Raw genomic sequence first — 144,179 nt, 5'->3', positions numbered from 1 at the left:
GCACTGGTGAACAAGTCTTTGAAAACATCTGAGGCCGTGTTGTACATAACCTAGATAACGAAAAAATACTTTCTATAATCGTCTTTCTAACAAATTATATTATGATATGATTAAGCATTATGTGTTTTTAAATAGGTTACCTTATACAATATGTATATTAATATTCAATTTAATGGATACCTTTTGCATTGCTAATTTCTCAGCGTTCCTCTTTTCTAAGAGCGCTTTTCGTCTGGAGTCAAATTCTGCAGATTGTAATAAGCTAGATACATCCACCTCTACTTTAACTGGTCTGTTAAAAAGGAATAGTTCAGTAAATAGGCAAAATTAATGAATTTTGAGAATCTTCATATTTTTTAAATCATTATTTTCTTCACTTGAACTCTACCATTAACTTAGTGGAAACATATAAATATTTCTCATTCAAAACAATGAATGAAACAAAAATGCACGCTGATACAAGAATCAGTCCTGATTTACTATGCGTATGTTCCCAGGAATATCGCAGTTAGGTGTAGCTTGGATGATCAGGTCATTCACATTTTCCTGTGCAGCTTTGTATAATAACTGTCAAGGAAAAGGCATTTGTAATTTCGACTGTCAGTGATGAAAATGGACAATTTTAATCCTCCTTTTGTCTTTCAAATGTACATTTTCTTCCTTTTTGCACATATATTTAACACAGAAAAAGGAGATAAATTAAGACTTGTAGAATAAATCTTTAAAATCTTGCAAGAGAGTATAAATTCTAGAAAAATACACGTCAGACTATAAATAATTTTTATACCTTTTGAGTTATTTTCCTCTGGTCTTCATAAGACTTTCGTGTCACCATGATTCTTCCTTCGACAAACATTGCACGAGTGGCTGGAAAGGTGAGGAAGTACTGTACAATTTCGGAGGCTGCCATATACATAATCTAAAGAAATTTGATACAAAATAATTATCATTATTAGTGAACATATGTATAGTATACAAAATATAAAATGAAATATAAAAGGTATTTGAAATAAAGTTTTCTCTGCTCAGTAGATACCTTTTGCATTTTCAATTTCTCAGTGTTCATCCATTCTTGGTATGCCCTCTGTCGTACGTCATAATTTACAAATCGGAGTGGGGCAGTTGTAGCTACTTGTCCCTTGTCGGGGCTAGAAACCAAAGAAATGCCTATTGCAATATATATTGTACATCATAACAATATATATGACATACATAACCCTGTTTTTTCTTTAAACCTTTATGCTCTTGAAATGTTCGAATGGTATAAGTTTGCCATACGGATGTTCACATTTTTTTCAACTCTACATCTTTTAAATTTAATTGCATTTTGTTTAAAATAACAAAAGAAAAATCTCTTGATCTAAAGAATGGAGATTTTCTACATTATATAATCAGCTTAAATGCATCCCATAAATGTAACATATTTTGCGGATTGAATTTCGACTTTAAATGTTGACAAAATACACAATGGAAACAGATTTTCCCCCTATACATATAAAGGAATTCTTTCCATATTGTATTTACCTAGGAAGATCATGACGACGTGTGGTTGCACGCATGATCAAGTCCCTCACATTTTCCCGTGCTGCTTTGTATAATATCTGTCGATAAAGAAATTTAAATTTATTTGTACTCCTCAGCACTCAGAGACATCAGTGTAAAGTGTGCTAATCCACTTAGGAAGGAATTCAAAACTACTCTTGAGCTTTATTGTATTGTGTAATTAGTTGATAAATGATGTGAATCTTCCATATATGGAATTTCTGTACTATATTAGTTTATATACCAGATGTATATGTATATACCAGAAAAAATACATCCATCTTCATTGAAACATCATATTTATTATACCTCCTGTGTTGCTCTTCTCTGGTCTGCGTAGAAATTCCGAGTAACTACAATTCTCTCGTCGGAAGCCGATTTTAGGACAGAAGCCATCGAATTTGTCTGTATTTGTCCATCGCTGAAATTGATTGAATAAACATAATTATATAAGACATTATATCCACGAAACTTATAAATAATTAATTATGTTGAACTTGGTTACATATTTGCAAAAGACTTGAAAGTAAATCGTCAACTGAAATAATCTTATCTCATCATTTTTAACAAACCTGTACTTAGTAGTAGGACAATATCTGGAAACCTGATCAAAGATGCTGTGTACAACCTAGAACGATATCAAATAGGAAATGTATGATTGAAATCATTTAAGCATCAGACTGTATATATATATATATATATATATATATATATATATATATATATATATATATATATATATATATATATATATATATATATATATATATATATATATAGTGAAATTGTAGTAAAAGTCCACGGTATAGGTAGGTTATAAATTAAAATAAAATCCAAGATAAACAAACAAGTTCACATTTAATTATTACACTAAGCGCTTTCGCCGTGAGGCTCTTCAGAGTGTAACAAAGTTTATAAAAACAATACAACTTGGTTGTTATGACGTCGTTATTGTGACGTCATAAAGGCAGCATTATATATTGGCGCAGGTAAATGCCATTAGGGCGCCAAAAGTAGAGAATTGAACATATGTACATTGTGATGAAATAGACTGCTAATTTTAAGCTATAATGTTCAATTTACATTTAGTTTAGGTTTAAATAATTTAACAAAGTAATCTTCCTTGGCTCTCCGTAATTGTTCATTATTTTCTAGAACTTTATAAAAAGGAAATATTAAAAAGTTTCCATTCGCACATGAATCAAAATGTTCACTGCATGGCGTATTCCTGACAGAAGGGTCCCGTATTTGTTGTTTATGGACTCTTACGCGGTCAGCTAGTTTGTTACCGGTCTGTCCAATGTAGTTTTCCCCGCATGAAGTACAAGTCATACAGTATATTAAATTTTTAGATTTGCATGACATATTCGCATTTACGGTAAAGGGGAAAACTACATTGGACAGACCGGTAACAAACTAGCTGACCGCGTAAGAGTCCATAAACAACAAATACGGGACCCTTCTGTCAGGAATACGCCATGCAGTGAACATTTTGATTCATGTGCGAATGGAAACTTTTTAATATTTCCTTTTTATAAAGTTCTAGAAAATAATGAACAATTACGGAGAGCCAAGGAAGATTACTTTGTTAAATTATTTAAACCTAAACTAAATGTAAATTGAACATTATAGCTTAAAATTAGCAGTCTATTTCATCACAATGTACATATGTTCAATTCTCTACTTTTGGCGCCCTAATGACATTTACCTGCGCCAATATATAATGCTGCCTTTATGACGTCACAATAACGACGTCATAACAACCAAGTTGTACTGTTTTTATAAACTTTGTTACACTCTGAAGAGCCTCACGGCGAAAGCGCTTAGTGTAATAATTAAATGTGAACTTGTTTGTTTATCTTGGATTTTATTTTAATTTATATATATATATATATATATATATATATATATATATATATATATATATATATATATATATATATATATATATATATATATATATATTGTTTGTTCTTTTCTGATGATATTTACACAATTCTTACCATTTCTGATTCCTTGTCACGAGTTTTAAACTTGAGACTTTTTTCTGCATTTTTCAAACTGCTCTCTGTTTTGGGTAGTCTTGTATTCTTGGAAGCCTTCGAGGTGCTTCGTGATTTATCCACCGGCCGCTTGTGTTTTTGACGCATCATCTTTCACTCTTGCCTTTGCCGCGTCTTTTTCTGCCTTTCGAGGACCCCCTCTTCTGCTATTTTCAGAAAATATCTCTTCATATTTTTTAAATACCAATCCCTGTTTCAGCTCTCTTCTTTTCTAGTGTTCGTTATATTTATGCAGAATTCATTTACGTAGAAACCAGATATTTTTTTACTGTATACACACCTTGTTGTCAAGGTCTCTCAAAGTCAATGTGCCATTCTGGAAACATTCCCTCAGCTTCTCAGGGTTCTTAAATAAATTCAGTAACTGAGCTTAGTATTTTCGGATAAAGGCGCTTAAAAACATACAGATTTTTATAAACCTACCTCTGATGAGCTTGTCGTTTTATAAAATTAACCCCAAGAAAAATATACTTCTATATAAACAGATTTTCTATATAGGATTTCATTGATATTGTGACGTCATTCGATTAAAAAAATATATTTGTTTCAATATTCTTATCAATTATCAGAAGGAAATACAAAGCCAGTTCCTAATTCCAAAGCAGTTTATGGCATTTTCAGTTTTTCAGTAAGATTCTTTGAATACCATCCTCCAGTTTAGATTTAAAAAACCTCAGTTCCTTCTAGTTGTGTCTCAAATCAGATTCAAATACATAGAATTGCTAGCACGTTTGAGTAATTAGTAATTAAAAAAATTATTATTTAGGTAAGACGAAGATAATTCCTACCTTTCGGTCTTTTGCTTCCATCTCCAAATATATTAAGATTGGATTTTTCTGTATACAAACTAAGCTTCTGACCAAAATGTTAGTTATGATGCTGAAAGCTTTATGACGACTTTGCTATAGTGACGCCATTGATATTATGACGTCATTCGATTAAAAACATAGAGAGGTTGAGATTTTAAACTTGTACGCGTACGTGTAAGTGTGCACAAACTTTGACGTACACGTACGCGTTTTTTGTAATTTGTCTGTTGAGATTTTTATAACGTGTAACATGAACGTGTAGACTGTAATCGGTGTCTGTTTCAACTATTTAGTAGTTCTGTGACATTAGTTTGACTTTAGTTTGTGAACAAAACATGGTTAAAATAAGTGTTCATGAAACTTAAGGGAGCCGACTGGGGTTTTATTGTGTGAAAACTACTATAGAGAAACTCTTAAATTTTATACCATATGTACCTTACATTGACTTCAGTATGCATGCCAAGTTTAGTGAAAATCTGCCGTCTGGTTATTTTTTAGGGACCATCTCAAAATACAGGTACATTTACTATAGGATTATATAGGAAAATACCCTTTTTTCGCACTTCGGAGCGAATTAATAATACAAATGCTACTATAGACTTTTTGCTCAAATTATATTATTTAATGAGTAATACTATATTGTACATTTTATGCAAGAAACACAAAATTCTACCGTCTGGTTTCCAGAGGGGGCATCTCAAAATTCATGATATTTTCCTGTTTTTATGGAGTACTACAAAATATGACAGATACCACAGATTTACTTGAAAAACTATAAAAATGATTGTAAGATTCTCAATTTCCTATGTTAAAAATTTCAAGAGTGTCTATATTATACTTTTTATTCTATGATATAATTAATGACCCCTCTTAAAGAACTTCGGTTATTCATAACGTCAAAAACACACTATTACGACGTCTATCTACCCATCATTTCAAAAATCGTTCAAAAAATCAGTTATTTAAAAACGTAATTGGAATTTTTAATCTGAAATTTCCTAAATTTGTTTATTTTTATAAATTATGTAACACTAATTGCTTTAAAAGAGTAAATACGCTTTATTTTACTATGCTGCGTGAAATATTGCGCAATGAAAACCCCAGTCGGCCCCCTTAACATCCTAAATTTTTAAAAACAATAACAGTTTTACACACAAATTGACAAGTTTTTATTGAAAAAGCTACAAGTTTACACCTACGTTTAGATGCCTTTTTACAAGTTGTAGGAACGTGTAGAAAACTTATCAACACTAAAACTGATGACGTAATACGCAAGAAATTTAGGGTATTCCCCTACTAGACGTACCCGTACACGTATTAAATCTCAACCTCTCTAATATTTAAGAAATGAATTTAATTTTTGAAGATTCAAGAGGACATGAACTACGACGCTTCACGCCGGCATATTTCATGAAGCGCGTTAGCGCTTCCTGATAAATATGCCGGCGTGAAGCGTTGCGAAGCAGTTACGAAGCAATTCAAGGGATATCCGGTTTTTCAATAACTTTATCAAGATTCCTTCCTCCAGTGTTAAAAAACAACCCAACTCGGTTTTTGGTCGTGTCTAGATCATGTGCAATAATTAATGCATGAATGGCTAGCGCGTCTAAATAGTAAACATTAATATGCAGTTTTCAGTTAAGACGAAAATTTGGTCCTTTGCTTCCATCTTCAAAAATATTAAGATTGAATTTTTCCTCTGCACAAACAACGCTTCTAACTGACATGTTATAATAATTGATGATGCTAAAATTTGATTTGTGCCGTCCTTTGGACTATTAGGTCACAAGGCATTAAGGTTGAGAGAGAGAGAGAGAGCATTGTGTTTTATGATGTGAGCATGTTTACTTTTGCTAAATACAAATTCCTGTAAGTTGTTGAATAAACCAGATTATCCTAATAAGGTCTTCCCCTTCATTTTTTACAGATTTAATAGAGACCAGTAAATTTAAAAGTCAACATGAATTATTTACATATTCAGTTTAAAATTCATACGTCATCAAACGCAAGGAAATATAAGTGAAATATTTATTTAAAATACATCTTTTATACTGTTTTACAAATACCTTTTCACCTCCACTACATATTCAAAAAATTTTAAGGAAAAAAAAAATACATATACATCTTTATATATTTACATTTCTAATTGTTTTCTGAACACACCTGAATGTAAATTTCGCCAAGTGAATGGTCGGGAGCCTAATATGCTTGTCAATCCCGTGCAGCTGCCTTTGTGCCTGACGTCAATGGGCGGGAACTATTGAAATTAGCATGGGATGCCTCGTGTATTTTAAATCTATTAGACAGCACTGTCTAGTTTTTTGGGTATGCCAGGGACATCGATATCAACGATAGTTGGAAACGTGGGATAATTTATGCATATTGGGCTTCGCTCGTTATGCAGTTTAAAGCTGAACACGCTTCGTAAAAGGAATCTGTCCGCCATATTCGATTATTCACTCGCTATATCTTAGGGCCCCTATATAAAGCCGCTCACTTAGTCACTGTTCAGTGTAAGCAGTCGTCACCGATGTAGACGGACGCATACTACACAGCACTCGGTAGCGACAAAACTAACTATGTACTTCTTCTAATACAGGGAGATTAAAATACTGAAGAAACTTACAACAGTTGCACAGGTCAGTGCAGTGTGCAAACCTAACTTGTAAGATAACCAGCCTGAACACGTGTCACCATTCCAAAACGATAACCATGACAATAAAGCAGTCAGGTGTAATGAATGCGAAGGATATACTCCGGTGCTGATATCGTAGATAGTATAATCGAATATGGCGTGTGCCTATTTACGAGTCGTGTTCAGCTTTAACCCATTTTCCAGCTATCGTTGATGTTCTGTCATACCCAACAAACTAGACAGTGAATCCTTAAGCCTATACAGCCCTATGTATTGATCAGGTAGACGGAATATTCCGTGGTCAAATTTAGTGTAAAAACAAAGGCCTAACTGTGTCAGTCAAAATCATGACCCATTGATGTTATATTAGCAAAAAGGCACAGGCACTTGTTTCGGTAATAATTTTTTTAACCCATAGTATAATAATAACACAAGGTAACCAACTCCGAATTACATGGAGTACCCCTCTCCCCAGAATCACACTCACTTACACTTTCAGAGGAAATGCACTGGCAAACTGTTTATTACCACTGTCTTCTTCGATAATTTATCTACATAAATGATATCAGAATCGATGGACGTTTCCTTTACATGTAGATACACTCGATCGGCACATTTTGATTCTAAAGTACGTTTAACTTCTTACTAAGATAAATCAAATGGTCGTCTCCTAATACACATGCATTTTGCCGATATATAGATTACTATAGAAAACATAGATACTATATGCTTGTGCCCCCTCAATAATAATGTCCGATGACCTTTTTTTTTGCTTGTCAAGAAATTTTGGTAGTTGATAATGCCCCCTCAACTGATAATGTATGGCTGTGCCCCCCCCCCCCCCCCTCAAATTGCTTCCTACGGGCCAGTACTGTCACATACTTACATCTTTATCTGCTTTATGATACTGTTCATCATAAATCCTTTAACCCATTAAGACAGGGAAAAAAAGCCGAGATAATAAAAAACTGTATTTTATTGGAATCTTTGTATACTAAGATTAAGAAATGTCTACTATAATATTTGATTCTGAAAGACGGCAGGAGGGGGCTGGCAAATTCTGGAAATATATGTATTTGAAATGAAAAAAAAATCTATCATCAAATGTTAAAATAATCAATCTGACCTACATTGGTGCTACAAAAATGGTGAACCTTTTAAATTGTATTTTTCCTTGCCGTCTTCAATTTTGTGGACTCATCATTTTGAATTATAATTCTGCTGTTATATTTGCGAATTTAATAGACTGACACATATTTACTAAAGTTTAAAAGTTTCACTAGAGAATTTGCACTGCTCTTCCCCTTTCAGAATCAAATGGTCGTCTCCTAATACACATGCATTTAATGTTAAATAAGGATCATTCATATAAAGTCAATCAAATGACATAATGATCAACTAAGTAATGTAAATAAAGAAGATGGTGTATTTGTCGTGTGTTCTGCAGAAATCATAACAATGTCACATTTGACATTTCAATTTCAACAATTGACATACTTTATAAAAATCTACCAAATAAATACAAATGATTTTTAAATTTCAGTCGGTTGGAAGAAAAGCTTTGAGCTTGTGCAACAGATTCAAAATTGAACTCCATTTTAAAATTCTACAATAAATCAATAATAAAATCAAACTGACCAATGACTAGACTGTTGCTTTAAAAAATAATAAAATAAATCAATTCCTCGCCGTTATGCACAGGTAACGTATACCACTGTGCTATCGTTACTTCATACAGAATTTGGACTTTAAAACCACAATAAAGCAGAGCAAAAAATTTACACAATTTTCTTTTTTTTCAAAGAAGTTTTTTTTAAAAAAGTTTTTGTGTCTTCTCTCTTTTAGCTGTTTTTTTATATAACCAATTGCTTGAAAATGGTGATCACATACAAGCACAAAAAAATCTGTAAAACAGAAGAATAATCAAAATATTCAAATTACATGTATAAGGCAGTGACTTTTGTAACAATAAGCTCTGGACCTTGACAGTCACTTGAGTATCATGAATTTCAGGCTATGACTTTGGCTCCGCGTCTGGACGTGTGTGACTAATAAAGTTACATCGGTCATATATTGAAAATTGCAGTTGAACTTCGGTATCTCGAACACTGATATCTCGAATTCCATGGATATGTTCAAATGATTTGGAAGTCTCAACCCCTTATTCTTTAAGAACTTTACCCTGGATATCTCGAATCCTTGGATATCTCAGTCTTTTCTTGATCCCCTCAAGTTCGAGATAACGAGGTTTGACTGTATATTCATCCAAAACAGTTCGTTTGCAATATAACCATGATAAATATGAAGACTTTCAAATGCATAACATGATTTTCAATATATGATCAACTTAGCCCAAACATCCATTACACAGTATGCTCTCTTGCCCACTGAAGCACTCCATCATGTCATTTTCAACTGAAGGCCTTCAAACAATCACAGAAATATCACTTTTCACATTTTATCCAGCTTGTAAAATTTTCAGATGGCATAAAAAGATTGTTAGCAAATTCAAATACATACATGTATAATCTATTTTGATTTTGGTATTCTAGCTTTGGCTTCCAAGTCCATGATATCCTTCTGTAGCTTCCCATCAGAGAGTCTCAAAATTGCCTTAACAGAGGTAAAGGAAGTCTGATAAAATTAATTACCTTGGACACAAAGCTTTTTTGACAAATTTTAAAATTATTGTTTTTTGGTCAATAAATTTGTTAAATTTAGACTTGAAGTTAAAATAAGACAGAATAAACCTATACAATATATTCTCATTAAAACTTGACTCTTAGGTAGCTTTTTTCTGGATCAAAGTTTAATGATTTAACCAATCTTGAATTCTCAAACAAACTACTTCAACAAATTGTAACTTTACTTTTCTTCGATTTATGAAAATCTACACACTAGGTAAAGAAAATCTGGTCTTCAGCAGGGACAATATGGACTATTCATGTTGATAATTATTACTTACAACTCTGTTTAAAGAAATTATAATGTTATGTATCACAGTATGTACACATTTAACAGTTCTTACCTGTGACAAATCTTTCCAGAACATTTCACAGTCATCGTTATCCATGATATTGGTGTCCTTTGTTACATGGTCAACTTTATTTCTATAAAACCTGACTCTCTCCATATCATCTGTTTTTTCTTTATTACCCAATTCAGGTTTCTTTCCCCAGCCTTTAGTTGGTGATGGAAGATCAGATGCAAAGTTTCTCAGTAATTTGTACATCATAGTGACATCTAATTTTGAAGATGTGGCAGGTGGTTTCTTAGCTGAAAATAAAAATGAGAAGTCTATAAATCCTCAAGGTCGCAATATTTTGTATGCCTTGCTCATGCTGAATCCAATTAGTAAAAGATAGTGGTCTGCAGGGGATGCTCACTCCTCCAGATTTGTACTGTTTTAATGGACTTTGAGCTTGAATTCTGTTCGTTATCTCCATATTTTATTCAATTAGTGGAAACATTACAGGTATAGACTCATATTCCACAAATTGATATAAACTTCAGCAAAAATAAGTTACGATTCTGCAAAAATCAGGTATTTCAATTCTGCAAATGAGTTACCCATATCAATGGCACACAGATAAAGAAATCTTCCATAAATAAATTAAATTATACTGATTTATCATATGTTTGAATACTTCTCTGAGATCTAACATTGTAAGAAATCATGCTAAGTTATGTTCACCTGCTTGAGACCTTCCAGGTAAACATAATTTTTTTCCAAGGTTATAACAAGAGGCCCATGGGCCACATCACTCACCTGAGCACCGTGGCTAAGAAAAAAGCAGAAATCAATTCAGTATTAAAAAGTTTAAATGCATAAGTGGTCCCGACCTACCCTTAAAGGGGAGGGGGGTATGATTTGAACGAACTTGAATCTACACTAACTAAGGATGCTTGCATATTTTTTTGACTAACTGTGGGTTTTTCTTCTTTAAGTTTGAACTTACAGTACCTGGCCATAATACAGTACGCAAAATGGCCGCCGTTATAAAAATATACCTGCACACTTGCAGTTTTGAATGTTGTTTGTTTTAAATTGATATATAATAAAAGAGCAAGAGCCACTTAGGGCCTTTTTTGGCCCTGTGAATTTCTGAAAATTCAAAACTGTATAGTTTTAGTCAACAAGGCAATAAATAATACTTGAGCACTTGGTGAATGAATATCTACTGAAAATGACGTAATTTTCTTTCTAGTCAATGCATTATGACATCATGATTTCCGTCATTATTCATATATCCTGAATATTTCTTCAAAAATAGCCAAAATATGATGCCATTTTTCAATGGTTCATATACAGCACAACCTCCGATCCAAAATGTGAAAATATATTGTAAAAGAACTGTTAATGAAGATTATAAAACATATTTTAATTTTTGGATCGAGGGGTGTGCTCATATTTTAATTCTTTGCTGAAGGTTCTCAAAAACACCTGTTTTTTGCGAAATTCAAAAACATTGCAATTTCACACACCTGTTTTTCAATGCCTGGACTCTTCAAAGGAAATTCTGTTGTATAAACTGAAAGCACTAAGTCGCTACTTTATAATAATGTTGAAAATGGTACACGGGGTATTAGTCAATAAATTGGTATATCTACAGGGTCATTTTATACATAAAGTGAACCTAGCTCTTTATCCTACCTTACTAATACTTGGTTATGTAACCTTTTGCTTTTATTGCAGCTTGTAATCGTGTTGGTATTGATCTGTACAATTTTCTAATCGTCTCCAAATCGATAGAGGCTCATATGTCCTTCACAATTCGCACTAGGTCTTCGCGTTTTTTAATTTCGTCCAGGCGATGTTCCAGTCTGATCTTAATTGTCCTCCACACATTTTCAATTATGTTAATGTCTGGTGATTGACTAGGCCAGGTAAGTGTAGGGATGTTGTTTGTCGTTTTCCATTCAACCGTCTGTCTGGACTGGTGCACCGGACAATTATCCTCCTGTAGAATCCAGGGACTTGCAGGAAACTCCTTTGCAACAAGAGGCCACAAATGATAATCTAGGACCGAAATATATTTCTCAGAGTTTATATTTTCTTTTTTACTTCAGTCAAAGTTCCAACACCATTAAAAGATAAACACCCCCAGAACATAGCCGATTAGTCCGAAATATCTGACGTTTTCCTGGTTTTTTTCCGATTTTGATATTTTATGTGCCAGGAAAACGTCAGAACCGGCGCCATTAAGGAAACTGGAAATTTCGCCTTCTCCAACCGGAGTTGATTTTCGATACTTGCAAACCGAATTTAATGCCAAACTCACAATTTACCGATAGCACAATGCTTTTATTACTCACCAATATCGATGAAAAGAAAACATCAGTCCGCATTTCGACACAGGACTTTTAAGATTTTAAATTGCACGAAATAAAAAGAAATCTCGACAGTTAGATAAAATGTTTTCATCGGATTGTATATTTTATAAACGAACCATAAAAACGATGTTAGTGAATACTAAAAGTATTGTACTATTGAAAAGTTGTGATTTTGACATTTAATTCGGTTGGCAAGTATCGAAAATCAACCCGAGAATGCCGCCTCCGCTTGGAGGCGGCTAACTCCCAGTTTTCGTAATGGCGCCGGTTCTGACGCTTTCCTGGCATGCAAAATATCAAAATCGTAGAAAAGCCAGGAAAGCCTCAGATATTTCAGACTAATAGCCGATATGCCGGAGCGGGGCGAATGACTACTATACTGTCCAAGACAATCGGGTTGAAATCTTTCTCCGGGTTTTCTCCAGACGTAAATTTTTCTGTTCTTTCCTAAAATAACTTTCATCTCATCACTAAAAATGACCTGACTCCAGTTTTCCTCCACTATCCACCCTAATTTGGATCGACACCACAAAACACGCTTTTGGTTTCGAGATTGTAATTTTCTTTGAAACGGAGCATCTTTGATATTTCTGTTCTTTTAATCTCCTTCTTACAGTTCTATTAGACACCTTCTGTGGTACAGATTCGTTAAATTTATCAGTTAAATCTGACAGACTCTGTTTCTTCACCAACCTTGACAAGACGCGATCACCTCTTTCATCCACCAATCGTTTTCTTCCCGGTCTTTCTCTATTTTCCACGGAACTCCTTGCAGCATTTCGTCTAACAACCTTCTGTATGGAATTTGGACTTATTCCGATAATTTCTGAAATTTTCCGCCTACTTAAACCACTCTCATTCAATTTAATTATCGTCTGCTTCTGCTCGAGTGAAAGGTCTTTCCCCCTCGGAGCCATTTTGATTTACGTATGTTTTGGTACTAAAAATAACCTAAGGAACTTCCTATGTGTGTGACGTCAGATATGACGTTCATGTATGGATGTGTGTTGTTGTCATTATTTTTTTTTATCATATTACAATCGATAAAATGGAGAGGAAAAACATCGTATGTTAATTTTAATTTTCACGGCGTCCATTTTGCGGACTTTATTATGGCCAGGTACTGTACATTGTGATTCCTTCCTACCCCCGGGTTCATGATTTGAACAAATCTGAATCAACACTACCTGAGGATGTTTTCGTATAAATATGACCAATCATGGCTTTGCTATTCTTCAGAAAAAGATTTTTCCTATATATTCCTTTATGTAAAACTTTGATCATCCATTGTGGCCCAACCCTACCCTGGGATGTCATGATTTGAACAAACTAATGTATCTACACTACCTGAGGATGCTTCCATATAAATATGACCAATCATGGCTTTGTGTTCTTGTGAAGAAGATTTTTAAAGATTTTTCCTATATATTCTTATGTAAAACATTGATCGTCCATTGTGGTCCTGCCCTACCCCCAGGGGTCATGATTTAAACAAATTTGAATGGACCAAAAATAATCACAAAATTCCACTTCAACAAACAGTCAGGGGTGAGACTGAAATCCGTCATTTCTGAAAAATGATGGATAATCGTCATATTTACTAACTACGTATTTTCGTCATTTTTGTCAATATGACTTACTATCGTCATATTTTCTTTTTCAACTTAATTCTTCTATCCTGGTTACATAAAAGCGAAATTTGAATTCACCGCTGAAAGAAGAGTGTTTACGCAAGTTTCATTTCATCCGGGTCACTAATTACTGCCGACCATGTGCGTTAGAACATCAACATGGCAGGTGAAAGTTATTATTTAGCGGTAAAATGTCGAATTTTGGTAGAACTAATTCGCCATTTTTACATGGCTTTTAAACCTATAAAAACATATAGTACACCGTCTGGAAGAATACGTACTTGTAGAGAAAAGTCTCGACAAAAAGTTAAAGCCATAAAAAAGTAGTGCGCCCCGTAAAACAAGCGAGATATTTCAGTGCGCCCAGACCCTCCATTTTGAAAAAAGACGGCATATCGTCATTTTCGTCTTCTTTCCTATTTAATGCAAATAAATTGACAAATAACTCTTCCACTCTTATTTTTGCTTGGGAAATTTGTACTGTCGAAATAACCAGTATTGTAGTCAACTGTATTAGAGAAATGAAGTTTGTTTACGATATTTTTTGTCCTTTTTTCGGTTGGTGGATCTAACATTTTTCAAAGAGAGGTAACTCGGTATTCTAGAAACACTCTAAATTTTTATAACTGTTTTTCGTCATTTTCTTAAAAATGACGAGTTTAAGTCATAATAAAAATTTTATTTTATGACTAAAAATCGTCATTTTAAAAATGACGGATTTCAGTATCACCCCTGACTGACAAATGTAAACAATCAAGAAAGGTTGCAAGGTTTGCTAAATCATTTGTATCATTTAATCAGTGAATCATATATTTTTTAAAATAATATGAAGATTTAGCAATTCTTGGAGCACAATATATCATCAAACTAAACTACACAATAGAGCTTGAGCATGTATAACTTGTTCTTTTCTCTTTTATGACAGCATATACAAAGTAATTAAGGTACAATAATAGAAAAGAACATTTTCAGGTTCTTCACTGGAACTGCTGAACTGATTTCACTAATTTTAGCATTCAGAATCTACGGATGTAGGGAAACAACAATTCATGCCCCCTCCCCCTGCACCTGGGCCTGAGAGGTGGGTCTAAAATCATATTAAGGTCAGACAACACGTTCCTCAAGTATATGTTTTGTATCTCTTGATATTATATAAAGAATTATATATAATTGTCATTATCTTGTGATTTCTAAATTGTTTTCAATGTGTTTTTAAATAAAAGTACACCAAAAATTGTGACATAGGCCATTCAAAAGAGTACCAATATGGATTGTGTAAGAAATATCACCCTCTGGTATCTTGTTCAAATCCCTGGTAACATACCTCAATTTTTTGTGAGGAAACTTATTTAAGTACATGTACTTATACTTCAACGACAAATTCTTGGAAAACATTATAAATTTTTGAGAAACATGTCGTCTGACCTTAAGAATATCTGCAGTCTTTAAACATCTTTGTTCTTACTCCACAACAGCAAGCAGTCAAACTGTTGTAGGCATTGAGCCAATTATCATAATTGAAATATTAAAAATTAAAACTGTGAGAGGAAAAGTGTTTTGAAAGAATGTCAATGAAATTTCTATTTTAAGTGGCAACACCATTCATCCTAATCTTAAGCCATTGCATAGAATTATGTCCCTTGATGCATGAGGACAGCAAAAACAGATAGCAATAGGTCATCTGAGTGACTTCAGTGACCTAGAAGTTTTCTGTTTGAAAGGACATGGCCCTAGGTCTTCATATTTTAAATCTCCTTTAAAGATATTCTTTTACAAATCAAGACAACCAAGAATTGCTGGTGATGACATAAAACAAAAAGTGAAATGTTCCCTCAATATATGCTTACCTGGAAATAGTATCTGCATCTGCTCTTCACTCATTTTGTATCGACCATATTCCATAGTATCCTTATTGTCTATTAAAACTTTCTCCAGGTTTTCTGGTAGAATCACTGAGTCGAAGTAGATTTGAAGAGCATCTCTACCAATTTTTGTAAGTTTTTTAAACATCTTAAAATTCCATTTCTGCAATTCCTCTTCTGAGTTATGAGCACTTTTACATTCTGTTGAATCTGTTTAAAAATATTTTTATGTTTTCTGATAGTAAATAGCCTGAATAGTAAAACACAGAAAACTTTTGAAATATAATTTAAGGAGGCTCATTACACCCACAGTTTATTTTAGATTTCATTACAGCACCAATAATTATGAAGATTTCAAATATCAAATTGGAGGTTAATTATGATATGATAAATATTTTTAAAAGATTTTTTAATCTTTTTGCTGATTTTGGTTAAATGTTTTATTTCAAGTTTCTGATTGATAGTATTTCAAAAATCTCAGTGTCAAGTGATGGATATCATCTTCAGATGTGTAAGCAATATAATAACACTTCATAATATTAAAATATTATTTTTATTAGAAAAAATAATTTTCTTCCAAAAAAGAATTAATGTGATTTTCTTCTTAGTCTTTGCATTAATAATTTGGAAAATCAGTTATAAATATACAAGGGATGTATATTAATGAATAATAAGTGACAGATTTAATGGAAAATGTTTTAAGGAAAGAAATTTTTCAATTTAAAAAATAATTGGAATAAAAAGTCCACTTGCAAGAGTTATCTTTCCTATATCTCCCTGACTCAAAACACTCAGGAACGGTTGAACATATCAGATTCAGAATAAGCTAAAATTTCTAGAATAAATATACATTTTTCAAAGAAATAAAGACAAGCACACAAACAAGAGTACAGTACTCTAAAAGCGCAAGTGAATTATAATTTATTTCAACGAGGTTGTAGATTTTAACTCGAAATTCCTCTATATATACATGCTGTCAGTGGAAGAACTTGCTGCTTTCGCTATGACATTGTACACTACTTGGGTAGCTAAGATTTGACTGTCATTCTCTTTGGTCTCTACTTAAAAATAACCCTTCTTCGTTTGTGATTTATAATGAATCCGTTACCTTGTTCTTGTTGTTTACAACATCGCATGTAGTCTATTTTAGAGCATTTTAAAGATTTAGATCATCAGCAAAGCGAACCTGTACAATTCGTCCTCGGGAGAAAATGGACGAAACAATGGAGGTTTATTTTTCTGTGCAGTACGTCATCAAAAAGTGGTGTAATGAGCCTCCTTAAAGTTTTAAGGAATTCATCTACAATGTCATTTTCTAATGCCTTTCTTACAAGACCAATGAAATTGTATCACACTGATCAGTACCACATCCAGTCAATACCACTTCAACAATAATACTTTTTTGTGATTCTCCAATATTTGATAGGTTCAATATTTTCAGCCACAATACCTGTATATCCATTTCCAGCAGTTAATGTCTTGCCTATAGTACATGTATCTTGAAACCCTTCAATATGACATGGGAGGGGGGTGTCTCGATTTGTTTTGAGAATGTAGAACACATGAAGCATTCAAAGCATGACAGTACATGTAAAATGATACAGTGTACAGATAGATATACAGCACACAAATGAACCCAGATACCAAGAGTATATTCTATCTTCAGACAAAAACATGTACAGTAAAACACGCTTACAGCTAACATGTTTATAATGAATTGATGCATCCAGCTAAGTGATTTTTATTCCCTGTAACTTTTAAATATATTGTTAACTTAACAGATATAACAGATTATAACAATATCGCTAACAATTTATTCCGTATTTGTTGTTCTAAATATCTTTCTTGACATTATAAAATCACTAAAATTACTTCTTGCTAAAAATATAAACCAGTTATTGGGGGATAAATCGCTAAATTTGCATTGAGCTAAAAAATCAACTTTTAGGGTATCAATGCATGGTCTTCAAGATACATGTATCTATGTTCGAGATACAAAAGTTTTAACTGTATTAGACCATATTATACTAAAATGAAATTACCTTGATCTCCAAACCAGATAAAAACATTCAGGCTTCAAAAATATCTCAAGAACAGATATCTTCGAATCACTTGAAGAAAGCACTGTCGGAGCTGGAGTATAATATTCTTAGCAAAAATAATCAAAAAGTTATGGAAAACAACTATCATCATATCATTATAAAAGAACAAACTTTGTGCAATCCTTACCATCTTCCTTCTCCTCGTGGGACCTTTTGGTGCCCCTTGTCTCATGGATGGTTGGTTTGGTACCTAAAATGAGAATATGTATTTTATAAGGGTAGCCAAACTATACCTGGATCAGTCATATCAAGGTTTGTTTTTCAAAGAACAGCAGATGTCCTCGTCCTTTCCTAACCATATCTCTTATCATCATCCAGTGACTTGGAATTGAAATCACTAAAAATGTAATGTCAGCAAAATACTAAGTAAAGGATTATTCAATCTAATCAGTTAATGTAGCTTAGGTATTTCCTACCAAGATAATGTTTGAACTCAGTGCCCTTCAACTTAGATCTTAAAACATTGGTGTGACATCATTTCTTTGTTCTTTCAGTCTAAAATTTTACCTTTGGAAGTCCAATATTAGTCAATTATCAGACTGTCTCATACCTTCAAAATTGGACTGAACTAAAAACATGATTATTTAACAAACAACACAGTTCATTCTTTTATCTAGACTACAATCCTTAGTAATTACTAAGGAAATCATAATCATAATACATAAATAATGTGCCCTAATGTCAGTTATTACTTCATATACAGCAAAAAATAGACACATGGACAAATTTGAATTCTATACATCCTAAAGGATGAATGCATATTAATATGACTAATCATATATATCATATATATTTCCTGTTCTTCATCAGAAGATTTAAAATAATTTTTTAATATATATTCCCACGTAAAACTATGATATCCTACTGTGGCCCCACCCTATCCCCTGGGGATCATGATTTGAACAAACTTCAAAAGAAAATCTATATATTATGTCAGGAAGCTTTCATAAAAGTTTCAGCTTTTTTGGCTGAGTGGTTCCTGAGAAAATTTTTTAAAGATGCTATGAAATTTTCACAAATTCTTAATTATCTCCTCTTAAGGAGGGTGTGGCTCTTAAAGGCAGAGATTTTTTACCGGGTGGTAAATTCCAGGTGAGGGAGGGGCTTATTTTGTACAGGTGTGAATGCCTTGAGGGCTAGCAAACTACCTGTGGTCGTCTGTCTCCTAATCCCTATACACAGGAAGTGATTTAATACACAGTGGAGTACCTAAGAAGTCAAACTTTACCTATGTTGGGATTTTGAGGTGATTTTAAGTTAGAAATAAAAAGTTGTAAATAAAGTTTAATCTAAATAATTTTTATTAATTGTAATTGAATGTGTGTCAAAGCATCCCCACTCATTAAAACAAGAGGCCCACGGGCCTTATAGGTCACCTGAGTATCATGCAACAACTTCGCCACAATGGATTCACGTTTTAACCCAGAGGCCATGAAATTCACAATTTCGAAAGAGGCACACTTGCTCAACATAATTTTACATTTAGTAAGCTTACTTAATACCCAGAAAGAGAGCAGAGGATTATCAAAGAATTAATGCATTTTCACTATGTAATCATTAGAGCCCTGCCCTAACACCAGAACCATGATGCAGGGGCCATAAAATTCACAATTTTGGAAGAGGCATCCTTACATATCATAACAATACTCTTAGTTCATCAGCTTAATACCCAGGAGGAAAGATTTTCAAAGAATTATTGCATTTTTACTATATAATCATTAGAGCCCCACCCTAACACCAGAACCCCTGACCCAGGGGCCATGAAATTCATAATTTTGGAAGAGGCACCTTTACTCATCATAACTATGCATCAGTTTGTTTGTTAAATACCCAGGATCAAAGAAAAAGATTTTAAAAGAAATAATGCATTATCACTATATATTCAACAGAGCCCCACCCTAACACCAGAACCCCTGACCTAGGGGCCATGAAATTCACAATTTTGGAAGAGGCACTCTTTCTCATCATTACTATGTACTTAGTTCATCGGCTTAATACCCAGGAGCAGAGGAGAAGATTTTTGAATAATTAATGCATTTTCACTATATAATCATTAGATACCCGCCCTAACACCAGAACCCCTGACCCAGGGGCCATGAAATTCACAATTTTAGAAGAGACACCTTTCCTCATCATAACTATGCATATTGTTTGTTTCCTAAATACCCAAGAGCAGAGGAGAAGATTTTTTAAGAATAATGCTTTTCACTACATATTCAACAGAGCCCCACCCTAGCACCAGAACCCCTGACCCTGGGGCCATGAATTTCACAATTTAGGTAGAGGGCTCAATGCTTATTACATTCATGCCAACAGTTTGCCTGCTTGATGCCCAGGAGTAAAGAAGAAGATTTTTAAAGATTGCATTAATTCTGATGGTTTTAGCCCCACCCCTTAGGCCCCAGGGGGGTAGGGGTCATGAATTTCACAATTTTTACTCCCCTTCACATATAGATGCTATGTGCCAAATTTGGTTGAAATTGGTTAAGTGGTTCCAGAGAAGAAGCTGAAAATGTTCAAATGTTAACGCACGACGGACGACGAACGACGCACGACGCACGCCGACGGACGAAAACAGATAGCAATAGGTCACCTGAGTAAACTCAGGTGACCTAAAAAAAAAAATAATTATCATAATATTTGTTGAGCTTTGAAAAAAAAAAGTTATATCAAATTTTGATATATATTATCATAAAGAATATCATAATTATTTTAAATACTAAAGGTGTGTATATATATTATCAAGCTAAAAATTCTATAGTAATACAGCTTCTCTATTGTTTATACCATGTGTGGTAAATATCAAAGGATCAAATGTTAATTTGAAGGTCACCACGAGTGCCAAACAATGTGTACAGGGTATACACAGGGACGAGTAAGTAAATGTCAATCAAGTTCTAGCACCCAATGATGTACCTTAATGCACTTGATTGACAGGGGTACACAGACCAGGTATTTTGGAAGGTGGTGCTTAAAATCTCTGCCTTTAAGCAAACTTGAATCCCCTTAACCTAAGGATGCTTTGAGGCAAGTTTGGTTGAAATTGGCCTGGTGGTTCTGAAGACAAGGTCAAAAATGTGCCAAGTTACAGAAAACTGACGACAAGCATCAAAACACTTCAATCAGAAACCTTTGGTTCAAGCTAAAAATGGTTGAATTTTTTTCCACAAGAAGATGAAAATGTTCAAAACATTATGACAAATGCAAAACATCTTGGACGATGACAGACAAAAGACAGCCATCGGTCACCTAAGAAAGTCTGGAAGATACTTGAGTTTTTAAGTCACAAAACAGTCTTTACAGCTGGAAAAAGATGAAATGCTGATTACATGTACACCTGCATTTTGATGCAGGGCTACAATAATTGCATATTCTAAAGGACAAGTGCACTTAAGCAATGCTTAATGGGCCCTTTTTCAGTGCTTTTTACTTTAGAATATATTACCAAATTGTTCTTTTTTGGTAATGGTTAAACACAAGTGGATATTTCTAATTAAAATCATGTTAAAACATCATCTAAATCAGCATGGATCTGAAACAAATGAAAATTTCTATATGTCTATAGATACCCCGAATCCGGAAAAGTCGTACCGAACCTATTTTGAGTTTCGTTTATTTAAATCAAGGGGAGGAGACATTTAATCGGACACTTGAACAATCTGATGGTGGATCATTGACGGGCGCGTTTTCCGAATAATGCTTCTTGTGCTATTTTACCTGAGTAAAAAAAATCGAATGAAGTTGTATAGATGCTGTAGCCATAGTGATCAAACTAAAAAATTTGCACGCTTGCATTTGAAATAATACAATAAGTATTAACATTAGTTCCTTTAAATTTTAAAATGAAAAAAAAAGTGTATTTAGGTGGCTTTCAATACCGTTACCAGTGTCTTGCATGAATTTTTAATGCTTGACACTATTATGTATGATGACATTTTAAGACACTAAACTCTCCTAACCCTCCTCTGTTCCTTAAACCAAATACATACAAACTTTTCTATGCGGCACGACTTCGATATAATAAAAAACGTGGCTGTGGCTATCTTTTACAGTGAGCACCTTTGAGGAATGTTTACCTAGGTAGAACTCACGTGACTATCGGTATTTTAAATAATTTATTCCACGGGTGAGTTCAACATAGGTCATACAGGTAAATAGCTATCGCTTGCTATAGGAAAAACATTGAACTTTTCATACATTTTTAACATTTTAAGTACAAGCCTAATCTTGTACAAATTTCCTACTTACACACAAGTTGTAAAAATGTATAATGCATTTTTTGTCATTCGCACAAGTTTGTACAACGTTAGGCTGACAGTAAACAAAAGCTTTGAAATGAATGACCATCCTCGATTTACTATAGAAAATCACGAATGTCGGCTGACCCCTACCACATTTTACAGCTTTGCTCTTTGTATATTCATGAATTTCAGCGATAAAATTTGTTGAATCTTATGGTTTAGATATTAATTAATGATCTGAGATGAAAAATTTTGCTTAATTTAATTCTTCATTTTTTCACATTTTACCGGGGCCCATAAGTGCACTCGTTCTTTCATTTCAAATCCATAAAAGTTCTTAATGTTGTTGGTCAGAAAAACTTAACTGTAAATGAAGCTTATTTGACAAATTTGACAAACAGATATTCTTACCTGATTTTGGACTAGATGACCCTCTACGCTGCTTAGCTTCATGATTTACAGATGGGAGATTGCAAGCGTTTGCACTTGGATCACTTTCTTCATGCTAAAAATATCACTCATGAACATTTTGAACTGTATTTTTACAAACTCATTCAGCATACTACAGTAGTCCACCAAAACATAATCATGATTATTATCAATAGTCTATGAGATGTAAACAATATAATTATGATAATCCACTACATACACAGCAAACAGTATACAGTCATGTAGTTACTGACTGGCTCTAATGATAACAGTATACAGTCATGTAGTTATTGACTGGCTCTAATGATAACAGTATACAGTCATGTAGTTATTGACTGGCTCTAATGATAACAGTATAAAGTCATGCAGTTATTGACTGGCTCTAATGATAACAGTATACAGTCATGTAGTTATCGACTAGCTCTAATGATAACAGCTCTGTTGTTTGACAGATCTGTGGCCCTAAATTGTCGCTGGCTGAGGGTAATAAATCCGTTCAAAATTCTTATATATTTTCTTGTAAAACATCTTCAGAAGAATATTTTTCATATATATTTCAATGATAACTTTGATCCCCTATTGTGGCCCCATCCTTTGGATTGAACATGTTTATGTGATAAATAACTGCATTTTATGTATGGCACTTTTAGAAATTTGAGAAACTCACATTGCTTTCTTTCTTCTCCATAGTTTCCTTGCATTCTTTTGCACAAGTTGAAACTGAAATACATTAAATGAAAGAACATCTTAAAATAAATATCACTTTTCAACAAGCATGTAAAGTGATGTAATATATATCATACCACCATGGGAAGCAACATTTCACTAGTCATCTTTCTCTGCCTTGAAAATACAGCAAAACTCAGTTATAGCGAAGTTCTGGGGACCTGCCAATTTACTTCCCTATATCCATAATTCGTTACATCCGTGTAGCAAATTCCTTAAAGTATATATATAGCGAATTCGCAATATAGATTTTTTCATTTAACTATGACTACCAAATGTATTTAGGGGAATAAAAAATATAAAATTTACCTCGGAGTTCAAAAGTTTTCAGATAAATTAGTTTCAAATATAAATACTTACAGTTCAATATTTTAAAAATTTTGATCTTTGAAAATTCGCAATAAAAGATGTAAATTTAGTTATTTTTAACTTCTAGGGGACACAAAATCAGTTCGCTGTAAATGTAAATTCGCTATGTCCAAGTTCGTTTTATCCATAAAATTTTACAAGGAACTGTTAAGGATTTCGCTGAGGATTGCAAAAAACTTTGCTACATCCATAAATTTGCTTTATCCCTGTTTGTACTAACGAGTTTTACTGTAAATATATAAATAAAAACTCCTTACTGTAGCAATCAACTTCAAATTTCCTAATCTCAACTATTTGAATTTACAGTATATTAAAACTTTATGTCAAGTTTACCATGTTTATGAATGTAGCCTTGCTCATGCACAGGCTCAAGTATAAACCTTAATGTAGCTCCATCCTGGTAATGGAAGCATGCAATGAACAACACTAAATAGAGATGCTTGATTGACATAGGTAATCAAAGTTTATGAAGCTCACCTTGACAAATGTTATCTATAAGTAAGGCAAATCTTACATCAATTTTTTTCAATTAGTGTCCATCCCTAAATGCATCATCAATGCACGTTTGGTTAAGGTATGGCTTATAGTTACTTTGGAATGGACTTGTTCCAAATACTTAACCCTGGTCACTCATCTGGAAAATGTAGGTCAGATCCAGCAAACAAAGCAAGTCTGGTAGCGTACATCCTAGATGCATCATCCATACAAGTTACCCTGTTCACTTATCTGGAAAGTGCAAGTCAGATCAAGCATCCAAAGCAAGTTAGGTAGAGTGCATCCTTAGATGCATCATCTCTCCAAGTTTGGTGCAGGAAGGGCTTACATGTACTTGTGATTAGAGTTTCTCCAAAAAACTTTGAACTGGTCACTTATCTCAAAAATATTGGTCAGATCTAGTGTCCAAAGCAAGTCTGGTAGTGTCCATCCCTAGATGCATCATCCATGCAAGTTTGGGTGAGTGATAAAGGTGGGGCTTATAGTTACTCATCTGGAAAATGTAGGTCAGATCCAGCATCTGAAGCAGGTCTGGTGATGTATATTCCTAGATGCATCATCCCATTAAGTTTGGTATATGGCTTATATAAATGTACTTGGGAATGGACCTGCTCCAAAAACTAACTTGTTCACTTATCTGGAAAATGTAGGTCAGATCCAGTATCCAAAGCAAGTTGGTCGAGTCCATCCCTAGGTGTATTGTCTGTGCAAGGATGGTCAAGATAGGGTTTATATTTACTTGCGAATGGACTGGCTTTAAAAACTTCATCCTGGTAATTTTGTAGTAGACAGCCATGGGTTTGTGAAATAGAATGGACGCAAAAAAACATGGCTTGCAATGACAGATTCATCACATATATTGTTCCATTTGTCTTAATGCAGCTTGCAGAAATAAGCATATAATAAGGGTGCAACGATAAACCGTTTGACGGTATATCGCGGTATATTTTTCCACGGTTCAATTCACGATACGCTAAACTGATATCGCGGTTCGGTTCAATCGGTCCAGAATTATCCGTTTTGTCCGTTTTATTTCCTTCTTTACTATTTCAAAATGGCTTCCGCGCAAAACGTGAGGTCGCCGATAACGCATTTACGGCAGTTAAGCTCATCTCCAGCATCTTACAGACCTCAGATTTAACACGGAGAAGAATTTAATGTGATTATAAGTTATAGAGAAATGATAACCCTTTAGATCTAAACGTATTCTTTGGTAATACACGATATTCCATCACGTGTGTATTGCGATGAAAATTCGCTGTCTTGTTGACTAAAACCTATTAAAATATGACAACTGGTTTTCTACGTAAATAAAAGGAATAAAAGAATGAATGTCTTCCTTTTTCATTCCAATTTAAAAGGAAGATTATTAGGAAAGGTCCCCGTAGTTCCCTGTAGATGTTCATCATTGGTTTAGAATGTTGTCACAACTCAAAGATCTACCTAACAATCCAATTCAAGTTAACAAAATGTTATTTTAGTTATTATTAAAAAATGTGAACATTTTGTATAACACTGTCAAGTTTAAAAAAAAATATGATGACAAACTTGAAAGACTTTTTAACCTTGTCATGTATCGTGATACGTATCGTATCGTGAACTGAATACCGTGATACGTATCGTATCGTGAGGTTAGTGTATCGTTGCACCCCTAGCATATAATACATATTCATGTGCTGATATTTAGTTAGAATCACCTTTACCTTTAGGAGTTATGGATGCTTTCTTCTGGTTTGAATTGTACCACTCCTTCAATTTCTCCACGTGTGATTTTGAAGATTCTGGCACTTGACTCTCTAGGTACAGCTTCTTTAACTCTTCCGTTAAAATTGCTGTAAACATTTTTAAAAATATATATACTGTAAAATCACATATTTTCTTGGGGTCAAATTTTTGTGGTTTGAAGAAAAACTATGGGTTTATGGGAATTTCAGTTGAGCTAAAAAAAATCCAAAAAATCCAAATCTAACATTTCTGGTCTCTTCTTGTTTTCCATTTGCATCCAATTACTCCAACAATCTGGCCTTCCAACCCTTTCAGGATGTCGAGCTGAAAAACATGAATTATGTATATCTATGCACTGTAAGATATTCATAACAACATAAGCTTAATTAATTATCTTAAAATAAGGTAACAACAGGGGTTGAAATTTTCCTGGAAAACCCACTAGCCCAGGGACTGCTGATCAGTAAAAAATTACTAGCCCAAACCTCAAACTTAAACCAGCCCAAATTTTTTTTTACGCAAAATGAAAACATAACAAGTTAAATTAAAGTTTCAAATGCTGTGGTGATAGAAATAAATTAAACTACAATGTAGTTCTCTTTCAAAAGAAACCAAAAGCAAAAGTAAACTGACGAGAAATTTTTTTTTTCTGTTCTGCTACTCAAATGGACTATCATTACATTTAAATTAGCTAGCCCAAGTCTTAAAATGACAAGCCCCAGGAGTCAGGCTACCGTATACTTCAACCCCTGTAACAACGGGTAAAAAAAAATCTGCACATATTTTAGCTATTTTAATAATTATTCTTTTGTAAAACAACAGAGTCCTAAGGTATCCTAGTTGATTCTTAGGGATGATTTACTGGTAAACAAATCTTAATTATGTCCACCAAACAAGTGATCTCTGAAACTACTCATCCAATTGAGGAGAAACCTTTTTGGGTTTCTAAACATGTTGTGTAGAATGAAGGTCATTTTTACCACACATGCAAGCATGTGCCTGCATGTGTGATGAGTGAAATGACTGATATACTTGATATTGTTGTAACTTTTATATTTTTTGATCAACTGCTTTAAAACTCATAATTTAAAGAATAATTAGTGGTCTAGACAAGATGAAATGGTCAAATCTGCATGAACTCATGGACATGCACTTCACTCTGATTGGCTGTCACAAAAATCTGAATAACTTCCTTGTTTTTTTTTAACAACATACTTTAAAACTTAAAGAATAGGTATGTTCATAATGTTATAAACGGGAATTCATGAAAACATGTGCATGCATGTGTGCTGAAATTTGATTGGCTGAAAGTTTATATGACTAAAATTCCCTTAATTTTTAAAGAAAACAAGATGAAATTTAGAATATAGATATGTATATAAGGTTCCTACATTATACTGCTATCAAAATTCTTAAAAACATGCACATGTCCACTCTCTCTTTTTATAAAGTAAAAAATCTATCCCACCATGCAGCCCTATCCAGATAACATAAACATGATAAATCGAATAAAAAATTTTGCATCAAAATATGTCTTGCCATTTAAACATACCTAATTTGAACAAGTTTGAATTCACAAAGGGGAAACAGCAAATTGTAGTAAACCCCCTGCCCATCCCACAAAAAAAACTCATACATGTATGTATTTTTTTTTAATTTTAATCATATATGCTATTAAAAGCTTATGTTGTCTTCTGTGTTTGAGGAATAAGGACCCGAGACCTGGGCCAAGAGGTGACCTGACCTGACCAAGGCCACTAAGCGGCCTCGCTCAGGTCAGGTCAGCGAGTGGGCCAGGTCAAGGGTCCTTATTTCACAATGTTGAACTCATAAGGGGTAATCAATTGTTTTATCATACTGATATAAGTTAAGACAATTTTTGTAGGCTTAATTACTAAAACTAGAAATCTGACCAGTCAGCAAGGGCCCCGCCGAAGGTTAGAAATATAAGGGTGCAGATTAGGGGATGAGAATTTTACTTGATTCCAAAAAATTTCAAAATATATAAAGAATAAGCAACAGCAACTGCTAAATATCCAACAATCTGTAAATAGTATCCTTGTATTTACACAAGGCAGTAAAAAACATATCTATAGTAACTCAATTAAATGTATTTAAAAATGAATGAAGCATGTGTTTTCTAAAATGCCAGCCTTCAGTGAATGCAAATATCACCCAGGCTTGACCTTAACTTCAAAACAATATCAGTTGCAGACATTAAAGGTGTTAATTAATCTTAAAGTGACAGAAAGATAACCCTCTAAAATATTCTGCAAACCAGCAAGATAATCAAACCCACGGGATTAATTATACTGCTCTCTCAACCTTTTATTCTAAGTTTACAATAAGAACTTTTTCAGCAATGATAGAATGAGGTTATTATCTGAATACCTGTTAAAATAATTAGTATTCTTGAACTTACATAAGGCAGAAAAAAAGAAAAAGAAAAAAGAAAATAATAATAAAAACAATATCTTTATCTATTTCTTGTTTTTAGAATTCAATAAAATCATAACTCATTGTGTATTTTACCAAAATAAAGTATGAACATTATTTAAATCAACATTTCAGAGAATGTAAACATCATTCAGAATTGACCTTAACTTCAAAACAAACTTCATTTGCAGACAGAGGTGTTAGTTAATCTCAATGTGGCAGATAAAGATAAATGCTTTGGATTTTCTTCAAGAGGAAAGTTAATTAATCCCAAGAGACTCATTGCAGCCTTTCATAGTTTACAATAGGAACATTCTCAGCAGTTATCTCTCTTTGCCCATTCACTCTTATATAAAGTTAAGGAATATACCCCACCACCCCAGCTCGAAACCGGATGTCATAGAGAACCAAACATAGCATCAAAATATGTCTTACTGCCTATTCAACCAACATACCAAATTTGAACTTAACTGGTCAACCCTAAAAAAAGTTATTAGAAAAAACAGAAAATTTGTGGACGGAAGAATGACAGACGGACAGACAGACAGACGGACAGAGTGATTACTATAGGGGACCCGCAAATCCTTGCGGGGCCCTAACAATCAATATATTAAACCTACGAACTGTTATTATCAGTGTTTCATCGGGATTGGGATTCGCTAGTGAAGTTGTTTACTTTTCACCTGCAAGTCTTGTAAGTTTTTGCACCGCCGATTTATTAAAACACTTTGTGATTGTCAGTAACATGCATTTTTATAAATTCACAAATACCATTTCCGAGTACAATGACAATCTGGTGCAGACTTTTACTGTACAAAAGATTCAAGTCTGCATTCGTTGAATTTGACATTGTAACGAAAGTTTCAATGAAAATAATATACAATTATGGACTCTTTCGGTGGTGAATATGGTTTGTTATTCACCAGAAAAATATCAATATTGACCGAGGCTTCGCCTCGGTCAATATTGAAATTTTTCTGGTGGATAACAAACCATATTCACCACCAAAAGGGGTCCATAATTGTTTTATTATATAGTTCAGATTTGAATAAATAAGGCATTGAAGATTGCATGACGACATTCATAACTGACTGCATGACGACATTCTTTTCATTTACGAACTTCTGTCGTTGAAAAATAAAAAAAATGTCCAGATTACAAGTTATAACGTCTGTGTTTTTCATCCGCTGTGCGTAAGACATCGAAGTGTTTGGAAAATAATCCTGCGATAGGCATGCCTGACATTTTTCCTGCTCAGATACACAGCTGGTTCTGGCCTTTGCAACCAACTGTTTACAACTTTGTTTGAGGATTTGATTGTGACATCACAATGCCGCTGCACGCTCACTGACCCTCCAGTGAATACGGCTTCAAATCCGGTGAATATGTAGTGTTATGAACCGTTTGCGTTTGTATAGATTATATAGGGACTATAAATAGACTATATAATAATAAATTTTATGACCCATCTAAAGGACTATCGTATTCTGTATCATAAAAAGACTAAACATATTTTTATAACGGCATTTTTTGTAATGAACAGTCATTACTGTATGCGTTAATTCTTAAATTTGAATGGAATTTAGATTAACAGGTCATTTTGAACAGTCATTATTCATAATGACCGGGTCATTATACCCCACATGCAATGATTCCTAGGTCATTATTGCTGTAAATGGTACTTTTTGGAGTCATTATTGAGTTTAAAAGCCTTCTAACAAGCCAATCAAATTTGAGTATTCTTAATTAACAGAGGTATAATAAGACCTTTTATTCACACATCTACACATCATGCCTGACAGGGATGGGGTCGATTACTCTCAAAAGTAATCGATTAAATTACAATTACTTTGGATTTTAAAAGTAATTAATTACAAGCTGATTACAGTCATTTTTTAAAGTGATCAATTACATCTGATTACTTTTCCATCATGTAATCATGATTACTTGTGATTACTTTAGATTACATGAAATTTTATGAAGTTTTTCTTCTTATAAATTCTTTGTTTAATGTTCGGGAAAGAAATGTTTTCTTTGTTTTTTTTCACAGGTCATTACATATTAAAATCAGTGCTCATATTACACACTTTTTATCTCAATTTAATCAACATTTACATTTTAAAGGCAGAGTTCAGACAAAATTTGGTTAAATGTCCTTACATAGATGCTTGAGATGGTTTACCTGATCATCTGGTCTGTATCTTATAGACAAGTAAATATCTGTGTTATTGTTGGGGAAAAACCAAATACATATAATTTATTAATCCAATTGGACATAATTATAGTTAGAAGTTATTGCCTGTTTACCATAAAAAAGGTTTCTTCTCAATCAGATGAGTAGTTTCCAAGAACACACAAAAAAGTACCAGAGAAGAAATGGAATACAGAGTAAAAACAAAAACTTCCCAAACTTTGTTTTGATAACTCATATCTAGCCTTTTATCAGAAAGGAAACATTCTTACATCTTTCTTTTTTTTACTTGTTATCCCTATAGTTACTTCTCCTGTCCAGTCTATGAGTAAAATATCTTTCTTATAAAACTTTGATTCTTCATCATATCGGTAATCTGCCTTGGAGAGATTCTTTACCACGCCCAATATGTCTACAAAGAACAATATATGATAAGTGTCTCAAATGGCCCCAAAAATAAATACATGTTTCTTAATTTTACTTTGTATATAGCTTTACTTTGCACAGCTATACACGTCACCTTTATTCATACCTTTCAATTTGATCAAAATGCCATTAATTTAGAAATATGATATCATAAAGTTCACCTTTTCCTGCCATTTTAGCATATTTTGTATAAAACTGCTTATTTTCAATCAGTTTTTCTTGTAGAAAATATTGAGTGCAGACTTGAACAAACTTTATATTTTTTCCAAAGATGTATCTATCCAAGACTAATTACTGACAGAAAAATTTTGCATGTTCAAAGCTGCACTCTATGTTTCCCATATGAAAAACGTCAAGGAAAAGCCACATTTTTGTCTTATTTTGAATTTTTGTTTGATTGCAAAAAAACTGTAGATTCCTAAATATATGCGAGGAATTAATTAACGCGTAATTACGCGAGGAGCACCACTCGCGAAATAAAGTTACTCCCTTTTATTTTTATGGTGTTGAAATTAATGTTAAATCTCATTGTACACCGTCCATTCGCGAATTATTGTTCTCGCGATTTGGCGTCTAAGAGCCCTTTCGTGATATTAAGTACTCGCGTACAATAAGGACAGGGGTGTGCAATTACAAAAATTAGTTACTAGCCCGTCGGGCTAGTGGCAGTAAGCAAGTTACTAGCCCGAGGTTGCCAGTCACTAGCCCATTAACTACCGAAAACAATACATGTATAAGTATAGCAAAAAAGTAAATAAACAAGAGGCCCATGGGCCACAACGCTCACCTGAATAACTTTGGCCCTGCTGTTCTTCACCAGATGATCTTTTTGTAATACCTATTGTGGCCCCGCCCTACCCATGGGGATCATGATTTTAACAATTTAAAATCTACACTACCCTAGGATGTTTCCATATAAGTTTCAGCTTTACTGGCCAAGAGGTTCTTGAGGAGAAAATTTTTGAAGATTTTTCCTATATATTTCAATGTAAAACTTGGATTCCCTATTGTGGCCCCGCCCTACACCCAGGGGTCAAGATTTGAATTCTTTAGAATTTACGCTGTCCCAGGATGCTTCTACAAAAGTCTTAGCTTTTCTGACCAAGTGGTTCTTGAGAAGAAGATTTTTTTTTTCTATATATTTCAATATAAAAATTGGATTTCCTATTGTGGCCCCGCCCTTTCCCCGGGGGTCATGATTTTAACAATTTAAAATCTACACTACCCCAGGATGCTTCAACATAAGTTTCAGCTTTTCTGGCCCAATGGTTCTTGAGAAGAAGATTTTTAAAGATTTTTTTCTATATATTTCAATGTAAAACTTGGATTCCCTATTGTGGCCCCGCCCTTGCCCCGGGGGTCATGATTTTTACAATTTAGAATCTACACAACCAAAGGATGCTTCAACATAAGTTTCAGCTTTTCTGGCCCAATGGTTCTTGAGAAGAAGATTTCTTAATGACCCCACCCTATTTTTGTCTTTTCTTGATTATCTCCCCTTGTAAGGGGGTTTGGCCCTTTATTTTAACAATTTAAACTCCCCTTCACTCAAGGATGCTTTGTACCAAATTTGGTTAAAATTGGCCCGGTGGTTCTTGAGAAGAAGTTGAAAATGTGAAAAGTTTACAGACGGACGGACGAACAGACGGACGGACGACGGGTGATCAGAAAAGCTCACTTGAGCTTTCAGCTCAGGTGAGCTAAAAACATTTAAGTTGAAATGAATAAAACAAATATTGGTTTTGCGCTTTGTTATTGTCAGGTACTTCTCCCTATATTTATCGACTATAATTGTCACTGAAACAACTGGCGATAGCAACACACAATACATATAGGTTAAAACGAATTTAAGATTATGATTTTACAACAAAGTTAATTCGTACATCAATTCAGTCGACGTAAATATACTCATATTTTCGTTTTAAATTTACTAGCCAAACGGGCTAACACAGTAAAGATTTATGATAGCCCGACCTCTAAAATTGGTAGCCCCGGGCGTCGGGCGATGGTAATTGCACACCCCTGAAGGAATTTAAAGTAGCATCATTTCTGACGTCATCAACAGCCTGTGAATGCATATAAATGTGAAAAATGTATTGGAAATATCTCTAATATAATCTCTTCTACAAAATAAAAAACAATTACACATATCTGAATCACATTCTAAAATGTTGATTTTGGGGGGCCAAAATTGATTCCTATCAAATATAGTCCTTATACAGAAATTCAAAATAACAATATTTTGTTCATTTATGCTTCCTTGTACATGTAAGATGCTCCCTCTCTTTAAAACCTTACCAAAAGTTTTTGAGGATTTATGTTTTCTGTGAATTTCTTCAACATGCACTGGTTCAAACTGAACCCTTTTTCTCACAGCAGTTTCTGTGCCCCTGTGACTGCTACTACTTGAACTAGCTGCATCACCAGTGCCACTGTCTTGGGAAAGGGAAGGACCATCAACTGGTTCAATTAAGGGTTTTCGTTGAAACTTAAGCTCATACTTGTGGCACCTTTTGTAGTCTTTATTGGCCACCGTTATATCTGCACCAAAACCAGAGATGTAGTACTCCTGAAAGAAAAGGTTTTTTGACATTATATTTTATCATTCTTTTCTTTTGTCCTAATATCTCTCAATATTAATAATGATTTAGTCATAATTTAAACAAACTTGAAGAGACTACGATGGAATCATCATTGTTTATGGAGGTCACTGTTCATGGGGAATTTGACTGGTTCATGGGTAACTTGCATATCTTATTAAGATAAATGAATCAACTGTGCTAAATGTTTGTGTGTTTCAATGTTTGTGGGGACTAATATTCGTGGGTAAGGGCTACTTTCAAAATCCACGAACAATGATCCCCCACGAACATGATGATTCCACAGTACCTGAAGTTGTTTTGATATTAATAACTAATCATGGTATTGCTGTTCTTGAGAAGAAGGTTTTTAAAGTTTTGTTAAAGTCATGATCTAAACCTGACATTGCTTCTCTTTTAATAATGACTAATCATGGCTCTACTGTTCTTGAGAAGAAGATTTGTAAAGTATTTTCCCTATATGCTCCTTTGTAAAACTTTGATCACCAAATGTACACATGGCCCCATCCTACAACAGAGGTCATGATTTGAACAAACTTGAATCTACACTATCTGAGGTTCTTCCATACTAATCATGGCTTCCCTTCAGAACTTTTTAAAAAGTATTCTTTTAAGATGCGAACAAACTTGAATTTAAACCTAAGCTGAGGATGCTTATTCATATGACTAATCATCCTGATCATGGCTTTGCTGTTCATGAGAAGATGATTTGTAAAGAATTTCCCTTTATATTTCCATATGAAACTTTCAGTTTGATTCCTTATTTTGATCTACCCTACCCCTCGGGCCATGACAATTTAGAATTCAAACTACCTTAGGAAGTTTACACACAAGTTCAATCTTTTTTGGTGCAGTTTTGCTAACACCAAAATGTATGTGAGTATACACGTTTTGATAAAAACATGAATAGTTTGTTTGAAATTGGGCTAAACACAATGCAAGAGGCCTTTCGGTCACAACGCTCATCTGAGTCACTTTTGCTTTGCTGTTCTTCGGATTTTTTTCCCTAAGTACATGTATTCATATGTAAAAATCTGTCTTTTGTGGCCCTACCCTATACACAGGGGCCATGACTTTCAGAACAAAATAAGTAATAACAAAATCTAATCTACACTACCAGAGGAAGCTTCGATAAAAACATGACTTATCATGGCTTTGCTGTTCGTGAGAAAAAAGGTCTTTAAAATCTTTTCCTATAAATTCCTATGTAAAACTTTGATCATCTACTGTGGCCCTACCTTAGCCCTGGGGTTCTTGATCTGAACAAACTTGAATCTACACCACCTGAGGATGCTTCCACATTAATACTATTTACCATGGCTTTGCTGTTCTTGAGAAGAGGAGTTTAAAAGATTTTTTCCCTATATAATCCAATGTAAAAATCTGATTGCCTATTATCATTCAAAAGTTAAGGCCATTTTTTAAGTTTTCCAAAAGAAGGTCAAACTCCAAGGTCAATAGGTCACAAAAGTTGGTATCCAGGAGAATGTCTTGTCACAAGAAAAACACACATGAAATATGAAAACCGTAACTCCAAACATTCAAACATGTCAGGACTCAAAGCAGACTTTGGGACAAGGTAGCCATATGCATGATATGGCTACCTACTTTTAATTTAACTGGCCATTTTGAGATTTAGGTTGCCAAGTGTAAAGGTCGCCTTCAGAAATAGGAAATGTTGAAAAAAAAAAACACATATCGAAATCTTTTTCAAAATATTTATTTTTCCATACTCTCTGCAGAACTAATCCTACTGATGCTCTACAACGATGATTTTCACTAGGAAAAAATATTTAACTACATTTTCGAACGAATTTTTTGTATGATGACCATGTGCAGCGGTCAAGATTAGATTAGATAATAAATTACATCATATCACATCATTTTTTTTCATTAACCAGAATTTTTATCGTTGATACGTATGTAATATTGGGGCGAGCAAGAATTCGGGTTACAGAGACTTCGAAAACATGTAGAGCTTAGGGAACTCCAACAACAGTATATTACTTTTCTGCAAAGTCTTCGAGATTTCAGGTCTTATTTTGCAGAGAGAAAAGTATTTAACACACTGCTTTTGCATTTCTTCCCCATTCTGGGCTGTATGATGGAAAATGCAAAAATGGACAGACCGATTGTTTCCTTGAGCCTGCCATCTTGACTATTTTGACTGAATTTTTAACCCAATGTAAGAAATGTTAAGAGGCCTGGTCAGATTTTTTTTTTGGTCGCGGAGTGGCGACTAATTGTTAATTTTACTCGCAAAATTGAAAGAGCTAAATCCACGAAAGGGAAATCAGCCCAGTCATCAAAATAAATGAAACTTTCTCACATAAAACTCTAAGATTTGTATGTTGTAAAACAATTTATTTTTTAACAATATCTTTTCTGGTTTTCTTTTAACATTCGTTTAAATTTGGTATTGTTTTCCTTATTAATACTTTCTCGTCATTACGTTGACGTTACATACTTAAACGTCGTGACATTGACATTTTGTATAAGAAAGTAACATATGTACATATGGAATAAAAATAACCAACATAGGCTCTTCTTTAAAATTTTGGGAAAATTTTACTATGAATTTTTCAAGAAGTTCTTAAAACTTTTGGTTTATTTTTTAATTAAAGCAGTTTGTACTCTAAAGAAATGCCATATATTTGTTATATACAACGGTTGTCTGGTATAATCGTTGATACCTGTAACACGTTTTAAATGATAATAAGAGATACGTTAATCTGAAAACAAACACAACGTGTTAATCCATCATATTTGAGTAAAACTGAATTAATGTAGTAAAATATATACTATAGTAACCATGGATAAGGATTTTATCATTCTTAAATGTTTTATTGTATGGTCACACGGCATACAAACAAAAAATAGACACTTTTTCAGAAAATACACAAGTACTAGTACTCTTTAATAACAAAACCATAAAATTAAAATGAAAAGTTGCATTAAAAATGAATACGTTTAAAGTTACCATCTATTTTATTGTCATTTTGAGACTTTCGTTGCACTTCTTTAATTTATGGCATTTCCCGGATATTTGAAATGAAATTGTGGTTCATACATGTACATGTAATAAATAGTGATGTTTGACGGTAATCCTGCACACCACAGATTGACAGGAAAGAAGCCACTATAGACTTTTAAACAAGTTTACAAAGCATCAAATCGGCCGTAAAAAAATTAAGAGTCCAACGAAAACACAAGATTTCGAAGTATTTGAATTTCAAAATGGAACCTGAAGTTAAAAAAAACAAAACAAACAAGATAAACGGAAATGGCAATATACCACTTTACTCATTGTAAATTACTTAATCAAAATAAAGTTCACCAATTATGATAAATATGTTATATCATCAAAGAGAAATGTTTTTAATATACCCACAATAGGTATGAAGATTTCAGATGACAAAAACGATCGAATTAATTATTGCTACCTAATCGTTTTCTTATCATATTATCATCTTACACACTCCCATTGTGGGGAGTACCTATTATAAACCCTTTTAATAAAATCATGAAGTAAAGATTATCTGGTGAGAAGTGAAAATTAAATTGAAACATAACAACATCTAAGACTTTCATATAGTTCAAAACCAGTTTTAACATTTTACTCATAATTTTACTCATAATTTTCAAATATTTAAAATAACATTTCGGGAATTCCCCTACTAGACGTACCCGTACCCGTACACCGTAAATCTCAACCTCTCTATTACATTCTATACATTCAGGATACATGGCCGTAAGAATCGGGGGTGGCCATGCCCCTCCCCCCCCCCAATAATTTTGCCGATATATAGTATACTATATAAAACAAAGCTACTATATGCTTGTGCCCCGTCAATAAAAACGTCTGATCCCCCCCCCCCCCTTTTTTTTTTTTTTTGCTTGTCAAGGAATTTTGGTAGTTGATAGTGCCCCCAACTGAAAATGTATGACTGTGCCCCCCACCCCCCCCCCCCCCCCAACTGAAATTGCTACCTACGGGCTTGGGATCTATAATAATAAATTTATGCAATGACCGAGTCACGAAAAATCAATCGTTTTTAAATTAAATTTTTATCAAGGAGATTGAAAAAAAAAACTGCTATTGAATTTATTATTTTTTTTTATACTATATATACAAGGTCTAATATAATTAGCATTGTTATTTATTCACTTTACTACTTTCTTGTTTAAATGGCAGCAGTAATTGGTCGAACTGTCCCACGTATTTAATGTGTGGGAGTGGGAATCCCGCAACCCCCCTCCTCCCAATAACCCTTGTCTTTTTTTTTTTTTTTTGTAAATGTAATAGTTTTTTTTTTTTTTTTTTTTGCTTCTTATTTTATATCGATGCTCTAATCCCCCTTTATGAATTAACACTACTACATTATAAACATGCTTGCTAATCTTGGTTGCCCTCTCTCCCATGGGCCTGTTACATTTAAGCGGAGTAACTCAAAATAGAAAGAGATAGCAAGTAGCCTCCCTTTGACATTTTTTTTTTCATGTGTTGGCTAGGTCACAGCATGCATGTGATACTGAAATTACTTAAAACCATAGAGAGTTATCACTGCCTTGGTAATAAGTTATTCGTTTATACAATATAGGGCATTTTTCTTATAGTCTAAGAGGCCTATCACAAAAATTATACACGATCTGTAAAATCAATCTATCGTTTATTTGATCTGTCAGCTCGAATTTTCTAGGTTCAATACTTCGTAACATAATTTATGTTAAGAAGTCTCGGATCAGTAAAGGTTTTCACTAATAAATATTGATTAATCTTTTGTCTTAAAATGCCACTGGCGATTTCTGAAACGCATGTTGGGTATGGGTTATTATTATAATACATGTATAGTTATAAAAGACTCTATTGCGTGACATTAACCATTTGTATGCTGTCGATGCAGATTTCACGACATACACAATTTATGTTTTGTAAGGTGGCAAAACAATCATTATAAATTCATCCTGGTAGTTGCATCCGATGTAAATTGTTTCATATTCTAGGCTATTTCAACAAGGCACTCAGGAGAAAATAAAGAAGTAGCCTACATGTTTCTCGGGTGATCTCCCTTTGATTACATAGTGACCATAGGCATACTGACCATAGTGAGGAGGAGCCGGGAGTTGGAAAACAAATTCAAAGCATAAATAAATAGGCTGTCAGAGGAAAAGAAAACACATTATTATTTTTTTTAAAACCTTTCAGCATAATGATGAGTTATAGATCAACTTCTTGAAGGAAAAGTCTTGGGTCAGGACTGAGGCACGTAGTACACAAAATGTTGACATTATTGCATCTACATGCAGTCATGCTTAGCGAGAATTTTTCATCCTTTTTTTTGCACCACAACACAAATTAACTTATTATAAATATAACATTCGCATTTCGAAACTTTTTAATATTTACAAAAACAATATACCCGGTAGAATCTTTTTCTTTTCTATTAATGTAGGGTAATCCCCGCTATTTTCACAGTGTGAGTCAGTGCTAAGGTATTTGAACCGAACGAAAAGTATTAATTTCGATGTGACCACAAAATAAAAATATACTTTATTTATTCATATTTTAATCCTCTTTTCAATGGTATAAATTTTATTTTGTTCGAAGGGTGTGGCCACAGCAAAAATTTGAACCAAAGGCGAAAAAAATGCTTTATTTTGATAAAAACTAGCAAAGTGCACGTGTTTAGACGTTTTCTGTACAAATATGACGTCATCAAATAAACAAATTGGCATAAACTATTTAAGTTTGATACCCAAGGATAATGTTTCTATTGTTAATTTTCTTCTTCCCCTCAGTTTAATTTTCCTGAAAAAATAGGCCGATTTAGCCCCTTCGTGGATTTAGCTCTTTAGCTCGCATTTGTGAGTTAAGTACTTGCAACTTTGAGCCTTGCATGTTCAAAAGTTATGGCTAAGGTTAATGATTTTCAAAAGTATGTCAAACCTCAAGGTCAAAATGTCAAAAATGTTGCTATCATAGCAAAGATCTTGACACAAGTGAAGTATGAAAGCTCTAAGTTCATTTGTTCAAAAGTTCAAGTTTGGTAAAATTTTGCATAAATGGGTCAAACTCCAAGGCCAAGGTCAAATATGTTGGACCAAATGAAAACTCTTGTCACAAGGAATACACAAGTGAAATACGAAAGCCCTAGCTCTAACCAATCAAAGGATATGGGCAAGGTTAAAGTTTTTTGCTGACAAACTTATAAACAGAAAAACAGCCAGACGGATGGACAGACCAAAACTTATATGCCCCTGAATCTTCAATTAAGGGGGCATAAAAATTGTCATTAGTAATCAGAAAAGTGGAGGAAAGAAAAGAACTTTATCCTTTTAATAAAATTAACTTACCTTATTATTTTCAATCTCAGACTCGATTTCTTCGGCAATTTTTCCAAATGCCACTCCTCTAATTTCAGAGCCTGATTCATCTTTCAAGAACACTACAAACTTATTTCCCTCCCCATCTTTGTTCTTATAATACTTTTTGTCTTCTGTATCCGTTTCAATTCTCACAGTTGCTTTAATCTTATAGCTGGCAAACAGAAAAACGAACATGATGAACAAATCTTCATTTTTACATAAATTATCATGGTTATACTTGTACATGTATATAGCATGTATAGTTTAAAGTATTTCCACCCTCATGTGATGTCATAGTTTATTGCAACAAGAGGCCCATGGGCCACAATGCTCACCTGAGTCACTTTGGCCCTCTGTTTTGCATCAGATTTTCTTCCCAATACACATGTATTCCTATGTAAAATTCTGATCATCTTTTGAGGCCCAAACCTATACAAAGGGGCTATGATTAGAGCAAAAACATAGGTATTCAGAGATTACAGAGCTCACCTCAACGAATGTTGTCTTTAAGTAAGGCAAAGTCTCACACTAAACTAATAATCTAGGAGTGTGCATCCCTAGATGCAACATTCATGCAATTTTGGTCTGATAGGGCTTGCAGTTACTTGGGAATAGACTTATCTGAAAACTTAAAACTAGTCACTCATCCAGAAAGTGTAAGTCAAATCCAGCATCCAAAGCAAGTTTTGAGATTGTTCATCCCTTGATGCATCATCCATGCAAGTTTGGTTCAGATAGGCCTTATAGTTACTTGGAAATGAGATCTGCTCCAAAAACTTATGCTGGTTACTCATCCAGAAAATGTAGGTCAGATCCAGCATCCGAAGCAAGTCCAGTAGTGTGAATCCTTAGATGTATCATCCATGCAAGTTTGGTCAATATAGGGTTCATAGTTACTTGGAAATGACATCTGCTCCAAAAACTTTAACCTGGTCACTCAAATGGAAAATGTAAGTCAAATCCAGCATCTGAAGCAAGTTCAGTAGTGTGCATCCTTAGATGTATCATCCATGCAAGTTTGGTCAATATAGGGCTTATAGTTACTTGGAAATGAGACCTGCTCCAAAAGCTTTAACCTGCTCCAAAAACTTTAACCTGCTCCAAAAACATTAACCTGGTCATTCTTTAGCTGAAATTGCAGCATCTGAAACCTTGACTGGTACAATAAAACACACTAGAAGCATCCTCCATGCATCTCTGACTAATATAGGCCATAGAAGTACTTGAAAAGAAAACTGCTCCAAAAACCTTAACCTGGGACGCCGACGCCGAGGGTATCACATAAGCTCCCCCAACTTCGTTGAGGTGAGTTAAAAGTGAATCAACAAGAGCAGAGGATGCTTCCACATTAACATAATTAAACGTAGCTTTTTTGCTTTTCTTAAAGATTTTTCCCTAGCAAATCCCTATTGTAGCCCCACCCTACCCCTGGGGACCATGATCTGAACAATTTACACTACCACAGGAAGCTTCACCTAAATTTTATCTTTTCTTGTCTAGCAGTTCTTGCGTTCGAAGATTTTTCAAATATATTTCAATGTAAAACTTTGATTCCCTGTGGTGGCCCTGCCCTACCCTCAGTCAAGGGTCATGAATTGAACAATTTAGAATCTACACTACATAAGAAAGCTTTCACATAAGTTTTAGTTTTTCAAGCCCAGTGGTTCTTGAAGATTTTTTCCTACATATTTCAATGTAAAACTTTGATTCCCTGTGGTGACCCCAACCTACCTCTTGGGGCCATGATTTGAACAATTTATAATCTTTACTATCTCAGGAAGCTTTCAAATAAGTTTCAGCTTTTCTGGCCCAGGGGCTCTTGAGAGGAAGATTTTTTTAATGATATACTCCACCTTATTTTTGCCTTTTTTTGATTATCTCCACTTGAAATACAGTTTGGCCCTTTATTTTAAAATCGTCTTAATCTAGGGATGCTTTGTATCAACTTTGGTTAAAAATGGCCCAGTGGTTCTTGAGAAGAAGTTGAAAGTGTGAAAAGTTTACAGGTGATCAGAATAACTCACTTGATCTTTCAGCTTAGGTGAGCAAAAAAAAAAGTTTATTAATTAAACTTAAGCACAATTCCACAATTTGTCCTTTGGAACGAAACATTTAGCAATTTTAGTAAATTGGTTTTCTTTTATGTTCACGTTATCTGCTCTTCCTTAAGGTTCATTGATACTCTGACAAGAGAGATAACTCTCACTGAGATAAATTCTTATACTCGTGCGGATCAAGGGGTGGGGGGTCCCTTCTGGAATTTGCAGAGCTATTTAATGTACATAGTAAAGTAATTAAAAAATTACCTTGGACATTCCCCCCCCCCCCCCCCCCTGCTGGACAACATGGACACCTGTCAAGTGGCTAGGAAGAGTAAAAGTTAAAAGTACATGTAATTTGTATTTACGTAAAATCTTTAATCTTTTTCTGGGATTAAAGCCTGTCGAAAAACTTTTCATGAGGTTAATCTCAATTTACTCAATTATTATGTCAGCGATTTTGTCAATCATCAAAGGAACATGGCATGACCACATCTGTAAATAAAATGCCAACATGCTTAGCTTATAGATCAATTAGTAATAAGGAATTTGATTGGTCAGTTTAACAAGCATTCTTAGAGCAATACTACTCCCCCTACCAACAAGTGTAATATGGTTCCTCTTTAGCAATATAGGAACAAATAAGAACTTAATTTGGTTGTGTCTTTGAGGGCAAAGACAATTTAAGGAGGTAGGAATGTAATGTATAAATGTGTAATGGTTTGGGCCATGGATATCGATCAGTCTGGGTAGCTCAGTTGGTAGAGCACCTGACTGGTGATGCAGGGGTCCTGGGTTCCATTCCCGGTCCATCCATACATTTTCTCCTTTCCTGTTACAAATGGATATCAGCCTGGATAGCTCAGTAGGTAGAGCACCTGACTAGTGATGCAGGGGTCCTGGGTTCCATTCCCAGTCCATCCATACATTTTCTCCTTTCCTGTTACAAATGGATATCACCCTGGATAGATCAGTAGGTAGAGCACCTGATTGGTGATGCAGGATTCCTGGGTTCAATTCCCAGTCTAGCCATACTACATCCTTTCCTATAGTCACATACTAATAAAAATCATGGTAATAGGTCCCTGCTTAAATTGACATCTTTGCAGCATATTGCCATTTTCATTAAAAGTAACAGTAAAATTACATTTCAGTTGCTTATTTAAGTTTAATCTGACTATACCTTCCTAAATGCCTAATGTTAACCAAGCTATCTAGCTATGTAGCTAAATAAAGATTAATATGCTGTGAACAACTCATGAAAGTTGTACAGCAATTATTCTCTTTAGAGAAGCGGGTACACTTTGGCTTACAACTAAGGCCAAAAAGAATAATAGTCTTGTTTCCTGCTACCAGCCTGAAAAAATAGGGTAGGTAGGTAGGAAAATTATTTTATTTTATTTTTTTATTTTATTTTTTTCCGATGGCATTTTCTGGATATGAACTAATAAAAGATCAAATTAAATATGTCACAGGTCAATATTGTCTTTTAAAATTAAATTTCATGTCTTTTTATGCACAACTCAAATGGTATTTTATGAAAGTCCATATTCAAAACAAGAATTTCATGAAATGCTTGTTTTGTGTTAACAACGGAAATCGATTACAGTGACAGAATGATGAAATTCTGGAAATTCCCAATTTCTTTTCTTCCAAAACTAAAAAAAAAAACTTTAGGATCGGGTGCAAAAAAATAGGGTAGGTCAGGTAGCAGGAAACAAGACTATTATTTTTTTTGGCCTAAGAGTAGATGTAAGCAAAAGCATCATACTTCTCAAAAGAGAGTATCTTTCTCCAGCAATGCACTACAGGGTTCTTTGCCATGTATAGTATTATGCCATTAGTGATCATCCGAAGTCACATGCATTGCGTATTTAAGCATAAATTATCTGCGTACTATAAATAAACAAAGGTACTGTTGTCCGTGAAAATGATGCTATTTTTAGAATGTCCTTGTGACTATCACGTGACAAATTTACATGTCACAAATTCTCGTCTGCAGTGTATATTTTCAATGTAAACAATATGACTACTGCTCGGAAAGAGTTAAATTTAACAAGAGACCCAAGGGCCTTAACGGTCACCTGAGTATGATACAATAATTTAAAGGATGCATAGAGTATAAAATGAACTGAAAGGTGAAACTTTGTTGCCCAAAAGAAAAAAAAAAATAGGGTGATCATGATCAACAAAATAATTGGTCTTAATATTCATTAACAGTTCATAAATTAGATTCTAATCTGTTCCCCATTTATCACTATTACCATACAGTATATTAACAAATTATCAATGCTTCTGTACTATTTTAATCCCTTGTTGAAATCTCTTACATTGGCCTCTCTTGGTCTTTGATGAACATTTAATAAGACAAGTTATTTTTGTCTCATTTTTATTTATCTACTACTTACAAGTCTATCTGATCATTAAAACAATGAAAGTACTTTTTGTATTATACAATAAAAGTTTTTGCATAATTCTCTTATTCTATTTACCTTTCAAGTACATCATTTACAGTAGTAAATGGCAAAGGGGAATAACTCCTCTCAGTAGAATACAAACTAATAGAGCCCTGGCCAGGACCAGAACACTTGACCAAATGGTCCAGATTTTCAAAAATCTGGTAAAAATTCCCTTCCTTATAAAATTTTTTACTCTATTTGCCTCAAATATGCCCAGGTTCGGAGAAGATTTTTAAAGAAATAATGCATTTTTACTACAGATTCACTATATTATCAATAGAGCCCCCCCCCCCCAACACCAGAGCTTCTGACCCTGGAACCATAAGTTTGCTCATCATAACTAATCACTTTGTTTATCTACTTAACACTAAGGAGCAAACAGGATTATTTAATAGAATTAATGCATTTTCACTATATCATCAAGAGCCCCACCCTCACACCAGCACATCTGACCCAGGGGTCATGAAATTCACTACTCTGAAAGAAGCATTCTTGCTCATCATAACTATACACTTAGCTTCTTTGCTTTTTTAACCAGAAGCAGAAAAGAATATTTTCAAAGAAATTTTGCTTTTTCACTTTATAATCAATAGAAGCCCCCCCCCCCCCCCCCCCACCAGAACCCTTAAACCTGGGGTCAATTTTGGAAGAGGCATCCTTGCGTATCATAACAATGTACTTAGTCTGTTTAAACAATACCCAGGGGCAGAGAAGAAGATTTTCAAAGAAATAATTCACCTTCACTATAGGATGTATATAGCCCCGCCCTAGCACCAGAACTCCTGTCCCCGGGGCCATGAATTTCATACTTTTGGAAGAGGCATCCTTGCGTATCATAACAATGTACTTAGTCTGTTTAAACAATACCCAGGGGCAGAGAAGAAGATTTTCAAAGAAATAATTCACCTTCACTATAGGATCTATATAGCCCCGCCCTAGCACCAGAACTCCTGTCCCCGGGGCCATGAATTTCATACTTTTGGAAGAGGCATCCTTGCTTATCATAACAATGTACTTAGTTTGCTTAAATAATACCCAGGTGCAGAGAAAAAGATTTTTAAAGAATTAAAACATTTTCACTTTATAATCAATAGAGCCCCACCCTAACACCAGAACCCCTGATCCAGGGGCCACGAATTTCACAATTTTGGAAGAGGCATCCTTGATTATCATAACTATGTATTTAATGTGTTTCAATAATACCCAGGAGTAGAGAAGAAGATTTTCGAAGAATTAATGCATTTTCACTATATAATCAATAGAGCCCCACCCTAACACCAGAACCCCTGCCCCTGGGGCCATGAATTTCACAATTTTGGAAGAGGCACTCTTACTCATCATAACTATATACATAGTTAGTTTATTTAATACCCAGGAGCAGAGAAGAAGATTTTCAAAGAATTAATGCATTTTCACTATATAATCAATAGAGCCCCACCCTAACACCAGAACCCCTGCCCCTGGGGCCATGAATTTCACAATTTTGGAAGAGGCACTCTTACTCATCATAACTATATACCTAGTTAGTTTATTTAATACCCAGGAGCAGAGAAGAAGATTTTCAAAGAATTAATGCATTTTCACTATATAATCAATAGAGCCCCACCCTAAAACCAGAACCCCTGCCCCTGGGGCCATGAATTTCACAATTTTGGAAGAGGCACTCTTACTCATCATAACTATATACTTAGAAATGATCTATATAGCCCCGCCCTAGCACCAGAACCCCTGACCCTGGGGCCATGAATTTCACAATTTTGGTAGAGGACTCAATGCTTATTACAATGATGCCAACAGTTTGACTGCTCGATGTCCAGGAGTAAAGAAGAAGATTTTTAAAGATTGCATTAATTTTGGTGGTTTTAGCCCCACCCCTCAGGCCCCAGGGGGGCAGGGACCATGAAATTCATAATTTTTGTTCCCCTTCACCCATAGATGCTATATGCCAAATTTGGTTGAAATTGGTTTAGAGGTTTCAGAGAAGAAGCTAAAAATGTTCAAATGTTAATGCACATCGCATGACGCACGCCGACAAACAAAAATGGATAGCAATAGGTCACCTGAGTGACTCAGGTGACCTAAAAATGATGTCAACGAAGTATAGTTGTTTCTTTGTATCAAATGGAACTGAAACAGCCATAGTTGCCAACTCACCCGATTTCGTGGGTTACACCCGATTTTTCGACCCTTAACCCGATTATTTTTTGTGACACGGCGGGTCATGCTTCTCACCCGATTTTTGCCGAACAACCCAAAAATCTCCTGATTTCCGGATTTGGTTTGTAAATTAGGTTGCATTTTCAACTTCCAGTTACAACCTAAGCTTGGATATATGTAAACAATGCTGATGGCTATGTTCAGTAGGCTGTATACCAGTAAATTATCAGTGCAGGTGTAAAAACAATTACCTGAGAGTTGTTTTGACAAATCAAAGTTTGAAGTCAATTTAAAATGACTTCCGATAGAACGAGATCGTTATCAGCAGGAACAAATTGAACCAAGAAAAAGAGAAACAATATTAATGTACTTATCAAGGAATCTTGGAAAACAACTTTCATTAGATAAAATATAAAGTATTCGAAGATAGTGTAGGCATAACTGTACTTTTAATAGCACTTGTTTATTTCATTAATTCGAGAGAGGAAAAATAACTTCAAAACCAAAATCGGAATACTTTCAAATTTAGCACAAACTTTCCATGTGCTTCAAATCAGCAATGCGCTAGATTCTGAAAAGACTTTCCTTTAAAAAAAATGCACACTTAATTCAGGTCAGAATAATAAAACCTTCAATGCTCTTTTAACATGTAACATTTAATCAATATATATTAAATTTTCGCATTGTAAGTTAGTCTCTTTTTCATAAAATAATTCTCAATACACAAATGCTTATATATACATATATTTCGTTACGTTTTATGACCAGATTTTTATATGTTGGAGGTTGGCAAGTATGGAAACAGCAAGAAATATCTCGTAGATTGGGAATACCCTGAACAACAATAACATTGGTGACAGATCATTTTCAGAAGTGAGGTACTGAAATGCATGGCAACTTTTGAAGTCAGTAAAAGAAAACAAAAAACAAAGTTTGTCTGATATCACTGCCTTATTTAACCAACATAGAGAGTCTACTGTTTCAAAATGAACTGTGCAGAGAACTTCGTTTAAGCAGGGGTATTTTAGGAGAGTTGTAAGAAAACGAATCATAATTCGTGAAGTCAATCGTAAAGCTCGGCTTTCTTGGTGCAGAGCACGGGCACTGGAAGTTAATGTAAATATATTGAGTATGAAAAAGATATTAAAAAAGGACTTTTTTTTATACATGTACATACTCAATATTTACATTAGGCCAAAAAAAATAATAGTCTTGTTTCCTGCTACCCAACCGACCCTATTTTTTTGCACCCGACCCTAAAGTTTTTTTTTAAGCTTTGGAAAAAAAAAAAAAAAAAATCAAGAAATTTCAATTTCAATAGTCCCCGCCCACTGACGTCAAACACAAAGACAGCCGCACGAGATTTACATGCATATTAGGCCTTCTTAGAGTCAGACACAAAGACAGCCGCACGAGAATTACATGCATATTAGGCCTTCTTAGCTCCTGACCTTTCGCTTGGCGAAATTTACATTACAATAGAATGATCAAGAAATCAACTCTCCTAACTTTCAAAGAGTTATCACAGAGAAAACAATTAGAAATGGAAATATAAAGACATAATTGACCTCTGACATGTTTAATTTGATCTTGTATTAGTTCATATCCAAATAATGCTGTCGCAAAAAAATAAAATAAAAAATAAAATAAAATAATTTTCCTACCTACCTACCCTATTTTTTTCAGGCTGGTAGCTGGAAACAAGACTATTATTTTTTTTGGCCTTAACTTTCAGTGCCCGTGGTGCAGAGGCAACCGTTATAAAACTGTCGTCAATTACTGGCAGATAGTAATATTCAGTGATGAATGTAAAGTAGACATTGGATCTGATAGTCGCGTACTTATCTGGAGAAACAGCGGTCATTTCGAATACAAGTATTTGGACAATCACTCATCAGTCAGGGGCATAATGCAAACAAGTTATTGTCAAAAATAACTCAAATGAGTTATTTTTTTTTCACAGTGAGTTACCTCCCTTTGCTATGACCTACTTTTCCCCAGCATTAGTAACTCAAACACGTTATCTTTCCAAAATAGTTTCAATAAATTAATAACTTGTGTAAGTTATTTTGTGTCATTCCTCCCTAACTTCACACCCTGTGCACCAAAGGTTTTTGCTCGTGCACCAAGACAAAAACAAATGTTTGATAAAATTTAAACCTTGCTCAATCCAGAAAAAATGTTCAAAGTCTTGGGAAAATTGGGAAAAGTTTTTTATTTAATGATAAAAACTGGACATATAAACCATGTAAATAAAACCACAAAATAAGGATTAAAATGCTGTTTATCTCCACCTCCTCACCAATTCTCTATTGGAGTCGGTGCACTCCATCTAGTATTACATAATGGAATCCCAAAATGCAATGCATATTGGCAGGAAATACAAAACTCCCAAGAAATCAAGGTCCAAGTAGGATATAAAAATAACTTATTTTAGTTATTATTAAAAAAAATTTCGTGTGTGTAAAATAACTTATTTAAGTTATTTTTTTGATAACTTGTTTGAGTTATACCCCTGACTGCTCATGGCACAATACTGTACTTACCGTGTTAATTTAGACGTTATTTTTCCTATTTCATTTATTTTGGTGTTTTTACGAGGGGTTTTAGGCCTACAAGCCATAAATTGATTTTTCTTCTTTTCACTTGAATCAAAACTTTTTAAATCCAACAATTCAACAGCTGTTCCACAACGAATAGAAATTTCTTATTCGGCGGGAATGTTATTTGGGATGTATAATGTCCTGATAAGTATAATGTCCTGATGAAGTATGTCATATCATGTTTATGAAATAAAATCATTTCAAGCAAAAATTCTTTTGTGTTTTGTGCATCATCTTCTTATTTAGGTTATTCGCAAAAAATATAAAGTCCGACGGCATATTCGTCAACATAAGTCATATTTCATTTGTAAACACCTCTGACCAGTGCTGACAGTGCGAGTTCCCATACTCAAAATATTCTAGGCCTCTATAATTATTTTAAAAATATCTAGTTTTTTTTAAAACTTTCTTTTAATTCAACTTTTGTTATTTGATTCTCATCTAACAGTATACTTATTCCTGAAGGATTTACTCAAAATAGATATAAATATATGATTTAAATTACTTTTCACATCTAGTTTTACCCAAAACCCATTGTAGGAATCCTAGTGGTTTCGCTCCTGTTTGCTATGAGTGCTTTCGACCTCAGGTTTGTTCGCCCTATTGCATTAGCCCAACTGGTTTGAGGTTCGCTTAAACCTACAGTGTAATGGACGTTAAATGTTAAACAAGAGTGGCCGGTTGATTGTCTAGATTAACGAGCACTTTAATAAATAAAATATAATAATAGACGGACAAAGGAAAAGCGATTCTTTTTGTAATTTCAATTTGTTCAATAAATTTCCGTTATCAAAACCAGACTCGGGGCATAAATATTTATTCATGCCTCATCTCCGCAATGCCAGGGGTCCTGACTCAGAACCTCTAGCTAGCATTGGCGAGGATGGCCTCTGATGAAAACATACAACAATACATATTATGTATAATTATCACCTCCATCAATAGTAAATAATTGTATGTGTTTATATCTTTTATCAAACATGCTATTTCATTTTTAAAAAACCTCAGAAAGAACTAGAACATTTTTGCAAACTCCAAGACATCTACGATTGTAATTTGACCAGCTAGTGAAAATAATATTGTAAATTTAATTTCAGTTTATATTATGATAAGAAGCTAGACCACTTAACAAAACTGAAAACTCTTAACTTATCCTTTACTCTGCTTAGAAAATATGGAAACTTCCTTATTGAATAATCCAAATACGAACAATACGTTTAATTTCCTATGAACCAAAAACATTTCCAGTTATCAAATTTCAGCTTTAAAAAAATGCCAGCTATAGGAATAGTTTTCATTAAATATAAAGCAAAACTTTAAACATTGGATAGGTATAAAAGTGCAGATTGCTAAGAACGCTTAATTTTGGCATTTGCAGCAAAATAAAAAAAAAAGATAAGAAATTTTATCATCCTTTCACCCTTTTTTTCAACAATTTTTTTTATTCCTGAGAAAATGATGTGTAGGCTACAGCCTTTTTGCCTATATGGAATATAGTATATTTACTGGTAGAAGTAAAAGTTCGGATTATCTAAAACTGTCCTTCAGTACTTACGATACTTTAATTTTTGCTAAAAAATGAAAGGAGCTTTTAAGACTTAGATATTGTATATTTGATTTTTGGTCTACAAATACAATTAAGCATGTATATACTAGTTAAAGGATTTTTATGATGTCTCAAAATTTTTTGATATAACAAAATTTACATGCTATTAAAATCATCCATTTAAAATTCTTTGCCAGAAAATTAATATTTTTAATGTTTCAGCGATTCAAAGTTTGGATATCTCAATATGCATATTTTGATCGCCGATGTTACGCGCCATTGCTCTGACGTCACAGGTGTCAATCCTGGACAAGGGAAGTACTTTTCGTTTTGACCTAGATAAGTGATAATTGGATAATTGACAGCTACTAAGGTACAATTTGAAGCGTTTGGATGCCCAAATGCACGCAAGAAAGTTTTAGGAAGATTTTTTACATGCCCTGGGCTTGGTCGGGAGGTGAAAGGGGGCCCTTTTCTACAATTGCGAGGGCTTCGTCTTCATTCAGAACAATCTTTTATGCCCGCGATCACGATTTTTTTTCTGTACTATAAAATATTTAAGAAAATGGTACTTCTCATAATGAAAAAAATATACCAACTTGCATTTTAAAAGTCGCGCACAGAAATGTTGTGAAGTTCGTAATGGCGTACGCGGCGCCATTGAACAGTGTTGAACAGTGAACCCTATATCACGGGAGTTTTATTGCCTAATTACGACCGTTTTCAAAATTATCTAATAATTAAACGTTAAATATAATTATCTATAGTGTTTCATTTCTAAGAAATTTAGATACTTGTTAAAAACCCTTTAAGGAAAAAATATCAAGAAAAATGTTGTCTCAGTACTTATTGTACTTTGAACCGTTCACGGTAGCTCAGTCGGCAGAGTGCTCGCTCCGTGATCGGGAGGTCGTGAGTTCGAATCTCGGCCACGACTGACCTAAATCGATAACAAACTTATCTTTTTAAAAAGATTGGTGAGCTAGCGCTGTAGCATAATAAAATACAGAAGATATCTGAACCATTTGTTAAATTTGCTGAATCGATTAATTATTAATAAGAAGGCACATTGGAGCACGGGGGGGGGGGGGGGTCATAATTCAGAATGGTGAATCCACAAAACCCCAGGATAATTATACATAAGTTTCAGTTTTTCTGGCCCAGTGGTTCTTGAGAAGAAGATTTTTAAAGATTTTTTTCTAAATATTTCAATGTAAAATTTGTATTCCCTATTGTGTCCCCGCCCTAGGGGTCATGATTTGAACAATTTAGAATCTACACTACCCATGAATGCTTCCATATAAGTTTCAGCTTTTCTGGCCCAGTGGTTCTTGAGAAGAAGATTTTTTAATGACCACACCCTATTTTTGTCTTTTCTTGATTATCTCCCCTTTGAAGGGGGCTTGGTCCTTCATTTTAACAATTTAACAATTTAAACTCCCCTTCACCCAAGGATGCTTTGTACAAAGTTTGATTAAAATTGGCCCAGTGGTTCTTGAGAAGAAGTTGAAAATGTGAAAAGTTTACAGACGGACAGACAGACGGACGACGAAAAACGGGTGATCAGAAAAGCTCACGAGCTTTCAGCTCAGGTGAGCTAAAATGCTAACGATGGAATAGCACTTTATTATAATTTTTAGGGCGGTAGGATGAATTCTAAAAATCCAAAAATTACACCCGAACAATCGAGCCTAGGTCTTGACTGATTAACAATGTTGCATGTACATGTAACATATAAATAATAAAGTATTGGAATGTGTTCATCAGATTGCTCGTATACCTGCCACTGTAGATATACTTGCGATAATGGAAGATCAAAAGCAGATCAGACGAATTGATGATAACAAAATATAAATGATTTTCAGTAGAATGGAAAAGGAAAAGATAAAAGCTTCTGAAATTGCTTTTGCTTAGAGAAAATTTCTAATAGGAATTTTCTAGAGTTTACACCTCTGTGAATTTTCAAGATTCTAATACTCAAAACTTTAAAGGAACTTCATGTTTACATTTTCACTTTTATCTGAGTTGAAAAATGATTTGACCTGTGAAAAAAAGTCCAAGCATATATTTCATAATAAATATGCACTATATTTTAGCACATTGTGTAATCTGAAGTATTCTGTAATTCAATTCTTTTACCAATTTAAGTTAGGGATTAAGAGTCCTTGACAGAATTATAAGGAGGTTAAAGAAAGATAACTCTAGATAGAGATTGCCATGGTGCACTGATATGTATTTAACCTTAAACCTTGCTCCATCCAAAAAGACAAACATGTATTTACTCATGTGCTGTAAAATATCATCAAAATTATCTTCAACACAAGCTCATCTTTTAAAAAGATTGGTGAGCTAGCGCTGTAGCATAATAAAATACAGAAGATATCTGAACCATTTGTTAAATTTGCTGAATCGATTAATTATTAATAAGAAGGCACATTGGAGCACTGGGGGGGGGGGGGGGGGGGCGGGTCATAATTCAGAATGGTTAATCTAAGAGTGGGCTTCACGTCGGCAATGGCATAACTCCTAACTGTGCTTTAAGCATTCTGTATTCTACTGTAATTTCAATTTGGAGGTGAAAAAAAGGTCAGTAGAACCAATGAGCACCTAGTTTAAAATATTCCAGTGTGGTACTGTTTTTTTTTTTTTAGTAATCGCATCTTCTCGGAACTTTCCGGCAAGCTCGGTAAACATATCCGAGGTTGCGGCGGTTTTCCGAACTTGCCGGAAAAATCAATGAAGGTAGATTAGAAAAGCTAGGTACTCATGACAATTTTAGAAATAGCAGTCTTCGTTTTATAAGACCCGAGTAACTGTTACTTTTTGTTCATTTACGTGCAGGATAGACAACAAAACACGAAACTTCAGATCATATGTATTTTCAGATGATAAAAACTAAACTGACATGTCTTTCCGACATACTCTGAAAATATTTTTTTCCGAGTTTGCCGAAATATCCAGGAAGGTGGTGCAACTGTGAGAAAAGCTAGATGTCTAGAATCTTATGCATTATATGACCTAAGTTTTTCTTGTACTTTTACGTGTAGGTTAGACAATAAATTAAAAAAAAATCAGAATCCGGATCTAGACTGGTATTGCCTGTCTCTAACGTAAGAAATGTATATCGCACATATCAGACAGGAAAGGCTAGTGTAAATTCTGATCATATCTATATTTGTATGGCAAAACGAAATTGTTATCGCACAGTCTATCTACAGTAGTTTTCCCAGAATGCCCGACCGTGAAGTCGAGCATGCGTATTCCAGAAATATAGACTAACGTAGTTGCTAGCGCTCGAGAGCGCTAGCAAAAAATGGGTAGCAACTGTTCCTTCCCCATGCGCTCGGCACTTTGAAGTGAAAGTTCGGGTCCTTCGGGTGAGACCTTAAAAACCGAGACCCCGTGTTACGGTAGGCGTTGGCACGATAAAGATCCCTCACTGCTCAATGGCCCCGAGTGCCGAGTAAAGGTCAAAATTTGAAGCCCTTCACCGGTATATGGTAGGGATGCGGTATACCGGTATATCACGATTTTATATTGCGTGATACATATTGTGATACGCCTACGGAGACTAAAATACCGGTATTTGGTACATAACTATAAATTTCGGAATTATTCATTTATTTATTCAAAGCATTGAATAACAATTACAGGAAGTGTAAAAAAAAAATGTTGAAAACAGTTAATCAACGGCATCAAAACATGCTTTATGTTAAATAAATGAAAATTTAAAAAGTAAAGTTATGTCTTTATAGCATATATTTAAGAAATATTATGGAAATCAAAGACCATCGCTTCAAAGTAGCAAATAATAAATATCTAAAAGTACAGGTTAATCAATTTTAAACAAATTACATATTTAGCATTGTGATAAGATTCTCTATTTAACCTATAAATATCATAAAAAATAACGAAAAACAAAGAAGTTTAAAAAATCACCCTTTCTAAATCACTTCCTGTGACGATCGAAAGTGGCGACGAAACACGAAATGTTTTTATCACAAATCTATAAATTACATTCTATCATATCTAAAAGTTTTAGACTCCTACCTTTAAGAGTTTCTGAGAACATTCATGGACACGATTTTAAGTGAAAAATTGAAAAATCTTAATAAATCCTGACCGGAAGTAAATTTTTGCAAACTTTTTCAATATTTCAAAATTGCATGAGATAACACATCATTTCTGAAAATTTGTCTGAACATCATTGAGTAGTTTTTGAGACATCGCGACTTGAAAAGGAAAAAAAAAATAACTAGATGAGATCTCGTTGCGAGCAACAAGTAGGTCTTCCGTCCAGTTTTTCGATAAGACGAGATGAGTTAAAGAGGCACAAGAATTTATAAAAATATGTTTAGAAGCACAAAAAAGAGTGAGGTCTATCAATTCTTAACAACTTCCGGTTTTTTAAATTCACTTCCGGTTTTTAAATTCACTTCCGGTGTGACAGAAAGAGCTCAAAACGACTTAAATTTCCAAATCTCTGAAAGTTTCGTTGAAAAATACTCAATTTTCGACCACTTCTGGTTTGGACGAAACATACTTCCGGTGGAAATGGTCGGACGTGAAACACTTTTTCAAATTTTCTTATGAACACTTACATTAATTAGACAATGAAAAACTTAAAAAAAAAATCGTTATTTCAAACTACTTCCGGTAGTGTCGACGGAAAAAATAAAACACACTTGGCACATCTACAAATCAAGACCTATCCCTGAAAGTCTCATGATTTTATATTTAATCATTTCTGAGAAAACGCCCAGACAATACTTCATTTGAAAAATTTAAATTCGGCCGTAACTCGCGACCGGAAGTGACGTTTTCAAAACGATTAAAAATGACACCCGATCATTTAATTTCCCATCAATGCCGAAAGTTTCATAAAGATCTATTGAGGCGTTTTCGAGAAATCTTCTGCACAAATCGGTAAGAAGAATAATAATAATAGTGGAAAAGAAACAACAGAATAATAAGAAGGTCTTCCGTTGAAGACTAAAGACCTTAAAAAATAACTATAGCAAATCTCGTTGCAAAGCAACGAATAGGTCTTCCGTCCGATTTTCAGTATCACTGCTAGTCAAATGGGTAAAGGAAGGTAAAGCAATTGTTAAAAAGAAGGTATCCAGACCAAATATGATGTTGTCTGCATTAAGTATATTTTAAAGAATAAAATCTAGGCTTAATTTTGTGAAATAAAAAAGCAACTTATGACTACTTCTGGTTTGACCGGAAGTAACTTCAATCGACAGAAAATTAGATTTGAAATCTTGGGTGAAGTAAATAATTAAATTTTATGTAATATCTGCAGAAATAAGTCATTCCTAGCTACTTCACCAGATGTGGTTGAAAGTAACGATATTCGAAAGAAATAGAGTTGGTCCTCTATGACATTAATAATTCAATTCCGTGCCAATATCTGTGAAAATACGCAATTTTAACTACTTCCTGTTTGACCGGAAGTGACGGCATTCGACGTATTTTGACAATCTCACTAGCTGGTACTTGTTATTTTGAACAACTTTGAATTCCTTCTTCGATGTATTTCGAATTCCCAATACTTTTTGAAATATCGAGAGAAAAAAATTGCTCCTCGAAACCCCTTATTTTTGGGACAAACTTTCTACGGGCCATAGCGAGCGTCGACGTTTGTTACTTCCGGTGGAAATGAACTACATACGACAGATCTACATTTATGTTGCTCTATCTTCGCTGAAAGTTTCAGTTTCCTATGATAAGTGGTTTATTAGAAAACTTGCGGACATTCTGACCTAAAAAATCCCTAAATCGCAAAAAATCTCCGGACCGGAAGAGACGTCATCAAATAAAAAACCTTTTTATTTTTTTATTTTATAGAATTTTTAATGTTCTATCAGACCTGAAAGTTTCATGCAAATCGAGCGAGCCGTTTCTGAGAACTCGCGTGCAAAAAACAAATAAAAACAGTGGAAAAGAAACCTAAGAATAACAAGAAGGTCTTCCGATGAAGACGAAAGACCTTAGTAATAATAAAATGAAACAGTTAAATCACTATATAAGGTCTTCCGTGAAGACGAAAGACATTAATAACTGGAAAGTTGTTGGTACCACAACAAACAATAAGTAGAAAATCTGCTATTGCAAGCAATAGCGTATGTCACCTCGAACTGAACCATAAGCTGTAAGATTGTTCAATGCTTAAAGTGACTATTCGTAATAATGGAATGTTGGTTCCGGGTTAGTTTTGTCTCCCGTAAACAAGTGGAAAAGAAAGGAACTGGTAACAATATACAATTATTGCTGTTTTTGAGGTCAATATACGATGATTTAGCCACCTTATGAGTACAATATTCACCAAGCCCGAAGGGCGAGGTGAATATTGTACGTCGAAGGTGGTTAAATCATCGTATTGACTGAAAAAAAAAATAATTCTTTCATTATATGATTCAATGATTAAAAACTCATTCAGCAGTTCATCCCATCTTACTTGTTTACATTTGCTGCTCGAAGTCCTAACCAAACGCATTGGGAGAAGCAGGGTTAAATAAACATATCATTAATTTAGAATTTTTAAAAACTACTTTAGTTGCTATGAAAAGAAGAAATAATGTCAGACTCTTTTATATGATCGATTTTGAAAAGGGGGGGGGGGCATTAAGACTGGATTAACTGGCAAATTTGGAAATATGCAGCTTACGTCATTTCCATCTGTTACCGTCAAAACATTTAATGATAGATAATGAAATGGGCGGGTATATTCGATACGGACGTCCGAGAAAACATTGGACTGAAATTCTAGTTCGAAATCACCTCAGCTACGCTAGAAGGCACGGTGTTACCGATTGACAGAGAAGACAAATAATTTCAATTTCGGAATAGTTTGAAATTTATATAAATTAGAATTTTCTGTCCAGTGCTTTAAAAAAAATATAAAGGGACTGTTTGGTATGTGTATGCTGGGGGGGGGGGGGGGGGCTGCATGAACGATCTTGGAAATAAATAAGAAAGTTTTCTTTTAGTTTGGACAACCCCTCCCTGTTCTTGTTTGTCAAACATTTTTCAGTGAAGACAAACCTAGAAAAAAAAGCTTTTACCATCCTAGAAATAATATATATTCTGTCATGTGAAGACATAATCTGACTCGACAATTTTTGACAGCCCTCCCCCCTCCCTTCTGGAATCGAATGGCCGTCCCCTGAAAAAATAATCTCTGTTCTATTACTTTTACGTATCCTTATAATTACAGGCTAAAAAACTCATATAAATATGAATTTCACACATGTACATTTGGGAATTGAAAATATGTCTTTTGGATCATACATTCACACTGTAGGTTTGAAAACAACTCAGGTGGCCTGAAATTGAATTTCAAACTAGAATTTCAATCCAACGTTTTCTTGTACGTTCGTGTCGAATTGTACCCACCCATTTCATTGTCTATCATTAAACAATTTGACTGTAACAGATCAAATGACGTAAGCTGCATATTTCCAATTTTGCCAGTTAATGTTCTGCGGTCTTATGAGGGGAAAGTGACAGCTGAAAAAAAAAAATCTTTGACTAGCCCCACTAAAAGAGAATTCTTTTAACTTCAAATTTTGTTTCGGGGTTGGGGTGAAGGTAGGGATGGAGGATTAAAATCTATTAGTTGGGGACCAGCCTTTCAATGAATATTTTTAGTCAAATTAAAAAGTGAAAATTTACGTTAAACAAGAAGCCCATGGGCCACAACGCTCACCTGAGTTACTTTGGCCCTGCTGTTCTTCACAAGACCCCCCCTTTGTAATATTTATTGCGGCCTCGCCCTACACTACCCAAGGATGCTTCCACATCAGTTTCAGCTTTTCTGGCCCATGCAGTGGTTCTTGAGAAGAAGATTTTCAAAGATTTTGCCTATATATTTCAATGTAAAACTTTGATTCCCTGTTGTGGGCCCGCCCTACCCCCGGGGGCCATGATTTGAATAATTTAGAATCTACACTACCCAAGGATGCTTCCACATCAGTTTCAGCTTTACTTGCCCAGTGGTTCTTGAGAAGAAGATTTTCAAAGATTTTGCCTATATATTTCAATGTTAAACTTTGATTCCCTATTGTGGCCCCGCCCTACCCCCCGGGGGCCATGATTTGAACAATTTAGAATTTACACTACCCAAGAATGCTTCCATATGTTTCAGCTTTTCTGGCCCAGTGGTTCTTGAGAAGAAGATTTTTTAATGACCCCACCCTATTTTTGTCTTTTCTTGATTATCTCCCCTTGTAAGGGGGGTTGGCCCTTCATTTTAACAATTTAAACTCCCCTTCACCCAAGGATGCTCTGTACCAAACATTGGTTAAAATTGGCTCAGTGGTTCTTGAGAAGAAGTTGAAAATGTGAAAAGTTTACAGACGGACGGACAGACAGACAGCTAGACAGACGGACGGACAACAGGTGATCAGCAAAGCTAACTTGAGCTTTCAGCTCAGGTGAGCTAAAAAAGTAAGGGGGTGTTCCACTACCCCCCCCCCCCCATTATTAATTATTTAATGTTATTTTCACCCGAGTGGAAGTCGGAATGTCCCTATCTATTTTTAAACCAATGTAGAGAAAATAAATCCTTATATATTCACTTGGAAGGTCACGTGCAGATGAATATAACGTTGTAATTTTTTTTTCTACATTGATGGATCTCAGCCAATCAGAGATATAGGAATTATTCAATCATTTAATAAATGTTTGAAATTACTCTCAGTAATTAAACGTAAGTTATGACCATAAAGGTCCCAGGTGTATACAGGTTACTTTATCTTGTTATTTCTTCAGCTGTGACCCTTCTTACCAGTACTTTTGGGGGAATGATTTGAACAAAACTTGTTTGAGTTGGCATAACTATCGACTTCACCGAAATTATTAGGAAATAGAAAACTTGTAATCCCTATGTTATTATCGGTAGTACGTATTTTTTAAATTTCCAAATATTTTCAGTAAAATTGATAGGCATGCCAACTCCTGTGAAAATGCATATATCTGCAGTACCCAAGGATCGATGATTATTGTTAAAAGTTACTGTAATGGATCATAGAACAAGAGGCCCATGGGCCACAGCGCTCACCTGAGTAACTTTGGCCTTGCTGTTTTTCGCCTGATTTCTCCCCCCCCCCCACCCCCTGTAGTACTTATTGTGGCCCCGCCCTATCCCCAGGGGTCATGGTTTGAACAATTGGAATCTACACTACCCCAGCATGCTTCCAAGTAAGTTTCAGCTTATCTGGCCCAGTGGTTCTTGAGAAGAAGATTTTTAAAGATTTTTCCTATATATTTCAATGTAAAACTTGGATTCCCTATTGTGGCCCCACCCTTCCCCCGGGGGTCATGATTTGAACAATTTAGAATCTACACTACCCCAGGATGCTTCCACATAAGTTTCAGCTTTTCTGGCCCAGTGGTTCTTGAGAAGATTTTTAAAGATTTTTTCCTATATATTTCAATGTAAAACTTGGATTCCCTATTGTGGCCCCGCCCTACCCCCGGGAGTCATGATTTGAACAATTTAGAATCTACACTTCCCTAGCATGCTTGCACGTAAGTTTCAGCTTTTCAGGCCCAGTGGTTCTTGAGAAGAAGATTTTTAAAGATTTTTCCTATATATTTCAATGTAAAACTTGGATTCCCTATTGTGGCGCCGCCCTACCCCCAGGGGATCATGATTTGAACAATTTAAAATCTACACTACCCCAGCATGCTTCCACATAAGTTTCAGCTTTTCAGGTCCAGTGGTTCTTGAGAAGAAGATTTTTAAAGATTTTTCATATATATTTCAATGTAAAACTTGGATTCCCTATTATGGCCCCGCCCTACCCCCGGGGGTCATGATTTGAATAATTTAGAATCTACATTACCCCAGCATGCTTCCACATAAGTTTCAGCTTTTCAGGCCCAGTGGTTCTTGAGAAGAAGATTTTTAAAGATTTTTTCCTATATTATTCAATGTAAAACTTGGATTCCCTATTGTGGCCCCGCCCTACCCCCGGGGGTCATGATTTGAACAATTTAAAATCTACACTACCCCAGCATGCTTCCAACTAAGTTTCAGCTTTTCAGGTCCAGTGGTTCTTGAGAAGAAGATTTTTAAAGATTTTTCCTATATATTTCAATGTAAAACTTGGATTCCCTATTATGGCCCCCGCCCTACCCCCCGGGATCATGATTTGAATAATTTAGAATCTACACTACCCCAGGATGCTTCCACATAAGTTCCAGCTTTTCAGGCCCAGTGGTTCTTGAGAAGAAGATTTTTCCAATATATTTCAATGTAAAACTTGGATTCCCTATTGTGGCCCCACCCTACCCCCGGGGGTCATGATTTGAACAATTTAGAATCTACACTTCCCCAGCATGCTTCCAAGTAAGTTTAAGCTTTTCTGGCCCAGTGGTTCTTGAGAAGAAGATTTTTAATTTTTTTTACTACATATTTCAATGTAAAACTTGGATTCCCTATTGTGGCCCCGCCCTACCCCCTGGGGTCATGATTTGAATAATTTAGAATCTACACTACCTTAGGATGCTTCCAGATAAGTTTCAGCTTTTCTGGCCCAGTGGTTCTTGAGAAGAAGATTTTTAATGACCCCACCCAATTTTTGTATTTTCTTGATTATCTCCCCTTTGAAGGGGACTTGGCCCTTCATTTTAACAATTTAAACTCCCCTTCACCCAAGGTTGCTTTGTACCAAGTTTGGTTAAAATTGGCCTAGTGGTTCTTGAGAAGAAGTCGAAAATGTGAAAAGTTTACAGACGGACGGACAGACGGACGGACGGACGGACGACGGACAACGGGTGATCAGAAAAGCTCACTTGAGCTTTCAGCTCAGGTGAGCTAACAATTAATGCTAACGATGTTATTTAGACTATTGTTTCTTATATTACTTCCACGTAAATTTTTGAGGTCCCACCATATCCCCTGGGTGTAATAACGACTTTTATCTCGTAATAACGATTTTTTAATCTCGTAATACCGACTTTTTATCTCGTTATTGCAAGAAAATCGTAATAACGAATTTTTATCTCGTTATTACAACTTTCCCTTTCTTATGACGCCTTCATTGTGTTCCTGCCTATTAATTAAGCGGAATATTACTGGCCAAAGTTTGAAGGGTTTAGAAAAGCGGGAAAAATGCTTTCATGAAATCCCTGTGTCTGTTGCGTATCTGATGATCTACAAAATTAGACAGAATAAATTGATAAAGACAAAGCTTTGTAATTTTATCAATTGATAGAATACTACTTCCTCTTACGACCCATTCCAAATATATTATGAAATACTCCCCTGGGGCCCAGAATCTTTATTTTTGGTCATTATGCATTTTTATGCTACCGTCATGGTAGCTCAGTTGGTAGAGCGCTTGTTCGGTGATCGGAAAGTCACGAGTAAAAACCCCGGCTGCAACTGACATAGAATAGCAACTGTTTCTTCGCCAAGCGCTCGGCACTTTGAAGTGAAAGTTGCAGGTCCTTCAGATGACACCTTAAAAACCGAGGCCTAGTGTCACGGCAGGCGTTGGAACGATAGAGATCCCTCACAGCTCAATGGCCCTGAGTGCTTAGTAAAGGTCTAAGGAACAAGGTTCGCTTAGGGCTTTTTTGGCCCTGTAAATTTCTGAAAAAGGAAAACTGCTTAGTTTTAGTTGGCAATGCATTAAATATCATTTAGACCCTTGGTCACTGTATATCTGTCAAAAATGACATAATTTTCTGGCTAGTCAATGCATAATGATGTCAGGAATTGCGTCATTTTTTCCACATCCTGCAAATTTCTACAAAAACGGTCACACTTTAAAGCCATTTTTCAATATTTCGTATAGAGCGCAACCTCTGATCTAAAAATTGTAATCATATAATGATAAAATCGTTTCTGAAGATTACAAAACATGTTTTATTTTTTGGATGGAGGGGTGCGCTCATATTTTGTTTCTTCGCTGAAAGTATTCAAATAACCCTGTTTTCTTTAAAATTCAAGAACACTGCAATTTCACCAAGTCTGTTTTACAAAACCTAGACTCTCAGAGAAAACTTTTATAAAGGAAATGAAAGCACTCAGTCTCTATATTGATGTTTGAAATGGGACATAGAGTGTTAGTTAATAAACTGGTATATCTACAGGGCCATTTTATGCATAAAGTGAACCTAGCTCTTTGAAGCCCTTCACTGGTATATAGCAACGTCTCTATACCAGTAAAAAATCTTGAATGGGACGTAAAACAACACAGATTCAATCAATCAATTTATGCTGATTTACGGTGACATCTCATGCCAAGGCTCTGTGAATACACAAATTTTATTATTTTTATCCTTAAAAAATTTTATTTTTTTTTTCTAAACAAAGAAATCCATAACTATTTGTAAAAAACATCAAATACTAGTAATTATGAACCAAAGAATCTTTACACTGAAATTTCAGAATGATTTCATGTTTTTAAAAAAAACAGGATATACATATGTTGTAAAATCAAAGAAATACATTTATCAGATATAAATTATAAAAATAAAGTCAAGAGATCCAAGAGACAGAACAGAAGAATCCATTCTTCCTCAGCTTACTGAATGGGAGGGAGACGTGACAGAGGTTTAGCCGAGTAACTTCTGTAAGTGTCTGAAAATCAAAATTATCTCTTACAATGGCTCAGTTTAAACAAGATATATTAAGAATTTCAGTATAATTTTTTATAAATATACAAATTGCCAAGAAAAATCCCTTTCTTTGTATTGAATAAAAACAGTTCTTTCTAACTTCTGCAATTTATATTAATTTTGTTTCAAGGTGTATGCATACAAGTTTAACGTTGTCACTTTCAGATTTATTACAACTGAATTAACATTGTCACTTTCAGCTTTATTACAATTGAATTGATTACTTTTCACTATATGTAATACAGATTCCCATATTGGAGAACTCCAAAAATCAAAGTGGATAATCACATGACATTTTTCCTCCTTTCTAATTGCAGAAATATGATGTGATACATGTACAGTTCATCTCTGTAGTGTAGAGTAATGATTTCTCGTAAGAACTGGACATACTGACCTGCATCGGAGACACTGTCTACTGTGTTGGCCTCAGTTTCCACCCAGTTACCAGAGGTACTGTTGGTTTTCCCTACCATGGGCCTAGGTACATCCACCCCTATAAAAAAAAAAGTACAGCAAATACATTTTAGAAAATCAGAACTAAAGAGATTGGGTCTCACTGAAGATTCCTTATTTCAAGTAATACATGTTTGGAATGACACTGTTATCACTTAATTTTTGTGAGATATTGGGTACTTATAAGCAAAACAAAACAAACTTTTAGTTGTTATATATATAAAATCTTTAACAATATTAATATGAACAAGAACTTTATTCTCATGAGCAGATGTTTTGCATAATTACATGAAAATAAAGTGCTGACAAATTAGAAGTGATTTACAGTAAGATGTTCAATTGTGTGAACATAAATTCTTGAGAGGAGTTAATTAAGTGATAAGAAAAAAAAAACATGCTAATTTTTGTGAGTGGTGCTTCTCATGGAATTAAATTAAATAAATGACAAGTATAATCTAAACTGAACAGATTTAATATCAAATTAAAAGTACAGTGTACTTCTTTATGTCAAGCACTGTAAGGTTTAGTTATAACCTGATATGATGGGTCACTATGAAGTAGGTGTTCACTGTATCATTATTATAGTAACGTTTTTACCTTGCATGTTAGGTCCATACGGTGTAGGAGACTGGGTGACCTGTTGGGACTTGTTAGCCTTGGTTTTGATCAGATAGATAACAATCCCCGTCATAATGATGATTAAAACAAAGGCCCCTACTGCTCCGGACACAATGAACATGGTGTAATTAGCTCCACTATCTAAAAACACACACAAAAAAATAGATCAACTGAAAATCAACAGATATCCTGCATCAAAAACTATATATAAAATATGCATATTGTTTATAGAAAGCAATGAGATTTAAAATGTTAATGGCAAACCAATTTCTGTTCTGAGTTCTGATGTTGACCATGCAAATGAGTTGGTATCAACAACCAGTCGCTGCCCAGTAGTAGAGGTCACCACCAGTGACCCTGATCTGATGGCTTCCCTCAACTGGAAGATGATTTCTCCCATAGTGGGTTCCGAGTCTAGAGCTCGCGAGAAGACTTCAAACTTGATGGTTATGCTTCCAGCTACATCAGAAATACAGTATGAAACGAACATTTTACAATTTAAATAATCTGTCTTTATCTACTCAATAAATCAAGTTCCACTGTTTAAATGGCCTTATAGTTTTATACATATTTGTCATTAACTATTATGCCAAGTGGGTATAAAGTAACTTTTTAATTAAACTAATTATTAAGAAGTTAGTTTTGTAAGTAAATGTATAAAAGTAAACGGTACAGTTATAGTTAGTTCTGTAAACAGAAGTTTAATCTTACATTCCCTGGTTATGCTAAACTTAATAGTTTTACAACAACAACAACTCTAACAAGAGGCCCAAGGTCCTTAACGGTCACCTGAGTATAATACAACAATTTAGAAGTTAAATACACTGATAGATGAAGCTTTGTTGTCCTAAAGCAAGAGAAGTAGGAAGATCAGGATCAACAAAATAATTAGTCTAGTATTCAGTATCAACTCATAACTTAAGTTCTAATCTGTCCCCCACTTAACATTATCACCATGCAGACTATTAACAAACTATTAGTGCTTCTGTACTATTTTTAAACCCATATTAAGACCTCTAGCATTGACCTCTCTTATGGTCTTTGAAGAACTTTTAATAAGATAAGTTATTTTTGTCTCATTTTTATTTATCTATTACTTACAGGTCTGCCTGATTATTAAAACTAAAAAAGTACTTTTTGAATTATACGATAAACATTCTTGCATAATTATCTTATTCTATTAATCTTTCAAATACATTATTTACAGTGATTAATTATCAAAGGTGAATGGAAAAGGGGAATAACTTCTCTCAGTAGAATACAAATTAATAGAGCCCTGTCCAGGACCAGAATGCTTAGACAAATTGTCCAGATGTTCAAAAATCTGGTAGAAATACGCTTACTTATATCATTTAAACTTTTACTCAGTTTGCTTCCAATATGCCCAGAAGCAGAGAAGAATTTCACAGGTACAATGCATTTTCACTACAGATTCAACAAAGCCTTACCCTAACACCAGAACCCAAGACCAAAGGTCAAGAAATTTACAAATTTGGAAGAGTTACCCTCATCATCATAACTATGGACTTCAAAGAATTAACACTTTTCCACTATATTATCAAAAGCCCCCCCCCCCCCCCTTTCCTCGTTATGCCAGAACCCCTGACCCTAGGACCACAAGATTTAAAAATTCTGTTCGAAGCTCCCATCTTCATCATAGCTAAGCAATTTATTTATCAGCTCAACACTAAGGAGCAGACAGGATTAGTTAATGATTAATTAATAGAGTTAATGCATTTTCACTATATAATCAATAGAGCCCCCCCCCCCCCCCTTCAAGAACCCCCAAAACTGAGGCCATGTATTTAAAAATTTTGGAAGAGGCATCCTTGCCTATCTTAATCATGCACTTAGTTTGTTTAAATAATCTCCAGTAGCAAAGAAGAAGATTTTCATAGAATCAATGCATTTTCACTATATAATCAATAGAGCCCCGCCCTAACACCGGAACCCCTGACCCTGGGGCCATGAAATTCACAATTTTTAAAAAGGCATCCTTATGCATCATAACCATGCACTTAGTTTGTTTAAATAATACCCAGGAGCAGAGAAGATTTTCAAAGAATTAATGCATTTTCACTATATAATCAATACAGCCCCGCCCTAACACCAGAACCCCTGACCCAGGGGCCATGGCTTTCACAATTCTGGAAGGGGCCCACCTCCTCATCATAACTATGTACTTAGTTTATCATCTTAATGCCCAGGAGCAGAGGAGAAGATTTTCAAAGAATTAATGCATTTTCACTATATAGTCAATAGAGCCCCGCCCTAACACCAGAACCCCTGACCCTGGGGCCATGAAATTCACAATTCTTGAAAAGGCACTTTTGCTCATCATAACTATGTACTTAGTTACTTTATTTAATACCCAGGAGCAGAGAAGAAGATTTTCAAAGAATTAATGCTTTTTCACTATATAAACTATAGAGCCCCGCCCTAACACCAGAACCCCTGACCCTGGGGCCATGAATTTCACAATTTTGGAAGAGGCACTCTTGCTCATCATAACTATGTACTTAGTTACTTTATTAAATACCCAGGAGCAGAGAAGAAGATTTTCAAAGAATTAATGCATTTTCACTATATAATCAATAGAGCCCCGCCCTTATACCAGAACCCTAACCCCGGGGCCATGAATTTCACAATTTTGGAAGAGGCACTCTTGCTCATCATAACTATGTACTTAGTTACCTTATTTAATACCCAGGAGCAGAGAAGAAGATTTTCAAAGAAATAATGCACTTTCACTATATGATCTATATAGCCCCACCCTGTGGCCAGAACCCCTGACCCTGGGGCCATGAATTTCACAATTTTGGAAGAGGCACTCTTGCTCATCATAACTATGTACTTAGTTACTTTATTTAATACCCAGGAGCAGAGAAAAAGATTTTCAAAGAATAAATGCATTTTCACTATATAATTTACAGAGCCCCGCCCTAACACCAGAAGCCCTGACCCTGGGGCCATGAATTTCACAATTTTGGAAGAGGCACTCTTGCTCTTCATAACTATGTACTTAGTTACCTTATTTAATACCCAGGAGCAGAGAAGAAGATTTTCAAAGAAATAATGCACTTTCACTATATGATCTATATAGCCCCACCCTGTGGCCAGAACCCCTGACCCTGGGGCCATGAATTTCACAATTTTGGAAGAGGCACTCTTGCTCTTCATAACTATGTACTTAGTTACTTTATTTAATACCCAGGAGCAGAGAAAAAGATTTTCAAAGAATAAATGCATTTTCACTATATAATCTACAGAGCCCCGCCCTAACACCAGAAGCCCTGACCCTGGGGCCATGAATTTCACAATTTTGGAAGAGGCACTCTTGCTCATTATAACTATGTACTTAGTTACCTTATTTAATACCCAGGAGCAGAGAAGAAGATTTTCAAAGAATAAATGCATTTTCACTATATAATCTACAGAGCCCCGCCCTTACACCAGAAGCCCTGACCCTGGGGCCATGAATTTCACAATTTTGGAAGAGGCACTCTTGCTCTTCATAACTATGTACTTAGTTACCTTATTTAATACCCAGGAGCAGAGAAGAAGATTTTCAAAGAAATAATGCACTTTCACTATATGATCTATATAGCCCCACCCTGGGGCCAGAACCCCTGACCCTGGGGCCATGAATTTCACAATTTTGGTAGAGGGCTCAATGCTTATTACAATGATGCCAACAGTTTGACTGCTTGATGTCTGGGAGTAAAGAAGAAGATTTTTAAAGATTGCATTATTTTTGGTGGTTTTAGCCCCACCCCTCAGGCCCCAGGGGGGCATGGACCATGAAATTCACAAATTTTGTTCCCCTTCACCCATAGATGCTATATGCCAAATTTGGTTGAAATTGGTTAAGCGGTTATAGAGAAGAAGCTAAAAATGTTCAAATGTTAACGCACGATGCACACCGCACGACGCACGCCGACGGACGAGAATGGATAGCAATAGGTCACCTGAGTGACTCAGGTGACCTAAAAATCTTCACCATCATCGTCATCATTCTTGACTTCTTCCACTTGTAGATTGGTGATCCTGGAAGCAGGGATTTTAAGGTAGGAAGTTAAGATCTGCATAATGTGTAGCCTGAAACTGTTCTCCTGCCCAGCTACAATGGTGGCAAAGTTGTCATGGAGTGCAAACAAAATGTACACCTTGCCAGCGTAGGCAGGGACGCTGACAGAATTTACTGGTGTCGTGGAGTCATCAACAGGAGTACTCTTAGCTGGAAGTAAATGCAAGAATCCCTTGATAAAAAAATTACGGAATATTACGCCAAAATTAAAAGCAAAACATACAGCACTTGCATTTTAAACTTGCATTATTCCATTAAATGATTTTGTAAAAGTTCAACCTGTGTTTAATATTTAAAATTGAAATTTCAGTCACCACAAATTAAGAATTTTATTACACAATATTAATTGCTGCTGTATGAACTGATGATGTGTTAAATGAACTACTGGAAAGCATGACTCTGCTTTCTCCATTACAGAGGGATGCTGGAGAGCCTATGTTTATATGGAAATTAAAAAAAAAATTATTCCAAAATTGGATGATTGGAATCCACAATCACTAATGCAAACTTGGGAGTTAATGAATGGAAGACTGATATAGCAGAGCTAGCATCTACAATATTGTTTTAAGATAATGGGTCCACAGAATAAAGTGACTTACTGGTAGTGGTGGATCTTACAACTTCTGATATCACCACGTCTTGTGTATTCTGTTCAATATTTGCTTCTGTGACAAATGTGAAATGTTTCTCTTCTTTAAGGGTTGTTGTTGATGTAGTCTTAATTGTTGTCATTTCTGTTGTCACTGTTGTTTCTTCTTGTGTTGTTGTTTCAAGCAAAGTTGTTGATTCTATGACAACTGGACCCTCAAATACACTGAAAAAAATGTTGTATATTTAAAACATTTCACAAAAGAATCTGAATTGCTCATTTTTTAAACAGTTTTTAAATATGTAGAAAAAACAGACTGTTCCATATCAATAAAACACTATATAAGAGATGCTTTACTTGAGAAAGAACTCCACATTTGATATGTAAAACAGACAGGACTTACCCAATAACTCCTAGCCTGTTACATGTACAGTTCACATGGAATCTGTCAGCCATGAATTCTGGAGAGGAACTCACACAATCATCTTTGGTCCAGTTTGACCCCATCCACATATTACACTGTAACAGTAATATACTATCAGTAGATATAACATCTTGTTGAAGTGAGATGAAACAGATGAATTTCCTTTTTCATTACATGTTTTATTTAATCTTCAAATATGGACAAAGTTGCTTCAAATGTTCTTTTGGCAATTTCATACATTAGGATAAATAAATCAGTTTCAATAGAATAAATTGCATAATTATGCTTAAGTATGAAATTTCACTTAAGATGTCCTTCAACTTTACCTGAAGGGAGTAGGCACTTTCATTATAATTCCCTGTGATAGGGACCTGTACAGTAATAGGTACTGATAAGCCTTCCACTGTCATCAAGTCATGGGTCGTAGGGTTAATCATTTGGAGTGAAATTAGGTCACTGCGTCTAACAAGGTCAATAGCAAAACGTTGAGGTGATGTAGCAGTTACCATGTCGACCATCATTTGCCCCGAAGTGAAGCACGCTCCGTAACATTGTAAGTCTGCCGAGCAGTTCCAGTGGTGATATACGTCACTGATCTCAGCACCGTACATTACCTATGTAGACAAATAACATACAGTGTACTATTTATTGATACTGTACATTTGTGAAAATTTTGCCCCTGTTACATATATAATAACCTTCTTCAAGGCAACAAAGCTGCCATCATAGTACTTTTGTTTATGTGCTCAATCTTACCAAGAGTACAGTACACTACACACATTTATCTTCCCCATCTAACCAAGAGTACAGTTCTTATTGTTATCTGCTCAGTCTAACTAGCAGTCCAGTACTTATTGTTATCTGCTCGGTCTAACTAGAAGTCCAGTACTTATTGTTATCTGCTCGGTCTAACTAGGAGTCCAGTACTTATTGTTATCTGCTCGGTCTAACTAGGAGTCCAGTACTTATTGATATCTGCTCAGTCTAACTAGTCCAGTTCTTATTGTTATCTGCTCGGTCTATCTAGGAGTCCAGTACTTATTGTTATCTGCTCGATCTATCTAGGAGTCCAGTACTTATTGTTATCTGCTCGGTCTAACTAGGAGTCCAGTACTTATTGTTATCTGCTCAGTCTATCTAGGAGTCCAGTACTTATTGTTATCTGCTCGGTCTAACTAGGAGTCCAGTACTTATTGTTATCTGCTCGGTCTAACTAGGAGTCCAGTACTTATTGTTATCTGCTCAGTCTAACTAGGAGTCCAGTACTTATTGTTATCTGTGCTCAGTCTAACTAAGAGTCCAGTACTTATTGTTATCTGTGCTCAGTCTAACTAGGAGTCCAGTACTTATTGTTATCTGCTCAGTCTAACTAGGAGTCCAGTATTTACATAAGCTGTCTGGCTGACTGTACAGTTTTCACATGTGACCGGTATCATCTCTGTGGCCAGCGTCTCCGTGGTTCTCTTCTGAACTCTCATTGTGGTGAGGTCATTATCCACCACTATAGCATCCTCAGCATAAGTTATCCCTGCACACACACCTGCCATTTTTTTTAAAAATTATTATGTGTAAGTAAATTAAAATTATTAAAAACAAAACTTACTTTTTCACATTAATCATCAATATTTCATGGAGATCTTTTACCAGTAATAATATTCATTTAGCTTCCATTCCAAAAGACGTAGTACAGTGTACTTATTCCTTTGTTCAAATAATGTATATACACTTCTTTCACTGCAGTTTCAACTTTGCTAGTTTCTTGGCCAAAATAAATTGGGAAAAAATGTTATATATATATATATATAGCCTCTCCTATGGCTTGTGGTTGGTACACAGATACTTTAAAATCATCTAATTCTATAGAATAATGTTTCATTAATGATTACCAATCTTAATATTGTCTAGAGCTGTCAGATAATCCTTGGCTTCTTGTGTAGTTATCTGCTCCTCACTTTTACCCATGTGTAACAGAGAGTAGCTTGTCAGAATTGTCTCCCCCTACAACAAACTGACACTAAAGCCTGCACTTACAGATCAATATATAGCATAAAATTTCATCAACACAGTTGTCAGTGATGTAATCTCAGATTCTGACATTGGGCGTTTAACTGTGACAGTTGTCAGTGATATTACCTCAGATTCTGATATTAGACAATTAACTCTCACAGCTGTCAGTGATATTACCTCAGATTCTGACACTGGACAATTAACTGTCACAGTTGTCAGTGATATTACTTCAGATTCTGATATTGGACGATTATCTGTCTCAGTTGTCAGTGATATTACCTCAGATTCTGACATTGGTCTATTAACTGTCACTGTTGTCAGTGAGTTGGGATCCACAGCTCTCCTTTTTCTTTGTCCACCTGTTCATAAAAAAATCACAGTTTTTTCCCTTTATTTCTAAGTAAAGGGTTTGAGATCAACTGAACACACTAGGGGTGGAGGTTTATGAATAAAATCTCTGTGGACCTGATAACAGTTATGTTTTAAATTTTGATTTCTAATCAGCATTTATATCAGTTGAAGTGGTCAATTTGGCCTGCCTGTAGCCGGTTCTTTGGGAAAACACTGAAATCATTCTTTCATCAAGATATGATCCAATGCAATCTTGTCCTATTTTGATCACTTGTGTGAATTAATGACAATAATAGGTCATAAAATTACAGCAATGAAGAGTTAGGTTCACTGTTATCTATGGACCGGTTAATCAGCTGTCATCCTAGGTCTACTTAAACTGACATGAAGTAGACAATTCATACTTTTGTTACCTAAGAAAAAGTTCCTTCTTAAAGTCTAGGTATCAGAGAACAGGCTTTGTGAAAATGCTTTTGAACTTTACAGAAAAATAGTGTATTTGAGTACAATCAACAAAAAATTAAAGCAACAGAGCACATTGTTTTAAGTACATCAAAATTTACACACATATCCTTGATATCAAAGGGATATAAATCTATTTTCAACTTAACAAGGTGAAGCTTCTTTAAAACCAGCATTATTTAGCTGTAACCTAGATTTAGTGATCTTTCTTGACCTACCTTGACCTGGCTGTGACCTGACAGTAGATGCCAGCTGATTGGCCTTTAATAGCCCCTCCCCTCTCACTTTGTTGGTAAGCAAGCCTCCTTCAGCCATCGGCTTCAAAATTGTGTTGGCAGTGTCCATAACAGTTACAGCTTCCACTGGAGCAAACCTGGAAGACAGAATAACAGTAGTAATTTTTTAAAGTGTCAACCAATGGAATATCATGTGTCATCATAATGTGATTTACTCCAATTGCTACAGTGCATAATGTTATAGTTCCGTCCAGGACTTACTCTGCAGAAGAGGAGGACAGGAGATTGTAGGCAACATCATTCATAACCCCACCCAGAGCCTGCGATTCATTCCTGTCTCCCATTAATGAGGTCAAGGACACAGCCATACCAACAGCTTTATCCATATCTACAATGTAAAAATAAGAAATATGCATGTAAAAATAAGAAATATGCTTTACTTTGCTTGTTTAAAAGTGTCTGCGTCCCCAGAACACAATAATTTTCTTTTACAGACAATACATTTGGTGGTGTTATTTGGTGTTACAAAACTGGAGAAAGTTTGACACATCAGTAAGGAAAGCTGGTTCACAAAAAATTGAATCTTTTCATATACATCACAACATACATGAATAATTTTCCAGTGTTAATAAATATACTTCTAGGTTTCAAAACTTTCAGGGAACAGTTATTTAAATTTTATTTACAATGTTTCTCTACCATAATCCTCGCTGATGATACCTGTCTTCAATACCTGGGTTCAATACCTGTCTCAACACCTTTCTGCAGTAGTTTGTGACAACACTGACAGTGTGATCATACCTGTCTTCAGTAGTTGTGCGACATCACCGACAGTTGTATTTAGCTCTGCCTCTGACATCTCTTTCTCACTGACATGAATGGTGCTAGCAACTGTGTGGATCACACAAGCCTGCTGTAGGTCACAGGTCTCAATGTGAACCATGAACTCTCCTGTTAATTAATCATTTAAAGCAAAGTGTCAAACATATACTGGGAATCATCCTTATTCATGGGAGGTAGATGTTCTTGGGTAACCAAAATTTTACTGGTTTGTGGGAATGTAATTTTGTGGGTAAATTGTATGTTTTATCAAGATAAAAAACTTTACTGTGCTCAATGTACATGTATGTGATTTTCAATGTTCATGGGGATGAAAATTCCTAGGCAAGGATTTCCCACGAATTCCACGAACAATGATTCCACAGTACATAAATTACTAAAAAGAATAAATTTTTTCCAAACTTGAATAAGTCATTTAATATCGAATAAATAAAATTTTTGAGTCATTTGCTATCTGACATACTGCTAGCGGTTTCTACACAATACTTTTGTTTCACCCAAATCAGTATATATAGCTACTTTACCTGTGCCCAGCATTAGAACATAGGAGACCACATCAGTCATGGATCGAGCATTCATTCTGCAAATTTTCTTCTCTCCAACCTTCTGTGTGTGTACATAAAAAATAACTTTGTCCCCTTCTGGGTCTATCCAACCCTCCCCAAACATCACCTCAAACTTGGTCGACAAAGCTGTGCCATTTAGTGGGGAAATCTGTAAATTTAATGAATTCTTTTTTTAAAAAAAAAACACTTTAGAAACTACTCTCCATCTTGAAATCATTACTGAATTTAAATATAAAAATTTTCAAAGTCAATTCCAAAATTTAAAAAAAAAAAAAACAAAATGAGAGGGAAAAAACTAAGAGTTCTCTGAGTATGACCTTACCTTGACCTCTCCTATCATTGGAGGTGAGTTAACAGTAACCTTGACCTGTTCTGTTCTACTGAGCATGCTCTCCCCAGCAACGGCCGTAATCTCTAGAGGAAACATTCCACCAGAGGGCAGGCCTTTATCCAAATAGAGTGAGAAAACATAATTTCTGAGGGGTTCATTGATTTCCTGCACTAGCCTGCTGGGGTGGGAGGTATAATTCTCCAGTAACACATAGTCATATCCTGTGAAAAAAAAGTCTGAACTAATCTTCTAAGCTTCCTTTTAGGTCTGTGGTCATTTCTTCTCATATGAAAGACTTGCTTGTGGTTACAAGAATGAATTTCATAAAAAATGGGCAGAATTTAACACAAAAACATAATTGTGCCTTTAGTGAAGGCACAATAAAAAAAAAATCTGTAAACAATCATTTAACTGACCCTCAGTAATTATCCCTACCCTAAACATTTTTTTAACCCATTCAAACGACATTACCCTCTACATGTCCACACTCCCAGAATATTTTGACAGGATTTTTGTTGTATGTAGAGATAACACTACTGAGTCTGATGGGTTCCCCTGAGTTAACAGTGAGATCTGTAGTGTCCATGATAATAAGAGGTGCACGGTTGTCAACTATCTCCACCACAATGGACTTAGAACTGGATCTCTTTCCTTTCATCATTGTTACATTCCAGATGTATCTGTAAAACGAAATTGTACTGGTCTTCAACATAAACAAGGAGCCATAATGATAATAAATCTTTCCTATGGGGGTATATTTTACCTGTGGATTTCACTTAAGAGCCCTCTATACACTGCACATGAAGGAAACTTTTGAAACTTTTTTTTTTTGAATTTTTTATTTTCACTAAAGCCCACACATGGGGTATGTTAGTACAATAAGAGTTTAACAATTGAACAAATCAACATGTGAACAGTTAACATAATGAACTACAAAAAGATCTTTGATATGGACAGTACTGACGGTTGTATAAAAAAAATCGTTTAATGAAGGAAATTCTGTGGTATTTTTATGCAGATAGAGTCATCTCCCCTTTGTTCAAGAATAAAAAAAAAATTAAATGTACAGTTTATTACTTAATTTATGATCATATCAAGCATTCATAACATTATAATAGGCCAAGATGAATATACTGAACACTTCATTAGTAGGTATTTTGCCCACTTAACTAAGCAATATTAATTTCTGTTCATCAGTACTTCATTGTCTTTGAACATTTTTCCTGGGGGGTAAAGACAAGGTACCCATGTTGAAAATGTGACAGATAAGCTCAACATTTACACCTTTAGACACTATAATTTTCTAAGTGTCCAAAAAATATTTTCCTCTAGTGTATAAAGGGTCCTTAATTAAGAATAGTTTTGGCTTGAACATAATGCATGAGGGTAGGGCAGGGGGTGAAAATACTGTTGAGGATGGGGCAGGGGGAGTCAGTTACCTTGAGGAAGGCAGGGATGTGTCAATACTGAAGGTGGGGTGAGGTGTCAGTATTGTTGGTTGTGGATTAGGGGATGTCAGTATTGTTGGGGGGGTGGGGGTGGCGCAAAGGGCATCAGTATTGTTGAGTGTGGGGCAGACAGTGCCATTACATTACATGTACCTGCCAGTGGACAGCATATTGGGAGGGATGGTCAGTGATGGGGTCTGTGGGGAGCTTGGTCTGACCATGGACTCTAACATCACCTCTGACTCGCCTCTCTTGATGTAATAAGGCACTCCTGGTATGGACTCCTGCAAGACATCCAAATTGTAAACAGATCAGAAAGTTTGCACAAGCTGCATTACAAAGTACATGATTTAAACGAAATGATTTAAGTTATAAAGATCAACTATGTAAACTGACTTTGGCACAGGCCCAGTAGAACCTGGGTTTGTCTGGTATGTTGTCTGGGTCTGAAGAACGGGAGGCATCCAGGGTGATTGCCACTGTAGGGAGGGACTGTATATATGGGGGGATCCTGACCTCTAGGGGTTGACTTAGGGTGCTGAAGGTCACAGAAGCCTCAGCTGACACAGACTCATCATTCTGTTTGAACACTGTATAAATACTTTATTTAATTAACAGTATTTTGCATAATTTCCCTTCCCCTTTTCAATAAGAAATAATTAACATGGATATGTACAATTATGTTCTATTTTCAATTCTCTTTACCTGTGACAGTGATAGTGTAGCTAGATCCTCCCCTGAGAGATCCCCTCCTGATGACAGCAAATGGTAGTTCCATCACTGATGCTATCACCACGTCTGCACTGCTGCTGGTCCACTTATACAGGAAGCTTGTCTATAAACAAAAACAAACAACAAGTACGAGTTTATTACACATCTTTTAAAAAATAAAATACACTTTAAATGTATCTTGGCATCGTATTCTTTTGATTTGATTTTTCTTCCTCAAAAGTAAGTCAGGAGTTTTTGTTTTAGATAAGGAATGAACAGATGATTTGCAGCATCAGTTTGACTTTTTAAGGATAAGATTTAAAAAAAAAAACTCTTGGTTACATTGTAAAATTACTTATTTTCACAGGGTCAAATTTTTCATGGTTTAAGGAAATATTGGTTCATGGGGATTTGATTTCATGGTTGAAAAAGTATTGCCTGATATGTATGAAATTTTACATTTTTGGAGGACATCTTCTTGGTTCTCTTCTTACCATGAAAACAACAAAAATTAAACCCCCATGAAAATTAGTGATATCACAGTACATTCATCATTAAAACTATGAACTATAACATGTTAATGAATTAATCAATTTTATTAATTAAATCTATAGCTAAATTGTATACTATAAATTCAGAATTCTATATAAAAAAAGCATCCTGATACATGTTCAAATGTACCTCCTCCATATTGATTCCACTACAAGCAGAGGGAGTGACCATGGCAGCCATTTTTAGAGGTTTCTCAGGATCAGGGTGTTTCCTTGACAACACCTGTAGCTGGACACTGATTGGTTTAACACCTTGTGACCTGGTCACATGGGAAGACACAGATGTGAAGGTTAGGTCTAACATGTTTGTGACTACAGCAGTGAAAACATAGGTGGATCCAGGCACAATCTGCAAAAATCATCCAAATGTTGAATTGAAAAATTACATATGGTATCAATTAATTTAGTGTCTTCAGGGGACCACCCTGTTAAGGCTCTTAACAGCCAGAAGTAACATCTTCCAAGAGAAATTAAGTTCTAAAATGAGTAAGGTTTCTACAGATGAATTTTTGCAAATTAATCTTTCAGATATCTCTTTCAGAATAAGTGTCTCAGCCTACATTAAGGTAGCAAGCATTTTGCAATATTGATTGACCAAAAAAAAAAAGAAAAGAAAATTTTTATCTCGTTATTACGACTTTTTAATTTTTTTTTTATTTTCTTATTTGACCCTTCTAGACTTTTGTAAAAAAGAAATAACAAACAAAAAGAAAAATTCTAACAATCAACCATATGTTTCCCCACCAAAGTAAATTCTAGTTACCCAGTACAGACTGAACCTACCACAATTAAATCTTTATAATAGAAAAGCTTTTCCTCTGCGTTATTACCTCAGATCCATGTCCAGTAAATCTCCATTGAGAGGCTGGCATATCATCCAGTCTTCTTTGTAGATCATTGACATCAGATAAAACCAATGCTGAAGGGTTGCCTTCAAAAACATAAGTTCACACACTGAATAAGCTTCAAAATACATTAAGCAATACATCATATACACCTTTTTAACATCTTTAAACTTTACACAACCTATATTCCAAACCTTCTTGTAAAGACTGAAAAAAATCAACGAGTATTTTCAAACACAAATGTGCCAGCCCTGTTTGTAATTGTAAAAGGTTCAAAACAATGGCAGAGAAGCTTAACTTACGCAAGGGAAATAAGAAAGCACTTCTTCATCATTCTAGTCTTCTTTGTTAATAACGGAAACCTTAAGTATGTTTACTCCTGTTAGTCTGCTGGTTATAGTATAATCATATGTTACAGTTCCTTACTGTCATTAGAGGTTACAGTCCAGTTGAAGACAAAGTCCACACAGCCTAAACTGCCTGACTTTCTAAGAAAGAGTTCAAAAGGGTCACAGCTGCCAATCACTCCTCCTCCAATAAGATCTGCACTGATCTGCATCTGCAAAGTGAAAGAAGAATGTGAAAATTATGCACTTTAGTTCAGAACCATAGCACACCAACCCCCTTTAGTAAATGCATATTAAGAATATCTGTATCTTGAAGATGACATTTTCATTAACAATAGAGCTATGATAAAATCCTAAATACTGGTTGTATGCTTTTAAAACAACAACTTATTATTCATATAATAAAAAAGCTACCACATTGCGATCTCCAGGGAGGACGGTCGTTAACACAAATTTTCTGTTTTTATGGTAGTGCCAGATCAAAACAAGATGTGTTTGTGAAATACTGATGCCCCCATATTGCAACTTATAGCAAAGGTTAAACTTTTTCAAATGCAAATCAAATATGTTGGTACCCAAAATAAGGTCTTGTCTCAAGGAATATATCTGTGAAATATGAAAGCCCTAGCAGCAACCATTGAATAGATATGAAAAAGGTTTTCAAAAGTAAGTCAAACATCAAGGTCAGGTCAAATGGTCAAAATTAATGGTGCCCAGGGAAAGACCTTCTCACAAGAAATACACATGTGAAATATGAAAGCCGTAGCACCAATCGTTCAAAAGTTATGGCCAAGGTTAAAATTTTTCAAAAGTAGGTCAAACTCCAAGGTCAAGGTCAATGGATTACAATTGTTGGTATCCAAAGGAAGGTCTTGCCACAAGGAATAGACATCTTAAATGTGAAAGCCCTAGCACTAACTATTCAAAAGTTTTGGCAAAGGTTTAAGTTTTCCAAAATTAGGTCAAACTCGAAGGTTAAGTTCAAAGGGTAAAAGTTGTTGATATTCAAAGGAAGGACTTGTCACACGGATAACATATGTGAAGTTTTAAAGCCCTAGCACCAACCTTTCAAAAGTTACGGCCAAGATTAAAGTTTTTCAGAGGTAGGTCAAACTCCTAGGTCAAGGTCAAAGGGTCAAAGTTGTTAGTATCCAAAGGAAGGTCTTGTCACAAGGATAACATATGTGAAATATGAAAGAATACATACTGTACATGTATGTGAAGTAAGAAAGCCCTGGCACGAACTGTTCAAAAGTTATTGCCAAGGTTTAAGTTTTTCAAAAGGTCAAACCCCTAGGTCAAAGTCAAAGGGTCAAAGTTGTTGGTATCAAAAGGAACGTCTTGTAACAAGGATTACACATGTGAAGTATGACAGCCATAGCACCAATTGTTCAAAAGTTATGGCCAAGGTTAAAGTTTTTCAAAAGTAGGTCAAACTCCTAGGTTAACGTTAAAGGTTCAAAGTTGTTGGTATCCAAAGGAATGTCTTGTCACAAGGATTACACATGTGAAGTATGAAAGCCCTAGTATCAATTGTTCAAAAGTTATGTCCAAGGTTAAAGTTTGGTAAAATTTTGCAAAACTGGGTCCAACTACAAGGGGAAGGTCAAAAGGTCAACTATGATGGTACCCAAAGAAAGGCCTTGTCACAAGGAATACACATGTGAAATATGAAAGCCATAGCTCCAACCAATCAAATATCACAGACAGGGTAAAAATTATTTACCCCCGAATCTTCGATACGGTGCATAAAAATTTTTAATTATCAACAAAATACAAATTTTACTAATAATAACAATAATAATAACAGAAAAAGAACAAGGTAGCTGACTCAAATGTACTTACAATGTATCGATAAATTTGTATTTTTGTTTTTTCAACAAAATCATGAAATTCTATCCCCTGACAATTAATGGAACTACCACATTTCTGCTGCCCATGGCTCTAAATTACCTACAGAAACACTTTTTCATGAAATACAAATGAATTTAAGTAGATTACCTGTTAGCTTGATAACTGAATTCAAGTAGATTACCTGTTCCTTTAGTTACCTGAATTTTAGTAGATTACCTGTTCTTTTGGTGCCTTCACCAGGATACTTCCTGATGCAAATGAGGGGAACTTCTCCTCTGAGAACATTTTAAGGATGGTTGAGTTGGATATCAGCAGGTGCTCTCCAGGCCTAAGAGAAAACTCCCCTCTTTTCAGTAGTACAATAAGTCTGTTACCCATAAAGTAACATTCAGCATCTGAAACAGTCAAGCTTCATATATTATATAAATATAAAAATTAATGAAATGAATTTTGAAATGAAAACTCACTTTGTCAAAGTTGACAATTCTACTTTTGAAACAGAAAAAAAAAATAATGAAACATCTGCAAGCAATTCTATAGAAATATGTGAAAGATGGATGTAAATGAACTGGTTCCAGGACCATAAAACTTTTTTCCCCATTTCTATTTCCCCACCATATTTAATATGTCTCAAGTTTGTGGGTTTGGGTTGGGAAGCCCTGGATTCCCCAAACTAATTTCACAAAATAGAGTCATAAAACTTGGATGAGTTCACTTTAACTCTAAGTCTCCCCATCCCTTATATCCTATTGTAGAAGTAAGAACTATGTCCTTTTTTTTGTCCTGGAGCCTGATATCATTCCTTCTTCTAAAACCCTATAGGTTCCCAATCTGATCACTCACTTTCTCCAAGCTTCTGAAAACTTGTTTCCTCAAATAAATCACTGCAGTTTTTAGGCCCCTCCACAGAAACATCAAACAAGACTGTCACTGAGCAGTACATCTTATCAAACCTCGCAGACACCAGCTTAGGGGCAGGAGCTCTCACAAAAAGCTTCACATATTTCAATCTTAAAAATATAAATTAATCTAAAATAAACTTGCAAGAATTTTTGTTTTTAATGATATAGTATAGTTATTCAAATTATCAGCCATACCAGAACAGGTTGATACAGAACTTTTAAGTTCTTCATTAGCTGCTTTTAAATATACATATTTCTGAACATCATATACATATAAAATAATAATAATAATAATAAAGAATTGAAATACAGTTGAAGTTTGTTATCTTGAAAAACATCTAAAATGCCATGAATATGTCAAATTGAGCTGGAGGTTCCAGCCACTTTTTCTTTAATGTATTTTAACTTCAGTATCTCAAATCCTGAGGAGGTTTGACTGTACCTTTAAACATTCATCTTGTTAGCTCTTAAAGACATGTTTTACTAACCCTGGAATTAAATATTTAGTAATTGGCTCCAATAGCACTGTTAGGTCATAGGGCATAGGTCTGGTGACCTTTGACATTTTCTTCAGGTCACACTCACAAGATGATTCATCTAAACGTTTGGCTGGAAAAATCATAAATCCAGATGGTTCAAGTTTTGTTGTGAAGCAGCCTATGCCCCTCTCCGTATAAGGACATTTGATAGCACATTTAATATAGCCAGACTTGTAGAAAGCAGTTCCCCTCACAGTTACCTACAGGACAAAGTTATTATCAGTTACACAGTTTATCTGATAGTTGTCCAAAAGTATATACAGTATTAGATGTAATTTTAAATTGTGGCATGCGCAGCTGAGAGTCCATTTGTTTCACAGCCCATCTAAATTATTTGATAAATAAAGGACTCTCCCCTGCAACTGTGCCCCTTTTAAAACTAACAAGTGTGATGATGCCCACAAGGTTCTGCAATTTAAAGGAAGAAGAAGATGAAGATATCCTAAAAACAGATGCATTTTTTCAACATTGGATTATTTTAGCCCCACCCTGGAGCCTAAACACAAAGTTCAGGGGCCATACACATCATAGTATTGGTAGAGGGTTTTGTGTTTATTATCATCATCTTGCATTTAGCTAGTCTTTTTGATAATCAGAAGTCTTGATCTGACAAGACTGTAGCTCTACTGGTTTGTACTTATAACAAGGGAAGAGAAAAGTAGCACTTGGATTTGAAGGTTTGCAACAGCAATAAACAGAACTAGATATCATTGAGATGGTGGCCATCTCAAAGGGCCCCGCTTTCAGCAACAAACATGAAAATGTAAGGTAGCTGAAAAGGGTTTATTTTGAAGAGGAACACTTGTGTACTATTAAGGGGTGTGTTGTTTGAGTATAAAGGGTTTCTATGTCATCCCTGTTATAATAAAAAATGGCACAAAAATCACGAGTGCTCCATACCCTCTATCAAAAAGTGGCACAAAAATCACGAATGTTGCATATCCTCTATGAAAACTGTTGCATATCCTCTATCAAAATATGGAAGGAAAATCACAAACGTTCTGTACCCTAAGTCAATTGGTAAAGTTTGAGGCTGACTGGACTTAAGAGAAAGAAACCATGCGCCGAACAAAGATTTTAAACAGAGAGGCTATTTTTGACCTTGACCCTTGATCTAGAAACTTCGTTCAGGGTCAGTGCACATCCATTGACCAGTCGCACTCTGAGAGTGAAGTATGAGTCACATTGAACCAAGAGAAGAGAAGATATGCTCCGGACAAGGATTTTTCATATAATTCTGCTATGACCTTGACCTTAGACCTAGAAACATGGTTCAAGGTCACTGCACACCCTTTACCCAAAGACACTCTGTGGGTGAAGTATGAGCCAGATTAGGCCAAGGAGAGAGAAGATATGCTCCGGACAAGAGATCTCGGACAGACAGACGGACGGACGGACAGACTGATCACTATAGGGCGCCTGCAGAGCTGGGCCCTAATAATGACCCTTGGTTTAGTTTCTTTTTGTGGCAAGATTTATTGCAATCAGACTAAAATTGTAGGAGAAAAAAACTTTTGAATGTTACAGAAATTTCTACTTTTAGTAACCATGGCAATATTCTTCATTGAAATCAAAAATTGATTCACAGAAATATGTATATTAGTGTAATCTACTTCTGTGCCAAGTTAAATATTAAAATCACACCAAAACTGTAGGAGTAGTGTTTTGAAAGTATTTCACAAAAAATTCTATTTTTAGTAACCATGGCAACATCATTCATCAAAATCAAACATAGGTAATCAAAGATTACGAAGCTCACCTCGACGAGGGTTATCTATAAGTATGGCAAATCTCACATCATATTTTATTTCTAGTTAGTGTTCATCCCAAGATCAATATCCATACAAGTTTGCTTTAAGTACAACTTATAGTTACTTGGAAATAGACCTGTTAAAAAAACTTTTAACCTGTTGACTAATCAAGAAAATTTTGAACATCCAAAACAAGTCTGGAAGTTTTCATCCTTAGATGCACCATCCATGCAAGTTTAATCATAAAATGCCATAATAATATATAGCTACTCCTAAACATTACCCAGGTCACTCATCTGGAAAATATAGGTCAGATTCAGAATCCAAAACAAGTCTGAAAGTGTCCATGCTAAGATACATCAACCATGCCAATTTGATTAAAATATGGCTAAAATTCACTCATCTGGAAAATCTAGGTCAGATTCAGCATCCGAAGCAAGTGTGGTAGTGTCCATTCCTAGATGCACCATCCATGCAAGTTTGGTCCAGGTAGGGCTTATAGTAACTTGGGAATAGACCTGCTCCAAAAACTTTAACCTAGTCACTCATCTGGAAAATCTAGGTCAGGTCCAGCATCCGAGGCAAGTGTGGTAGTGTCCATCCCTAGATGCATCATCCATGCAAGTTTGGTCCAGGTAGGGCTTATAGTAACTTGGGAATAGACCTGCTCCAAAAACTTTAACCTAGTCACTCATCTGGAAAATCTAGGTCAGATACAGCATCCGAGGCAAGTGAGGTAGTGTCCATCCCTAGATGCATCATCCATGCAAGTTTGGTCCAGGTAGGGCTTACAGTAACTTGGGAATAGACCTGCTCCAAAAACTTAAACCTGGTTACCCATCTGGAAAATCTAGGTCAGATCCAGCATCCGAAGCAAGTGAGGTAGTGTCCATCCCTAGATGCATCATCCATGCAAGTTTGGTCCAGGTAGGGCTTATAGTTACTTGGGAATGGGACTTGCTCCTAAAACTTTAACCGGGACGCCGACGCTAATGCCGACGCCAACGCTGGGGGTATAACATAAGCTCATCTCGACTTCGTCGAGGTGAGCTAAAAACTGATATAATAGGGTTATTGAACTTATGTTGATGAATATTGGCATGAGTTGGCTGTTCAAATGCATGAGCTTGCGAATGCATTTGTACAGCCAATGAGTGCCAATATTCACCAACTAAAGTTCAATAACTCCTTTATTATATAGATAAACATTTCCCATTGATTAATATTAATAATAATGATTAAATAACTCAAAATGAATGAGAATTTTTCAGTATTGTTATTCAAATTAAAACTGTCCAATATCAGCATCTTACCGTAAGTGTTCATATCACATCATTAGAATGACCCTACTAAGCACTATGATTTACTTATTGAGGGCAAAAAACAATTGCAATAGGTCATCCATATGACTAAGTTAAACATCTTAAACATCTATTTATTTGAACTGCTTTCCTTCATCTACATATAACTGTATTTTGACCTTTTAACCTGTCTCCTTTGACCTGACCTTACCTTGGTACCCTGTTGCACTTTGATTTGTTGAGGGAAAACCATTCTGACATTGGCAGGGCCAAACACAACTATCTTAGTAGTCTGTGGCACTTTTATGGTGTGTATGCCTTCATCATACGTAAGACATCCTATCATGTAAACACCACTGTCGTAGACTGTCAGCTGACGAGTCAGAGCCACTATTACTCCTGTATTGTTGTCATAAGATAATACCGACATTGGTATATCCTGAAAAGCAAAGCTGAACATGAAGTAACTACCATTCAATTGTGGTAGATGGTATTAATCTTAAAAAGTGTACATTGGTGGGCGTGGTATGTTACATATCTTATGTAGAGTACATTTTGTGAGAGTGGTATTGTACTGGTAATGTATTGATTTTCTGTGGTGAAAAGATTAGTACATTTTCTGGGAGTGGTATATTTATAGATCTTATGTAGTATATATTTTGTGGGAGTGGTTTATGGTATAGATCTTATGTAGTGCACATTTTGTACGGGTGGTGTTTGGTATAGATCTTATGTAGTGTACATTTTGTGGGAGTGGTGTATGGTATAGGTTTTATGTACTGCACATTTTGTGGGAGTGGTATAAGGTGTAGTCCTTAGTTATGTATACATTTTGAGGGAGTGGTGTATGGTAATGTAGAGTACATTTTGAGGGAGTGGTATATGGAATTGGTTTTCTGTAGGGTGTATTATGAGATAGTTCACATTAAATTGTTTTTGATCCAATGTTTATGGTGGTAGTTGTACCAAAGAAATTCAAAAACAAGCAAAGAGATACATGTATATAACTTATTGGCTAGAGCTTTCAGAAATTGTTATTTTCACTCAATGTTAGGCATACTTATATTTTTTTGCAGACTGTTCCTGCTTAAATTATTACACTTTCAATGGTAATAACACCACTTTTCTAACTACAAGTTCAATAAAACATCTTTGTTTTACAATCCTACAATTCACAAAGCATTTTTTCCACTAATCATCTTGTTTACTCTCTTTTAACCAACCAAATTCCAGAATGATCTCTTAAACAAGCCACACTCCTGTACGGTCAATGCTGATGGCCGATTCTCCTTTTCCTCCTGGGCCATGGTGTAGGCGGTCATCTCCAGGGCCTTCTGTCCACTGGCTCCCAGACTTGTCTGATTGATATGGCCCAATCCCACATAACACTCTACAAACACAACAGACAATGCACTCAGTAAAAACTAACAGACATTAATTTCTACTTAATTTTAGAATTGATTAGATCATTCAGTCTCTAAGGTCAAGCAAGCACATATTTTTCGATATTTTTTGGTGTTTAGTCATTAATAGTTTTCCTTCAAATATATATATCTTTAAAACTTTTAAATACAGTGTCAGAACAGTAAGTCCCCTACCTGTCACATACATATAGTGTCAGAACAATAAGTCCCTACCTGTCACATACATATAGTGTCAGAACAATACGTCACCTACCTGTCACATACATATAGTGTCAGAACAACAAGTTCCTATCTGTCACATACATATAGTGTCAGAACAGTAAGTCCCCTACCTGTCACATACATAAAGTGTCAGAACAATAAGTCCCTACCTGTCACATACATATAGTGTCAGAACAATACGTCACCTACCTGTCACATACATATAGTGTCAGAACAACAAGTTCCTATCTGTCACATACATATAGTGTCAGAACAGTAAGTCCCCTACCTGTCACATACATATTGTGTCAGAACAATAAGTCCCCTACCTGTCACATACATATAGTGTCAGAACAATAAGTTCCTACCTGTCACATACATATAGTGTCAGAACAGTAAGTCCCCTACCTGTTACATACATATAGTGTCAGAACAATAAGTTCCTACCTGTCACATACATATAGTGTCAGAACAATACGTCACCTACCTGTCACATACATATTGTGTCAGAACAATAAGTCCCCTACCTGTCACATACATATAGTGTCAGAACAATAAGTTCCTACCTGTCACATACATATAGTGTCAGAACAGTAAGTCCCCTACCTGTTACATACATATAGTGTCAGAACAATAAGTTCCTACCTGTCACATACATATAGTGTCAGAACAATACGTCACCTACCTGTCACATACATATAGTGTCAGAACAACAAGTTCCTACCTGTCACATACATATGGTGTCAGAACAATAAGTCCCCTACCTGTCACATACATATAGTGTCAGAACAATAAGTCCCCTACCCGTTACATACATATAGTGTCAGAACAATAAGTCCTCTACCTGTCACATACATATAGTGTCAGAACAGTAAGTCCCCTACCTGTCACATACATATAGTGTCAGAACAATAAGCCCCCTACCTGTCACATACATAAAGTGTCAGATCAATAAGTCCCCTACCTGTTACATACATATAGTGTCGGAACAACAAGTTCCTACCTGTCACATACACATATAGTGTCAGAACAATCAGCCCCCGACCTGTCACATTTAAAGATCTAGAGAAGCTTCAGACCTTATGAGAAGAGAGGAGCTATATTTTAAATGTTCTTATTAATTTCTTTTAGATGCATTCATCTCTATAGTCTTCAATACCTATTTTCTTACAAAAATGTGTAAAATTGCTCCAAGATATAGAGATGTATATTGCTTTTAAATTACATCTCTGCCTCTTAAGTATCATAGTAAGTACATTGAGAGCTACGTTACCTTCAGATTGCCTTATTTCACCACCATTATGCTCACCTTTGTTATAGTCAGAGCTGTTCCTCAACAGACAGACATCACAGAAATCCATCACTGACTCCCCATAGGGAACCCCAGCACAGTCCACACACTCATCCTCTCCATCACACACCCCACATTGATCCTCCCCATGGTTTTCTGCCAGTGTTGTATTGCCTAGAACACAATGACCACACCTGAAAACAACACGTCAAATAGATTATTGATCTCTCTACCATGAACTTAATTATTAGCATTCTCAAAGGTGTCAAGTGAGTCTTACATGTACATATTTAAGCAATATGCAGATCAAGAAGGGGGTTGGATTACTGATCAGAACCTCCTACTCTTCATTTTGTAGGCTTTATTCTGTCTTTAGTTCCATAATGGATAATCAGAAACCCAAATCTTTGATCTTCCTACCCTAAATGTGTACATAGAATGTTGACAACTAACTTGTTAATGTAGGCGTCACTGTTTATCCTTCCATCACATTCCTGAAACAATGTCATCAGTTTCTGAACATCCACATTATTCCTAGAAAACAAGCATTGGACTCACAATTAAGGGACTGATAAAATAAACAAAAATCTATTGTAAATAATAGAAATTTTGACTCGATGTCTTACGGTAGACACATGCTGAGGGTACTGTCGTAGTAGTGAAGACCACATTGTCCCCTACAGTCCAGTCTGTGGTCCCTGGTCAGTCCCGTGTCCCCCTCTGTACAGTCCCCACAGGCATCAATCACAGCACCTGTCAATAAAATAACCATTACATATGTACAAATTCTTTGTCTTATCATAGGAAGCCACAGTCTTTGTTCTCAGAATAACTACTGGGTAAGCATAAAATACTCCCCCATGACAGCATGGTCAGTACCTCTTAGATATGAAAATACAAATCTACTGTAAAAATAACTATATAAATTAAGATCTAGGTTTACTTTAAGCATAAAATTATGTCCTAAGTTTATAGCTCATGTCCAATAACAAAAATTATTCTGAAGTAGAGACTTCATTCCTTCATTACCAATAATCAAATTTTTTTTTCAAAGGGACCTAATATTGGATAATCGGCTTTGTGATGCAATATTCTTGAATTTTACAAATCTTCTATATAAATATGACTGATTTGCTGTTCTTGAGAAGATTTTTCTTATGTATTCCTATGTAAAACTTTGTTTACTCATAGTGGCCCCACCCTACCCCCGGGGGTCATGATCTGAAGAGACTTGAATTTACACTATGTCACTGGAGGCTTTCATATAAGTTTCATCTTTTCTGGCCCAGTGGTTCTTGAGAAGATTTTTAAATGACCCCACCGATTTTTAATATTTCTCAATGATCTCCCCTTGGAAGAGTTTGAGGCCCTTCATTTGAACAAAGTTGAATCCCTACCCAAGGATACTCTGTGCCAAATTTGGTTGAAATTGGCCTAGTGATTCTGGAGAAGATGATTGTAAAAAGTTTACGATGAAGACAACGATGAAAACAGACAAAGGACAAATTTTGATCAGAAAAGCTCACTTGAGCCTTCAGCTTAGGTGAGCTAAAAACTGAGTAGATTTAATGTTTCAAGTTTACAGAGCCAAATAAGGCAGCCCTTGGGTACCTATCTCGTAACTTGACAATGACTAATTTCTGTACTCGGGATAAGTTGAACTTAAAGACTTAAATTTTCACCTGTTATAAATTTGATAATACATGTAAGTATACCTCCATTGAGATTTCCATTACAGTCCACACAATCATCGTATCCTCCACACACCCCACATAGATCCTCCCCTAACTGTGACCCTGGCTGTCCATCACAGCCTGCCTTGTTGATAAAGAGAGGGATGATCTCCAATGAGTAGGCACTGTGACCCCCTTCTCCACACATCTAAGAGTATATCATAAGTCATATACCAGTACATATATCACACAAAGTACTGTGACAATATATAAAGTTAAAAATCACATATCTACCAGTACATAAGTTACCTATCTCACATCCACCAGTACATAATATTATAAGTCACATATCACATACCTACTGGTACATAACAAGTCATACATCAAACATCTACCAGTATATATGTTTTATATCACACATCTACCAGTAAATAATTATCAAAGTAATACAGAAACTGAATATTCTAAAACTTTTTTTGAAATCATTTGCAAATATGTACATTTATGCTTGATACAATGTATTTTTATATTATATAACATACATTTTACCAGTTAATTAATACTGTATCTCTTTGATGACACACAGAACATTAATAAACATAGGTAATCAGAGATTACAGAGCTCACCTCTACAATTATGTTGTCTTTAAGTATAAAGGCAAGGTCCCAAACTAATAATATAGTAGTGTGCATCCCTGGATGTTACACTTAATATGCAATATTGGTCTGATAGGGCTTGCAATTACTTGGGAATGAATTTACCTAAAAACTTTAAACTAGTCACTTATCCAGAAAATGTAAGCCATATCCAGCATCTGAAGCCAGTTTGAGAGTGTTCATCCCACGATGCATCATCCATGCAAATTTGGTTCAGATAGCCCTTATAGTTTACTTTAACCTGGTCACTCATCTGGAAAATTTAGGTCAGATACAGCATCCGAAGCAAGCCTGTTAGTGTGCATCCTTAGATGCATCATCCATGCAAGTTTGGTCAATATAGGGCTTATAGTCACTTGGAAATGAGACCTGCTCCAAAAACTTTAACCTGCTTCAAGAACTTTAACCTTCTCCAAAAATATTAATCTGGTCATTCTTCAGCTGAAATTGCAGCCTCTGAAACCTTGACTGGTAAAATGAAACACACAACAAACATCCTCCATGCATCTCTGATTAATATAGACCGAAAAAATACTTGAAAAGAAATCTGCTCCAAAACCTTTAAACTGGGACGCGGACGCCGAGGGTATTACATAAGCTCCCCCAACTTCGTTGAGGTAAGCTAAAAATGCATAAGCAGAATAAATAATTATACATTCATGAATTTTACTGAATCAAATTTCTAACATTAATAACCTGCTGTTTCCCACAATTTCAAATTAGTACTTTTTAAAAATTCTCTATGAAGAGTGCCTATATTTAACTATTGTTTAAACCAGTCACGAAAAAGCCTAGTGGTAGGGCACTCGCTTCATGATCGGGAGGCCCAGGTTCAATTCTCATTCGCTGCTCAGTGTCAAACCTAAGAGGTAAATATAGGTAGTAATGTTCCTTAGTCAAGTGCCCGACACTAGAAGTGAGTCACAGGTCTTTCAGATAAGACCTTAAAAACCAAGGTTCCGTATCACGGTTGGCATTGGCATGATAAAGAACCCTCACTGCTCAATGGCCCTGAGTGCCGAGTATAGGTCTAAATTTGAAACCCTTCACTGGCATTAGGTGACATCTCCTATATGAGTGAAAAATTCACGAATGGGAGATTAAACAACAGTCAATCAATACCTATTGCTCAAACTTTTTAGCCATCCTTCAAGAAAAAAAAATTAATCACTTATTATATTTAGATTCCAAACATCCAGATCTATTGTTATCAGTCCCCCACATTCTTTTTTCAAAAGATTTAGATGAGAATCTGGGAATTTTTTTTTATATGGCATAAGAAGGAAAAGTATGTATGAAACTCAGTCATAAACTTTTATTCATTATTATTAATGAGGTGGCATTGATTTTAATACACTCCTTAAAATGACAGTTGCAAAAAGGTCCATGTCACTTTACATGGCTGTAAATTTTACCTTCATCATTGCTGAGCACCTCTGGATCAGAACATGACCCTGTGACTTTTGACTAGAGGTCAGGTCACTGCCATCCCAGGCCAGAGTGTACAGCTTGGTCTTCTTCAGAGCCTCCCTTGTGGACCAGAGATAACTGTATAAAACAGTACAGGTTCATCATCAGGTGATAATGATGATAAATATCTGTATAAACTACAAACATACATGTTCAAGTATACATATATATTGATAAATATATTCATTATAAAAAGTTTCTGAGGTTTCATTAATGTCTGTGGAAACCAAATTTCATGGTTTTGGCAAAAAATACAATTCTGTTGTTATATGAAATTGTGGATAGGTATTTCGTCCTATCCTTTAATTCGTAAACTCTGTAATTCTTTCATGGTCTGGCTCAACCAACAATGAAAACTGGTGTTCAACCAAAAAAAGATGAAACTGTAGTAAATCTTATTAATACATGTATTATCATTGCATATGAACAATTTCTTAAGTTTCTAAATACTTTCTTCCCCTCCCCAACACCCCCCCCCCCCCCTACAAAGTCTGAACTCTTAATATAATGTCATTCTTTTCAAAAACATTTACACAGAAGAGTAGCAGTAAATAATATGACCTTACCCCACAGTTGGTACAAACTTGAGTTTGTCTTTATTTGACAGCAGGACAGCACTAACGTTTTGCTGCAGATGAGGTGTCATTCGGCCTAAAACAGGTACCACCTTCCACCCATTACCATTATCATAATGCCAAGTACCTGAAAATTAGGTAGGAAATGCGAGATGAAAACAGATACATGTATATTAACACAAACTAAATCACAGAGACTGTGAGCAAACTTCAAAATAATATAATTTTCTGCATTCCCCCCTGAAGTCTTACCCAGTACATCTGAGACTGCTCCCAGTAGAGCTAACCCTAAAACATCCCCATCTTCATCTGTATAAACTAAATCACTTATCTCCCCCGCTGTAAACTCCCTGTCACCAGAGTACGGCTGTACTAAGACTGAAGACAAGGTGTCCATTGTTTTCTCTGGAGAAGTCAAATATGGGGCATTGTTTACAGCTATTATCTAAACAAAGAAAGAAAAATTTTCTCATGGTTTAGTCATAAAAATTGAACAATCTTTGGTGAAGTCTACAATTTAATAATAGTTACAGTACTGTAATGTCATGCATATATAGCACCATACATGAACGGACACTATACAGGCTATAGTCTGGTAACATATTACTGTAATTGAACATAAATTAGCACACTCAACATTTAGCATAATTGTCCTCTTCATCTGATCAGCGCAATCATAATTTAGTGCACTTGATTTTAAAAACCAACATTTATTGATTTAAGGTATTAGGGGTGTAATGGTCATGACCTTGAATATGACTAAATTCAGTTTAGTTATAATGGGCAACACTTCAGGCAATATTTCCCAAAGTTTCGTACAATTCTGTCCAAACATAATTTTTCTATACTTATTTTCATACCTGTACCCTCTAACTACTGGTGCACCTTTAATAGACAAAAGGTACAGATGTAATTTTTACCTCTACTCTAGTTAGTCGCAAACAGTTGAATGTTTCATGTATTCAGCTGCAACACTAAGCAGTACAGATTGCATATATGAATTCTTTTTAGTTCAAATTCATCAGGTATGATATATGAATACTTGTAATCGAGAGAACTTGTCTACTTTGAGTGACAATTTTGGCGATTTTTTTCATAAAACTGTTTGTAATATTCTGTCAAAGAAAAATATGGTAGGAAAGATCAATAAAAGAACAATATCAATTTTGTGTAAGGTGTGTTTGTGATAATATAACAACAAAAAAAATTTATTCCATCCACAATATTTATCTATATTCTGTATCATAGCGACGTACCCCTAAAAATTTAAGCCATTATTTTTTGTTAATGTCACGGGATATGCGATACTTAATGAAATAATGAGCATATATAAACAACAGGTTATTGTCATATTGAATACACTTCACTTTAGTCAGATTCATTTGTTCAGAAGATTGACCTCGTCACAGTGACCTTGACCCAGAGAAAGATTTGCAAAATGACCTATATTTTTGAAGCTTCACTGTGCATGAAGTTCTTTACAGATCAAAACATTACTATACAATGTAGACTAAAATATATACTGACAGAAACACTAATCAAAAGGTAAAAAAAAAACTAATTTGCTCCCACATGTATATAAAAAATATCAATAAAAAATATTCAAACCCCCCCCCCTTCTAAACAGTGAACTTATGTAAAAATAAATAAATTAATGTAAATAAAATAACAAAAATCACCCTAACCCAACCCAGAATAAATCATTCATTCCCATATCTAATATTATTTTTTTTTTCTTCAATGTTGTAAACATATTTACATTCTATTTTTTACCGATATATTTTGAACATCTCAGATATTTTACGTATGGACATTGAACGTCACTTATAAATTGCAGATTCTACAATGCACGCAATGCTTCCTATTATGTACATTTTTTTACCCCTCAAACGGTTTGCTGATATTGAGAGTATCACAAGAAATCGCAATGCGAATGTAAAGTTTTGAAGAAAGGTATACTTTCGAAAATGGTGCTATTTTTAGAAGTTGGAAAAACCCATGAAGTGTGCATTTGATGGTATCATCGTTTTTACTGCATATTTTCTATTAATAAAATATATTAACGTGTTTTCTACGTAATATCATATTTATTCTCTCCTCCGCTAAGTTATATTCCTTTTCTTTGGTGTATGTTTTATGTTAGCGTCCTAGGCCGTCTTGACGACACGCCATTTTTGTTTACGAAGTACAGTGTTCCGAAAACTGCCGATGTCAGACACCTCGGTAAATGCCGTCATTTTTACCGGAAATGGCGTATTACACCTCTAATACCTTAAATCATGTTTTAATGTGTTGCTTGAATTAGTGGCCAAGAAGCAGTGCAAAGAGGGCTAAAATTTGATTAACACTAAAAAAAAGTACATTTACAGTATAAATTTAAACTGAATTAAACTTAAATTACCATCAAAGTGAACATGAACTGATCTCCAGAATTTGTAGTCAGAAGAAAATGAACTTCTCCACTGAAAGCTGGATGTATTTTGACATAAAGTAATTTGGAAGTCCTTCCCTCGTCCTCCAAAACCACACCTTTTGAGGAAACTCTCCTCCAATGAGGTCCCACTTCAGTCTTTGTAACTAAGGTAGCCACTGGCAAGCCACGGGAATCCATAGGAACCTCATAAAGGGAGACTCGTAAAGGGAAGATAACTCTTTGTGCCATTGATTTCAAGCCTTCTCGGTAGATTTCCGTCACGTTCTTTACCGACACAATTTCCTTATCATACACAAATTTAGGAACTTCATCTGCAATTGAAGTTAGCTAGAATGTATCAGGCAGTAAATAACAGTAAAATGTTCAGACTTTGAAACCATACAACTGTAATGCAATCTAAGTTATTAAGAGCTAGGCAAAGATTACACATTTCCCAATAGAACAATCTCGTGTCAAATATGTCTCTCAGAAATTCAAAAGTCATCATTCACTTAAAATACAGAACAGAAAGAAATCCTCTAGAAATGAGAGCTAAATAAAAGTTTAATTTCATGAACCTGTAAAATGCTTTCTCAAAACATACATGTACATGTATATTATGTATATGACTTAATATTGTTCAGACACATTACATGTAAGTTGCATTGCTTTGAAATGCTCTTACTTTTTCATTAAATATTCCTCATTTGTCAAATGTAACTTCAAAGATTATTACGTCCAACTTGCACAAAATCTCAAAATTCGTATAAGATGCATCTATAATAATATTTCATCAACCTTTATGTTGAAAGTACAAAATCAGTATATTTTCTTCAAATCATTATACCTGATATATTGACATGAAACACCTTGTCCCATTCATCAAATATCCAGTGGGTCACACCCTCTGTGACATTTATGGAAGTCATCACCATGGAAACTGTAGGAGTAACAGTTTTGGGAATAGCAACAATTCCTATGTGATACTGGAAACCCATGGTAATTACTATAAAACAATTAAGAGGGATAATTTTCATTGATTCAACCTCTCCATGATTAATCTTACAACTTCATTTACTTTGGTGTTTATCTAGCTCTTTTCTCAAAAAACAAGGACCAAAATATCAATACACAGAATGGTAACATTCATTTGGATTAACCAGTTGACACCTTAAATTAAGATAATCAGCAGTGATATATTTACTGTCAGGTGGGAGGGAGAGAATTCTGCAGGTGACCACACCCGCCTCCTCCCCATCAGTAGTTACTGTGATCAGTTGGGTCAGGTCCACATCCATCTCACCCAGGGCTGTTCTCCCTACAGTGACAACAATGCAGGGCTAGTCATGTAAAAGAACTGCCAGCAACAGGAATTATGTTATTTAAGATGTAAAAAAGCAAGGTACAAATGTAAGGTTTACTTTTACCATTGCCAGAGATTTGACAATAAACTAATTAGCATCTCTATATCTCTATCTTTTATTTTTAAAAGAATCCTGACATTTCTCCCTTTTCTGTTTGAAATATAAGCAAATTTTCTGAAGGCAAGCATTAATAAATGCCCGTGCATCAAACCTGCATAAAAGCGCACTCCTGAATTCTGGTCACAGCTGAGTCTAACAGTCAACTGCTGTGGCAGCTTGAGACTTCTCCTTTGTGCAATGTACTCTGACAGTCTGAACTGTACAGCATCATAAACTGTGACTGCTTTGTCCACCAGAAGGAGGCGGTCACCAGCTGAGGTTGGAGAACTAGTTGAAGTTGGGAGAAGTCTGTCTGTAATCAAAGGTTTAAATTTTTTGTAAAATAAACTACATCTACATTTAATTTCTGATTGCATTTTTAAATCTTTTTAAAAATTTTTGCTGGATAAAGGGATTTTTGAGTTGTTTTTTCAGTATAGTGAGGTTGAAAAAAATACCTTCATTTTCTGTACACGTTCTCTCAACACAGCGAGCAGATGCTAGGCAGAAAACCTGGGGTAAAGCAAATTATGTCAATTTACAATAATCAATACAAAATAAAAAATACTTGTAACTTAAGACTTTTAGTTAATAACTTTTAGAATGATCAAAGAATATTCTTTATAGTCTCAAACTAGATATGACCATCTCAAAGTGCCCTGCTTTTAGCAATAAAGGACATAAGGGTAAGAGATCCTTTATCCAACGGCCCAGATGAAGCCAGATGGGGAAAATGGCAGAAAAAATATCAAGAAAAGAGTTTTACTGAGATTTGCTGTAACCTTGATCACTAGCCTAGAAACTGCACACCTCTACCCCCGGGCCCCTACGGGTGAAGTTTGAGCCAGATAGGGACAAATGAAAATGAAGCAACAGTTGGATGGACAGGCAAACAGACTGATCACCATAGAGCACCCGCAGAGTGAGGCCCTAGTAACATAAATCCTAATTCTGTATCCATTTGACAATATCAACAATATTCACAAGACTACAAAGCAATTTCATAAGTGATAAACTGCTTGCATTTTAAATTCAGAATAACTGACAATCATATTCATACGTGTAACCGGTTCTTGTAGAAATTAAAACTGCAAGATGTTATGGGGTTGGATTCTGTTTTTATTCCATGGAGATATTAGGTAGGAATTTTAAAAATCATACATATTTTAGATGATAATTTTTCAACCTTAAAATAACAACAAGACATAAGAACATAGACAACATTTCACATGCAAGCACATTCACTTTTCAACACAAAATGACCACAATTTAAACACATAAAACATTCATTTAGGCCATTACATAACAATTTATGCGAACACATTCAAAGGGCAGTAACTCCTTACAACTCTGCATGATTGACGAATACATTTCTGCAGATTGAAATGTTTACAATACTTTAAATATAATGTTAAACATACCAGCTTATGGAACCAAGTGATTTATCTCACAGGATGACTTTTAGAGCTACATGTATTTACATGATGACCTAGTTGATTAATATTAAGTTATCGAATCATTATTATTCAGAGCCAGATCTTAATTAATTTCAGAAGATCTACATGAACTGATTAAAACATAACTTAATGGCTACTACTTTACAATACCAATCTCAACTTTATAATTTTAGAACTTTCACCCTAGTACACTCATACTCATTTTTAACAAATTTAAATCAAAATACTTTTATTTCATTCGATCATTTATATCTTTAAGTTTATGATTATTATTTGAGTTTAATGAAGGGTTAATTTACTTACAGGTAATAGGTGTTTAATTCTCCAAAATATATCTAATTATAACATACTCAGACACACAGATCTATACAACCTTCTCAGACAAAATCAGCTCTGAAGGGAATCCAAAAACAAAGGTTTCCCGCCTGAATGGACATCACTGCTATAAGCAATAACAACTGACCAATAGAATTTATGGACATGGACAGTACCCTTATTCATAAATAGACTGATCCTTAAAACTACCTAAACCTATAGTCTTTGGGTTAAACCATTAATTAAATAGGGATGTTTAGGATTTTTAATTCATAAATAAATAACAATATATTAGAAATGTACATGCAGTGCTTCGAGTAAATGTATGAATGAATGAAATAATCAAAGTACTGATACAGTACTGAAAGACGGGGTCAAAAAATAAACTTCATTATTTTACAAATTTCATTACTGCGTGTTGGAAATTTTTTTCAGGGCTTTGATACCAACTAAAAATTTTTTATATTAATTTAATATTAACATTTTAAAATAGAACTGTGAAAAATAATATATCTGCGCACTAGTCAAGAAACATTTTTGAATTGTCCGAATTTCACTGGGTCCAAATTAATACGACTTTTCTGGAGGTAAACAATCGATGATGCGTACGCAGTCTTGTATTATGTAGCCGAGTAGTTTGTATACTAGAGTGGTTCAGTATTATGTTTTTCAGGTTTAAAATTTTCCAAACACGCTTCTTTGAGTAAGAAAAACTTCATATGACTCTCATTAGTTTGATCCAGCGTGTTTGCATCTTAATCAAAACAATTTCTGCACTCTTTCATGAAGCGTAGATTTAATTCGTGTTCTCTCCGCACAGCTTCCGTTTTGAGGCTTCAACTGACAGTAAACTAATAAAGGGGGTCACGTGACCCAGTCTAAAAATATATAGCATATATAGCATTAATTAAAAATAAAACTAAGTACAACTACCATATGTACATGCATTTTGAATTATGGTATGCTGGATCCGTTTAAACGTACCTGGTTGGGGGGACATTTAGAGACTGGGGAAGGGGACATGGTGGTCCCGGGTCCCTGACAGGGCTCAGAATTCTTCACACAACTTCCTCTGGCAGGGCAGTAGTATTCCTTAAGATAAATCCCTTCAATATTATTCCTTTGTATTTATGTTTAAATGCATTTACTGAACACTTTCCTTTTTTAATTGCATTGCCACTAACAAGTAATGTTGGACTTGAAATCCATGGGAAAAAAAAATTAAATTATTGTCATAGTTACATAATAAATTGGTTGAATATTTGCCTTCTTGTTAGTATATATACCCATAGTTACTGTTTAATTTACATATAAATATCAACAACACTATGTCAAAACTAAAACCAGGAAGGCAATACATGTATATCTCTTACACAGTGTAACATTTACCTGCTTCGGGTCACACAGGTAGGGGGAGGGCATGGCACAGTTTGTATCCATCTCTACACACCTTCCTGACTTTAGGCAGAATATCTTTAAAAGTATGAAAGTTCTTTATTAAAATTTTGTTTAATATTTAATATAAATTTTATATCATAATATATATGTATTCATGTATAATCACAAAAGGAATAAATCCATCATTTAAACATTACGTGTACATGTATATAGAACCTGTGTATAAATTAACATTATATTATTCAAAGAGTGTGCATGTTTTCTTTCTAAAGTTTATTTCCAAATTTCACAAACACAGTGTACTGTACTCTTGAATGAAAAGAGTTAACCAATTCATAAAGCTACCTGGAACTAATCATCCAATCAGCAACCTACCTGTCCCTCTGTACACGAGCTTGTCACTGAGGGTGGGACTGTAGTTGTCTGTGGTCCCCTTGAATCACAGCCTCCCTGCTTTGGTAAGCACCTGCCCTTCTGGAGACAAAAATATTCATTGTCTCCACATTTATGACTTGTAGTCCCTCCCCCACTCTCCCCCTCACAACTCTCCTCCCAGGGTATACACTTATCCGTGGTCATACAGTACATCTCCCCAGTGCCACACTTATTGTCATCGCCATCTTCCCCGGTGCCACCACAGTCCCTTACTCTGGGTACACATCTGTTCCTCTGCAGGCAGAAATATTCCTCCTCTCCACATTTACTGTGAGTTTCTGATGTTGGAGTTGGTGCTGTCCGTTCACCCTCACATCCTTCTGAAACTTTGACACATCTTCCTCTCTGCAAACAGAAGTACTCATCACTGCTACATTTTGTCTGGACAGATTCCACCAATTTTTCTTTTTCTTTTCCACACCCTTCTTTCGGCTGGCATTTGCCAGAGGCAAGACAGAAAACCTCATTTTCTTGACATTTTCCCTGCACTGTTGCTCTGCTTTCACCCTCTCCCTCATTACAATTGGTTTGGCGAGGGACACATGCTCCCCTTTGCAGACAGAACACTTGATCTTCACTACATCGTGAGGTTGTGGGTTGTACAGTTGGTCCTGGGAAAGAGCAGCCACTATTCTTTGGAATACATCTTCCTGAGGCCAAACAGAATACCTGAAAACAAACCACAAATTTTATTTTCAATACAAAATGAGATTATTTTTCTAACACTCGACACATGTCTTCCATGTTTAAATCTATTCTTAGGAGTTAAAGCCTTTATATTTATATATTGTGACAGATAATAAATACATGTAACACTGAAGAAAAAAAGTTGTTAATTTAAAGGTACATTTTAGAATTACCTCCCCTTCAGAACACTTTGTGTGTAGCCTGGATGATTCTGCACACTGATCTCTGCATTCTCCATCAACACAATACCTCTTTAATCAAAATAAAAAGCTTATATTTTACTCCAAATGATTCACATAATCATAGTTACGTTTGTCTTTGGAATCTAAGACATATATATTTTGCATTATCCTGGTAGCAATTATTTAAAGAATCACTTGATATTGTTATATACAGACATTTTCTAGTTAAAGTTCTAGTATACACAAAATATCCCCTACTTAATTACAGTAGGTGTACATAAACACATTCAAAATTCATGCAGCACAATGATTTGTTATGAAGTGATTGGAGTAATCATGAATCAGCACTACAGATGTGCATGCCATGTATTGTAATCGTTTATGATTTAAGTTATCTGCGCCAAAATGCACCAAAGTGCAGTATTTGCTAAGTTTTACTGAAAGAAATGAAATTAAAAGAAATGCTATTATGCACGATAACATACTAAATGTACTGACTACATCACAAATCTAAGATGGTATTTGTTTTACTTCAGTTCACTGAGGAAAGCAGTGATGCCTATGGAGGTTTATGTTCAAATTCTGACTTGATGACCATACATGACTTTCAGACTCTCTGTCATAAATGGAATAAAATTTCTGAGATCTTTGAGCTTTGTTAAAGGCTACGACTTAAGAAAATTTATATGACCAGTGAGAGCTAGATTCAAATAAATTAACATGTACATGTAATACCATAGAAGTGGAATTTATAGTGAGACGCAAGTTTAGCGATTTATCCCACAAAATTGGTGTATATTTTTAGCAAGAGGTAATTATAGCGATTTTATAATAATGCCCAGGAAAATAGCTATAACCATCAATACAGAATGAATAAATTAATTGTATTTTTAGTGATTTTCAATATTAGAGATATCAAAACCCTCGCTAATAATTTACCAAAATTAAATCTTAATGGCTAAATTTCCGCTTATATGGTATGTCTCCTTATGCAACATGCTACTTAGTCACTCAGCTTATTTGATAATTAAGCCAATTCTTTGAAAAGCATTCTAATCCAATATGTCCAAAACATATGTTATGCAGCACCCCATCTTGTGGTCCCAATGTAACTCTATTATTGTATATGTACTTACTGTTCCTGGGGGACAGATTCCGGTTGTGGACAGCAAACTTGGTATAGATGTAATGAAATTAGGTGGTGTGGTAAAAACCTGAGTAAACCCCTCCACGCCCCTCCATCCCACAGCAACAAACACCAGACACAGGCCAACAAGAGCTGTCAAAAAAAGGTTAATATATGCTACATTGTATATGTCTGAATAATTTTGAAATATATATACAGGGACCAACCTAGACCCAAAATTTAGGGAGACTTCACTTCTCTCTCAAAGAAATGTAGGGAGAAGTTTTGAATTCTAGGGAGACTTCTTGGTGCGTGTGGCGCACATTGATCATTATGAAACTTTTTAAAAATAAAAACATTTCATTGTTTATTACTTAAATACATTTCAATAATTCTTTCCGTATTATTTAAACATCCTAGTAAAAATAATTTAAAAAAAAAAAAAAAAAAAGAGAGAAAAAAAAACTTTATATTTTTCCAATTACAAGGTATATAAATATCTACCAAAATATATAAAATGACAATGTAAGAGTTTCTAATAACTTGTTTATCACACTTTTTCTTTCATTTCTTGCATAATATGCACAATTAACTTTTAAATGATTCACACGTTTTTCTCTCCTCTCAGGGTAAGAGTTTCAGGCTCTTGGCATAGTCATAAATTTGTTATTGTAAGAATGGACTTTTTCATACACAGAAGCGTAAAATCTAGAGGAATTACGACAGAGTATTCGATGCATTGGTCATTAGTAGCAAAACAGGTGCAAGTGCCCTGCTGTTTCACTTATTTCAGCAGTAATAAAACCAGATTTATAAAATAGTGATGATACTACTACGTTTCTTAATAGATTTTTTATGATTTTCAATACAAGGGTTGCAAATGTTAAGGCGACTTAAACTTCTCTTTCGTGATAAATTACGGTGAAGTTTTGAGCTCAAAAGCAACTATTTCGCCTCAGTCACCCCTTAGGTTGGTCCTTGAATTTATAGTTTTTATAGCATGCAGATAGCAATATAGATCTATCTAGCTGTGGTCTAACTAACATAAACCAACAGGACAAAGGGCTACATTGAAAATTGTTCTCATTGTGATTGGATAGTGTTAGATGTACAATGTATTTCCATCAAAACTTTTGCAGAAGTTTTAACAACATAGTATGTAGGGTTGTAAGTATATGTTGGTGAACTTTACCCAGATACCATGAGATTTGGTGCCAGCAAAGCAAATCAAATGGTACCTGGGAAAAGTTTACAACATATTTAGTACATGTTTCACATGAGAAATTAAATCCTTTGTGTCTTTATCTATTTCATTTTAACTCTTCTGATATCTTTTCTTTCTTAATCAAGATAATGATGATTTAATCCTAACTGGTGCTATTATGTACATGCAGGCTCAGATGTGACAATTATACCCTCAGGGGTATATCTACCTCTCTGCAACAGGTCAGGTGAGTCCACAGTAAGTACATTTCAAATAAATAGGTAATTGACAAAATCTCTGTATGTAGCTAGTTATGTCTTTTCTAATGGAATTAAGCCAGCTAGGAGCTAAGGATCTTTTGGACATTAGTGAAAATTTGTTTTTGGATGTATAGATCTAAAGATTTGAAAAATGGTCAAATTACTTCAGAAACACAAAGAATTCAACAGAAAGTGCAACAACAAAAAACTGTAGAAGTTCAACTTGTGTCAGCCTTTATGTTTTATAACAAGTAAGTAAATTTTATTTATAAAGTTGGAATTTTGTACACCGAGTATAACAATGAGTTCTGAAGAGACTGTAAGTAACATAAAATTGTACGGACTCCTTGAGCAATATCAGGCCTGTAGGAAGCAAAGCAATTTCAGTTTGGGGGGGGGGGGGGGGGGGGGGGGGGCACAGCCATACATTTTCAGTTGGGGGGGGGGCACTATCAACTACCAAAAATTTCTTGACAAACATTTTAATTGAGGGGGTGCAAGCATATAGTAGCTATGTTTTCTATAGTAATCTATATATTTGCAAAATTATTATTATTAAATTTTTACATTTTATTGGCTTCTTAGCATCTCAGGATGAACAGTCATTGTTTATCGACCTTGACACTATGTCCATGCATGATTATAATCTTTCATTGATACTGATAGTTTTAATAATAATAGGCTCATGATTAAAAAGTGTTGCACCAATTCATTTGGGTTTATGATACATGTATGTACAGTACAAACCTACATGTACAGGTCCAGTACAAAGACTATTTCTACCTATGAAGCTATTAAGAGCCAGTCCGCGAGAAAACCATGCAAAACCGTCCAAATCGAAGGTTGTCATATCTTGATGAAATTTGGTGGGTAGTTAGACTTCATAACATGTAATTCAAAAAAGTCAAAATTTTCTCCATCATCCAACATGGCAGCCATAGGAAGCGCCACCTTCTTTTTGCACATTTAAGTGCAAATGCACTTAAATAATTCAAGCAAAATGGTAAAAATTACATTTGATTTATTTTACTCAAAATTAAATTTTTATTTCCTTTCAGGTATTTTAAAGTAACATATGACTATGTTCTTTTAAAACTGACATTTATCATAATCAAATACGCAACATATCAAAGGGTAGACAACTCTTAAAAATTGGCACAATGCCAAGTTTGAAGAATTGACAAAATTATTACACATTGAATGGCCAAAATCTTCCAAGACCAAGCTACAAAATTATAATTTTTGAGCTTATTGTCAAAATATAACTCTAAATATTATCTTTGCAAAATATTAAGCTTGGGATTTCATAATTTATTGAGATATAGAGATTTACAAATTGTCAATTTTCAAAAAAATATTCAAATTCCAATGGGTTACAAAATCAAATATAGAACTTTAAATTATGAATACTTGTTATTATATAAATAGTGCACGTTTTTGAGGGTAACAGTTGAAATTGACACCCCAAGGAAAACCATTGTCAACCGACGCGTCAGCGGAGGTTGACAATGGTTTTCCGAGGGGTGTCAATTTCAACTGTTACCCTCAAAAACGTGCACTATTTATTTTATTATACTGAATGTCTTATTGATTTCGGATGTCATTAAAAAATTCGGAGATCGACGTTAACTTCACGCTTAGAAAGCTTTCAAACTCCCCACTTCTATTTTTCTCAATAGGAAAGCTTCGTAAAAGATTTACCAACCTCTTTATTATTTGTTCGCTACTCAAAAAGTCCTTTATCACCTAAAGTTTGCACTCGCAAGGATGTTTCGTCTGTCGTTTGTCTTTTTCAAGTAAGCCACATCGGACGCAAGCTTTTATTGACGTCGTTTATTCGGCTTCTTTCAAACGCACAACCGACGTTTTGAGAATTCTACGGTGAACCGTACGCGCATGATTTGAACGCATGTGATATTTTCGTAATGTTACCCGTTGTCAAGTGTGTTGCTAACGCTGAGGGTAATATTACAGAATATTTACATTTGCAAATGTTTTCCCTTATATAACACTATTTGAACAAGGCGTTTTTACACCTGTGTAAAACACGTTCGTCATGTGACCATAAATTGATTGTTTAGTCATAAACGATCTACGTAATTTCATAGTGACGTCATAAGTGATCGACGTGTTCAACACATTCAAGTTATACCGTTGAGTTTTGAAAAAAATAAATCATTTATGGGTTTAAAACTTTAGTACCTTACTATCTGTTATAAATCAGTCACAAATGTAAATATAAGTAATAAGGTATCATTTTAAAAGTTTTATCGGGATGTAAATACGGGTTGGCATGTGATCAAATCTACCATAAAGCCCTTCGGGCTTTATGGGATTTGATCACATGACCAACCCGTATTTACATCCCAATAAAACTTTTAAAATGATACCTTATTTCTTAATTGTTAAATGTGTCTAAACCAATCAGATTTTAGTATTTAACATGAAAGTATAATAATAGATAAGAAAAAATGTTACCATTTTCTTTGTAACCATAATATTGAAAAAAAAGATATGAAAATAATTAAAAAAATTCAAAAATTACCCCCAATTTGAGGATTGGCATTTTGCCAATTGTTTAGAAATGGTATGAATTCATGATAAATTGTTTTGGTTTACTTTTAAATTTTCAACGATCATATTGAATATTCATGTTTCTTTCATTTTTGTAAGATAGTTTCTCTATAATTAAAAAATTGGAATTTATATGTCTTTAAATTCAGGAGGACTCTATTACATCACGGTTCACAATACATATAAATTATGAGACTTGAACACATTTGAGCTTCCGATAAGTTGTTTGCATTCTGTCAATTTTAAATTGGCCCACTCTTGTCAAAATAACAATTCTGAATTATCAAAATACTGACATGAAAATGATGAAGTGCTATGCAAAATACTCCATAAGGGAATTTAGCTTCTTTTTTTTTTTTTTTTTTTTCAAATCATAGAACTTAATTTTCATACATCCATGTAGATTCATTATGGTATAATTCTGAGATATGAGGAACATAAGTAAAAATCAAAGAATTGTTTTTATTAAAATCTGGGTTTTTTTTCTTATAATCTTACTAAAATGGATTTTGTAAAATGATATATACTGTTAAATCATATTTTGTAGTTTGAGGGGAAGAATTGGTTCTGGGGATTCAATTTAATGGCTCTGAGGTGTTTAGTTGTTGCATATTCCAAAATTTACATTTTACACTCTTCATACCATGACAACAATGACCCCCCCCCCTTTTCAGTTTTAGACTCCAAATCTTTAACTATGTTATTAAACGAGTTAGCCAGTAATTTCAACATACCAATATTTTCAACATTCACTTAAAAATTGTATTTGTGTAAATATTTTTTTAACAAAATTCTACATATATAGTCCAATTTCACAAAGGTTTTCATTTGAATAATAGTGCAAGTACTAGAAATAATATTTCACTAAGTTTGCGCTTTGAACAACATGGCCATAGGAACACGGCCGTAGGAACAGGGGGGCTGCCCCCCCCCCCCCTTAAATAATTTTTCCGATATACAGATTCCTATAGAAAACATAGCTACTATATATATGCTTGTGCCCCCTCAATAAAAACGTCTGATGACCTTTTTTTTTTTGCTCGTCAAGGAATTTCGGGCAGTTGATAGTCCCCCCCCCCCCCCCCCCACAACTCAAAATGTATGGCTGTGCCCCCCCCCCCCCCCAAACTGAATTTACTTCCAAAGGGCCTGCTTAGATAATTTTCTTCAGGACTCATCCTTCTGATATGGGTATCACTATATCTGTACTGCATATACACATGCTGCGCTACGTTGTAACTGGTAATTGGCATACAAAATGTGTATATTTTATAAGAAATGAAAAGTTTTACCAAAACTATGTTAATGATCCTATGTGAGTACCTGGAATATTGTAGACATATATCACGATACTTGCTTTGTCCGTGCTTGTTTTAGGATGATCCTTCTATCCCCATACATGCACAATCTTAGCTGTCTCTCCAGTAAACAAAACGTAATCATGAATGTTTTAAAGCATATATTGGTTTTAGCAAGTAGAGTTTATCACAATTTCCATTTCTACACACTATTTGCTTGTTCAAGCTGGATTGTTGTTGATCTTAAAAATGTGTTTTTCCATTCATAGTGCAATGATGCTCCACAACAACTCCCTAAGTTCATATAAAATGATCATACATGACCTTCTTTATTCCCTGTTGATATACCTGTCATTTTTACCCAATAATACTAAAGAGTTCCAACAAGGGGAGATAACAATTTAACTCCAGGAAATTGTTTGCAGGGGGCTAAAATAAGCAATAAAAATTTATATGAAGTATCTAAATCAGTTATTCATATCTTAAAAAATATACTACATTTAGAATCTTCTTTTTTTCATTTAGATATTTAAGAAATAGTCTATAAATATGATGATAGACTGTTATTTAAAATATGTGAAATTGTAGCGAAGTATGGTATTTCAAAGTTAATTTTCAACATGTAGATATTATTTCCCAAGCTCAATATTTTAATACGTAGTAGACCTTAGACCATTCTAAAGATAACACTTAATTTAATTTAATGTTTTACTTGGTCTTGAGAGAAAATTGCATCTAAAAATGGCTAAAAAATCATACTCATTGATTTAGGATCTATAAATAGACCTTTAAAAACTTAAACATTCATTTGAATTACTTTTTTATACATTAATTGTATAAATAAGACCATGATTTTGAAAACAAAACAAAATTTGAAAATAAACTGATGGCAGAAGGTCACCTTTTGAATTAATCAGTTTGTATGGTTTTTCCATATAATTTAGTGTGATTTTCGATAAATATGCAAATGAGCTGTTACTAAAAATAGATGCGAGGTTTGACAATTTTTTTGTAGATATTTTGACTTCTACTTTATGTAGAAAATTTTAAGCCACTAAAAAATCCTATGTTGCAACCTTCCATTTGGACGATTTTTTGAATTTTGCATGGTTTTCTCGCAGACTGGCTCTTAATAGCTGCGTAGGTATTTAAACCTACCCAAAGTAGTATTTTTACCTACTTTTTGCATTACTTGCATTTTGTGGCCAAACGGCTGAACGGCGCAACATGGTGAGTACCAAATTTCTTAATACAGTCACACTGATGATGAATACAACAAAATTTTGGCCAAAAAATGATAACATTGTAAATTATTAATTTTGCATTAATTACCATGCAAAATTGTTAATTTATGAAGTAATCATTTTTTGGTCAAAATTTTGTTGTATTCATTATCAGTGTGACTGTAGCAAGAAATTTGGTACTCACCATGTTGCGCCGTTTGGCCACAAAATGCAAGTAATGCAAAAAGTACGTAAAAATAGCTACTTTGGGTAGGTTTAAATACCTACGTAGCTATTAATAGCTACGTAGGTAGAAATAGTCTTTGGACTAGACCTGATGTGTGCATGCATGCAGAAACAATGAAGCTATACTTAAAGGTGAACAAGACTCATAAATAGCCATATGCCATATTAGATTTTACTATGATCTATCATGTCTATTATATCAGCACTGGGTATACCCTTCGCATTCGTTACACCTGACTGCTTTATTGTCACGGGTATTGGTGTGGAATGCAACACGTGTCTGTACTGGTTATCTTACATTGCCTTTGTTTACATTTTATTGCAGCTATGTGTATTTGTGTTTGCATGTTTGTATACTGCACTGACCTGTACAACTGTTGTAAGTTTTTGGTATCTTTCTCTCCTGTCGTGGAAGAAGTACAGTTATTTTTGTCGCTACTGAGTACTATGTAGCCTACGTCCGTCTACACAGGTGACAACTGATTACACTGAACAATGTTTAAGTGAACGGCTTATATAGGGGACCTCCAATATAAAGGCTGAATAAAAGAATATGGCGGACAAATTCCTTTTACGAATCGTGTTCAGCTTTAAAGTGCCACAATCAACCACGAAATTGACTTACAATGTAGATATATCTCAGGCCTTATCAAATTATCTATTAATTAAATAAAAGGTATCATTGTTTATTAATAAAATAACATTCCATCAACGGACACCTTAAACTAATGAACCTGGTAACAGATAGCACAGGAGTACTATGAACCAACAGAAATTCTTTTTAGCTCTCTTAAAAAACTTCAACATATAAATGCAATTAAGTACCCTCTATACACTAGAGAAAAATATTTTTTGGACATTGAGAAAATTATAGTGTGTAAATTAAGGTGTAAGTATTGAGCTTATCTATCACATTTTCAACATATTAGGGTGCCTTGCATTTACCCCCAGGAAAAATGTTCAAAGACATTGAAGTACTGAAGAACATAAATCACTGTTGTTTACTTATGTGGGAAAAATACCTGCAAATGAAGTGTTCTATCTATTCATCTTGGTCTATTAAAGTGTTATGAATGCTTGATTTGATCACAAATTCAGTAAGAAACTGTACATTTCAATTTATTTTATTCTTGATCAAAGGGCAGATTACTCTATCTGCATAAAAATACCACAAAATCAGAACTGTCTAGTGTTCAATGTATAGAGGGCTCTTAAGTCACAGTCCACAGGAAAGTTGGTTGACACTAGTACTTGACAACTTAACCTTTGGTAAAAATTCTCTTACTATTTAAAGGTATTCCAACCAATCACCCCGGCCATGGTCAGGCATGTAGTGGGGAGGATGGTGGTGGTGGTGCTCTCTTTTTTTCTAAGAATCATCTTTTGTTGTTAAGTATATATGAGAATTTTCATTAAAAAACACCCTTATTTTATTTGCAGTACATTCAAACCCTCCAGTGTAAAGGAAATAACCTGAAGCAGTCACCCGTCCAGGGGGTCTTTATTCTTTTATTATTATTATCATTATTATTATTTTTTTTTTTGCTTGTCAATTTTTAATTTTCTGGCTCCTCTGACACTCTGAGCAATAATACATTATGCCTGATCATTCCTATACATCCGGGTAGATGTACTTGTTCCAGGCCTGTAGGAGGAAATGTAAGATTTGGGAGGGGAAAAGCAACCAAATATTTTCAGTTTGGGTGGGCATTTTCAAGCAAAAATTCCTTGACTAGTAAAAACAAAACTGGTCATCAGACGAAATTACTGAGGGGACAGTAATCCAACAAGATGTTCTTGTGAAAAAGCTCAAACACTGATGCCCCTGTATGGCAACTCATGGCAAGAGGTAGTTTCTCAAATGCAAATTAAACTTCAGGGTCAAGAGATCAAAAATATTGTTACCCACAGAAAGGACTTGTCTCAATGAGAAATATGAAAGCCCAAGCAAACTGTTCAAAAGTTATGACCAAATTTCAAGCTTTTTTAAAGTAGGTCAAACTCAAAGGTCAAGGTAAAATTAATGGTACCTAGGGGGAAGAACTTGTCAAAAGAAAAACATGGGCCTTGAATCGCTCTTCTGATAAACTGTACAACCTATGACTTCTATTTGAAGCCTCGAAGTATCCTGTATATTTAGATAAACCCTTGAAATTCCAATTCACACTCTGAGAACCCAAGATGATTCTAAGCCAATTGGTACCTGAGAGTTGGTCATGGTGACCTACTTATCACTTGTCATTCTCTGAGGACCCATCAACTAAGTTTGATGATTCTAAGCCAATTAATACCTGAAATATTTTTTAAAATTATAGCCATAAAATTTTATAAGTAGGTCAAGGTGACCTACTTTTCAATTGTTTTACTCCAAGGACCTAAGATGCAAAGGATTTCAAACTCAATCTAACATCAACTGACAAAGTTTGATGATTCTAAGCCAATAAGTACCCGTAATATTTAATTAAAGCCATAAATTTTCAAAAGTAGGTCACGGTGACCTACTTTTCAGTCAACCTACTCCGAGGACCAAAGATGCATCAACTGACAAATTTTGATGATTCTAAGCCAAATAATTCCTGAAAATATTAAATACAGCCATAAAATTTCAAAATATTTGAAAAATATTTGAAATATTTGATTAAAGCCATAAATTTTCAAAAGTAGGTCACCGTGACCTACTTTTCAGTTGTTGTACTCCGAGGACCCATGTTGCATAAACTGACAAAGTTTCATGATTCTAAGCCAATTAGTACCCGAAATATTTTATTAAAGCCATAAATTTTCCGAAAGTAGGTCACGGTGACCTACTTTTTAGTCGACCTACTCTGAAGACCCATGACGCATCAACTGACAAAGTTTGATGATTCTAAGCCAATTAGTACCCAAAAATATTTAATTAAAGCCATAAATTTTCAAAAGTAGGTCACGATGACCTACTTTTTATTCGACCTACTCTGAAGACCCAAGATGCATCAACTGACAAAGTTTGATGATTCTCAGCCAATTAGTACCTGAAATATTTAATTAAAGCCATATAAATTGAAAAGTAGGACACGGTGACCTACTTTTCAGTTGACCTTTCTTTAGGACCCAAGATGCATCAACTGACAAAGTTTTATGATCATAGGACTTAAAATGTCCAAATTATGCCTCTAAAACGCTTTGAAATCGAATGCCTGCAAAGTTCAAAAAGTAGGTCACTGTGACCTACTTTTTAATAAATATGTTTTATGGCCCCAAGATGCATCATCTTACAAGATTTAATGATTCTAAGCCTCCCCGTATTCGAATTAATGACCTTAATTTTTTTAAAAAAGATTAGCCATAAAATTCAAAAAGTAGGTCAAGGTGACCTACTTTTTAGTTGACGTACTTTGAGGACCCAAGATGCATTAACTGACAAAGTTTGATGATCATAGGCCTTAAATTGTTCAAAATATGCCTCTAAATCATTTTGGAAAAGAATGGCCGGAAAATTTAAAAAGTAGGTCACCGTGACCTACTTTTGAGTCAACATGATATGAGGTCCTTAGATGCACCAACTGAAAAGATTTGATGATCCTAGTCCTTATAGTAAGCAAAATATCAACATTTTAATAAAATGTAATTTTTGGTCAACTTTGAAGTGACCTTGAGACCACGCCCTTTGCCCCAGGGTAAATCCCCGTGCAAATTTTAATCTACAACATATCCTCATCCTTTTGTGTAAGTTTGGTGATAATCTGCCCTGTGGTTCTAGAGAAGAAGATTTTTTAGCAACCAGTACTTTTGTTTCTATTTTCCTAATTATCTCCCCTTGTTAAAGGGTCACAACCCCAGTTTTAGTATAAAAGGGAGCCCTTGGGCCAAGGATACCCTGTGACAAATTTGACAATAATTGGCCAAGGGGTTCTTGAGTTATGGCCCATATTCTAAAAAGTTTACGCACACTGCACAAATGGCCATAGCATTAGCTCTTTGAGCCTTTGGCTCAGAAGAGCTAAAAAGCTCTAGCAGGAACTGTTCAAAAGTTATATTAATTTTTCAAAAGCAGGTAAAACTCCGAGGTCAAGGTCAAAGTTGTTGGTCTTTTCACAAGAATACACTTGTAAGCTATGAAAGCCCTTGTATTACATGTAATTGTTCAAAAGTTGTTACCAAGGTTAAAGTTTTTCAAAAGTGGATAAAACTCTAAGGTCAAGGTCAAAAATATTTACACTTAAGGAAAAAAAAATAAACAAATTTCACATTAATTTTGTAAGAGTTACATCCTGTTGTCGACATTACGCTCATTTTTCTCACTAATTCCTTTGAAACTTACATGTAAATATTTTCAACCTTTAAATGTTATCAGAGTCTGATAATTTTGACAATTCCTGTTTTGTCATAGTATGGGGCAAGATGAAAAACATAACGAACATATTCATACAGATTTCATTTGAAAGAAATTGCCCCATAAAGTTGGTAAATGTTAAAGAGGGAAAACAGTGTCTTATGCCTGATGACCCCAGATTGACCCCACAAAGAGAAATATAACTTTTATAAATGTTAAAGTCATCTATAAATACATGTGCATGAAATCCCTAGCACCAGCTGTTCAAAAGTTTTAATAAATATCACCAAGTTAAATTTTGACATTTTTTTGCAAATTAAAGTCATATATGGCGTAATTTTTTGATAAGTTCAGGTAACCAAAAATAAAAAGATCTTTCTGTTAAATTTGTATTATTTCTTTATGCAAAGATAGGACTTTCTTGTAAATTACACAATTTCAATCAATTGCCTTTTAAAGATATTAAAAATTTAAAATAATAACCGATTTATTTAAAGATTCCATATTTAAATAACAGACACATTTAAAGTCAATTTAACTATAGAAACGTGAGGTTATTCAAGCTCAAAATCGGTGAAAATTTTAATTTTAACATAAATAACATATTTTATCATGTATTATAATATTTACACTCAATATCGTATTATTGTTTTTTGAGCTCAGATACGTCTGACATATAATTATAACTTTAAAGTGGTTCAAACTCCAAGGTCAAGAGGTCAGTATGTTGGTACCCAAAAAGCCCTTGACATATTAGGAATATACAAGTGAAATATGAAATCCATAGCTCCAACCAATCAAAAGTTATGGTCTTATGGCAAAGTTTTTGCAGACAAACAGACAGACAGACGTACTAGGCAAAAACTACGTTCCCCCCTGCATCTTCGATTACGGGGGCATGAAACATGTAAAAAGTGGCTTTGTTTTCCAAAGTTCACATTTTTTATCATGTTTATAGGCTAGTCTATATACCAGTATGTTGGCAATATTAACATGATTAATGATTGATTCTTACGCCCATGTACTTTTGTCTTAAGAGTTAACTGTTAAGTACATGTGTATATGCATTTCAAAACAAATAACATTTTAAAGACGAAATTAAAATACCTGGATACACGGGCACTGGAAGTTAATGTAAATATATAGTACGTGCATGTATACACATGATACATTCACATACTTTATTTTTACATTCACTTCCAGTGCCTGTGCCTGGATGGGAACAAAAACAGGCCTACCGTTTATGTGCAGCTGCCTACAGGTTAAGATGAAGAATTAGACTTAAATGCTACAGACCCGCACATGCTACATGTTGACAAGAGACAGAATTCCTGCTGTGTTTTAAACACTGCAGTACAATAATTTCCCTCTGTCAGGTTCTTGTTTTCCGCGCCATCTTTGTTGCAGAAGAGAACTATAGATGTATATATTCGTCCCCTAGCTATTTCGGCACCAGAGTGTGATGTTCCATATGTACTTATATCAAGACGCTCCATTTCATTTAACCATTTTCATTATATTAAAATAATTAATGCATCTTTTCAAGAATTTCCTTTTACATACTTTATATGAAAGCTGAAGATAAAGATTTGGGATATGAACATGTTTTTTTTAAAAATCAGTTACAAACTTTTTTTTTTTATATATCATTGGATTTTAGAGAATATGTGTCTTAAAAACTTACATATTTTTCTATCTGTTCGAAAAATTGTTGTATGTACATGTAGGCCTACCTGGTATTTCATTTTTTTCCCAACTGCTCACTGCTTACTGCCAACTGCCACTACTGATAGATGATATTGCCTGTTTTGTTATCTTTAATAAACCTTATGATCGATAACAATGATATTAAGGTTCATCGATACTCTGATAAGAGAGATAACTCTTAATGATATAAATGTCTATTCCTTTATAATCTTGTCGAGTTGAAGTATCTTTTTTGTCCAATTTTGCCCTGCAAGCTATGCTATAATCGTTTGTATTTTACTTAAAAAAAACATTTCTTTTGGAAAATCAAAAGAGTTAAAGAAACATTTTATATGAGTGAGCAGAGGGTTTATGAACCTTAATTAAAAAAAATAATTTTTAAACAGAGAAGGCAAGGAAGGAACAAATGGGAGGAAAGAGTATCCCCTCTTAAATACAAAATATCTAATTCCCACATTTCCTTGCAGGCAAACAATTCAATAAATTTTTTGACCGGTGGGGGTGGGGTGGGGGGGTGGGGTGGGGTATTAAAGGCTTAAATACATGTATATACGTCATAAAAAAGGGGGCAAACTTTTAGTAGGATCTTGGGTCATATTTGTTGGTATATGCATTTATATCAGAAATACTAATAAAAAAAAATTATAAAGGTCTTTTACTCTATGTAAAAATAGTTGATCTCAGGCAAGGAAAAGCGATTTCAGTGCGGGGGGGGGGGGGGGGCACAACCCAACATAATTCCCTTGACAAGAAATTAAAAAAGTTCACAGGCGTCTTTATTGAGGGAGCACTACTGTATAGTATATGTATTGTTGGAAATTTAGTGGGACACCCCCCCCCCCCCAACCCCCACCACCATGAATGTTTTTACAGATCTAACATTAGCCATTAAAACTATTTACATCAGACACATATAAAAATTCCCAAATAGAGGTACTTTTCCTAGAGTGAAAAGAAACACAGAGAGATATTGCTAGATATTTAACACTAGGCAAAAGTCACGTTATTATGATTTTCAGTAATATTTCTAGTATATATACATATACCAACAAAGGTTACTCAAGACCCTTCTAAAAGTTTGTTCTTCTGTCGTATGTGAACCCACCCACCCCTTTTCCCGCGTCAAAAAAAGCTGCCTTATTTGCCTGCTATGGAATGCAGAAGTTTTAATAATTTTTTTTTTTAAGAGGAAATACTCCTTCTTTCGATGTACTCCTTCCTCGACTTTACAGTTTGAAAATTCCTAAATCCGCCAAATTTTGTTATTATTGTAAGAACTACGCAAGCTAACTCTCAATTCCCTCCTACATTTTCCATCCATTTAAATCAATATAAATGGCAATCTGGACATTAAAACTTGTTTGATTGCAAAGAAAAATTCATTAGTACTAAGTACTAATTTTAAAAACCAGTGTCAAAAAGATAATTGATCTTATTTACAATTCCTTTCATAAGGGGGTAGGGAATTTTATCAATTGAAATTAGGCTGAAAACATCACCAGATTTTCAAATACTCATGGGAATGGATAAATGATTCTTAAATCTCACTGTATATTTAACTTATGTAAAATTCAACATATGAGATTGAGAAAGTGATAAAGTACATTTTTTATTTGTTATCTCATTTGAAATTCGGAATAAAACGACTATTTTCCTGTTTTAAATCTTTAACCCCCCCCCCCCCCCCCCGTGAGACAACAAAATCTTTGGAATGAATTTGTGAAATAACGTTCTCAATTCATAAAAACTGAAAAAAGAATTTGTTGTTTCACGGGAAAAGATGTTTTGAAAATCAATTTCCATTTTCCGTTAATTTCTATAGTGAAAATTTTTCTCAAATAAAAGACTCATATATCTCTTTGTTTTCCCAAATAAGTTATGCTTTACATGCGCGGATCTAGAGTTACTAGTATTTAATGCATATGCTAAACCAACTAAAAGTGACCTTTGATCGAAACTACTCCCCCCTAGAAAACGCGGATCCGTGTTAAGTTGGTACAAGAGGCCCAAGGGCCTTAACGGTCACCTGAGTACAATACAACAATTTAGAGGATCCATAGAGTATTAAAATGAAATGAAAGGTGAAGCTTTGTTGCCCAAAAGCAAGAAAAATAGGGTGATCAGGATCAACAAAATAATTAGTCTACTATTCATTAACAGTTCATAAATTAGGTTCTAATCTGTTCCCCATTTATCACTATCACCACACAGTATATTAACAAACTATCAGTCTTTTGTACAATTTTAATTCCTTGTTGTAATCTCTTACATTGGCCTCTCTTGGTCTTTGATGAACATTTAATAAGACAAGTTATTTTTGTCTCATTTTCATTTATCTATTACTTACAAGTCCACATGATCATTAAAACTATGAAAATACTTTTTGTATTATACAATAAAAATTCTTGCATAATTCTCTTATTCTATTAATTTTTCAAGTACATTATTTACAATGATTAATTATCAAAAGTAAACGGCAAAGGGGAATAACTCCTCTCAGTAGAATGCAAATTAATTGAGCCCTGGCTAGGACCAGAACACTTGACCAAATGGTCCAAATGTTCAAAAATCTGGTAAAAATACCCTTCCTTATTACAACTTTTACACTTTTTGCCTCTGATATGCCCAAGTGCAGAGAAGATTTTTAAAGAAATAATGCATTTTCACTACAGATTCACTATATTATCAATAGAGCCCCCCCCCCCCCTTCACCACCGAGAAACACCAGAGCCTCTCACCCTGGGACCAGAAGTTTCAAGTTTGCTCATCATAAGTAATCACTTTGTTTAACTGCTTAACATTAAGAAGCAGACAGGATTATTTAATAGAATTAATGCATTTCACTACATTATCAATAGCCCCACCCTTATACCAGCACATCTGACCCAGGGGTCATGCAATTCACTACTTTGGAAGAAGCACTCTTGCTCATCATAACTATATACTTAGCTTCTTTGCTTTTTAACCAGAAGCAGAAAAGAATATTTTCAAAGAAATTTTGATTTTTCACTATATAATCAATAGAGCCCCCCCCCCCCTTTTGACCAGAACCCTTGACCCTGGGGCCATGAAATTATCAATTTTAGAAGACGCATCCTTGCATATCATAACATGTACTTAGTTTGTTTAAATAGTACCCAGGGGCAGAGAAGAAGATTTTCAAAGAATTAATGCACTTTCACTATATGATCTATATAGCCCCCCCCCCCCCCCCCCCCGGCACTAGAACCCCTTCCCTTGGGCTATGAATTTCACAATTTTGGAAGAGTCACTCTTGCTTATCATAACTATGTATTTAATTTGTTTCAATAATACCAAGGAGTAGAGAAATAGATTTTTAAAGAAATAATGCACTTTCACTATATGATCTAGTATATACCCCCCCCCCCCCCAGCACCAGAACCCCTGACCCTGGGGCCATGAATTTCACAATTTTGGTAGAGTCACCCTTGCTTATCATAACTATGTATTCAATTTGTTTCAATAATACCCAGGAGTAGAGAAGAAGATTTTCAAAGAAATAATGCACTTTCACTATATGATCTATATAGCCCCGCCCTAGCACCAGAATCCCTGACCCTGGGGCCATGAATTTCACAATTTTGGTAGAGGGTTCAATGCTTATTACAATCATGTCAACAGTTTGACTGCTTGATGTCCAGGAGTAAAGAAGAAGATTTTTAAAGATTGCATTAATTTTGATGGTTTTAGCCCCACCCCTCAGGACCCAGGGGGGCAGGGACCATGAAATTCACAAATTTGTTCCCCTTCACACATAGATGCCATATGCAAAAATTGGCTGAAATTGGTTCAGCGGTTTCAGAGAAGAAGCTGAAAATGTTCAAATGTTAACACACGACGCACGACGGACGACGGACGAAAACAGATAGCAATAGGTCACCTGAGTGACTCAGGTGACCTAATAAAAAGTCACAGATATGAAGATATTAAGCATATGAACCCCCCCCCCCCCCCAACAACAACAACGAAAAAGATTTTTCACGTTTTGGAAAGAAGTTTACTTTTTTTTCTTGTCAAGAAATTTCTGGGTTGGATTTTTTTTTACTGGGGTGGACCCCTCCTGGAAAAAAATCCTGAATCTGCGCCTAGTTTTATGAAAATTCACATAAATATCAATATAAATATGAAAATTTGTTCAAATATGTGTGGCAGTTGGCAGTAAGCAGTTGGCAGTAAGCATTTGGCTGTCTTATATGGAATTCCATACATCGACGTTTCTCATATTTTTTTTTTCAAAATCATTACTGAACTACAACTTAAGTGACAAACATATTAAACTTATAAAATGAACCACATGGTATTAAACCTATAAACTGAAACCACATATGGGGCTTATAAACTAGTCCCCGAATCTCTTTAATTCCTCCCATTTCCCGCTTCCAAAATTGAAAAAAAAAACCATATATGCAGCATAACAAAGAAAAACTGCCGGTAGTAATATCTTTCTCATCTTCGTTTTAAACATGTGATTTAAGTTTAAATGGTAAATAACATTTACAAATGAACATAAACTAATGTTGAATTTACTGGGTAGAAGTAATTAATACAAAATTTACAACATATATATTTAATTCCATTAAAAAAAAGATTCATTATCTTTATATTAACATTGGATTGTTTCAAGCAATTATTGCAAGGAAAGGTAGAAAAGATTGAATAGTTAACTGTGTGAAAAGTAAAACCACGCCCTGCTTTGATCGTTTGTATAAATAAAAAAAGGAATTTTGATCGCTCCTGTAAAATTTTGCATCTGAATTCTTCGAAGGAAGTGAAGTACAGAATTCATTTTTAATTATACTCACTGTTGCAAATACAGATGTTCTGTGTTATTTTGACATCCATGTGTATTCCACCATCATATAACAGAATAAAAGATTTAATATGAAAAGAAATCTAGCAAGAGTATACTGGTAAAAATGGTCTCCAAGACAACTCAGCAGGTATGTCAAGAAAATCAATAGACAGAGGGTCTGCAACACACCTGTCGGTCTGCAAATGTACATGTATTTGCAAGTAATTTGATATCAATTGTAAGAATAGGTGTTATATATAGGGACTGCATTTAAATACGTGTGTGCTAGTGTCACCACCATGTTTACGACCAATCTACACAGATATTGTATTATAGTAATCTTCAATCATTGATTATACTACTATACACTCAAGTCACAAAAATGATTGCTGGTACTGAACATCCAAATCCTGTTAATTCTGTGCTTGAAGATATCTTAAAAACGATATTGAGAATGCTTGCTTATTGATATGACTAGTTAATAACTGCCCAGTCGAGTTTCGGGGGGGGGGGGGAGTCGAAAAATTAATTCGTTGGGGAGTGAGATAGTAGTGGCTTTTAACGTTTAAAGACAAGACATTTTTAAAATCTGCCTGGTCCTCCTCAGAATCAAATAATTGTCCACCTCACATGCAGAGAAAAGAAAATCAAGTAGAATATTTAATAGTGCACAATTTTCTTTTCTGGCTCAATAAATCCTGAAATTTTTAAATGAACAACCAATTTTTGCCTTTTCCTGATTTTTTCCCTTCATTATTAAGAAAGATTTTCAATTAGATGCTTTTTTTTCTCTGGACTTTAAAAAAAAAATACCGAACAGTTTCTCAAATTCAGGCATTGGATTAGGCCTACAATAGAGTCACATGATGCAGGCATTATTTACTATAGAGTCATGAATGTCCATTGAATGACCTCGCAAACCATGCACTGATCTAGAGGGGTGGTGGTGGTCCAGAACTCCCCCCCCCCCCGGAAATTGCAGAGTTATTAAAAGTATATATAGAAGCAAAGCATCCTACCCCTAGGGAGTTAAGATTTGAACGAACTGAAATCTACAATACCCGAAGATGCTTATATAAATGTGATCGGACATGGCTTTCCTGTTCTTGAGAAAAAGATTTTTTTTTAGTATATTCGGAATTCCTATGTCAAACGTTGATCACCCATTGTGGCCTCTCCCTACCCCATGATCTTGATTTGATCGCCCGTTTTGGCCATTCCATACCCCTGATTTTCTTAGTATATACTCACTCGAGTCTTCGGCTCACGCGAGCTAACCAGAAGCCCATGAGCCACAAAGCCTACCCGAGTCAAATATGGCCCTGTCGTTCTTTATAAGATTTTTTCCTAGTAAGTAGGTACCGTTCACGGTAGCTCAGTCGGTAGAGCGCTCGCTTCGTGATCGGGAGGTCGTGAGTTCGAATCTCGGCCGCGACAGACCTAAGTCGATAAAAAATAGGTAGCAACTGTTCCTTCGCCATGCGCTCGGCACTTTGAAGTGAAAGTTGCGGGTCCATCGGATGAGACCTTAAAAACCGAGGCCCCGTGTCACGGCAGGCGTTGGCACGATAAAGATCCCTCACTGCTCAATGGCCCTGAGTGCCGAGTAAAGGTCAAAATTCGAAGCCCTTCACCGGTATATGGTGACGTCTCTATATGAGTGAAAAATTCTCGAATGGGACGTAAAACAATATACAATCAATCAATCAATCCTAGTATGTAGGCCTTTCGCCTAACTATTGAAGTTGCACGTATGGTAAAAACATTTGATAGAAAGATTTATACCTGTAGGTGCGTGAAATTCTCAAAATAGAGTGTAATCTAATCCTACATTAAATTAATTTAATAAAATTAAAAAATTAAAATTATTATTGATTTGTAAGATGCTGTGTTTTAAGGACAGGTACTATAGTATCTCAAGTGTGAAAAACGATCAACCAATCGTCGATTTATGAGTTATCATTTATAGGAATGGCATATAGGCTGCTTCAGCTGGTATTATTATATACACAAAAGGGTTCCTTGTATTGTTGTGTACAAAAAGAGTTGACCAAGACAAGAAAAATGTCTTCACTTTGCCTGGAATATCGGGATAAAACTGAATAAGAAACGGACTATATTTTTTATGCTTTTCCTTTTACTTAACACAAAGAAGACGAAGTATAAAAAATTATTTTGGTTAAAATTAAGAAAGAGGGTATACGTAGATATTTTTATTAAACTTTTCACTAATATATATATATATATATATATATATATATATATATATATATATATATATATATATATATATATATATATATATATATATATATATATATATATTAGGGATGTCAATTTTATCACTAATTCATATTCGAATATTCAATGAAAGTATTCGAATATATTCGAATACTTGGTAAAATAAATAAAATCTGTTTTATTTTAAATATGCTTCATCCTACTCTCATGAAAGGTTTAGCGTAGGAAAACTTATATTGGAAGTAAAATTGTATGAAGACTTTTGTAGGTGTACAATAAGAAATTCTATTTGATATTTGTCAATGTTTGAAATAAATAATATTGATTTAAATGTAGAAAAGTATATAATTTTAACAAATGAAACGTGTATTTATAGTACATGTAGCTCCAACTGAGGAACCAGCCGTCTTACAAAAGGCAAGATAGTCGTAACGGTATACTGTTCAGATTTCAATACGTGTAATGAATTACAATTATCTGCCTAATAAGAGATATGATTATAATCTTTGATACAATGTAAACAAATATTTCCATAGACAATTTTCCTAGGTAATTAACTAATTTCCCGAAAATGAATATAAAATTCAGGATTATGTACAACCCTAGATAATCAAGTGCACATTTATTAAATTCTTAAATTAAGTCCTTTACAATATTAATTACAGACTAATTCTATCCGACATTCATTCAATGATCAATTAATTTATACTCCACGCCTTTAAGACATTCTAAGATTTCATTTTGTTGTCCTCGATTCTAGATCCGATCATAACTAACTAACAAAAGTATGAAAGTACGTTTTATATTATACATAAAGCATTATTGTACAATTCTTTAACACCTTACTCAAAACAAAATACATGTAATTTAGCAGATCTACAAGATAAGAAAGAAGTGAAAGAAATCAGGCGATCGAAATTGATCGCTAGTAAATTAAACAGGGATAATTTCAGCACTGTTCTAATCAAAATTTATTAATCAGAGTACTTCTTTTTATGAAATCTGAAAAACATTGAATATTCGAATCTTAAATTCATATTCGAATATCAACTCATCGAATGAATATTTGAATGTTCGAATATTCGTTGCCATCCCTAATATATATATATATATATATATATATATATATATATATATATATATATATATATATATATATATATATATATATATATATATAAATTGTGCAATATCGGTAACTACAATAACATGATACAATAGGTTTACCATTTGTGCTGAATTTTAAATCCACAAGATTCTCCTGACAGCGAGGGAGCACTTGGGAAATGCTTTACATCCTTAACAAGAGGCCCAAGGGCCTTGAATCGCTCTTCTGATAAACTGTGCAACCTATCACTTCTATTTGAAGCCTCTAAGTATCCTGTATATTTAGATAAACCCTTGAAATTCCATAGGTAAGTCATCATGACCTTCATTTTAGATGAAACACTCTGAGAACCCAAGATGATTCTAAGCAAATAAGTACCTAAGAGTTGGTCATGGTGACCAACTTATCACTTGTCATTCTCTGAAGACCCAAGATGCATCAACTGACGAAGTTTGATGATTCTAAGCCAATTAGTACTCGAAATATGTTAATAAAGCCATAAATTTTCAAAAGTAGGTCACGGTGACCTACTTTTCAGTCAACCTACTCCGAGGACCCAAGATGCATCAGGTGACAAATTTTGATGATTCTAAGCCAAATAGTATCCGAAAATATTAAATATAGCCATAAAATTTCAAAATTAGGTCACAGTGACCTACTTTTCAGTTGTACTCCGAGGACCCAAGATGCATCAACTGAAAAAGTTTGATGATTCCAAGCCAATAAGTTCCTGAAATATTTAATTAAAGCCATAATTTTTCAAAAGGAGGTCATGGTGACCTACTTTTTCAGTCGACCTATTCTGAAGACCCAAGATGCATCAACTGACAAACTTTGATGATTCTAAGCCACTTAGTACCTGAAATATTTAATTATAATCATATAAATTGGAAAGTAGGTCACGGTGACCTACATTTCAGTTCACGTTTTTTTTGAGGACCCAAGATGCATCAACTGACAAAGTTTTATGATTATATGCCTTAAAATGTCCAAATTATGCCTCAAAAATGTTTTGAAATCGAATGCCTGCAAAGTTCAAAAAGTAGGTCACTGTGACCTACTTTTTAATAAATACGTTTTATGGCCCCAAGATGCATCATCTTACAAGATTTAATGATTCTAAACCTGACAGTATTCGAATTAATGACCTTAATTGTTTAGAAAAAGATCAGCCATAAAATTCAAAAAGTAGGTAAAGGTGACCTACCTTTTTAGTTGACTTTCTCAGAGGACCCTAGATACATCAACTGACAAAATTTGATGACCATAGGCCTTAAATTCTTCAAAATATACCTCTAAATCATTTTGAAAAAGAATGGCCGCAATGTTTAAAAAGTAGGTCACCGTGACCTACTTTTTAGTCAAAAAGATATGAGGTCCTTAGATGCATCAACTGACAAGATTTGATGATTCTAGTCCTTATAGGAAACAAAATATCAACATTTTAATAAAATGTTATCTGCCCAGTGGTTCTTGGGAAGATTTTTTAGCAACCAGTTCTATTTTCCTAATTATCTCCCCTTGTTTAAGGGACACAAACCTAGTTTTAGTATTTATGGGAGCCCTTGAGCCAAGGATACCCTGTGAAAAATTTGACAATAATTGGCCAAGGGGTTCTTGAGTTATGGCCCATATTCTAAACATTTTATGCACACCACACAAATATAGCTCTTTGAGCCTTTGGCTCAGAAGAGCTAATAAAAATAACAAATAACATAAATTTTTGAGATCTTAAATTTTGAAATATTGGCATTTTTTTTGTTAATACATGTTTTTAATTGTAAAACAAATGCCTATTTCAATCATTAGGGCATCAAGGAATATTACTCAGAGATAATGTTGTTCATAGCACCATTGTCACTGAAACTGTTGTCCAATTCTAAAATATATTAAAACAATTTCTTGTAACAAATAACAAATATCGTGAAGTAAATTTACAATGTCTCCAAGACTTCACTTTATCTTTTACTATAATGCTAAGAAATGATGGATACATAATATCATTGAACTATTTATGCACTATAGAACCAATGCAATAATAATTTCTGATATTATTATCATTGTTTCCATACCCATCACTTTTACTTCTTTCAATTAACCCCTATCTTTCATAGGGTTGTATACATTTTTTTATTTTGATTGTCTGCTTTACAAAAAAGAAAAATTGAATTCTCTTGTTTTCAAACTTTTTTTTCATCATATTTCACATTCAGGTTGGAATCTCTGCCATTTTACATATCAGATTTACATTACTTTCATGTAAGATTCTCCGTCAATGGCAACATTCTACATATGACATTCTCCACCATTTTATTATCGGATTCTCCATCTTACAAATAATTTTCCTCCATTTTAGATCTTAGATTCTCCGCCATTATACACATCATCGGATTCTCCACCATTTTACATTTTGGATTCTCCACCATTTTACATCTTGGATTCTCCACCATTTCACAGATCGGATTCTCCACCATTTTACAGATCGGATTCTCCACCATTTAACACATCGGATTCTCCACCATTTCATATATCGGATTCTCCACCATTTTACAGATCGGATTCTCCACCATTTCACAGATCGGATTCTCCACCATTTAACACATCGGATTCTCCACCATTTCAAATATCGGATTCTCCACCATTTAACGCTTCCCAAAGACTCCCATTCCACACCTCTTCCCCATCCAACCCTTCCCCAATCCCTTCCAATCCCACCCCTCCCCATTCCCTTCCCATCCCACCCATTCCCTTCCCATCCCACCCTTTCCCTATCCCTCCCCCATTCCCTTCCCATCCCCTCCCACCCTTTCCCATTCCCTTCCCATCCTTCCCCAATCCCTCGCCCATTCCCTTCCCACCCTTCCCCTTTCCCACCCTTTCCCATTCCCTTCCCACCCACCCTTCCCCAATCCCTCGCCCATTCCCTTCCCCTATCCCACCCTTTCCCATTCCCTTCCCATCCCACCCTTTCCCTTTCATCCCACCCTTCCCCTATCCATCCCCATTACCTTCCCCTCCCATTCAACCCTTCCCCTCCCATCCCACCCTTTCCCATCCCACCCTTTCCTATTCCCTTCCCATCCCAACCCTTCCTACCCACCTTTTCCCCTTTCATCCCACCTAACCACTCTACCCATACCCTTCCCACCCTTTCCTTTCCCATCTCATCCCTTCTAATCCCATCCCACTTCCCCATTCCTTTCCCTACCATAACTCCCCTTCCAAACCTATCTTACAATCCTTCCCTTCCCAATTCCAACCTCATTATCCCTTTCTTCCCATACCACACTTTCAACCAACATTGGCCCGATGAATGCGACATTTGGTCAATGTTGGGCCAACATCATTAATTACATTGGGCCAATGTTGGCAAATGACATTGGCCCAATGTCGGTTTGCTCATCGGCCCAATGTTGGCCCTATTGGACCAACATTGGCCTAATGTGTAGTCAGACACACATTTAATTGTTACAAATCTGCATATGAACTAATTCGATTGTCTCTACAATCAGAAAAAATCTACCTCCAATCCTACTTGAAAATACAAGAGGCCCATGGGCCACATCGCTCACCTTAGCACATTGGCTAGGAAAAAGCACAAATCAGTTCAGTATTGAAAAGTTTATATAGGGGAGGGGGGGGGGGGGACTTGAATTTTAAACCAAGTGAAGATGCTTCCATATCAATATCAATTTTAGCAAATTTGGGCATGCATTGCATTCGCAAAAATATTTTTCTTAAAAATAAATCAGCAAGGAAAAATGTTAAAAATTTTGCTGACAGCTGGTGTCTATTTTTAACCCGGTGAACAAGAAATCGTAAGCAGTGGTCAGTTTAAGAAATCTGTTTATACTACAAGCTAATTACCCATGATAATCCGTGCCTTAACTACATTCAATATCGCCGGATGGTTTGACAGGCAGTATGTCTCTTTTAAATTATTTCTCCAAGAAAGAGAGGCCAGTTGTTTTATCTAACAACGAATCCCTAGTATGACAGATTGTTAACGAAGAACTTACTCTCGTGTATAATGAAACCCCGACAAAAAAAGGACATTGTATGTACATGCGTAATTCTTTATATGCACATATGTAACTTACAAACTGTTATGAAAATTTTAAGCAGTTTTTATTTTTAGCAAAGATGACAATTCACAAAATTTTAAAACGTAAAAATTAATCAACATCTTTTTGACCAAGATTTGCAAAAATAAATTGATGAAAAAATTTCCAGATTTATGTTATAACAAATGGCTTTGCTGATCTTGAGCAGAGATCTCTAAAGATTTTTTCCTATATATTCCTTTGTAAAAATTTGATACCCCATTGTGGCCCCTCCCTACCCATGGGGGTCATCATTTGAACAAATTTGAATCTACACTACCAGAGGATGCTTCCATATCAATATGACTAAACATGGCTTTGCTGTTCTAGAGAAAAAGATTTTTTCCTATTTATTTCTAGCCTCTTCCTACCCCCGAGGGTCATCATTTGAACAAACTTGAATCTACAATACCGGAGAATACTTCCATTTCAATATGACAAAACATGGCTTTGCTGACCTTGAGAAGATTTTTAAAGTTTTTATTCCTATATATTTCTATATAAAACTCTGAGTGTCTATTGTGGCCAAGTAGTAAACTTTGAGGCTGACTGGACTTAAGGGAAAGAAATTATGCACCGAACAAAGATTTTAAACAGAGAGGCAATTTTTGAAATCTCTCTCTGAATTTTACTCCGAAATTCTGAAACAAAACATACTAGCCGAGGGTAGGACAATGCATATATAAAATAAAGCAGAACTTATTTATTTTATCGAATATTCGGATATATTCAAATACTCCAACCAAATTATTGACAATTTTGAAAGCTTACTACCATTTAAATGAGTGAGAAGATATTCAATACATTGCATTATTCAGAAGTTTATGGTACTGTTCAGGTGCACTACAAAACAAGAGGCCCATGGGTCACATCACTCACCTGAGCACTGTGGCTAGGAAAAAAAGCAAAAATCAATTCAGTATTGAAAAGCTTTAATGCATAAGTGGTCCCGACCTACCCCTAAAAAGGGGAACAAAATTGAATCTACACTACGCAGGGGTAATAAGGAAGCATACAAAATATTCTACCTTGACTTAATCAGTGCTACATTATGACGTCATAGTAGGCGAGATGACGTCAATTTTAGAATACAAGTTTTCCTAATATTCGTATTTAGAGATGTAATTTAACTCTAGAAAATGAATAGAAACGTGTAAACATTAACAAAAATAAAATGTTTTTATTTTGTTATGCTGTATCTGTCATTTTGATTAAAATCTACCACCGATGACGTCATAGGTGTACTTCAAGTAACTTGGGAATTGATCATGTCGTGTAAAGAGAATTTGACTAAGACGGCATGTACAAAGATACGTAAAATGGAGTTTAAAAGCAAATATCCTAAATATTTTGTGAAATTCATATGGAGTTCAATTACTTAAACAGGTATGCTAATTTATTTTCATCGATTGTATTCTCTTCGAAGACAGTCAGCTATATACATGTCCCGGTCGGCCTTTCCTCTGTCATTGGTGACAAAAATGATGCAGCAGAACAACAATAAGCTGTATATTTCAAAACATAAGATTTGTACAGATGGAAAGTTTGCCTCCTAAAATACTTGGAAAGTGCTGCTAGAATCCCGAGTTAAGCATGGTTTTATGAAAAATCTCGGTTTATATGTCTAAAATTCAAAACATCGGGTAAGGTTTCGTGCGAATGTGTGGAATTATTATTTTACTGACGGGACAGTGGGATTCTAGCAGCACCTTTTAGGCAAAATAGATGTTTTCCAACTATATTATTTACTCAAAGAAATTATAACACTTCGGGGTATTGTTGTTCTGTTAGCTTTTTTACTAAGGAAAATTTTGCTATTAATAGAAGTCACGTGATGCCGTGGTGGTGGTGCACGCCTTTGCGTTAGACAATCTTTTATCTTTATGCAATAGATAATAATAGTTTACATTTATCAGCAGTTTTGGTAAATTTTCAAACTTAATTTTCTTTAAAAAGTCTAAATTTCCAGAGAATTGACTTATATGCTTCCTTAACATACCCGCGTAACTAAAGATAAATTTTTTTTGTCTGTGACATTTTTTCCCACAAATTTGAACTTTCATTATGGTCCTGCCCTACCCCCAGGGGTCATGGTTTGAACAATTTTGAATCTACACTATCTGAGGATGCTTCCATATAATTATGACCAATCATAGCTTTCCTGATCTTGAGATGAAGATTTTTAAAAAGTTTTCCTATGTATTCCTATGCATAACTTTAATCATCAATTGTGGTCCCACCCTATCCCCAGGGGGTCATGATTTTTTTCAAACATGAATCTACACTACCTTAGGATACTTCCGAATAGTTAATAACCATTATAACAATCATGGCTTTGCTGTTCTTGAGAAGATTTTTTCTATATATTCCTATGTAAAACTTTGATCGTCCATTGTGGCCCCACCCTATAAATAGGCCATATAATTATGGAGCTACATCAAAAACTTTACCCTATTCACTCATCTTGAAAATATAGGTCAAATTCAGCTTCCAAAGAAAGTCAAAGACAAGAGCCCATGGGCCACAATGCTCACCTGAGTCAATATGGTCCTGCTGTTCTTCATCAGCAGATTTCTTCTCCTATTTATTCATTTGTATAGCTTTCATTGTCTGTTCTAGGCATACCCTTTCCTTAAAGGTGCCATGTTTTAAATGAAATTGAATCATAAGTTTCTGAGGATGCTTCTATATTCATATAACTACCGTATAACTGGTATTTTCCGTGGTTGGAAATTTTTGTGATTTAACCCCTTAAAGGTAGCATATTAATTTCTGCGTTTTAAATTTCTGTGGTTGCACTATACCACAAAAATTTATTTACGGGGTATGATCATGCACTAAACTTTATGAATTATCAGAACGCTGTCATGTTTACATTTTAAAAATTCATTAAGACATATTGATCAAAGGTGTATGAGAACTGGTATTAAGCTATTAAGCTTAATTAAACTACAACATTTTAGTTAGTTTTTGTAAAAATATTTCGAGTACCAATTGAAATGAATTAATGCAGTGTCAGTCCACCAAAACATCAATACAAATCTTTATTCTAACAGACGTTTTATGCAATTGATTAAAATATTTAAATATATAGATTTAAGCTAAAACAAACAGTTGCATAATCTAGTACCCCAAAGTTGACGGTTAACAATCACAGGTGTCATGTGCATTGAGGCGTAACTAATCCTGTCAGTCGTATGCGTTAGGTGAAATTCACCAGACAATCGAGTCACATTGCGTATACAAGCAGTAATTATTGTCTCAATATAAAACACAACACTGAAAAAAAGTGTTTAAAAAAGAAAAGCTACCATGTGTTGTTTGCAGCTATCGGAGTTTGGACTAATAATTGCGAAATAGGTACAAGTAAAGATGTTTTTGTATCAACTTACTTAATTGATATTATTTACAGGAAGGTTTTGATTCAATATGTTTTGGACAAATCCTGACATCTAAAATCTTCGAATTTCGATGACACCCGAATTTTCTCGCTAACAAGGATGTGGTCACTCATGAGTCTGCGGACACATCAATTTTAAGAACCTTGCGTTCCAAATAATTTTGCTGCGTCCAGTACACAGGTTTATGCATTAATGAGAACCCTGTCAGACATACGCACCACTTATCATAATTGCATGTATAAAATATCTTAATAAATATTGAAAAATATTTTGTGATTGTAATTTTTGCGGAATTGTCCTATCCGCAAAAATTGGACAACAGCAGAAAATACCCGTTATATGGTAATCATGGCTTTGCTAGTCTTGTAAATGGAATTTTAAAGATGTCTGCCATCCTACCCTGGGAGGGGGGGGAGGTTATGATTTGAACAAACTTGAATCTACACTACCTGAGGATGATTCCATATCAATATGACTTATTGTGGCTTTGTTGTTTTTGAGAAGATTTTTCCTTTATATTCCAGACCTATGAAAAATTTCGATCCCCCATTGTAGCCCCACCCTGCTCCCTGGGGTCATGTTTTGAACAAACTTGAATCTACACTACCAGAGGATGATTCAATATGTATATATGAAAGTTATTTTAATAACTGTTTTTATGTAGACGAGTGAATCATTTTCATTTTATTCTACTCGTGATTTTTCTTTTATGTAACCTCATTTATCGTGTAACCTGTGGGAAGCCCCAATGCATTAGATGTTTCTCTGATTTTTGATTGGTCAATTCTATTTAGGTATCTTTTTACATTCTTAGCGTCCCTGATGTAAACGCTGTAAAAGCTCTCCATGGTTTTTTAATATTGTACCAGTTTATCGACTTTTCATTCAATTTCTGAGTGTACCAGTAGTTAAAAAATGATTCCGGACACGGATTAATCCAGGAGGGTAATGTTTTTGGCATGTGATGAATGATAATTTGACGGATAACAAGAACTATGAAAACGTTAGCATAGGCGATGCCATGATAGTCCTCTTTGTTTTTGCTTGGTTAAAACAGCTTGATAGCATTCGAGGGACTGATATTTGAGGGGAAAAAAAATGAGCAAGACTTTGTTGTTATCTGTTTCACTAGATACATTATAAAAAAAAAAAATTAAAAAAAAAAAAAAATGTACGTATTCTCTACTACCATTATCCAGCCATAGGCATATTACGTAATCAACAAAGTGGAGCAGCGCTGCGCCACTCACAGAGACAAGTTACAGATATATGGACAAACGCACAAAAGTTTGAATTATAGGACATAGTTTTATTTCACGACTGGAAAGACTTTTAGGACAAAGTGATATATTACCGGCCGATTTTAACCTTGCCCAGTGATAAATCCGATGCCATGGAATAAGTGGGGGGGCATGTAGATAGTTTGCTTCAGAACCAGGATCTACAGAATTGCATGCAATCCTTCAAACCAGTTGTGATCATACTACAGACCAGTGGAAATGACATTTGTAGTTTATCTGCGAAACCAGAAACTGTGGCATGTAAAATTTCAGAAGTAATGGAAACGCTGGGAAAGTTTGTCTGTGTACAGGTCGGTGTTGTTTGTGAGCTTTTTATAAGACTTCGGCCTAGAAATATTTCACCACAAATGTATGAGGAAAAAGGAAAGATAATCAACACCATGCTGCCAGTGTTGCTGGAAGATATAAACAATAAAAAGATAACGTTTTGGCGACATCTTCGCTTAAAGAACAGTCCTCTGCATGTTCTTGGTAAGTGATGGTGTGCATCTCTCTCCAGTTGGACATAAAAATTTTTACAGAAGCATCAGACTGGCTATCATGCATGCTTTAGATTTCATAGTTTGAACGAATTGCATGTTATTAGGGTTAGCTACTGCAGTGATAGTTTCAGCATCCAAGGTAATATTTATTTGTAGAGTTTATCTTTGTGAATTGTTTAAAATCATAATTACTTGATTATGATTTTCACTTAAAAAAGCAATAGTCATGCATTTTAGTGTTAGTATTCCTTATTTATCAGTCATGTATTTGACGGTTTATTATTAAACTTCAATATACATCATGTTTTTGACTGCTTGGAATTCAGACATGTATTTGTCTACATCGGAAATTTATAAGACACGTATTTGTCTGCAATGAAAAGTTATCAGACATGTATTTGTCTACATTGGAAATTTATCAGACTTGTATTTGTCTACATTGAAAAGGATGATGTGACATACGGCCCCCGGTAAATTGACAAAAAATTAAATATCTGAATTTTACTCTAATTTTTGCATGCACTTAATCACTGATATGTATACCCTCATAAAATACAACTTTTACCGAAAATAGAAACATAATTTGGAAGATATATGTCTTTATTTTGAGTAGGGGTATCATGCATGTTTACATCCAATTCCCATTGAACTTTGGCCCCGCCCCACTCTTTGAAGCCCTTAAAATATACGAGCGCAAGTAGGTACATTTTTCTCCTTTGGCTGGTCACTGTCTTCTATTGAAATCTACCTATATGTGAAAGGAGAAAAATGTACCTAACTGCGCTCACATGTTGTTTTTAAAAAAATGTAAAATCTAGCTGGCCTTTCCCATTATCAACAGATCGACGAAACTATTTTTTCTGACGTAAGAATAAATTCATATGCTAATCGAGGCACTGGCAATACTTTCTAACTGACCAATCAGTTAAATGAGTTGCATAACTAGTGAGTACCACAAAAATACTAAGGACATTTCATGCGTGGAAAAAAGATTTTTTTTTTTTAACCTGCTTTCCGATAGACATTTTTATGCATTTGAGTCACAGATTAGACAAATTTACAAACAATTGATTTATAAATATACATAGTTAAAAGTTTGTAAAACGTTCGGTGGGCAATTCGCTAGGTCTACACGTATTCCCGAGAATCAGTGAATAGAAGTTTCATGTGCATTTCTTGACCCCTAAACGGTAAACAATGCGGTTCCATGCGTATTATTATATATAAATAGCCTTGGTTGACCATTCAAAGTTTGTGTAAATTGACCTAAACCATGTGCCCGTGATAAAATGTAAACATGTAGTAAACCAGCATGTTTTGTCGTTCTGTCATCAGATTGGACAATTGTTCTCGGTAAGCGACTATGTGCGAAATAATAACAATAGCCATATAAGGAAGATTCCTCAAACATGCATATCCCTCTATTGTACTAAGACCCGCCTATTCTCTTTTCATAAAAGAACATATTGTCACAAACCGAGCCGAATTTTGCTGTCATAGGGTAAAAAAAAAATCATAGATAATGCAGTAATCCTTATAATTAAAACTTGTCGAAACTATTGAAACTATTCAAAAGGCGTCGTATGTATTCACTCCTGTATGAAAACTATCAAAATCGTTGTAGATTAAATATAATTCGTTGTAGAAAAAGGGGTCCCAGATAGCAGTTATGTCACATCATCCTTTATCAGATATGTATTTGCTACATTGGAAATTTATCAGTCATGTATTTGTCTACATTGAAAATTTATCAGACATGTATATAACTAATTGTGGCTCTGTTGTTCTTGAGAAGCAGATTTTTACAGTCTTTTCCTATATATTCCTTTGTAAAACTTTGATCCCCTATTGTGGCCCCACCCTACCCCAAGGGGTCATGACTTAAACAAACTTGAATCTACACTACCTGAGGATGATTCCATATCAATATGACTTATTGTGGCTTTGTTGTTTTTGAGAAGGAGATTCTTAAAGATTTTTCCTTTATATTCCTATGTAAAACTTTGATCCCCCATTGTGGCCCCACCCTACTCCCAGGGTCATGATTTGAACAAACTTGAATCTACACTACCAGAGGATGATTCCGTATCAATATGACTGATTGTGGCTTTGTTGTTGAAGAAAATTTTCAAAGATTTTTCCATTATATTTTCCTATATAAAACTTTGATCCCCCATTGTGGCCCCACCCTACCCTTGGGAGTCATGATTTGAACAAACTTGAACCTACACTACCTCACAATGATTTAACATAAGTTTCATATTTCCAAGCAAAGTGGTTCTTGAGGAGAACATTTTTATATGATGCCATTAATTTTTCACAAATTCATAATTATCTCCCCTTGAAAGAAGGCGTGGCCCTTCATTTGAACAAACTTGAATCCCCTTAATCCTAGGATACTTTCTGGCAAGTTTGGTTGAAATTGGCCCTGCGGTTTTTGAGAAAAAGATGAAAATGTGAAAAGTTTATGACAACGCCGACGACGACAACGACAGACAAATTTTGATCAGAAAAGCTCACTTGAGCCTTCGGCTCAGGTGAGCTAAAAGGTCAATTCATCCAAAAAAATGGTTACTTCTCCCTATTTTTTGTAACGACTGGCGATAGCAACACACAATACATATAGGTTAAAACGAATTAAAGATTATGATCTTACAACAAATTTAATTTGTACATCAATTCAGTCGATGTAAATATAAGTATACTTTCGTTTTAGAATTACTAGCCCAATGGGCTAACGCAGTATAGATTTATCATAGCCCGACCTCTAATATTGATAGCCCCAGGCGTCGGTAATTGCACACCCCTACTCTTTCAAGAATTTTACAGAAATTTCTTTTTTAGTAACCATGACAACACCATTCATTAGAGTAAAAAAACATATAAAAAGAATTATTTTAGCGTAGCTATATTAAGATCAAAACAATAAGAAAAGTAGTGTTTTGAAAGTATTTCACAGAAATTTCTTTTTTTTTTAGTTACCATGGCAATGCTGTTCAACAAAATCTCAAGAACCATGAACAGAATTATATATTAAAGTGTAGACTACTTTTGTGCCAAGTTATACTGAATTAATCATACCAAAACTGCAGGAGAAGAATGTTTTGAAAGTATTTCAGAGAATTATCTATTTTTAGTGACCATGGCAATGTCATTCATCAAAATCAAAAACCGATAAACAGAATTATGTATGTACATGTAAGTAGTCTACTTGTGTGCTATGTTAAACTGAAATCAGACCAAAACTGGAGTTTTTGACATACAAACAGACAATGGAATACCTTACTATTGAATAAGCTCTTCTGGTCAAAAACTCACCTACTTTGGAAACCTATTGCTTGATCTGTTATTTCTCTGTAGTGGGGCTCCAAAAAGCTTGAGAAATATTCCCCTGAAATGTAAAAAGGATGCATAAAGCACTTTCAAATTAAGCATCGAATAATATATATGTACATGGTAAAATATGAACAATTTTAGTGGGCAAGTTGGCAAGTTGGTTTATACCAGGAGTGTTCCAAAAATAATGGCATTTCACCTTCTTTGCATGAAAATTGTGTAAATATCTTACTGAAACCTAACCGACACATTAGATTGATCACTGAACCATAGCGGAAGAAAATTTCATGTTCACAGTAGCTACAGTGTACATTGCTTTATAGTGTATTCATTACACTATACTTAAACTGACTAGCAAACAATGCACTTGTAATCAAGGCCTATAAAAAAGGTAGGTCCTTACTTACCATATTTGGCTGAATATAATACGCACATTTTTCCTAGAAAATGATTTTGTGAGAAAGGGGTGCGTATTTTATACCACAATAGGATTTTCATAGTTTTTTTTCTTTCAGATGAAATACAATAAATCAACATTCATTTGGGGTTTTAAATAGCACGGAGAAAATTCATTTCAACATAAACACCCCATTATACCACTGTATACTATATGTCCCAATCAAAGCCAATGTTGTGAACACGTGCGCTCGTCACTTGATCTCAACACCCCTCCAGGTAAATAAATTGTCTACCAACTTCTAAGCATTGTTTTTACAGTTAGTGCACTGATTATTTACTGTCCTTGTTAATGGCTTTGATGTTTTCTTTGTTAATATTCGGGGTCGATTTTTAGCCTTCATACATTATCTTTCATATGAACTTGTGTTGATTACGACACATTAAACAGTTAATCGCTTGTTAAATTATTTATCTTATATTTATCGGCCTCTTGTTAAATTTGTTAAATTAAGAGTTTAAAAAGGAAATATGAAGTCTGTTAAAACTCAAGTGTTATAATTACTCGTGCTCTGGAGAAAATAAGATATCTGCGAAGATTACCTTGATGTATAAAGACATTTATAAAGTGTCAGTCTGTTCAAACTAAAATTCAACAGTATTTCGTGCTTTGTTGAAATAAAAATATTTCTGCAAGGATAAAGACAACCTGTAATGTCACAATTGCTGTTAGCTAAAAATAAAATAAAATGCAATAATATTTCGTGCTTTCTTGAATAAAATCATATTAACCACACGAAGATATAAACAGCAACATTACAGTACAAGATTTATATATGTAACCAGATATAAATTTAATGGGACGACATTTTGTGCTTTGTTATAATAATAAAATTATACTGCCATTTTTAAAGACAACAATGACGTTAGCTTAAAAAATTATTTAATATAATGCATAATTTAATTATTTCTATGAATAATACCGCCATGCTTAAAATCAGGAGTACCATAAGCTCAAAAAACAAAGCCCGCGTTTGAAAAGTTACTGTGCTTAAATTTTCAATACATTATTTCCACAAAGATTTGAAGTTAACATTACCCCAATGTAAAAAAGACAACATTAATGCTTTGTCAATATTTTGAAAGCATATTATATAACCGAACTGCGTTTTTTCCCAAATTTTCAAGCCAAAAAAGGGGAGTGCGTATTTTACACCAATGCTTATTATATTCAGCCAAACACAGTAATTGGCTTTAAACCCGTAGATATTCATTGCGAGGTCTGTGATATCTATGAAAGAATGGTCAAAAGTCTCATAGGTTTGTAGGGATGCACAGTTTTATTGGTATATTGGCGGTATATCGCAATTTTTTATTGCATGTTATGTTTCATGATACAGAGAGTAAAATACCGGTATTTGGTACATTAATACAAATTCCAGAAATTATTTATTTGTTCAAACTATTGAATGACAATTACAGGACAGGGGTGCATGGTGCAATTGAAAGAAATAAGCACTAGCCCATATGGGCTAGTGACAGCAATAAAGTTACTAACCCCCGTTAGAAGTTACTAGCCCAAGTGTAGGGGTGGGAGTTGAGTTGGGGTGGGGAGTAACAACTAATTTTGAAAAAAATAGTTTATTGTTGAAAAAAGGCAGGGTTTTAATGTCATTCTTTTTAAAATTATAAAGTTAAATTCTCACAAATATATTTTATGTAAACCACATAACATTTATCTTTCAGTTAAATGAGTGATCGTAAATAATTTAATGAGATATCAGCATGTATTAACCATAAACAAAGGATCTTAGGAAATTTAGATAAAAAAAATGTTCGTTTTTAGAAGTAAATATTAAGTCAGGTAGTACTACAAATTGGATAAGATTATGGAGATTTACAAACAATAGGAGCATACTGCCTGGAAATTTTTCATTGGTTGGGAACTTAAAAGCAAAAAAATGAGTGAAAATACTGACAGTGATCATGGTGATTGTCTATTCTCTTTAGAGAAGTGCATACATGCCAACTTTTGAAAATTTCCTTGGGGGAGATTGCGCGTAACGACATTTTTCAAAATTCTAAATTCGCGGCATTTTGTTGTGAAAATAAGTGTTGGGTTTTTTCAAATATCAGTCTAATACCTTGTATCATATATTATCACTACTTCATAAAGTGATTTCTTCTCTATCAAGTAACTTAAACAAAAACACAATATTATTTAAAATTTAAAAAAGAAAATTTTAATCAAAATTATTTAATATGTTAATATAAACATAACCCTCCTACCATATGCAATGTCATACACATACAGATTATTACATGGATACAGTGCAGGAAACTAATTTTGTTACAGCATCAATGCTGATTTGAATGCTTCCTTTGCTTGCTGATTTGAATGCTTCCTTTGCTTGCTGATTTAATGCTAGTAATCCTTATCCTGATGCTGTTTTATAATTAGGTCAATGCTATCGGAAGTAGCATCATGCTACCGGAAGTAGATAATGAATTTCAGCATTGCCGTTTAAAGCAATTAAAGTGCCTTTTACAATTATTTGATCATAATATATCACTATGTATCAATAATGTGAATACTTTAACCAATATTCTTTCTTTCTTTTTTAATTTTTTATTGAAATAAAACTCAATGATTTTCTGATGCTAGTAGGATAATGCTGATTTTATCTAGGTCAATGCTGGTTTTATCCTTTGCTTGCTGATGCTGATCCTGGTAATGCTGTTTTTTAAATGCTGATGCTGATGCTAGCTCGATCCTGATGCTACTAATGCTTATGCTGATGCTGGTTTATGTAACAAAATTAGTTCCCTGCACTGTAAGGATGTTAAACTTAACTACAAATAAGCTAAAGCAAGTTACTAAAAGAGTTCATGCAGTTACTGTTTTTGTCTATTGGTAAATTACACATTTTATAAAGCTACTAAGTCACAAACAAATAATTTCAAATTTGTAATTTTTTTTTAATCAAAGGGAATACTAAGAAGTCACTTTTAATGTTTTCATACAAAGTCAGATTAGTCTGTAAAAGGCATGGTACGTCTTCTCCTTTCTAACTTTTTGTGAACCACTCCTGGAATTCTGCTAAAAAAAAACTAATGGTTTGTACTTGCAGACGCATCTTTTCAAGTTGGATTTTGGCAGTGTCTTTTCCATGATCAATGGCGTAGTTCGTAATTATAGTGAGAAATGCCGTATTTCCTAAACTTGAAAACCTTATACGTATATTGTGACAGTCAAATTTTGCTGTAAAGTGTGAACTCGTCACAAGTTTGTATCCTGTCGTGTGTATTTCTAAAATTTCCACATCTGGCATGATTGTCTAGGTTAATATACACTGTTAATGAGAATCGGGAGCAATTAAAACCACAGTAATGACTGGTAGCACAGTTGACACCTTGTTGATTACCTGTTATCAGCGGCAATAAACAAATATCTACCGATAAACATTCGAACTGCCATCTTTTTTCACACGGAAATGTGGTATTATTCAAAGCGGATCGGTAAAAAATCTGGAATTCCTAAAAATCGGTAGAAATGGGATTAAAAAAATATAGCGGTAGGTAGGGTTATCAAGAGGCCCATGGGCCACATCGCTCACCTGAGCACATTGGCTAGGCAAAAGCACAAATCAGTTCAGTATTGAAATGATTACCTGGGGGGGTGGGGGGGGGGGCTTGAATTTTAAACTACCTGATGATGCTTCCATGTCAATATAACAAATGGCTTTGTTGTACTTGAGAAGATTTTAAAAAAAAATTTCCCATATATTCCTTTGTAAAAATTTGATCCCCCATTGTGGCTCCTCCCTATCCCAGGGGTCATCATTTGATCTTAAATCTACACTACCTGAGGATGCTTCCATATCAATACGACTAAACATAGCTTTCCTGTTCTTGAGAAGACATATTTTTTCTATATGTTACTATGTAAAATTTTCAATCCCCCAATGGGCCCCACCCAACCCCTGGGGGTCATCATTTGAACAAAATTGAATTTACATTACCTGAGGATGCTTCCATATCAAAATGACTAATCATGGTTTGCAGTTCTTCAGAAGATGAAATTTTCCTATATATTTCTATTTAAGACTTTGATCCTCCATTGTGGCCCCATCCTACCCACGGGGGTCATGATTTCAACAAAATAGTATCTACACTACCTGAGGATGCTTCCACATAAATATGATCAATCGGGGCTTTGCTGTTTCTGAGAAGAAGATTTTTAAAGATTTTTCCTATACATTTCTATGTAAAACTTTGATCCTCCATTGTGGCCCCACCCTACCCCAGGGGGTCATGATTTGAATAAATTTAAATCTACACTACCTGTGGATGTTCCCATATAAATATGAACAATCTGGGCTTTGCTGTTCCTGAGAAAAAGATTTTTCCTATATATTTCTATGTACAACTTTGATAGTCCATTGCAGCCCCGCCCTACCCCCGGTGGTCATGATTTTAACAAACTTGAATCTACACTACCTGAGGATGCTTCCATATAAATATGACTCATCATGGCTTTGCTGTTCTTGAGAAGATTTTTAAAGATTTTTCCTATATATTTCTATGTAAAATTTTGATCCTCCATTGTGGCCCCGCCCTACCCCCGGGGGTCATGGTTTGAACAAATTTGAATCTACACTACCTGAAGATGCTCCCATATAAATATGACTCATCATGACTTTGCTGTTCCTGAGAGGAAGATTTTTAAAGATTTTTATTATATATTTCTATGTAAAACTTTGATCCTCCACTGTGGCCCCGCCCTACCCCCGGAGGTCATGATTTTAACAAACTTGAATCTACACTACCTGAAGATGCTCCCATATAAATATGACTCATCATGACTTTGCTGTTCTTGAGAAGAAGATTTTTAAAGATTTTCCCTATATATTTCTATGTAAAACTTTGATCCTCCATTGTGGCCCCACCCTACCCCGGGGGTCATGATTTGAACAAACTTAAATCTACACTACCTGAAGATGCTCCCAAATAAATATGACTCATCATGGCTTTGCTGTTCTTCATCAGAAGATTTTTAAAGATTTTTATTATATCTTTCTATGTAAAACTTTGATCCTCCGCTGTGGCCCCGCCCTACCCCCGGGGGTCATGATTTTAACAAATTTGAATCTACACTATCTGAAGATGCTCCCATATAAATATGAATCATCATGACTTTGCTGTTCTTGAGAAGAAGATTTTTAAAGACATTTTCCTATATATTTCTATGTAAAACTTTGATCCCCCATTGTGGCCCCACCCTACCCCCGGAGGTCATGATTTGAACAAACTTGAATCTACACTACCTGAGGATGTTTCCACATAAGTTTCATCTTTCCTGGCCCAGTGGTTCTTGAGAAGAAGATTTTTAAATGATGCCATTATTTTTTCACTAATTCCTAATTATCTCCCCTTGCAAGAGGGTGTTGCCTTTCATTTGAACAAACTTGAATCCCCTTTACCCAAGGATACTTTGTGGCAAGTTTGGTTGAATTTGGCCCAGTGGTTCTTGAGAAGAAGTCGAAAATGTGAAAAGTTTACAGACGGACAGACAGACAGACGGACGGACAGACAGACGGACGACGGACAAAATGTGATCAGAAAAGCTCACTTGAGCCTTTGGCTCAGGTGAGCTAAAAATCGGTAGACTCCCGAAAAAATCAGGAAAGTTGGCATGTATGGAAGTGGACAGGCTTTTGCCTACATCCACTTCTCTTCGCAGGCCTTCATGTTTTGATTATGGAAATCGTGTAAATTTCCAGCCTACACTTCAACTGACATTTCGTCTAAAATATGTTCGAATGTACGGTAATTGACATGTTATATTAACAATTTCAACATAAATACACACAACTGTGAAAATGGATTAACAATACGTAAAGGTCAGTTTTCTTGTGACAATTGTGTGTATTTATGTTCATACTGTTAATATAACACGTCTATTACGTACATTCAGACGTATTTTAGACGAAATGTCAGTTGAAGTGTAGACCGTCACTGGTTCGAGATTTACACGTTTTCCAGAATCAAAACATGAAGGCTTGCAAGAGAAGTGGATGTAGGCGAAAGCCTGTCCACTTCTCTAAAGAGAATAGGTGATTGTCATATATTACATTGTTATAGTTATAATTTTTACTAGCACAAGGGGCTATGTCTGTGCAGAATCTACTTGCCCGACTCCAAAAAATGGTAGCCCCTGGGCTTCTGGCAATGCTAATTGCACACGCCTGCAGGAAGTGTAAAAAATGTTGAAAACAGTTAAACAATTGAAACAGTTAAACAGCAGCATCCAAACATGCTTTATATTAAATAAGTAAAAATTTAAAAAGTAAAGCTATGATTTTATAACATATTTTTAAGAAATATTATAGAAATTGCAGTAAAAATTGTGTGTATAATAATATCACGATTTATCGGGACATTTTTGGGGGGAAAATCATGATACATCATGATACAAAAGGTTTGCCCATACCCATACCTATAGGTCTGTTTGAAGGTGGGTTGCTAAATTTACAACATGATACGAACACCTCAAAGATGCAGCTTGCCAAGGTTGCCCTGCAACATTTACAATAATTACATCGTAAAAAAAACCAGCAAATCATACAGAAAGATCGATGCAAGATATACCATGAGGCAATTGGTTTGGATGACAAACTTGTCGTTAGCACATATTCAAGGTATTTTGAAAAAAAATCTAAAGCTTAGAAAGATAAACACTAGGTGGATACCTCATTTGCTTAGTGATGAACAGAAGAAAGGCAGTTGTTGAAAATGCAAAGAAATTATAAAAATTGTATCCAAAATACACCAAAAAAGACTTGTGATTATTTAGTTAATGGTGATGAGACCTGGGTATACTATTTTCAGCCAAAACATAAGAGTTCTAACAAAATCTGGGCATCAAACAATGCAAAACGTCCTAGTATTGCTAAAAGATTATGAACCTTAAAGAAGGTTTTATGTTATTTATTGACAATAAAGGCCCTGTCATACAAATTCCTGTGCCAAAGGGCAAAACAGTCACAGCAGGGTTCAACATTAACGTTAGTCTGTTAGTCTCAGCAGGGTTCAACATTAACGTTAGTCCGTTAGTCTCAGACTAATACATTTTCATTCGGACTAATAAAATCTGTGGCTAATTAGTCCGAATGGACCAATAAAAATTTCTGGAAAACAATGAATAAATTACCGATGTTCGATTCTCGAAAATTTTACTGGAAAACCCCGCATGTATTTTAAGCTTTCTAGCTTCTTGGCGGGTAGTTAGATAGTCAATTTGGCATTTAATTTTAGGACTGAGTGATATGAAATCAAACATTTTATTGAACATTATTTAGTATGACACTCGGACGTTTTGGATGTAATGTATAGAGAAAAAAGAACGAGATCGGGAATACCTGGTTGCCAGCTTTCAACGAATTTGCGGAATAAACACTTCACATAAATGCTTTGTTTATTTCAAAAAAGTATAAAATTAAAAGTACATTTTAATAATTATTTTTAAATCAATCGTTTCAAAATTGATGTTTCTTGTTTCTTTCTTTCTTTTTTTTTTTGGACAGACTCATTAAATCACATGCGGACTAGTAAAAGTAAAGAAGCACTAGTCCGGCCGGACTAAAGCCTAAAAATATTAGTGTCGAACCCTGTCTCAGACTAATACATTTTCATTCGGACTAATAAAATCTGTGACTAATAAAAAAAAACTGGAAAAAAATAAATAAATTACCGATGTTCGATTCTCGGCAACTTTCACTGGGAAACCCTGCATGTATTTTTAACTTTCTAGCTTCTTGGCGGGAAGTTAGGTAAATCCAATTCAATTCAGCTTTTAGGACTGATTGGTATGAAATTAAACATTTTAGCAATCATAATTTAGTATGACACATAAAGAAAGATGTTGGACATTTGGATGTAATGTATAGAGAAAAAAAAGAATGAGATCTGGAATAAGATCATAGTTCCTGATTGCAAGATTTCAACGAATCTTGGAATAAAACATTTCATGTATTTAATGCTTTGTTTATTAAAAATAGTATAAAAAGTACATTGCAATGTTTAATTTTAAATTAACCCTTACAAAACATTGATTTTTTTTTTACGGACTCATAAAATTGCGTGCGGACTAGTAAAAGTAAAGATTCTGAATCACTAGTCCGGCCGGACTAAAGCCTAACAAGAGGCCCATGGGTCACAATGCTCACCTGAGTAACTTTGGCCTTTCTGTTTTTCACCTGATTTCCCCCCTTGTAGTACTTATTGTGGCCCTGCCGTACCCCCAGAGGTCATGATTTGAACAATTAGAATCTACACTACCCAAAGATGCTTCCACATAAGTTTCAGCTTTTCTGGCTTAGTGGTTCTTGAGAAGATTTTGAAAGATTTTTTTCAACACATTTCAATGTGAAAATTGGATTCCCTTTTGCTGTGGTCCCGCCCTACTCCGAGGGGTCATGATTCAAACAAATTAGAATCTACACTCATCTAGGATGCTGCCACTTAACTTTCAGCCTTTCTGGTCCAGTGGTTCTTGAGTAGAAGATGTTAAAGGATTTTTTCTGCATATTTCATTGTAAAACTTGGATTCCCTATTGTGGCCCTGCCCTACCCCCTGGGGTCATGATTTGAACAATTTAGAATCTACAGTACCCCAGGATATTTCCACTTAATTTTCAGCCTTTCTGGCCCAGTGGTTCTTGAGAAGATTTTGAAAGATTTTTACTACATGTTTCAATGCAATACTTG

General features: G+C 34.7%; 4 protein-coding genes and 1 long non-coding RNA gene across 7 annotated transcripts in view; all 5 read right to left on the bottom strand.

Moving 5' to 3' along the window:
* Positions 1–281, bottom strand: part of LOC133178899 (uncharacterized) — a 1,547-nt gene extending 1,266 nt beyond the window's left edge. The window contains exons 1-2 of the long non-coding RNA XR_009720066.1: positions 181–281; positions 1–50 (exon numbers count right to left, since the gene is read on the bottom strand). The exon at positions 1–50 is cut by the window's left edge and continues 15 nt beyond it. This is a non-coding gene — a long non-coding RNA (uncharacterized LOC133178899). The remainder of the gene's footprint in view (positions 51–180) is intronic.
* A 184-nt stretch (positions 282–465) lies between these two features.
* LOC133178486 (uncharacterized) lies at positions 466–3,695 on the bottom strand. Its single transcript, XM_061313180.1, has 7 exons — positions 3,546–3,695; positions 2,115–2,170; positions 1,852–1,963; positions 1,525–1,601; positions 1,037–1,148; positions 788–919; positions 466–567 (listed from the first exon to the last, which is right to left on the bottom strand). Exons 1-7 carry the CDS (start codon positions 3,693–3,695, stop codon positions 466–468), a joined length of 741 nt encoding a protein of 246 aa, XP_061169164.1.
* A 4,312-nt stretch (positions 3,696–8,007) lies between these two features.
* Positions 8,008–49,280, bottom strand: LOC133178898 (uncharacterized). 3 transcript variants are annotated; one of them, XM_061313561.1, is made up of 13 exons: positions 49,184–49,280; positions 39,971–40,154; positions 33,315–33,585; positions 30,863–31,002; positions 26,209–26,287; positions 25,942–26,070; positions 23,316–23,368; positions 22,631–22,724; positions 18,106–18,168; positions 15,862–16,086; positions 10,078–10,325; positions 9,570–9,662; positions 8,008–9,472 (listed from the first exon to the last, which is right to left on the bottom strand). In XM_061313561.1, the coding sequence occupies exons 1-12, from the start codon at positions 49,258–49,260 to the stop codon at positions 9,579–9,581; spliced, it is 1,647 nt and encodes a 548-aa protein (XP_061169545.1). In that variant the 5' UTR covers positions 49,261–49,280; the 3' UTR covers positions 8,008–9,472; positions 9,570–9,578. The 3 variants fall into 3 exon arrangements, with proteins under 3 accessions (XP_061169545.1, XP_061169546.1, XP_061169544.1); XM_061313562.1 differs by having other exon boundaries at positions 8,008–8,953; XM_061313560.1 differs by having other exon boundaries at positions 8,008–9,662.
* A 13,882-nt stretch (positions 49,281–63,162) lies between these two features.
* Positions 63,163–124,889, bottom strand: LOC133178485 (uncharacterized). The gene is made up of 46 exons (XM_061313179.1): positions 124,772–124,889; positions 101,416–101,558; positions 100,271–100,348; positions 99,351–100,079; positions 98,967–99,050; positions 98,562–98,669; positions 96,264–96,318; positions 95,918–96,118; positions 95,547–95,660; positions 95,190–95,348; positions 94,331–94,674; positions 92,182–92,374; positions 91,921–92,056; positions 91,300–91,432; positions 89,270–89,435; positions 88,181–88,307; positions 88,008–88,088; positions 87,573–87,748; positions 85,862–86,028; positions 84,850–85,077; positions 81,536–81,786; positions 80,989–81,155; positions 80,362–80,540; positions 78,371–78,503; positions 77,930–78,030; positions 77,230–77,448; positions 76,543–76,672; positions 76,234–76,427; positions 75,991–76,121; positions 74,861–75,069; positions 74,381–74,610; positions 74,017–74,206; positions 73,454–73,603; positions 72,914–73,040; positions 72,635–72,789; positions 71,883–71,962; positions 71,483–71,594; positions 70,985–71,136; positions 69,923–70,210; positions 69,576–69,691; positions 69,183–69,397; positions 68,497–68,733; positions 64,761–64,955; positions 64,476–64,637; positions 63,820–63,918; positions 63,163–63,387 (listed from the first exon to the last, which is right to left on the bottom strand). The coding sequence occupies exons 1-46, from the start codon at positions 124,887–124,889 to the stop codon at positions 63,332–63,334; spliced, it is 7,818 nt and encodes a 2,605-aa protein (XP_061169163.1). The 3' UTR covers positions 63,163–63,331.
* A 121-nt stretch (positions 124,890–125,010) lies between these two features.
* Positions 125,011–125,340, bottom strand: LOC133178484 (sperm-activating peptides-like). Its single transcript, XM_061313178.1, has one exon. It carries the CDS (start codon positions 125,338–125,340, stop codon positions 125,011–125,013), a length of 330 nt encoding a protein of 109 aa, XP_061169162.1.
* Between the last annotated feature and the right edge of the window lie 18,839 nt (positions 125,341–144,179).

This window comes from Saccostrea echinata, unplaced genomic scaffold (assembly GCF_033153115.1).
Source record: "Saccostrea echinata isolate AGI-Se365-2 ecotype Australia unplaced genomic scaffold, CSIRO_AGI_Sech_v1 ptg000003l, whole genome shotgun sequence".
In the NCBI taxonomy this organism is placed as follows: domain Eukaryota; kingdom Metazoa; phylum Mollusca; class Bivalvia; order Ostreida; family Ostreidae; genus Saccostrea; species Saccostrea echinata.
Note: the sequence above shows the minus strand (reverse complement) of the source record. Positions and strands in the feature narration are given on the sequence as shown.

Excerpts from the sequence above, each read along its gene's own strand:
- LOC133178898 (XM_061313560.1), bottom strand. The coding sequence starts at position 49,260 with ATGGCTTGTAGGCCTAAAACCCCTCGTAAAAACACCAAAATAAATGAA. Across the intron at positions 22,725-23,315 it reads TGGAGAAGAAAGAAAGCAAT|CATGAAGAAAGTGATCCAAG; the intron begins GTGAGTTTCTCA and ends TGATATTTTTAG. Across the intron at positions 18,169-22,630 it reads GTCATCTAGTCCAAAATCAG|GTACCAAACCAACCATCCAT; the intron begins GTAAGAATATCT and ends TTCTCATTTTAG.
- LOC133178486 (XM_061313180.1), bottom strand. The coding sequence starts at position 3,695 with ATGATGCGTCAAAAACACAAGCGGCCGGTGGATAAATCACGAAGCACC. Across the intron at positions 1,602-1,851 it reads AGAGAAGAGCAACACAGGAG|ATATTATACAAAGCAGCACG; the intron begins GTATAATAAATA and ends CTTTATCGACAG. Across the intron at positions 568-787 it reads AGAGGAAAATAACTCAAAAG|TTATTATACAAAGCTGCACA; the intron begins GTATAAAAATTA and ends TTTCCTTGACAG.
- LOC133178485 (XM_061313179.1), bottom strand. The coding sequence starts at position 124,889 with ATGGTGGAGAATCCGATCTGTAAAATGGTGGAGAATCCGATCTGTGAA. Across the intron at positions 92,375-94,330 it reads AGTTCATGTTCACTTTGATG|ATAATAGCTGTAAACAATGC; the intron begins GTAATTTAAGTT and ends TTCTTTGTTTAG. Across the intron at positions 73,041-73,453 it reads CGCACAACTACTGAAGACAG|ATATGGATAAAGCTGTTGGT; the intron begins GTATGATCACAC and ends TTTACATTGTAG.
- LOC133178484 (XM_061313178.1), bottom strand. The coding sequence starts at position 125,340 with ATGGGAAAGGGTGGGATAGGGGAAGGGAATGGGCGAGGGATTGGGGAA.